This window comes from Myotis nattereri (genome assembly GCF_964212035.1).
Source record: "Myotis nattereri genome assembly, chromosome: 15".
NCBI lineage: Eukaryota > Metazoa > Chordata > Mammalia > Chiroptera > Vespertilionidae > Myotis > Myotis nattereri.
The window spans coordinates 34,398,823-34,543,001 of NC_138090.1; the positions used below are offsets into that span (position 1 = coordinate 34,398,823).

Genomic DNA, 144,179 nt, shown 5'->3' on the forward strand with positions numbered 1-144,179 from the left:
ACCAGATCATTCAGAGCTTTGTAGACCATGTTCAGGAGCTTGGCTTTTATTGTAAAAGCAATATCATGGGAATCCACTGAAGAATTTTAAGCAATGCAATGGTGTACAATGCCATTGTAGTGATGTGGATTCAAGATTATAAACCTCAAGTGGAAAAACTAGATAGGTAGGTGTTCTAGTAGTCCAAGGGAGAGAGATTTTGTATTAGATAGTAAGGATAGAGGGAAGAGTTTCAAGCTATATTTAGGAGCAAGATTGGACAGTATTTGCGGATTCCTTATATGAGAGGGAGACGAAGACAATGGTACTACAATGATTTTCCCTCCTTTGGCTTGAGGTTTCCCTCCTGGTCCATAGTATGCTCTTCAAAAGACTTCACTTGCAGAATATTCCCATGTTTGTATAGAAATTTGTTCATAATATTATCTCTCAAATACAAAACAGTTATTTTATACTAAATACATTTCATATATTATTCCCAATCCTCACAATGATTGTAAGCATTAGCTACCTTTCCTATGTTATTGACAGAGAATTGAGGGCTCAGAAAGATGAACTAATTTGCCCAAGAAAACAATGCTTATAATTAACGTAGTTTGAGATTAAGAACTCATATAACTGATTCTTATACTCTGATCTTTCAATAGCAATATACTACCTTTCATTATATTCTCTTTTCTTCTCTTTGAACCTACAAATACCCTTCCTGTCGGTTGGTCAGCACCATTATAGCGCATATGTTCAGTCCTTTTCTTCTAAGGTCAGCATCTCAGAATTCCAAGGCAAATAGTATTTTCATCAAATCCCAAACATATTATCTAGCCCCCAAAGAATTCTTCCTATCTACCACTCATGCTAGATTCATTCAACATTTGACTTTTTTAAAGGTATTCTCCCATCTGAATTGATACCCTCTATTTCTTTATCACTTGTTAAAGTCACCCTGGGCCTCTAGTTACTAAATCTAGAAAAGTATTGTCAAATAGAACCTTTAGCAATGATGGAAATGTTCTATATTTGTGATTTCCAGCATGGTAGCCACTAGCCACACTTAGCTACCGAACACTAGAAATGTAAATAGTGCCAACTTAATTTGAATATTAATTTTGATTAAGTTTAATTTAAATAGATAATATTAGTGGGTACTGTAATGGACAACACAGATCTAACCAAAGGCTGGCAAACCTTTTCTTAAAGGGTCAGATTGACCAGTAGGTCACAGTTTGATTCCTGTTCAGGACGCATGCTTGAGTTGTGGGCTCGATTCCCAAGAGGGGGTATGCAGTAGGCAGCCAGCCAATAATTCTCTGTCATCATTGATGTTTTTTTCTCTCTCTCTCCCTCTCCATCTCCCTTCCTCTCTCTGAAATCAATAAAACCATATTAAAAAAAATAAAGGTTCAGATTGTAAATATTCAGCTTGTATACAATGTGGTCTCTGTTGCAACTACTCACTAATGCCATTGTAGCTTAAAAGTAGCCATAGACAGTATATAAATAAATAACTCTGGCTGTGTTCCAATAAAAGTTTACTTATAAAAATTGTTGCAGTGCTGCAGTTATAGTTCATCTACCCTTTGTAATTTTTTCTTTGACATGTTAATTTAATCCTGTCAACTCTACTTAAGTATGATCATTTCCCATACTTTACACTTATGCTGTGGCATGCTCTTATATGTATATATGTGTATGTGTGTGTGTGTGTGTGTGTGTGTGTGTGTGTGATTAGAGTCATCTTATAACAAAGGAGATAAGAGTAAGTTATGTGTATATTTAGCAAGCTCCCCTTTGTAATTCCTGCTTATAGCAATGCTTGCAAACCAATGGCCTACTTTCTGCTTTCATCTTACTATGTGATCTCTTCTCACTATTCTTGTCCATTTTTTAAAAATATGGTTTAATTCTTTCATTTTAATTGAAGTTTTTTTTCTCCCAAACAAGAAAAATGTGAGTGATTGCTTTCATATTTTCTTTCAGTCCTGGGATCAAGACTTGAAACCAAGAAATTATTTCTGAAGAAGGAAATTAATGAAATAGAGTCAGCCCAGTGGGAGATAATGGGAAGACTTACAAGACATGACCTTCAATGCTCTAGTTTCAGAGATAATTGGGAATGTAATGACCAGTTTGAGAAACAACATGACTCACAGGAGGGAAATTTCAGTCAACCAATATACACCCATGAAAGCATGCCCACTTTTAATCAGCATCCATCCTTTACATTACAGCAAATCATTCATAATAAAGAGAAATACTGTGCCACTAAGGAATATAGGAAAACCTTTAGACAAGATTCACAGCTTACTACACATCAGATTATTCATACCATTGAGAAACCCTATGAATGTAAAGAATGTGGAAAGGCCTTTAGACATCCCTCAAGACTCCGCCATCATCAGAAAATTTATACTGGCAAGAAACCCTTTGAATGTCAAGAATGTGGAAAAACCTTTATTTATGGCTCAGACCTTACTCGGCATCAGAGAATTCACACTGGTGAGAAGCCCTATGAATGTAAAGAATGTGGGAAGGCCTTTAGTAGTGGCTCAAACTTCACTAGACATCAGAGAATTCACACTGGTGAGAAGCCCTATGAATGTAAAGAATGTGGGAAGGCCTTTAGTAGTGGCTCAAACTTTACTCAACATCAGAGAATTCACACTGGGGAGAAGCCCTATGAATGTAAGGAATGTGGCAATGCCTTTAGTCAGAGTTCACAACTTATTAAACATCAGAGAATTCATACAGGTGAGAAACCCTATGAATGTAAGGAATGTGAAAAGGCTTTTCGTTCTGGTTCAGACCTTACTCGACACCAGAGAATTCATACTGGTGAGAAACCCTATGAATGTAAAATATGTGGGAAAGCCTATTCTCAGAGTTCACAGCTTATTAGTCATCAGAGAATTCATACTGGTGAGAAACCCTATGAATATAGGGAATGTGGAAAGACCTTTAATTATGGCTCACAACTTATTCAACATCAAAATTTGTACTGGTGAAAAACCACAGAATATATGAAATGTGTGAAGGCTTTTAATTATAGCTCAAAACTATTCAACATCAGAGAATTATCTTGATAATAATCCTTCTAAATAGGGTAATGTATAAACATGTTATTTTTTGACTGCAGCTTATTTATCCTAAGAAAAATGTAGGAGAAACACTCCTGAGTATATTTTGAAAGATCTTTAATAAAATTTGTATTTCTCTTGATATCAGATAATTCAACCTAGCATGTATTGAAAATGCTAGGTGTCTTTTGACACCTTTATAACCTTAAACATCAGAGATTCATGCTGAAATGTAATCCTGTGATTTTCATATTCCTCCCTAATTTGTCTATAGTTGTTATATTCTTGATCTTAATTCATCTTAAATTTATATGACTGTAAAGTCCGTCTGTTTACATCATGGCTTGTAAAATACCTTTATTTTTAAAATACCTTTAATAACAGAGAAGTGGCCTCTTTATTTTTGAAGATGACTTATTTTGCTTTTTACAAAATTTAGACTTTCTTATTGTAAAAGCATCCACGAACAATTTTGCATTCAGTAATGGCTTCATGGTGTTTCCTTGTGATGCTCTAATACCATTTTATTAAGCCCCTATTGATAGACATTATCATTTCTTCCAGAGTTTTTGCCATCATACACAGTGCCCTGATGGACATTATCCCTTGGTATATCTTTTTATCATATCTTTTATTTAATTGCAGAAATAATGCGTGAATATATTTTCCTTATAAAGATTTAGCCCTAGCTCATTTGGCCCAGTAGAGCATTGGCCTGTGGACTGAAGAGGCCCAGGTTCAATTCTGGTCAAGGGCACATGCCCAAGTTTTAGGCTCAATCCTTGGTTAGGGGCATGCAGGAGGCAGCCGATCAATGATTCCTTCTCATCATTGGTGTTTCTACCTCTCCCTCTCCCTCTCTGAAATCAATAAAAATATATTTTAAAAAAGATTTAAACATTACAAATAAGACCCTTCACCACTATCCTTATACCCATTGTCCTTCCCAAAGGATAGTTATCTGTTTAGTATTTATCCTTCCTGAGAATTTTTTCTGTTTTTATACATGTATGTCTCTGCAGAAATTATAAAAAGGGGATAATTGTAATACCTATCTCATAATTTTGTGAAAGGGTCAAATAAGAGAAAGTGTTTGAAATCATGCATGTCATAAATAGATACTCACTGAATTTTAGTCATTGTTATATTCATCGTTGTCATTAGTATTATTTGTTGAAAGACAACTATTTCTGAAGACCTTACTCAACATCAGGCAAGATATGTAATTGAAGTTGAGAGTAATGAATTAAGAAAATTTCTGCCAAAGCCGGTTTGGCTCAGTGGATAGAGCGTCGGCCTGCGGACTGAAAGGTCCCAGGTTCGATTCCGGTCAAGGGCATGTACCTGGGTTGCGGGCACATCCCCAGTGGGAGATGTGCAGGAGGCAGCTGATCGATGTTTCTCTCTCATCAATGTTTCTAACTTTCTATCTCTCTCCCTTCCTCTCTGTGAAAAATCAATAAAATATATTTTTTTTTTAAAAAAAAAAGAAAATTTCTATCATTTATTTCTTAGGGAACATGAAATAATCTTGGGATTTGGTGGGGAAAGTAGTGTGTGTAATGTGTAGGAAGGACCTTATTCAGACTGGCATCCTTTTAACTACTTATAATATCTAATATTAAAAAAGAATATTTACAAAACACTTCTGAAGAAAAAGTATGAAAAGACAAACAGCATTAGGTTTGAAAAAAATGGATAACTACATATGCATATAGATAGAGACACCTTAGAGTTACTGATTTAAAATGCTGTACTGAATACTATGCTTCTTTCTAATACATTTGAAAACCTAAACAAAATTATTTTGTGGGAAGATAAAAATTACCAGTGTTGACTCAGAAAATCATAACTCTAGGAAGACTCTCTTACAAACACAGGAAAAATAGAAATTTTACATAAATACTGTAGCTAGTAATTGCCAAAGCACCAAACCAATTTTTTTTTTTCAGGCAAAACGTTACCAAGTGGTCAAGGAATTTTTATATAGAAGTAGACATGTAACAAACGTTAACAATCTTGATGTTAGAAGTGCTTTGGAAGGATACAAAAAAGGAAGCCATTTTTTAGTATCACCCATGAAGTTGTTGCATGCAAACTAAAGAAATTACCAAATTGTGTGTATCAAAAGAATAACAAATAAACCTGATTGGGATAGTAGTTAAGAAGGATGCCCAATGGCCAGTTCCAGCTAATAAATACTGTGAGGAAAGTCAGGCCCCATTTGCCAGCTCTTCTGACTTCAAGAGCACCCAGAAATCTATATATATTTAAGTGTGTGATGGCCCTTGATTTTTAAATAGCAGCTCATATTTAAAATAAAATAAACCATGGGGACCAACAAAGATATATAAACTCTGCAAGTGGCCCATGGGTTACTTTTCTGGGCACTAGAGCAGTGAGTGTGCTAAAGGCTTGCAAGAGGAGTTTTTAAATGCCTTGCCACGAAGGAAATTTAAGGAGAAAGTACAACATAAAATAATTTACCTGGAATTTCTTAGATGTGAACAGTGGTTAAAAATACACAGATAAAGTAGCTAACCTCTAAGTGTAAATTCTTTTTAAAAAAGCAGACTTGATTCAGCCTCAATATTTTCCACATTTTAAAAATTTATTCTAAGCATTATGTCAGTTACATAGAATATACCTTCATGTGCAACTTAACTGACGGGGATGTGTTCTTAGAAATGAATCATTAGACGATTTTATTGTTATGCAAATATAAGTTCTACTTACACAAACCTGAATGGTATTGCATATCACACATCTGGCTACATGGCATACCACTGTTGTATATGCAGTTAGTTTTGACTGAAACATTATTCTTATTTTATGTTTTATATACCTTTCCTAAGTTATATATGTATACACACACAACTGAAAAAAATAGAGAGATAAACTCTCAAGAGAAAAAATAGCCAGACCATCACAATTTTGCACTAGCAACAAATGTGTCACTGGAATTATGTATTGTGTTCTAGACCAAGGGTCAGCAAACTTTCCATAAAGGGCCAGATAGTATACATTTTAGCTGTTGTGGGCCATAATTTTGAAATTAAAAATAAATGTCCCATAGGTTAGCTTTGTTTAGATTTAACATAGTGTTTTGAGATGGACCTTTCCTGTGCCTCAATTTTCATGCTCATCAAGCAGCTTCCTACATTGTATGGATATCATTCTGTGAAAGGAAAATCACATATTCAAAGTATAGGTCTGCCTTTCATTCCCTGCTACCTCTTCTTAGATACCATGTTAAAGGGTTTTGTTTGTTTTAATATTGAGTTACTTTATTTGCAGACATATTTTATAATCAATTTGAGAAAAGTAGAGAAAATATCTGCAAATGGGAGAATTATTAGACACTACTTCATCCTAAAGTTTTACATTACTACCAAAATGAGAATTTCTAAATGAAATTTCATATTCTTTGTTGGTATATTTTAAGTCATTTATTTAGTTCCTCATTTAAAATTACAGAGGTAATGAATGCATTTGTACCCAAAACAATGAAATAATGACAATAAAAAATTTTTTTTAATATATTTTATTGATTTTTTACAGAGAGGAGAGGAGAGGAGAGGGAGAGAGAGTTAGAAACATGAGAGAGAAACATGGGTCAGCTGCCTCCTGCACAACCCCCACTTGGGATGTGCCCGCAACCAAGGCACATGCCCCTGATGGGAATCGAACCTTGTACCTTTTAGTCCACAGGCCGATGCTCTATCCACTGAGCCAAACTGGTTAGGGCTGACAATAAAATTTTTAAAATAAATACCTCCATCCCTTCCACTCTTCCCCTCTGTGCATTTCCTTTGAGTAATGTTTAAACCTTGTGTATATCCCCCATGTATCTCTTTGTATTTAAACATTAACAAGCAAATTAGTATATTTTTGCAAAAAATGATATGTTATATATTTATCTATAATTTACTTTTTTAACATTCTCCTGTACATTTTGGATTTTCCTTCAAGGCAATCCATGATTTAATGATTACAGTATATTTCGCAGTATGCTTGTACCAATACCTAGTCTATTCTCCAATTGTGATGTTCCAGTTTGCTTCCTCTTTGTAATTTAAAAGCAGTGCTGCAATAAACATTCTTATAATTTTGTCTATTTTATTTTTATAAAACAGGTTTCCCAAAGCATTTCCAGGGTTTTCTGTTTCCTAGGAAGGCCTTGCTTATAGAAAATTTTAGAGGGCAAGTGGATAAAGGAAAAGTGTGTAGTTTTTCATGTGTGCTTATGTGGGTGTGTATACACACATATAGATTTAACATTTTAATCCATCTGGAATTAATTATTGTATATGGTCTGACACAGGATGTCAGCTTTATATTCATAAATAAAGCCAATTACTTCAGAACCAATTATTAAACTATTCATCTTTCTCCTACTAAATTAAAATATTATTTATCATATATTAAATGCTCATCTTCAGATCTATTTCTGTGCTGTATTTTCCAGCAATCTTTGAATTACAATTTTCAGTAACTTATTACTTGGAAATAAAGAGCTATATTATTAATATGCAGTTTTGATTTGTAAATAAAAAACATGTTTCTTCATTAGAATTTTAAAATTATTTTACCCACTTTCAATAAAAGACTCATTGGTATTATATTTGGACTATTATTCATTTTAAATACAGAGTATCTTAAAATGGACTCACAGTTGACATTGAGTAGATATTCATTAAAACCCTTGTGTTCTGAAATTTCTTGAAGAACTCTCCATTCTTACTTTCTAATCCTATATAATAAAAAGCCCAGCGACTGAAACAGCAGAACGACCAGAGACCAGAACCACCAGGCCCCTCAACTGGGCTGGCCCCGCCCCCCAGCAAGCAGTTAGAGGCATCAGGCAGGCAAGTGAGTGCTTAGGGACCATCAGGCAGGCAGTTAGGGGCCATCAGGCAGGCAGAGCCCTGAGATCAATCGCCTCAAAGAGGGAGACACAGGTTCCTGCCACAGCCTGCTGGAGGGCTGCGATGGGAGGCACTGGCGTCAGGCAGCTCCTGAGCAGCTCAGCACTTGCAGCCTGGCCCAGGCCTAGGGTCGCCGACTCTGCCCTTGGCTTCTGCAAGTCTGGACTGCCACTCCTGCTATGATGCCTGGGCAGATCCAGGACCCTTCCATGACTGTGGGCTCTCTGCTAGGGCTCGGCCCCCTGACCGGACTCCCCAGCTTGGCCCTGACTGCAGAGGAGCTGAAATACGCTGACATCCACAACATTGGGGCCATGACCGCCCCTTTGCACTTCCTGGAGGTGAAACTGGGCAAGAGGTCTCAACCTGTGAAAACTGAGCTAGACTAGGAAGAGGAGCAGAGGAAAAGGCGCCAGGAATAGAACAAAGTGACGGCAGCCTGATGCTGGAACAAGAAGGAGTGGAGGGAGTTTCTACAGCGGGAATATGAGTGGCTGGAACTCATGAGCGCAGAGCTGAAAACCCAGATGGAGGAGCTGAAGCAGCAGTAGCAGCAGCTCACCTGATGCTCAACTGACATCGCTCCACCTGCATCGTCAGGACCGACAGCATTCAGGCCCGGGACTCAGAGGCAATCCACTGCTGGAGCAGCTGGAGAAGAAGTGACCATGGGCTGGGAGGAGGAAGAGGAGGAGAAGGACATGAGGAGAGGGAGGAGGAGGAGAGTCCCAGAGGGCTCTTCCTTGCTGCATGAAAAACTCTTCAATGAGGCTCAGCACAGCCAGCATCGGCCGGGCTTTTTTGTGAAACTCAGATCAGCTACACCAGGGGAAGGAACCCAGACTGATGAAACCCAGGACCAAATGCTGAGAGCAAAGTAGTCCTGAGGAGGGGGCCTGTTCTGCCTGGGGCCAGGCTTGCAGGAGGCAGGACAGAGGCCCTGGCAGAGAGAGATGCCCAACCAGGCAGCTGTGTGCACTTCTCCAGCCTCTCCACTAGGGCATCACCCAAAGGACCTCTGAGCAGCCAGGAAAAGCCATGAGTTGCAACCAAAATTAGGCTGAGTATGGAACTTAGAGTGAAACTGCAATCTGCCTGCCCCCAGCCCTGACCCTGACCGTGACCCTGATCCTGATGCAAGGTGGGAGAAAGGCACAGTGCCAAGCCCTTCTGTACCTATTCACTGTGGTCCAGCTTAGTCCTGCCCAGAGTGGCAGCCTGGGCACAGCTTTGCTGGCCCTGCTGGAGTTGCTGTGGGCATGAGGCATGGGCGTCCTTTCAAAGCACATACTCACTGAATGTTTACAGACTGGCTGTCCTGGCAGGGCTTTCAACTGCACATGTTTTATATATTTTTAAAAATATATATATTTTTACAAAAAAAAAGATTTTGTACAAGCAATATATAAATGGATTTCTATAATTACTATATGTGATACAGTATAAATATGCTATGCTTAGTTTGTTATGAACAGATATTCATCAGTTAGGGCCATTGGGTGTAACTTCTAAGTATTGTAGTCTCTGGGTGTTGAGGGGGCAGGGGCGGGGGTGTGGTACATTTTCATCCTAGTAAACCCTTCATAGTACTCAGTTCTGTATCACTCAGTAAACATTACTCTTACTTAAAAAAAAAATAAAAAAAGAGGGAGGCCCAGGCTACCTTGTCAGTGGCCCTGCAGCAGGTGGGCGGGGCCTCCCTCTGTGGGGTGATTGATCTGGGGGCCCCGCCATTGATCGCCCCACAGAGGGAGGCCCAGGTCACCAGCCAGTGACACTGTGGCAGATGTTAGATCTGGGCAGTGATCGCCCCGCAGAGGGAGGCCTAGGCCAGCCAAGCGATCGCAACCCACACCTATCACCTGCAGAGGGAGGCTACCAGTGGCAGGGAAGGCGGGGGACAGCACTGCACAGATGGCAAGCAGTGGCAGTGGCAGGGGTGGGGCCAGGTGCCAGAAGCCTGGGGAAGGAAAGCCCTGATTGGCCCTGATCTCAGGCCAGGCCTAGAGACCCTACCTGAGGGGTCCTGGATTGCAAGAGGGTGCAGGCCAGGCTGAGTAAGCACCCCCCCCCCCCACCCAGTTCATGAATTTTTGTGCACTGGGCCTCTAGTATCTTTATAATGTAACTAGAGGCCCGGTGCACAAAAATTTGTGCACTGGCTGAGGGGGGGGCGGAGGGTGTCCCTCAGCCCCACTGTGCCCTCTCACAGTCTGGGACCCCTCGGGGGATAACAACCTGCTGGCTTAGGCCCACTCCCGGGTGGCAGAGGGCAAGCCCAATCCCAAGGTGCCTGCCCCGCAGCCCCTGGTCGGGCTCAGAGCAGGGCCGATTGGGGAGTTGGGGCGCTGCCCCCTGTCATGCACAGAGCAGGGCAGATCAGGAGTTTGTGATGCCACCCTCAGTCACGCTCAAGGTAGGGCCGTTTGGGAGGTTGGGGAGCCGCCCCCTGTCACTCTCAGGGCAGGGCCGATGGGGAGGTTGCGGCTCCACCCCGTCACACACAGAGCAGGACCCATGGGGGGGTGGGGGAACTCCCCCCATCACACTCAGGGCAGGGCCAATGGGGAGGTTGCGGCTCCACCCCGTCACACACAAAGCAGGGCCCATGCGGGGGTTGGGGTACCACACCCTGTCACACACAGAGCAGGGCCAATCAGGGCGTTGGGGAGCTCCCCCCTATCAGGCACAGAGCATGGCCAATCAGGGGGTTGGGGCGCCTTCCCCTTTCACGAACAGAGCAGAGCAGATAGGGAGGTTGTGGCCCCGCCCCCTGTCACACACAGAGCCACAGGGCAATCAGGGGGTTTGGGCGCTGCCCCCTATCATGCTGCTCCAGGGGCCAGGAGGCCTCGCGGCTCCACTTGACACAGGGGCAGTGAGGCCTCACTGCTCCGCTGATCCTGGTGCTGGGAGGCCTCGCTGCTCTGCTGATCCCGGTGCTAAGAGGCCTTGCGGCTCCGCTTGACACAGGGGCAGTGAGGCTTCACTGCTCAGCTGATCCCGGTGCTGAGAGGCCTCGAAGCTCCGCTGATCTCGGGTTTGGGAGGCCTCGTGGCTCCACTGATCCCGGTGCTGGGAGGCATATTACCATTTTACTCTATAGGATGGAGGCCTGGTGCACAGGTGGGGGCCAGCTGGTTTGCCCTAAAGGGTGTCCTGGATCAGGGTGGGGTCCCGCTTGGGTGCCTGGCCAGCCTGGGTGAGGGGATGATGGCTGTTTGCAGCTGGTCACACCCCCTTCAGGGTGGGGGTCCCCACTGGGGTGCCTGGCCAGTCAGGGGCTGAGGGCCGTTTTCAGGCTGGTGGGTGACTGAAGCTCCCAGCCTCTCCTGTTTTTCTTTTTTTAAAATTCTGGGATTTATTTACCTTCTATGGATGTCACTGGAGCTGAGAGCCAGCTTTAGCTCAGACCTCGGCTGCTGAAAGCAGGTTTCTGGACTTTATTTACCTTCTGTATTTGAAACTTTGTTGCGACTCCAGCTCTGAGATCCCGGCTGACTGAAAGCAGGTTTCTGGGGTTTTGTTTAGCTTCTATATTTGTAACAATGTTTCTTAGACTGCAAGCTCAGAGCCCAGCAGCGGCAGGCAGGGAACGTTGGCTTCCTCCGTCACTGGAACAAGCAAGCCTCCTGTTCGCGTCAGTTGCCTGGCTGCCGGCCGCCATCTTGGTTGGCAGTTAATTTGCATATCTCCCTGATTAGCCAATGGGAAGGGTAGAGAAGTTACGGATAATTATCATGTTTCTCTTTTATTAGATAGGATGCTTTATAATACTTAAAATATGCTACCCTGGCCAGTTTTGCTCAGTGGTTGGAGTGTCAACCCACGCACAAAAGGGTCATGGGTTCAATTCCCAGTCAAGTGCACATACCTCAGTTATGGGTTTTCTCCCTGCCCCCAGTTGGGGCATGTGTGGGAGGCAACCAATCGATGTGTCTCTCTCTCCTTCCCCTCCTCCTTCCTTCCCTCCCACTTTCTCTGAAAAGCAATGGAAAAAATATCCTCGGGTGAGGATTAATAACAAAAAATGTTAGTAAATTCTGAGAATTTAATATCTCTTATTAGAGTATGTAGATATATAAAAGCCTAATATGAAAGTGTCCCCTTGTGAGTTTGACCAACTGGGAGTTCAATTGCTCCCTATGACATGTGCTGACCACCAGGGGACAGTGCAGAATGAAGGAAGGCCCCGGCTGGCAGCTGGCAGCTGCTGGGGACCCTACCCATGCACGAATTTTGTACACTGGGCCTCTAGTTGATTATAAAGTGATAGATTCCTTTGATATTTTGTAATCTGAAGATTTAATCATATATTCATGTCACAGTATTTAAACCTATTTACCTTTTTGCCTTCATGTTGTAGACCTGATGACAGTTGTTATTGTGCAGGACTATTTTTTACCATTTCCCCCCATTTTTACAGACTGAAGGGTTGGTTTTTGAGGTTAATTTTTATCCCTTCTCTTGTTTATATATCATAAGAGAAATGATGTATTGTCTTGGTGAAATGTGTTAAAACACACAAATTACTGCCCCCCCCCTTTTATTTGGCCCTGAATTTTTTGTCTTCTCTGGGACAGGCAGGCCATGATTATTTATGCCTAGTCTGCAGGCCCATTCTACAGGCACAGTCCTCTGACTGTATGTATTTCAATATCTAGAGTTTAAATGAAGTATTAAGATGTGCATTTTAACTACAGATGCAGGCTGCCTCTTTCCATAAAGCATTACCAACAAAAATGCTCTATTTCTTCATTTGTGCAGAAATCAAGAGGAGAGAATTATGATTATCACCTACAGAAAATTCTACTATAGCCACCTTTTGTACTTTTAATGGACACACATATTGGTTATAGTGGATTGGTCTACTTTTGTTTATTTGAATAGATAAGAGAATTCACTTATAGAATACTGAGTTGCTCAAACAAAATCTTAGAGTTCTAAGGAATAATACTTTAGCCCTGACTGGTTTGGCTCAGTGGATAGAGCGTCGGCCTGCAGACTGAAGGAATAATACTTTAAGTGGTGGCAAAGAACTTGTGTGGTGAGGTCACCACTGCAGCTGCTGATGACAGAATCCGCAGCTTATGCTACTGACATCATAGGTGTTGGACTCTGAATGTTCCTGCTACTGCTACCCAGGGTTACACAGATTCTGACACCCATATGGAATCCCCACAGTCTTTGTTATTTTGTATCATCACCTTGTGGTTCTGAGATGGGTGTGTTTGAGTGCCAAAGTCTAGTTTCCATCCTTATGCATTAACTTCTGGGAAGAGTGGGATGCATTTTTAATCTAGTAAGAATCAACCTCTGCTTCTTAAAGATGGGTGTTTCTAGCGTTTTGGTGATAATTTCCATAGTTGTGGTAAAAATTTATAATCTTACTATCACTATTCCACCTTGGCTTCAAACTATCTGAGAATATTAAGGGAGACAAATTAACATTAAAAGTCAAATCATGGACCATTTTTACAAACTTCTTACCTTTTATTCTACATTGTCATGCAGTTAAAATTTCCTTTGGAAAAAAATATGTCCATGTAGTTCAGGGTATTATAATCAGTTGTATATAGAATCTTAGTGATAAATTGTATTCTCTTATAATCTATAAACTTGAAATTCTTAATTTTTGTAATTTAAAAGAATTTAGATTTGAGAACTTAAGAACTCTTAGATAAGATTAATTTTATCTTAGTTACATTTTTTATTGTTTTACCTTTTTACAAATCTTTAAAAAATTTTTATTTTCTTTATTGTTTAAGGTATTACATATGTGTCTTCCCCCCCCCCCCAACCGCTGCTCCCTCCAGCTCCCTGCTCATGTTCTCCCCCACCCCTCCCCTCCCAGTGTCTGTGTCCATTGGTTATGTTTATATACATGCATACAAGTCCTTTGGTTGATCTCTCCCCTTTCCCCCCACCCTCCCCTGCCTTCCCGCTGAGGTTTGACAGTCTGATCAATGCTTCTCTGTCTTTGTATCTTTCTTAGTTACATTTAACTTTATGAAATTGATTTCATGCTACATAAAATCTTAAGGAACTCGGTTTTTCCTTTTACCATTAGTTTGTCAAGATTCATCCTATTGTTCAATATAATCCATTAATTTTAACTATAATGTTCCATAGTGTAAGCATATAAAAATTCACTCATCCACTTTTTAAAAAAATGTTTTTTATTTATTTCAGAGAGAAGAAGAGAGAGCGAAACATCAATGGTGAGAGAGAATCATCAATTGGCTGCCTCCTGCACACTGCCTACTAGGGATCAAGCCTGCAACCTGGGCATGTGCCCTGACTAGGAATCGAATCTTGACTTTCTGGTTTGTGGGTGGACGTTCAGCCACTGAGCCACACCAGCCAGGCCCACCCACTTTTTTGAGATTTTAAATACAATCCTTTAATTAGTTGGGATTGTTTCACCCATACCTAGGCAACTACTAATCTACTTTCTGTCTTTATAAATTTACCTATTTTATACATTTAATATAAACACAATCATATATGTTATTTTTTCTATCTGGCTTCTTTCACATAACATGTTTTCAAGATTCATCTTATGCTGCAGCATGTGTCAATCCTTCCTTCTTTTAATGGCTGAATAATATCCTGTTGTATAACTATACCACATTTAACTTATCCATCCCTTAGTTGCTGGACATCTAGGTTTTCCTATTTTGGGCTATGATTAATAATGCTACTATGAAGCCCTGGCCGGGTAGCTCTGTTGGTTAGAGTGTCATCCCAATACACTGTGAGTTCCATTCTGGGTCAGGGCACATATAAGAATCAACCAATGAATGCATAAATAAGTGGAACAACAAATCAATGTTTCTCTCTCTCAAATCAATCGATCAATTTTAAAATCTATGAATATTCATGGGAATTTTTTGTGGATATTTATTTTTATTTCTCTTGGTTATATATGAGTAGAATTGTTAGGTTATATGGTTATATGTCTAAGTGTTTGTGGATCTTCCAGATTGTTTTCCAAAGTAGCTGAACCATTTTATATTTCCACCAGCAGTGTATGAGGATTCAGATTTCTTCACATCCTTGCCAACACTTGTTATTTTGTCTTTTATTTGCAACCATCTTAATGGGTATGAAATGGTATTTCATTATGGTTTTGACTTGCATTTCCCCAGTGACTAGTGATGTTGAGCATGTGCTTATTGACCATTTATATACCTTCTTTATAGAAATGTCTATTCAAATACTTTGCCCACTTTAAGACTGGTTTATTTGTCTTTTACAAATGAATTGTGTTAGTTATATAATTCTGTCTCTGATGAAAGTCTCTTATCGGACATGTGATTTACAAAAGTTTTATCTCATTCTGTGGGATGTCTTTTCATTTTATTCATATTGTCTTTGAAGTACAAACGTTTTTTTAATTTTATTTTCAACTTTGGTAAAGCCCAATTCATCTATCTTTTCTTTTATTACTTGTGCTTTTGGTGTCATATCTAAGAAACCATTGCCTAACTCAAGTTCTCAAAGATTCACAGTCATGTTTTCTTTTAGGTGTGTTATACTTTTTAACTCATATTTAGACTAGGGGCCTGGTGCATGAAGATTCGTGCACTGGGGGTGGGTCCCTCAGCCCGACCTGCACCCTCTCCAATATGGGAGCCCTCAGGGGAGCCCTCTCCAATCTGGGAGTTTCTGTCTGTCTTTGCAATCATATGAGTGAATTGTCTGAGACCCCCAACCCAGTTTGGTTTGTTGCTCACAGAATAATAGAGGCATTTTGTTTTCCTTTGCTTCATTGGTGGAGATTTCCTGAAAGTTTTAGGATATCTTCCCTTTAATTTTTCCTAGACACTCTAATTTTACTTATGTCTATCACCTTTGCTTTCCCTCCATCCCCTACTGCAACAGTAACTTGCTCCAGGCTCACTTTGCTCTAGTAACTAGGAGATCCGTCTGCCACCAGAACTACGATTCCCAGCATTCCTGGTGCTCCCCATGCTCTGAGCTTCCACTTCAGGTCCTGTGGCTGCCACCAGAACTACTATTCCCAGAATTCCTGATGCTCCCCATGCTCTTGGTTTTCCCTTCCTGCTCTGTCTCCATCCCACAGGCTCCCACTCTGCCAAGTCCTCCAAGCTGCCAGCTCTCCCACTCTGATCTCTGCCTGGCGCCTGTGTATGCAAATTAACCTGCCATCTTTGTTGGGTTCATTTGCATACACACGCCTGATTGGCTGGTGAGTGTGGCAGAGGGATGGTCAATTTACATGTTTTTCTTTTATTATATAGGATATATGATAAACTTTTAGTTACTTTATGGTGTGAAGTAAAGGTACAGTTTTATTCATTTGCATGTGAATATGTTGTCCCAACATGATTTGTTGAAAGGCTGTTACTTCCCCCATTGAATTGATTTCATATCCTACTGGAAAATCAGTTTATTGTAAATCTAAGAGTTTATTTTTGAATTTTCAGTTCTATTTCACCGATCTTTATGTCTATTCTTATATCATTACCACACTATCTAGTGTAATAAATTTTTGGATATAAGAAATGTGACCCTAGCCGGTTTGGCTCAGTGGATAGAGAGTCAGCCTATGGACTAAAGGGTCCCCGGTTCGATTCCAGCCAAGGGCACATGTCTAGGTTGCGGGCTTGATTCCCCCCCCAGTAGGGGGCATGCAGGAGGCAGCCAATCAATAATTCTCTCTCATCATTGATGTTTCTATGTATCTGTCTTCCTTCCTCTCTGAAATATATATATATTTAATCTTTGATGAAAGGTGAATCCTTCATCTTTGTCCTTTTTCAAGATTTTTTTTTTTTTTAGCTATTCTAGGTTCTTTGTATTCCCATATGAATTTTCAGGTCAGCTTGTCAATTTACCAAGGAGACTAGGTGGGATTTTTAAGAGATTGCATTGGGAAATAGTGCCACTTTCACCATATTAAGCATTCTGACCAGTGAAGATGGAATGTCTTTCCTTTCATTTAGAACTACTTTAATTTCTTTCAACAATGCTTTGTAGTTAGAAGAGTATAAGTTTTGCACTTATTTTGTTGAGTTTATTCCTAAATATTTTTTATGTAATTGTAAATGGAATTTTTATTTTTACTTTCCATTTTAATTGTTCATTGCAACTGTATGGAAATAGAATTGATTTTTGTATCTTGGTCATGCATCCTGAAACCTTAAAGAAGTAATTTATCTAGTTTTTTACTAGATTCCTTAGGGTTATCTATATACAAGACCATGTCATCATCAAACAGTTTTCCTTTTAATCTCCAAATCTTTTTATTTCACTTTCTCTTACCTAATTGCTGTGCCTAGAACCTCTGGTCAAATGGAATTGGTGGATAGATATCCTCAAGTTGTTTTTGATTTTAAGAGAAAAGCATTCAATCTTTTGGAATTAAATATTATGTTATCTGTGGAGTGTTTGTAGATGAACTTAATCAGGCTGAGAAAATTTCCTTCTATTCTTGTTTTTTTTAAGTGTGTTTACTATGAAAGGGAAGTGGATTGTGTCAAATACTTTTTCTGCATCTATTGAGATGACCAGGAGGTTTTTGTCCTTTATGTGTATGGTGTATTATGTTAATTTATTTTTGAATGTTAGATCAACCTGCCATGCTTGGTATAAATCCTACTTGGTCATGGCACATAATTCTTTTATATACTGCTGGATTTGGCTTCACAGTTTTTTTGTTGAGAATTTTTGTATCTATATTTACAGTATAAATGGGTTTGTAGGATTCATTCCCTGTGATGTCTTCTGGTTTGATATTAGGCTAATATTGGATTCAAAGCAAAGTTGTAAGTATTACCTACCCTTCTGTGTTTTTTAAAGAGTTTCTGAAGAATTGGTATTATCTAAAATGATAGAGTTCACCAGTAAAGGCATCTTGGCCAAATCTTTTTTCTTTAATAATTTTTAATTACAAATTCAATCTCATTATTTTCTTATGGATCTATTCAGATTTTCTATCTCTTCTTTAGTTAGCACTTTATGTCTTCCTAGGAGTTTACTCATTTCATCTCAGTATATTGATGTTATATTATATTGGTATATAATTGTTCATAATATTTCTTTATAATTTTTAAATTTTTCTGTATGTTCAGTTACAATGTCCTCTCTACCATTCCTGATTTTAGTAATTTGAGTCTTTTTTTTCTTATTCAACATAGGTAAAAGTTTCTTAATTTTGTTGACCTTTTACTTATTTGTTAACTTTATTCTTATTTTTGACACTATTACAGATGTCCCCATTTCCCTCTTTCAACAATGCTTTGTAGTTAAAAGAGTAGAAGTTTTGCTCCACCCAGCCCTGCCCCTCCTTCTCTCTAGCCATCACCACACTGCTGTCTGTGTCTATGGGTTATGCATGTACTATCTATTCTTTGTCTAATCCAGGGGTGGGCAAACTTTTTGACTCAAGGGCCACAATGGGTTCTTAAACTGTACCGGAGGGCCGGAACAAAAGCATGGATGGAGTGTTTGTGTGAACTAATATAAATTCAAAGTAAACATCATTACATAAAAGGGTACGGTCTTTTTTTCTTTTTAGTTTTATTAATTTCAAATGGGCCGGATCCGGCCCGTGGGCCGTAGTTTGCCCATGGCTGGTCTAATCCCTAAGCTTCTTTCATCCAGTCCTTACCTCTCCCTTCACCTCTGACAGCTGTCAGTCTGTTCCACATATCCACGCCTCTGGTTCTATTTTGCTTGTCAGTTTATTTTGTTCATTAGATTCCACATATAAGTGAGATCATATGGTATTTGGTCTGACAGTAGGATGACAAAGGGATTGTGCAGGTTGTTGTAGGGGTACTCCGTGAAGGCTTATTTCAGTTAGCATAATAATTTCCAGGTCCATCCATGTTGTCACAAAAGGTAAGAGTTCCTTCTCTTTTTTTGTTAATCCTCACCCAAGGATATTTTTTTCCATGGATTTTTAGAGATAGTTGAATGATGGGGGAAGGGAGGGGGGAACATCGATGTAAGAGACACACATCTCCCTCAAACACCACAACCTACCAGATCGAACCCAGGTACATGCCCTTGACTGGGAATCAAACCCTGCACACTTATACCAGGGCAGACACTGGCCAGGGCAAGAATTCCTTCTTTTTTTACCACTGCATAGTTTTTCATTGTGTAAATGTACCACAGTTTTTTAATCCACTCATCTACTACTGATCATAGCATGTTGACCTTTTAAAATAAGCAACTTTTGGCTTTGTTGATTTTGCTATGGTTTTCTTATTCTCTATTTTATTTTCACTCTATTTTTTTTCTATTTCCTTCCTTCTGTTTGCTGTTCTTTTTGCAGTGTTGTAAGGTAGAAATTTAGATTATTAGTTTCAATCTTATTTTTAAATACAGGCATTTTATTTACTGCTATTAGCTTTAACTGCATTCCACAAATTTGGGTAGGCTGTGTCTTTATTTTCATTTATTCTCAAATTATTTTCTAATTTCCCTTGGAATTTTTTATGACCCATTTATTTAAATTTTACATTTCGCCCCTGTATGTCATAGAAATTCAGAAGCATATCTTTTTGGTTGTTGTTTGTTTGTTTGTTTGTTTTATTTCGAAGTTTTTTGATAAAAATTTTTAACAATATCCAAATTCTTTTATATGTAACAGAGTATTATTAACTACTAGAGGCCTGGTGCGCTGAGGGTCCCCAGGTCCTTAAACACTTTGTTGATCTGATCAACCTCTGACTTCCCAGGGAACAGTGGCTTCCCAGGCCTGCAGGGGAGGGTAGGTTGAGGGAACCAGGCCTGCAGGTGAGGGCAGTTGAGAGGGACAAGGCCTGAAGGGGAGGGCGGTTGGGGGCAACCAGGCCTGCAGGGGAAGGCAGTTAGGGGCAATCGGACCAGCAGGGGAGCAGTTAGGCATCCATCAGGCTGGCAGGGGAGTGGTTAGGGGGGTGATCAGGCTGGTAGGCAGAAGTAGTTAGGGGCAATCAGGCAGGCAGTCACTGGGATTGGGCCTAAATGGGCAGTTGGACATCCTTCGAGGGGTCCCAGATTGTAGAGGATGCAGGCTGGACTGTGGGACACACCCCCTGCGTGCGAATTTTGTGTATCAGGCCTCTAGTATGCTAATAATATGCTAAGGACGCTCAACCTCTCGCTATGATGTGCACTGACCACCAGCGGGCAAATGCTCCATCTGTAGTGGAGGTCAACACTCAACCACTGAGCCACACACACCAGGCTGTTCAAGTTTTTAATCCATTTTGAGTTAAATTTTGCGTATGGTGTAAGATAGTGGCAGGTTTTTTTGTTTTTGTTTTTTTGCATGTTGTCCAATTTTTCCAACACTGTTCTTTTCCCATTGTATATTCTTGGTTCCTTTGATATGGTTGTGGGAGGCAGCGAGTACTGCTTTTACCTATGCTGCCATCTTGATTGGAACCCCTGACCTTTTCTGTTTTTAAATTTCTATTTTTTATTTATTTCTACTATGACCTTAATTATTTCCTTTCCTCTTTTTACTTTGGGTTCTGTTTGTTCTTTTTTTAGTTCCTCTAGGTATAAAGACAGATTGTTTATTTGGAATATTTTTGGTTTCTTGAGGCTTATATAGCTAGAACTTCCTTCTTAGAACTGCTTTTGCTGCATCCTATAAAGTATGAAAAGTTGTTTACATTTGTTTCAAGGTAGTTTTTTACTTGCTGTTTTATTTCCTTTTTTTATGCATTTGGTTGTTTAGTAGCATGTTGTTTAGTCATTACATGTTTGTGTTTTATCTACTTTTCTTCCTATGGTTGATTTCTATTTTCATACCATTGTGGTCAGAAAATATGCTTGATATGATTTCAGTCTTCTTGTGTTTATTGAGGCTTGATTTGTGGCCTAATATGTGATCTATATTGGAGACTATGCCATGTGCACTTGTAAAAAAATGTTTATTCTGCAATTGTGGGATGAAACATTGTATCGATGTCTATTAAGTTGACCTGGTCTAACCTGACATTTTAAGACCATTATTTCTTATTAATGTTCTGTCTGGATGATCTATATAAATGTGAGTCAGGTATTGCAATCCCATACTACAACTGTATTACTATGAATTTCTTTCTTTATGTCTGTCAATAATTGCTTTATAGATTTAGATGCTCCTATGTTGGAAGCATAGAGATATTTACAGTTGTTATGTTCTCTTCTTAGATTGCTTCAATGTTGATTCTTTTATAATTATGTGATATCCTTTTTGTCTTTTTTTTTAAACATGTTTTGTTTTAAAGTCTATTTTTTCTGATATGAGTATTGCTACTCCAACTTTCTTTTCCTTTCTAATGCATGCATGGAATATGTTTTTTCACTCCTTGATTTTCAGTCTGTATTGTGTCTTTCAATGTGAAGTGGTTCTCTTATAAGCAGTGTATAGGTAGGTCATGTTTCTATTTTATAAAATGTGCACTGACCACCAGGGGGCAAACGCTCCAACTGTAGTGGAGGTCAACACTCAAACACTGAGCCACACACGCCAGGCTGTTCAAGTTTTTAATCCATTTTGAGTTAAAGTTATTTTTAAGTTATTTTTCTTTGAATTACATTTATTGGGAAATAATGGTTAATAAGATATCTTCTCATGATTTGCTGGTTTTCTTTAGTGTTTTGTTTGGGTTCTTTCCTCTTTAGTTGTGTGTCTTTTGAGGTTTTTTATTTGGGATTACCATAAGGTTTATGGGTATTATTCTATATCTTATAGAAGTCTGTTTTAAACTAATAGGTTTTTAATTTGAATATATCCTATGAGGACTACATTTTTACTACCCAAACCTGTATCTCCTAACTACTTATTATAGTTTGAGTTGAGATTGACACTTTTTTCTTTTGAACTTCATAGTAGCTGTTGAAATGTGAGTCACTGTATTTATTAAATACTAGAGGCCCGGTGCACAAAAATTTGTGCACTTGGGGGGCTCCCTTAGCCCGGCCTATGCCCTCTTGCAGTCTGGGACCACTTGGAGTATGTCCACCTGCTGGTTTAGGCCCGCTCCCTGGGGGATTGGGCCCAGGCTGGCAGTCAGACATCCCTCTGGCAGCCCGGCAGCCCTCAGGGGATGTCCACTTGCCAGTAGGGAGCAGGCCTAAGCTGCTGTCGGACATCCTTAGCGCTGCTGAGGAGGCGGGAGAGGCTCCCACCACCACCGCTGTACTGGCAGCCGTCAGCCTGGCTTGTGGCTGAGCAGAGCTCCCCCTGTGGGAATCCATTGACCACCAGAGGGCAGCTCCTGCATTGAGCATCTGCCCCCTGGTGGTCAGTGTGTGTCATAGTGACCAGTCATTCCCAGTCGTTCTGCTGTTAGGGTCAGTTTGCATATTACCCTTTTATTATATAGGATACAGGCCTGGTGCATGGGTGGGGACTGGCTGGTTTGCCCTGAAGGGTGTCCCAGATCAGGGTGGGGGTCCTGCTGGGGTGCCTGGCCAGCCTGGGTGAGGGGCTGATGGGTGTTTGCAGGCTGGCAAGACCCCCTTCACGGTGGGGGTCCCTACTAGGGTGCCTGGTCAGCTAGAGTGAGGGGCTTATGGCTGTTTTCAGGCTGGTCACACCCCCTTCAGGGTGGGAGTCCCCACTGGGGTGCCTGGCCAGCCTGGGTGAGGGGCTGAGGGCTGTTTTCAGGCTGGCCAAGCCCCCCCTGGTGACGGAAGCTCCCAGCCTCTCCTTTTTTTTTATTCTTTGATTTATTTACCTTCTATAATTGAAACTTCGTAGCCTTGAGAGAAGCTCAGAGCTGGCCAGGGAGAACGGGAGGGAAGCTTGGCTTCCTCCATCGCCAGGGGCAACCCACTCCTGCTCTCTCCAGCTCCGTGGCCACGGCTGGCTGAAAGCAGGTATCTGGAGTGTATTTACTTTCTATAATTGAAACTTTGTTGCTTTGAGTGGAGCTCAGAGCCGGTCGCGGCAGCTAGGAAGCTTGGCTTCCTCCATCATTGGGACAACCAAACCTCCTGCTTGCTCCAGCTCAATGGCTGCTGGCCGCCATCTTGGCTGAGTTAATTTGCATATAGTTGCTCTGATTGGCTGGAGGGCGTGGCTTAAGACATAGCAAAGGTATGGTCAATTTGCATGTTTGTCTTTTATTAGTATATATTTGGCTTTGCCTGTGAGATTTTTCCCTTTTTAGTATTTTTTAAATTTCTGTTATGGCCTTTCCTCCTCTGCTTAACGAAGACCCTTTAACTTTTTTTGTAAAGCTGGTTTAATGGTAATAAACTCTTAATATTTGCTTATTAGGGAAAGTCTTAATCTCTCCTTCAGTTCTGAAGGGTAAGTTACAGTTTGTAGGTTCCTTTCTTTTAGCACTTTGAAAATGTCCTGTCACTTTCTGGGTAAGTTGCAACTGAGAAATCAGCTGATAGACTTAATGGATTTTCCTTTGTATGCAACTTGTTTTCCTCTTGCTTCCTTCAAAATTGTCTCTTTATCTTTAACTTTTGCTGTTTTAATTACAATATGTCTTGGTCTGTGTTGTTTTGGATTAATCTTGTTCGTAACTCTCTGTGCTTTCTGGACCTGGATATGTTTCCTTTCACAGGTTAGAAAGTTTCCAGTCATTATTTCTTTAAATAAAGTTTTTGTTCCTTTCTCTCTTTCTTCTCCTTTTGGATTCTCTAAAATGCTAATGTTGATGTTATCCCTTAAATTATCCTCATTTTAAACATTCTTTTTTCCTTCTGCTGTTTTAATTGCTTGATTTCCACTAGTCTGTTTTCTATGTCACTGATTCAATTTTTTAACTAATTTTCTGTTGATTCCTTCTAATGTATTTTTCATTTAAGTTATTCTATTCTTTATGTCTATTTAGTTATTTATTATACTTCCTAACTCTTTGTTAAAGTTCTCCCTAAGTTTCTCTAGTTTACTGTCAAGATTGGTGAGCATCCTTATGCCTGTTTTGTTTGTTTTTTTTGTTTTTGTTTTTTTAATTTTTATCAGGAGAAATACTTATCTCCATTTTCTTAGGATTTCCCCCCCACCCCTTGGAGATGTCCCTTGTTCCTTCATTTGAGAGATATTCTTTTTTTTTCTTCCTTTTGTTTGGATTCTATGTTGTTTTTTTAATATTAATTAGAAAAAATAGCCATCTCTTCCCATCTTCAAAAAGTGGCCTATGTAGAAATGGCCTCTGTGTAAGCTCTGTGTACTGGGTGATTTTTGCAAGCAGTAGGAACCTAAAGTGTCTGTACTCTGACCTACCAAGCTGGAATGGCTCTAGGTGGGCAGACTAGTTGTGTGTAGTAATGCTCTGTTGATCTTGCTTGCTCCTTTTGTTCATGGCCAAAATGGGTTTGAGTGATGTCTGGGAATGCACTGCACTGACCTTGCAGGTAGGCCAGAGCACCTGTATAGAGCCCTCGCCTACCTTATGGAGGGGGAGGGGGAGGTATATAATGATGGTCCTCTGACCCGAAGAATTCTCACAGTCCCCAGAGAGTTCCTGCAGCTACCTAGCCTTCTCTATACAGTCTCTGTCTTGTATTGTGTACAAAAAGACATTTTGTGTAGAAGTAACCTCTGTGCTGGCTATGTGTGCCAGGTAGTTTTTGAAAGCTGGTTGGAAGTGGACAGGCACTTAGAGCACCTTGGTACTGACTTGCATGGGGCTGAAGCAGCTCCTGGCACGGAGGCCAGATGGTGCAATGATACCCTGTTGTTCCTGCTTCCTCCCTTTGTTTGGAGCCAAAACACTTCAGGCATTGTGGCTGGAAATGCACTGTGGTGGTATAACAGGCAGGCCAACACATCAGAACAGAGCTCCTGCCCACCCTGTCAAAGTGGAGAGGGATGTAAACAATGGCATTCATTGGTGACTTCTGTCTGGAGAGCTTCTGCAGCTTCTGGTGGGCTCCCTTGATTTCTGAGCCTTCTCTACTCAGTCTCTTTCTCTTGTTTGTTGTTCAAAAGCTGTTCATTCAGCCTTTTTTTCAATGCCCAGTTCAGAATTTCTGAATTTGTATAGACAAGAAGAACCCAAAATTATTATTCTAGAACAATAATAGGATAAAAAATAAAATCTATGTAGCAATAGTACATTTCTGAAATTCCCCTACATGTCATCCCTATAGACATGAGCAGCTTTAAGGGGTTTTCTATTTAACCAAGGTACAATGCATAGACACATCTTCAAAGCCAACTACCATTTTAATAAAGGAGGTTCTACATACAGAATAAAATACTGAGGACTGAAAGAAAATGTGTAGAAATGTTCTAGAGAATAAAAACAAAAAACAACAACAACAACAAACAAACAAGGAATGTTAGAACTTGTCTGGGGATTTCCTAAGCCAGATTTTTAAAACATATATTTTAACCAAGATATATTGATAATTAAATTATAACCAAGACAGCGACTGCAACCCCATTACATCCCATTATATTTCTGAATTTGGCTTCAGTCTTGGTTTGGTTCTTGTACCTCTGATAAGATGATAGAATTACAAAGTTGTTTTCATGGGATACGTCCTTCTAGCTAAATGCATGAAATCTGTTCCTAATGAAAATTGTCTAGAGCTATAGATTGAGAGCTATAACCCAATCCATGATACTCAACTTCTAGTCTTCTGGTTAAGGGGGACCCAGATTCTCAAAGTATTCTAGAAATTAAGCCTAAGACCACTGTTTCTCAACCTGCGTAGTCCCTTTCTTTCTTCCCCAACCCACCCCTAAAGAGACATTTGGCAAGGGAGGTGGTGCTATTGGAATCTCTTGGGTAGAAGTACAGAAAAGCCCTCCCCACTACAACAAAATTATCTCACCCAGAATGTCAATAGTGCTAAAGTTGAGAAGTGAGCCTATAGTTAGTTATTTGACAGCAATCATAAAGTGCATAAGGGGCATAGAGCTTTTGGTCACAAACCTTGTCTACAAGGTAAGAGATGTGGTTTGTTTTTCTAAGTATTGAAATCTAAAAGGAAGCAGAGTGGTAAACCATTATTCATGATTGAACATGAAGAACAGCCAGTTGTCACCCATTTCCAGTGAATCTCCAATAAGGGGAGGATGCCTTAAATAGCTGTAAATGGACAATATGCATGTTAGCTCAGAAATCAATCGATGAACTTTCTTACTACCATCAACTGAAGTCCCCAGTCTCAAACTGAAGAGCTTTCTGTCTATCTCCCTCTGTGGTATCTCACCATCCAGGCCTATTCTGTACTTACATTCCTGCATAGTTTGAATTTATGTGTTTGTTTATGAATCACTTAGTCTGGAATGGTATTCAGGCTGAGAAAGCAGTTGTATCAGAGGAAAAATAGCTGGGTCCTTATAGGAGTAGAGGCATCAAGTAAGATTATTTTCTTTTTCTTTCTAATAGCATACTTCCATTAGAGGAGAAATATAAGCAAGAAAGGAGCTGGTTTCCTGAACACAAAAATGGGGAAAACCTCTCATAAGGAGAGATGGATTCATCTTCTAGGCTCATGAGAGAATATGAATCTATTCTGTACTTATAAGAAGCATAAACTGCCAAAACCGGTTTGGCTCAGTGGATGGAGCGTCGGCCTGCGGACTGAAGGGTCCCAGGTTCGATTCCGGTCAAGGGCATGTACCTGGGTTGCGGGCACATCCCCAGTGGGAGATGTGTAGGAGGCAGCTGATTGATGTTTCTCTCCCATCGATGTTTCTAGCTCTCTATCTCTCTCCCGTCCTCTCTGTAAAAAAATCAATAAAATATATTTTTTTAAAAAAAGAAGCATAAACTAAAAATTCTGCCTATAAACAATAAAAATTTTTTTAAAATGCTGCCTATAGCCCAGGTTTCTCTAGAATGCCAGAAAGTTCACCTTCCCTACATTTTAATTATGCTTTGGCAACCTCCTTTTTGGCCCCCTTGCCAGCCCATAGGCTAAAGAAAGAATGCATTACAGCATATTTTTTTTTTTGAAAATGAAAATTTTCCATTGGTTTATGTATTTAAGAAAGGAATTATAGGCTACAATAGAATCCAGAACCCAAAAAACCCAAGCAAGAGATGAGTTATTTCCAGGGACTATGAACAATGATTTTTAACTCATAACTTTTTTTTATATTTGAAAAAGACCATTTCCCTCTCAAGGGAAAATGTATGTAGTTAGGATTAGGATTAGAGCCACATCCAATACAAAAGAATATTATGCATCATGAATAAATTTATTAAGGGTCTGCAATAAATTAAATGTTCATGATGTAATTTTAAGTATGTTGTTAATACTGTTATGCCCAGATTTCAGGATCCCCAAAAGACCACAAGGGAGCCAGCTGAGTCCGATGCAAAAGCAAAAAGAGTCTTTATTCGAGCTAGCTCAAGCTCTCCGTCCACCACACTCACCGACGCAGAGGCAGGGGCAGAGAGAGAGAGCCCTGTCAGAAGAGGGGTTTTATAGGGGGGTTGGAGTAAGGGGAGGAGAGAGGACTGTGGGCCCTGCTGAATGGCCAGGGGCAAGTTGGGGTCTTGTTACACAGGATGTGGTTGTGTCTATGGCACGCACTTCCCTTGATTGTCATTGGTTAGTTTAAAGAAGTCTTAGGTGTGGCTAGCAGAGGCTTGGGCTTCTGGGAAGAAGCTCCTTGCTGAGCACGTGGCTAATGGCTGCTGCCCAAATATAGAGGATCCGGCGTAAGATGGAGGGCGTAGCCCTCGCCCTTTCAAATACATACAATTTGAATAGATTTTGTAATATATATGAAACATATTCATTATTGTTTTCTTTTATTGTGGATATCTAGAAAGTAAATTTGTCCCTGAGAATATACTTAATGTCATACTAGTTTAGGTAATTTTCACAATCTAATTTAATATGGAAATAATATGTAATTATATATCACTCATCTCTAGACCAGTCTATATTTGGTATATTTTGTCTAGATTAATAGTTTACATATAGAGCGCCCCAAATTAACTACTTCCCTGATCAAGTACTATAAACAATGCTATGAACAAGTATTCACACATATTTTTATGCATTTGTCCCACTATTTCCTTAAAATCACTTCTAAAAGTTGATGCATATTACTAAATAGCCCTCATGAGCTTGACTATTTTCTACTTTCATGTGTTAAAATACTAAACAAATGGAGACCAACTTTGAAAATTCCCTGAGCAGACAAAACCAGTTTAATCATAAAAATGAAGTTTGCTTTAGCTTATTTTACAAGACTAACTTGATGTAGGTCATTTTTTGTTTAAGCCTCTGAAAATCATTAATAAAACGAACTATTTCCCAATTGTCCCGGCATCAAGAAGGGTTCAGGAATCTGGAGAAGGGGCTGTGCGTAGATTTAATAGGAATCCAGAGACTAATAAAGAATCCAGAGAGGAAATATAATTTTAATAGGCATTTGGGGGGTCAGAGGAGCTTAGCTAAAGGAGCTAAGTTCTAAGGTCTTAAGTCCAAGGTCTTAGGTTCTCCTAGTCCCCAGAACCCCATGCTTTTTATTAACACAACTTGTCCTGAGGCGAGGCAGAGATATATACACTTCAAAGGATCAGGGTTTAGTACAGAGTCCATTGTCAGAATGGGAGAATTAGCCTACGGCTGTTCAGGTGTTTGGCCAGTAGGAGGCAATAACATGTAGATTAAGATGCCTTTTAGCTGTCAGGCAGCAAGCAAGAATCCCTTTACAGGTTTGGAAAATGCCTTCAGCCATTCCCAAATGGTGACTACATGTGTGACTCAACACTGTTGAGTCCCCAAGTCTCATCAACCTTTTGATGAAACTCTTGAAATTATGACATGCTGGAATTGGTCTCCGGCACCAAAGTTGCTATGAGGTAACCAATGAAAATTCTAAAACAGATGTATCTCATTTTATTGTGCTTCACAGATCTGCATTTTGTTTCAACACACTTGAAGTTTTTGGCAACCCTGTGTCAAGCAAATTGAAAACTGTCTGGAAAATGTTCACCATTCTAGATTCCATTAAGAACATTCTTGATTAGTGGAAAGAGGTCAAAATATCAGTATAAACAGGAGTTTGGAAGACATTGATTCCAACCCTCATGGATAACTTTGAGGGGTTTAAGATGGAGGAAGTAAGTGCAGATGTGGTGTAAATAACAAGAGAACTATAACTAGGCACAGGCTCAGAATGGATGAGGAGGTGACACTCCTTTCAAGGGGCACCTATAACCTTGTTGATGCAGATCATAGGGACAGCCTGACTGGAAGTCTGGAGGCCAGAAATTAGAAAGAGTTAGGAGGATCATGCTTCCTCTGAAACTGGCTGAGATGTCTTATATAACTATAGCAGATGTCCGCAGGTTGTCCCCACGACTTCTGCTTAAACCAGGCCCTGACTGCAGTAATGAGCACCATTATAAGTTTTTCCTCTCAGAGGCTTTCATGGGTCATAAATTTGAGGATGTGGAGTTGCAGGGCAAGGAGTCTGAGCCGATGACCCCACCAGACACTGGTGCGGGGCTAATGGGTGTGCACTGTAGCCAGAGAGACCATCCACTTAAAAGGTAAGAATCCAAGTCGCCACCGCCCACACAAGTTTCTGAGTTCCTGCAAAGGCATTATATCCAAACAGGGGTGGGCAGACTGCTGTGCACCAGCTCGCTGTGGCATGTGCTGCATAGAGAACGAGCAATGTGGAACCAGCTACACTGGAGCATGGCATGTGGGAAGCCATGGAGGCAGACCCATCTCCCTATCACCCATGGCACAGCAACTGGGTGGGTGTACTTCACATTCCACCTGCTCTCTCTGGGGCCCAGCCTGGGCCTCCTGCAAATAAATCTGAGTTCCCTTAGCTCTGTGTTGGAAGATGTGGACTTGAACATGGGCTAAGATGGTCTCAGCCCTCCAAGTGTGCACAGGGTCTTCAGAAATGGTTATTAAACTACAGTGGGGCCTTGACTTACGAATTTAATTTGTTCCGAGACCGAGCTCATTATGGAGCTCGTTAAGGAGTTCATTAACTCAAATTACTCTATCAACTAAATGCAAAAAATCAGCCCGAGAGACAGCTGGTATCTCAAAAAACTCGTTAGTCGGGACACTCGTAAGTCAAGGCCCCACTGTATTTTCCAAAGGTGGGGGGAAAAAGAACTAGGGTTAGAAGTGACGCCTGAAGATGTAAATGAATTGCTACAATCACATGATTAAACTTAATGAATGAGGAATTGCTTCTTATGAATGAACAAAGAAAGAGGTTTCTTGAGATAAAATATACTCCTGGTGAAGATTTTTAAAATGACAACAAAGGATTTAGAATATCACATTAACTTGTTGCTAAAGCAGCACCAGGGTTTGAAAGGATTGACTCAAACTTTGAAAGAAGTTCTACTGTGAGTACAATGCTGTCAAATAGCATTGCATGCTGCAGAGAAATTATTCTAGAAAGTCGGAGTCAACCAATAAGGCAAAGTTCATTGATGTCTTATTTTAAGATATTGCCACAGCCACTGAGACCTTCTGCAACCACCACCCTGATCATTCAGCAGCCATCAACATCAAGGCAGGACCCTCCACCAGCAAACAGATTATGTCACTGAAGGTTAAGATGATGGTTAACATTTTTTAGCAATAAAGTATTGTTGACATAAGAATATACAAACCTGTAGAAGATTTTTATAAGAGTTTATTTGAGGCAAACAGAGGACAGACCTGGAAGCAAGTTCTCAACAGACTGAGAAAATAAAAATGCTTCCAAGAATGGGAATTTGTAGTTTCTTTTATGCACTTGGAATTAAGGAAAGGACATAAAAAAGATTACTTGAATGTGGGAGAAAGCAAGGCAAGAAAATAGCTATGACTGGATTACAGGATAGTTAACAAGATTATGTGCTCTCTTAAGGGTGGTTATGTTATCAGATAATTGCATGGATTACCTTTCTTTGTTGCTAGTGGGAGTGGGATTCTGGGACCCTGCTGGAATAGCATTTCTGGAGGCCTCCCACAGATGTGATAGGAAGTTTTATTTGCATGGAATTACATCCCTCAGGTTGCAAAGTCCCATTTCCCTTAAACCAGTCCTGAAATAGGTGCACCAGGTTGTGCCAGGAATATCTGCAGGTTTGGGTCATGCCCTTAAGTCCTTGAGATCTCCAAAGATATCTTGATGTTAATTTATTGTCATCTTTCAGGAAAGCAACCTTTGGTCCTTCCCTGGAAAGATTGCCATGAACCACATGATCAGGCCATTTCTGCAAGTGGTTTTGATCAGTTTGGATCAGTTTTGAGAGTTAATCTCAATCCCTTAAGGCTTTCTGGTGACATCAGAATCCAGGCATGTTTCTGTGAGACACAGCATTCTAGTCAAAGTCTTAGTCAATAAGATCACATAATTTGGAACTGGTCTTATTGGACATATGCAAAGAAATGTATTGCCATGACTTATTAAGAATTGCTAAACTCTGGAGGGATAAGATAGGGAGAAAAAGTTAAAAGTGAGCAATTAGCATATCCTAGATTGGTAAACACATTCCATAAATTTTAGAAACAAAGGCTTCTTTATTGGCAAGCACACTGATACTTTAAGAGACACACTTTCACGGAGACAGGCATGTAGTAAAATTCACTGATTTCGAAAACAAACTAATTGGGTCTGAAACAGGTGGTGGCAACAGTCAGAGAAAAGGCAGCAAATTTCCCACACAGGAATCAGAATATGGAAGAGAGAGAAAGATGAATTATAGAATTTCCAAAATAGAGAAGCTAAATTCCATTTCTCATCAAGCTTCCCAAAGTCTTGGTCAGCCTCTACCTCTTCTGCTGTTTCATTCTTCAAGTGCTGGAGACTGCGAGAGGATGTTTTCCATGCATTCCACAAGTCCATTCTGGTCAAATCTGTTGCCATTCTGTTACTGGAGAACTGTGTGGATTGCCTTTCTTTGTTGCTAGTGGGAGTGGGGTTCTTGGGGTGGAGCTGGAATAAGCATTTCTGGACGCCTCCATGGTAGGATGAGATGTGGCAGAAAGCTTTATTTGCATGGAATTACATCCCTCGGGTTGCGTGGAGTTACATTTCCCTTACACCAGTCCTGAAATAGGTGCAGCTGGGGATCCAGCAGAGCTAAAAGCAAAGCCGTTGTCCAGAGTTTCCACTCCAGAGTTCCACTGTGTGCTGGAGTCCCACACAGCATCAGTCTAGTTCCAGTCCATCAGTCAATTGTGTGTGCAGTCCACATGGTCATGAGCCATGTGGGCAAATGCAGAGGAACAAGCCCCCTGCAACAAGAGAGCCAGGAGCCCAGCACACAAGAGAGGGAACTCCTTTGTCCAGGAAATTAAGTATCTCAGATTTTCTGCCCTTGCAGTGGCCATGCCCATTCGGGCCAATGACTTGCTCCCAGGTGCGACTGACAGGTAGTTATCTTCCCTAAGTAACCCAGATCTTACTGGGCATGAGTGAGTTTGGCCCTTCCTTTGTTTCTTCCCTGTTAATTAATAACCAGGTTAATTACATTGATATCAGTTACATTTCTGAAAAGTGCACAGAAACAATGGACAGCTCTTGCTTAAGGCAAAGATAAGCCTTTTGCTAAAAAAGTTATATGCTTGTGGTATGACTACCCACTATGACCTGCAAATTAGGAATTTATGATGGGATCACCCTGTGAGGTTATTCTCTGTCACTGGACTTGTCGGATTTACTATAGAGCCCCATTTTTATCCACAGTATCTTTAAGTAAGATATGCACATTGATTTTTTTAGACATAATGTAATTATTGCACTCTTAAGAGACTACAGTATAGTGTAAACATAACTTTTACATGACCTGGGGGAAAAAAATTGTGTGACTCACTTTATTGCAGTGGTCTAGAACCAAACCTGCAATATTACTGTGCCTTATAACAAATCACTATGAAGAATAAACATTCACTGCTTTCTCACTATTTCAATTGCTTTATAACAATATACCATTGAGCCTCAATCTATGTTTTGGTTTGGGTGCTCCTGGTTTGCAAACTGTCTTTTAGGTATGTACACAACAAACTTTTACTAATTAATACTTCAGTGACTTCTGTTATTTTTGAACGTTTGACACATGCCTACCCGGGTGTTCTTCATTTTTTAAAAATTTCTCTGCCTGATTTAAAAGGATTTATTTTAACTGACACCTTTGAGATATTTCTTCTAATTTAAGTTTGTATGCTTATTAGCAATACATGTTTCTTTTATTAACTATCTATTCATATCCTTTGTACATTGCTATGTTCAACTGGTTTGTATCGCTTTCTTTCATTGCATTAAATAATATGTGAATACATTGTTGTAAAGATACAAATACAGTTGCACTTTCCAATAGTCTTTGAAGTAACTAAGAGAATGCCTTGACCTGGCAGTCCTGAAGAGCACTTCACACTCAGAAGCCTACCTGCTCATGGCAGTAATAATGATGGAGAGTGTGACATTGTGATTTATAATAAAAACTAGAGGCTTGATGCACAAAATTCATGCAAGGGGCTTGGCCCTCGCAGCCCTGGCTTCGTCCGGAAGGTTGTCCAGATGGTCATTCTACTGTTTGGTCTAATTAGCATATTAGCTCTTTACTAGAGGCCAGGTGCACAAAAATTTGTGCACTTGAGCGGGTCCCTCAGCCCAGCCTATGCCCTCTTGCAGTCTGGGACCCCTTGGAGGATGTCCACCCACTGGCTTAGGCCCGCCCCCTGGGGTATCGGGCCCAAGCTGTCAGTCAGACATCCCTCTGGCAGCCCGGGGGTCCTCGGGGGATGTCCACTTGTCAGCGGGGAGCAGGCCTAAGCTGCTGTCGGACATCCTTAGCGCTGCTGAGGTGGCGGGAGAAGCTCCCACCACCACCGCTGTACTGGCAGCCGTCAGCCTGGCTTGTGGCTGAGCAGAGCTCCCCCTGTGGAAGTGCACTGACCACCAGGGGGCATCTCCTGCATTGAGCATCTGCCCCCTGGTGGTCAGTGTGTGTCATAGTGACCAGTCATTCCCAGTCGTTCTGCTGTTAGGGTCAGTTTGCATATTACCCTTTTATTATATAGGACAGAGGCCTGGTGCATGGGTGGGGACTGGCTAGTTTGCCCTGAAGGGTGTCCCAGATCAGGGTGGGGGTCCTGCTGGGGTGCCTGGCCAGCCTGGGTGAGGGGCTGATGGATGTTTGCAGGCGGGTCACACCCCCTTCAGGGTGGGGGTCCCCACTGGAGTGCCTGGCCAGTATGGGTGAGGGGCTGAGGGCCGTTTTCAGGCTGGCCAAGCCCCCAGCGATGGAAGCTCCCAGCCTTTTCTTTTTTTCTTTTATTCTGGGAGTTATTTACCTTCTATAATTGAAACTTTGTTGCTTTCAGTGGAGCTCTGAGCTGCATGCGGCAGGTGGGAGGGAAGCCTCCTGCTCTCTCCAGCTCTGTGGCCATGGCCAGCTGAAAGCAGGTATCTGGGGTTTATTTACCTTCTATAATTGAAACTTTGTTGCTTTGAGTGGAGCTCAGAGCCAGCCGCAGGAAAGCCAAGCCTCCTGCTCGATCCAACTCCATGGCTGCTGGCCGCCATCTTGGTTGGGTTAATTTGCATATAGTCACTCTGATTGGCTGATGGCATGGCTTAAGGCGTAGCAAAGGTACGGTCAATTTGCATGTTTGTCTTTTATTAGTGTCGATTATATAGCAGCAGTTCTCAACCTGTGGGTCATGACCATCGGAAAACACATATAGCATATCAGATATTTACATTACAATTCATAACAGTAGCAAAATTACAGTTATGAAGTAGCAACAAAAATAATTTTATGGTTGGAGGTCACCACAACATGAGGAACTATATTAAAGGGTCATGGCATTAGGAAGGTTGAGAACCACTGTTAAATAGGATTATATTTGGTCTTCCCTACTCTTTCTGACACAGAGTTTCTAAAACCCCTGGAATTTCCTGTGATGAGAGGGATCATGGTTTCTCTTGCTATCTGAATGAGATGACTATTGGAACACTTAAGGATGGGGGCTGGTTGCCAGGAAAATCAACCATGTGATTAGAAGGTTGGCTCTTTTAGTCCCACCTGACTGACCTTCAGGGAGGGGAGAAGAGCAGGAGGTTGGTTCAATCACTAATGACCAATGATTTGGTCAATCATTCCTATGAAATGAAACCTTCATAAAAATCCAAAAGGACAAGGGCCCAAGAGCTTCTGGGCTGGTGAACATGTGCAGATGGAGAGAGAGTGGCACACTTGGAGAGGGCATGGAGCTTTCCCCAGGCCTTTCCCTATGCATCTCTTCCATGTGGCTCTTTCTAAGTTATATCCTTTTATAACAAACCAGTAATCCAGAAAGTAAAATGTGTTAAATGACAAAAATTTGACTGAGTAAGCTTGGAAATCTAATTGGATTTATTCAATGCTTCATGATTCAGGGAGCATCAAATCTAGCAAATAGAAAAGAGTGCTGAAGACTGTAGAAAATGGAAGGTTTTAAAGCAGGGTGGGAGGTGGAACAAAGAAGTAATAAATGAGAAAAATAAATTATTTCAAGCAAGGTCACCTCCTTTTCAGGGACAAAAAGGGCTATTTAGGCAGAATAACTTACTGGTGCTGACCAGAAAATTCTAGATTTGACTTCCTGGGGAAGATTGAAACTGCTATTAAACAAAAATTTTAACTTCCAAAGCTGAAAGTCCTTTTAAAGAAAAGGGTTTATTAGGCCATTGCTAGTAAACAAACAAACAAACAAACAATAAATAAATAAATAAAGCTGATTTAGGGCATGGAGCATAAGCCATCAGCAGCATGGCTAAATAGAAAAGACAAATGTGTCCATCATCTCCGAGTTTTGCAAGTGGTTTTGTACATCATGTACAGGGGAGAAAGATGTAAGCTATTCTGAAAAATTTACATTAGCTACAGACAAAGAGGATGGGAGAAGGCTAGGAACAGCTTGTTCTAGGATAGGTCCAACAGAGTCCACAAAACTCATCCATAATAATAAAAGAGTAATATGCTAATTAGACCAGATGTCCTTCCAGATGTCCTTCCTTCCAGACAAAGCCTCAGTTGGTGGGGGCTGCAGCAGAGGTAGCAGAGGCCCCCGGCCGTGACAGCGGCAGTGGGTGGGGGCTGGGGCCAAGGCCCTTGCATGAATTTTGTGCATCGGGCCTCTAGTCTATAATAATAAAAGTGTAATACGCAAATCGACTGAATGACAGAACAGCAGAACCACCATCTGGATGACCACACCCATTGCCCCGTGATCATGGCCATCGCGCCATGATCACCCTGCAGAGGGAGGCCCAGGCCACCAGCTGGCGGGGCAATCGATCAATCGGGGGCTGCACGATCGCCCCAAAGAGGGAGGCCCAGGCTACTGACCAGCAGGCTGTAGCAGGTGGTGGGCCTCCCTCTTTGGGGCGATTGATTGCATGGCTCCAAGTCTGTGAGAGGGCACAGGCTGGGCTGAGGAACCCACGCATCCTGAGTGCATGAATTTTATGCACTGGGCCTCTAATCTATAATAATAAAAGTGTAATATGCAAATAGACTGAATGACCAAACAGCAGAACAACCATCCGGACGACCTCCCGGATGACCACGCTATGACACCCACTGGTGCCAGGCCAGCCAAGGCGAGTGCTATGCGATTGGTCAGGGATCCAGCCATCGCCCCATGCTTACCTTGCAGAGGGAGGCCCAGGCCACTGGCCGGTGGGGCAATCAATCAATCTGGGGGCTCCACGATTGCCCCAAAGAGGGAAGCCCAGGCCACTGACTGGTGGGCTGCGGCGGGTGGGTGGGGCCTCCCTCTGCGGGGTGCATGATTGCCCTGCAGAGGGAGTCCTAGACCACTGGCCAGTGGGGTGATCAATCGGGGGTGGGGGCTCCATAATTGCCCCAAAGAGGGAGACCCAGGCTACCCCGTGGCGGTGATGTGGCAGGTGGGCAGGATCTACCTCTTAGGGGCAATTGATTGCGGGGCTCCCAAACTGTGAGAGGGCACAGGCAGGACTAAGGAACCCCCTGCCCCCACAGTGCACAAATTTCGTGCACTGGGCCTCTAGTGTGTAAATAAGAAGTCAGGGCTCCTAGAGTTCTGGGGTTCCACAGAACATGGCTAACTGTTCTCTCTCTCATTCTCCAGTCACTGTAATTTTAATGTAGAACATGGAGCTTGCAATCTGGGTATATGCCCTGACCAGGAATAAAAACCATAGACCTTTTTTTAAGATCCTCACCCAAGGATATTTTTCCATTGATTTTTTTTTTTTTTAAGAGAGAAAGTGTAAAGGAGGGAGTGAGGGAGAAAGAGAGAAAGAGAGAGAGAGAAACATTGATGTTGCCTCCCAAACACACCCTGACCCAGGCCAGGGATGGAGCCTGCAACCGAGGTACATGCTCTTTACCGGGAATGGTATAGGGACCCTTGGATCCACAGGCTGATACTCTAACTACTGAGCAAAATTGGTGAGGGCCAAAAACATCAACCTTTTGATGCATGGGATGAATCTCAACCAACTAAGCCAAATTGGCCAAGGTCCTGTTGTTTCTTTTTGTTGTTGCTGTTAATCCTCACATGAGGATACTTTTTCCATTGGGTTTTAGGGAGAGTGGGAGAGAAGATGGGAGGGGGGAAGAGGGAGCAGAAAGAAACATCAGTTCATTGATTGTTTGCTTCCCATACATGCCCCGACCGGACAGAGATCAAATCCACAACCCAGGTACATGCCTTTGGCCAGGAATCAAACCAGTGACCCTCCAGTGCATGGCCCAATGCTCTAATCCTTTTTTTTTTCTCTCCTTCCCTCCCCCTCTTTCTCTCTTCCTTTCTCTTTCTCTCCTTTCCTCTCTTCCTTTCTTCCTTCCTCACTCTTGTTCCTCCAAAGCCCACAAGTCACCTTTTAAAAAACATGTTACTTTATTGCCCTAACTGGTTTTGCTCAGTGGATAGAGCCCCGGCCTGCAGACTGAAGAGTCCTGGGTTTGATTCTGGTCAGGGGCACATGCCCGGGTTGCAGGCTGGATCCCCAGTAGGGAGCATGCAGGAGGCAGCCTATCAATGATTCTCTCTCATCATTGATGTTTCTATCTCTCTCCCTCTCCCTCTTTGAAATCAATAAAAAATATTATTTTTTTGATGTTAGAGAGGAAGGGAGAGGGACAGAGAAGAAGCATCAATTGGTTGCCTCCTGTACACGCCCTGACCAGGGATCAAACCCACAACCTGGATATGTGCCCTGACTGGGAATTGAACCACAACCCTTCAGTGTGTGGGATGACACTCCAACCAATGGAGTCACCCTGGCCAGGGCTGTTGTTTCTTTTTAACAAATGTTTCTGTGAATTATGTGACCCACTCTAGCAAATTAATCAAAACCAGAGAGGCATTTGTTGGAACCTCCAATCTACACTTGGTTGGTCAAAAGCACAGCAACTGGCATGTGAAGTGTGTGCGTTGGGTGGGGGCATTCTTATAGGACTGAGCCCTTAACCTGTGGGATTTGACACTATCTCCAGGTAGATAGTGTTAGAATTGAATTAAATTGTAGGATAACAAGCTAGAATTGCTTGTTGGTGTGTAGAAACCCTGCTCCCCAAAGAGTATGGGGATTGGGTGCAGAACCCTTTAATAAGTAAATATGAGGTTTAGTCCAGGCAATCTATATCTAAGGAATGACCAATGCAGCAGCACCCTCCCTCCCTGAACAGGGACCCAGCAACCACATAGACTTAAGCCAGCACTTCAGTAGTAATGCACTTGCGGATGCACACAAGCTACCAGCACTGCTTCCATAATTAGAATTCATTTGCCCAGCTATTGACCAGGTTTGGAAAAGCTATTTCCCAGGCACCTTGTTTCCACCAATGAGGGTGGCACTGTGAGTGTCAAGAATTTAGAAAGAAGCAGAAGAGCTGGTCATGAGCAGGCAAGTCAAACATGAAACTCTGAAAGAAATCAGATGGAGACTGACTTCAAAGAAAACTCAGTATTGCCTGATAAATTGTGTTATTTTATTGTACCATGGCTAGCCTTCATGCCATGAAAATATAGCCATTCTAACAATGTCACTCTTACTGAACTCTAGGTGATAGTTGGCATGAGAGATGATAGAAATGACATTGAACTTAAAGGAAAACACCATACTGTACAACGTCCTCATCAAAACAAAATATACTAAGTGTATTTGAAGCAGAGTTCACAAAGCCATGTAAAATCAAACTAAATAGCTGGCATTCCATAAAAAAGAGCTTTCCTTTTTTACTCCCTTTTCTCTTGTTTATGGATTTTTATTTACTTAATGGGTTATAATCAATTTCATAAGTTATTGATGACAGAGGGAAAATAATTGTTTCAAGTAGTTTTTAAACACTCTAATTGTATAATTAGAAGGGATCTACTCTAAAATAGGGCCTGGCAAACTTTTTCTGTAAAGGACCAGATAATATATAGAGTCAAACCTCATAATTTGTGGATTTTCATATTTATAGACTTACCCACTTGCTAACATTTATTTGTAATCTCAAAGTCAATATTCACAGCACTTTTGTGGTCATTCATGGAGTGATAAAAAAAATGAGTCCCCTGACTCACATTTCTCAGCTGAACTCAAGGCAACCCTCTGCCTTATTTAGGCTCTTATACTATAAACAACTGTCTTTTTTCACAGTCTATTTAGTACCATGTTTTCTCACTTTTGTGCCTTTTGTTGGTGATCCTGCTGTTTAAAGTGCCCCCAAGCATAGAGTTAAAGTGATGTCTAGTGCTCCTAAGCACAAGAAGGCTGTAATGTGCCTTACAGAGAAAATATGTTAGGTAAGCTTCATTCAGGCATGAGTTATAGTGCTGTTGGTCGTGAGTTCAATGTTAAAGAAATAAAAAAATCTATGAGAAGAGTGTGTTAAAAGAAACACATAAAACAGGTTATGTATTGATGAAAATGTTGTGACTAGATGCTTGCAGGAAACTAACTCTGTTTCCCTAAGAGCAACGGCTCACTAATTCAGTGTTTACAACAACTTTATAAAATACTAGAATCCGTGTACTGGTGGGGTCCCTTGGCCTGGCCTGCGGGATCTGGCCAAAACCAGCTCCCCAACATCCCCTGAGGGGTCCCGGGTTGCGAGAGGGCGCAGGCCAGGCCGAGGGATCCCACTGGGTGCTGGGGAATGTGAGAGTGAACCAGGGATCTTTCTGTCAAAGAAAGGAGCTCACTGCCATCTTAGGTCCTGCCATTTTGATATGACCTTCAGATTCTTTCAGGGGGTTGCCATCTTAGGTTCTTCGATTTTGACATGACCTTCAGGCTCTCAGGGGGCCACCATCTTAGGCTTTGCCTTACTTTCCCCTTGCTCTGAATTAGCCAATGGCATAATAATGGGAATCTGAGCTCTGAACCCGGACCAATCAGGTCAGAGTTCAGAGTGAGGAGCAGGGCAGACCCCGAGTCAGGAAATAAAACCAGAACAGACTTCCCATTCAGTGTGCTTTTGCCCGTGATTTGCAGGCAGGAGCACCCTTCTGCACAAAAGTAAATTTGCCTTGCCCATTCAGTTTCGAGTGTTTGTCTCATTCCTACGACATCATTGAGAGCATTTCTAACAGGAGGGACAATGGGCGGGCTCCAGGGCATGTCTGGTCTGCCTCAACCAGTCCTGATCTGCCTACTGTTGGAGCGTCTGCCCCCTGGTGGGTCAGTGAACATCATAGTAACTGGCAGAGGGTAGAAGGTGGGAGGAATAATTAGCATATTAGGCTTTTATATATATATATATATAGATTTTAAAAAGCGAAAAACTTAGTCTAGGGCGTCTTAAATCTTCCCAACAAAATCCCCTTAATACTAAGAAAGAGGGAACACCCACTCATGGGAATCTGGGGCAGAAGAAAATCAATTGCTGCATAACAGGGATTACCTTTGAAAACTTATTTTTAAAGTTATGCTTATTCACATTCTTCCCCATAATGAATCTGTGATTAAATGTAAAACAAATACATAATTATCCAGAAATATCAGGTTTTTTCCCCGCCCCACTAAATCCATCAGTAAAGTTTATGCTTCTAGATGCAACATTCTTTTCTCTATTTGTGGAGAGTGAGGCTCTGGGTCACATCCATCACCCAGATAGCCATCCTGCCACAGTTCTGCAAGATTACATCAGAAGCGCATATACTCACCACACAATCAGGTGGGCTGTTTCTCAGACTCACACCATGGTCTGCAGAGGAAAACAAATCTATCGAAACCACGCCACATGAATGTTCAGAATCAATTACAGGTTCACCAAAACACAATTCCCTGTACTCAATCCCATTATCTCAGAGGCCCTCCTGCCCCCACCCCAGCATTCTGTTCTACACAGCCCCACACACAGTCATAAAATCTTCACAAACCACATTCCCATCCCGCCATCGCAACCTCTCAAACACACACCAGCTACATCTGTGGAAAAAAGTCGCACCCAGAATCACCGCAAAGACAGACACACAGCGCCGGCTTGGTCACTCACAGAACGCCCCCGCTGGCCCCACTACGCGCTACCCCCCTTTAAGGAGCCTGCAGCAACTTAGGAAAGATCCAGGACCCCCACCCTTGCTGGGGCGCGAGCGGATCTTGGCTCACTTAACCCAAGGGCGGGACTGAAGCTCCACCTTCTGGGGTAGGCCACGCCTGCGCATTTAGTGCTGAGCCGAAGATCCCAGCAACCCCTGCGTGCGGCCCCTTAGGCCTCGGGCTGCCCCGCGCTCGCTTCCTGTGGGCATCACTGTGAAAACGGTTCGGAGTCCAGGTGAGCAGTCCTGGCGGGAGCGTTAGCTCTGGCCATCCGTAGGGAAGGCGCTGCAGCCCGCGGGGATAGCAAAGGCGTGGCCTCACCGCAGGGCGTTGGGAGCTCCGCACGCCTGGCGGAGTGTGCGTGAGACCGCGGTGGCGTAGCTGTGTGTGAGTGGGTGGCGGCGCGGGCCAGGTGTGGCACCAGGACGATGTGCCGTAGTGAGTCCGCAGCTAGTGGGCGATGGTGTTGGTGTGACTGAATTGGGTGAAGGTTCTTGTGTGACGGAGATGGCCGTGGACTGTGTGACTACGATCCTTAACGTCACAGCTGAATCTCTGCCCTCTAGCTGCACCAGCCCAGCTGCAGAGAAATGGCCCCAGTAGTGGAAAGTTTTCCAGCAAAAGACCCGATCTTGGGATAAGATTGTTGGAAGTGAACGTGTCACTCTGCTGACCCTGGGCGTAATCCCACCGCACTTCATCCTCAGGAGCGCGCGTGCGCGCGGGCACACACACACACACACACACACACACACACACACACCTCTGAGGGGTCCAACGGCAGGTTTCAGAACCACGGAGTTCCCTCCAGGACACTGCTCCGAAGTTTCCATCCCTGGCCTGGCCTTTCTCTAAGTGTCAACAGTACTCACCCTCTTACCTCACTCTGAATTTGTGTGGATGGTGAGGACCGGTGTGGTTGTGATTTGCCCTGATTTAGCCAGACTGGGCTGGGATCCAAGAAAAGCCTGTTTTAAGATTACCTACTTCCCCAGTCCTATCAATTCTAAGAAAAGGGCTCTGAGGATAAGGAGGAGGAATGAATTTCTATTGCCCATTTAAAATTCAAGGTCAAGGTTCCTGGGTATTTCCTCTTGTTCTGTGAACTGTATTTTTGTTAGGACATGGGAATATTTACTTCCTTCTTAAATGACCTGTCCATTGAATTGATACCTATGTTCCCTCCCTAGTGCCTATATGCACATACTCATTTGGCAGATAATTGCCATTAATTTTCTTTTTATAACTCTTTGTAAAACTCTTAGAACAGTGCCTGATACTTCATAAGTACGTAATAAATATTTGCTATTTGTTGTTATGTGATAATTTGGGGCAGTTCCCTGTCCACTCCAATAGATCAGGAAAAATTAAAACATCAATCTAATTTTGTTGGGCACTTTCTAGTTTTAAAAAATGAGATGCTCAAATGGTCTAGAACAGGAATTCTTAACCAGAGATAATTTGATCAGTTTGGGGCTTTCAGGGAACCAGAAACCCCTCTAAATAGTATGTAAAAAATTGTATATATTTGTTAATGTGCCATTTTTCTGAGAGAAAGTTTATAATTTAATGAGATTATCAAAAATGACCCAGAAAGATTCAGATCCACTGGTCTAGATATATGAGAATGTTCTTTGAGATAATCTTATATAAATTAGTGCCTAACAATTGAAGATTATTAAATAAATCACACTCCATTCATTTCACAGGCCTATAGACTCAACATTTCTCCCCAACTCTGTTTTTTATTTTATTTTTATGGAAATAGTTTAATTTTTGTTTCTGATGATAAAATTAATGCAGGTTTAGTGTAGAAAGGAAAAAATATAGAGACCTAAGAACTTTTTTAATGTTTTTTATTAATTTTAGAGAGGAAGGGAGAGGGAAAGAGAGAAACATCAATGATAAGAAAGAATCATTGATTGGCTGCCTCCTTCACAGCCCCTACTGGGGATTGAGCCTACAACCCCGGCATGTGCCCTTGACCAGAGTCGAACCTGGGACCCTTCTGTCTGGAGGCCGACACTCTATCCACCAAGCCAAAGCAAGTGAAACCAGTCAGGGCAAGACCTAAGAACTTTTAAAGAACATTTAAATTGCCCATAGTCCCACCATCCAGAGTTAATGAATATTACTATCTTGATGTTTGTCTTTCCAAATATTTTTCTGTGTACCTGTTGACTTTGCAAAATAGAATCACAAAAATTATTTAAGGAGATAAAGACTTTCCAACACTTTGAAAAAGGAACCCAGTGCAGTCATAAAATTTATTATATTTCTATGCCTATATAGAGTAAAAGGAAGTGCAGTGGTTCCCCTCTAATATGAAAAGTCTTTCAAGAATTTACACCTTATGACAACAAGTTATCAAGATAACCTTTTAGAATTAGAGACTTTTTTTTAATGGTTCAAAGTTACGTCTAAGTACAGATTTACAATAACGGGAGAAAAAGTGATAGTGATATATTCAGACATGTTATACAGAAGAACTTGGTCAAATATTTCTATGTTCAGTATGACACCTTATCAAATAAAATTTCTTGAGTTTTATAATGCCAAATGCTATCTCTTGGAGATGCTAGGGATGGAGAGCAAGAGGGGCTTTGCGCCATTTCTTCATTTTTGTGCATTTTTTTGCTAATATTATTAATTAAGAAAAATTACATTCTTAAGCCTAGTTTTAAAATTTGTTGTAAAGAGCAATCTTGGAAAATCTCTAAAAGTTTACTATAAGACAAAAAGAGATGGGTATCCTAGTATTAAAGTTACTAAAGAAAATTAGTACAGATAATATAAACATTTTAAATTAAATATTATTTAAGATATTTTCTTTAATAGAATAAGAGGCATGTAATGTTTATTTTATTAAGTGCTTATAATAAGCTATTTTAAGTATATGTATTTATTTTTACTTTTAAAGACTTTTATTGATTGAGTTAAGAGAGAGAGAGATTGATTTGTTGTTTTACTTATTTATGCATTCATTTGGTTGATTCTTGTATGTGCTCTGACCAGGGATTGAACTCAAAAGCTTGGCATATCAGGACAATACTCTAATCAACTGAGCTACCCGGCCAGGGCTATATGTATTTTATATGTATTATATTAGCATTAATAACATCCCTGTAAGATAGATACTGTTATTATTCTCCCCATAGTTTAGACAGAAACAGGCATTGAAAATTAAGTAACATGTCCAAAGTGAGACAGGCTAGTAAGCCAGGACAAAGCTGAATAGGGAAACTGGGACATATAGTTAAACAACAGTTTGTAGCCATCTAGAACAGCGGTTCTCAACCTGTGGGTTGCGACCCCTTTGAGGGTCGAATGACCCTTTCACAGGGGTCACCTAAGACCATCGGAAAACACATATATAATTACATATTGTTTTTGTGATTAATCACTATGCTTTAATTATGTTCAATTTGTAACAATGAAAATACATCCTGCATATCAGATATTTACATGACGATTCATAACAGTAGCAAAATTACAGTTATGAAGTATCAACGAAAATAATTTTATGGTTGGGGGTCACCACAACATGAGGAACTGTATTAAAGGGTCTCGGCATTAGGAAGGTTGAGAACCACTGATCTTGAATATCTAGATGCCAAGCAGTTTGTGGCCTTCTAGTAAATCCTATCTTCCGTAAGCCAGGGACACTTGAGAATAAATGGTTTGCATTTCTTCCCAACCAGAGAGAGGGTAAATAGCTTAAATCACCATCCTTGGGGAGACAGACAGCAGAAATCCAATTAGTGCCATTTGCCAACTATAGCCAAGAACAGATGAAGTTAGGAGAATAAACCTCATTTTGGTACATAAGCATAGAGTTGATGAATATTCTATTGAGATCCTCCCCTAAGACCTCCTCGACACAGCGAGCCCTCAAAACCAAGGTCCCAGCTCCCTCCCAGGAGCACACCCCTTACCTCTCCCACCTTTTCCCCACAGCCATGCATTTCCTGCACTCTAAGGGACCCCAGGAGGATTGTAACCAGGAGAGCAATGGGTAGCAGCAATTCATCCCGGGTAACCCCGCTCCCCCCACCCTCCCAACCTGTCCCCAAGATCCCCTTTCCTCTGAGTTTTTGTTTTATTAATCCTCACCTGAGGACACTTTCCCATTGATTGTTAGAGAGAGTGGAAGGGAGGGGGAGAGACACACAGAGAGAGAACACATCCATGCAAAAGAGAAACATACATTGGTTGCCTCCTGCATGTATCCTGACCAGGGCTTAGGATCCAGTGTGCAACCCAGGTACATGCCCTTGACTGGAATCAAACCCGGACCCTTCAGCCCGTGGGCCGATGTTCTACCCACTAAGCCAAACCATCAAGGGCTTCTCTAACTTCTTAGTGAGCCAGAGCAGCCCAGCCTAGGCTCATGTCCTCAGCCATTCCTTGTTTCACCATCCCCAGCTCTAACATACATCCTCTAAAATTCACCTGGGCTTATGTTGTGAAATTTTTCCTGCACAAAGTCAAGAACCCACACACTACTGGCTGGCCGTAGGCAGATCCATTCAGGGCCAGGTCCCCTTTCCATTAACAGATATCTCCAAGTTGATAATTGTCAGAGCTTAGATTCATGTCCTGGATCCTGATAACAAAGCCTGTGTTTTTCATATGAGAGAGTCAGCCTCCTCCCAACACTGTGTATATTTTTAGTCTGCCTGTCATACTTGGCAATTTATTGTGGGTATTTTCCTTCATTAATTAATATGAACCGATATCATCATCATTAATATTTCACAATATGTCATCCTATAGAGGAACATTACTTAGGTTTGTTGCCTATATTAGGTATTCTGACTTTTGGTTATAAATTATTCTTTGATGAACTTCCTTACATATATCTCTTTGTATACTTTTACAAATATTTCCTAAGGATAAATTCCTAGAAATGGAATTTCCAGGTTGAATTATCAGACACGTGTAACATACAATATGCCAGATCCTTTGCTAGTACTTGGGGAAAATACAGTGACTAAAGTGACATGGTTGCTATTCTTGTGTTGCTTACTATTTATGAAGGTGGATAAACCTCAATAGGAACAAGACTAAGATAAGTGTGATAAAGGTCATTGAAGAAGTCAGGGGAAAGGGGACTTGACTCTGGCTGCAGCCCCTACCCTGGAGGTCTCCAGGCACTGATTTGCTCCTTCAGCTCAACTGTCTGGAACTACTTGGAGAACCCAGTGGCTCAGAAACAAACTCCTCCAGGTAGACAATGACCTCTTGGTGCACTTGAAGGACAGAGGAACCAACAACATCCTGTACTGACTGACCATAGCATTTTGTCTTGGGGGCACTGTCTACAGCCTGTATTGCTTTGGGTGGGCTTTCTTCCCAGCGTTGGGCGGGGGGGGGGGGGGGGGGCAGTTAGGAGCAACCAGGCAGGTGAGCGATTAAGAAGTGAGACCATGAAGACTGTAGGACCTGAGGGACTTGAACAAGCATCAATGAGTGTGCTGAATTCTTGGGGGAAAAAACAAACCAAAAAAAAGCAAAACAAATAAAAGTCAGATGGCATGGCTTGGAAGATTCTGAGAAGGAGATATCATCTGATTTTAGCATGCACTGCAGATTGTGATCAAATAATATCAAAACCCTGTGGGGGCTGGGTGAAAAATTGAAGGGATTAAGAAGTACAAATTGCTACAGCATAGGGAATCCTATATAATAAAGAGGTAATATGCAAATTAACCCTCACACCCTCACAAAGATGGCTGCCTATGACCAGGCTGGCAAGGGGTTAGTGAGGGACAACCAAATGACTGAACAAGCAGGCTGTGTGGAGTGACCAGGCTGGCAAGGGGGGTAGTTTGGGGTGACCAGGCCAGTGGGGGGGGGGCAGTTAGGGGTGACCAGGCCCCCAGAGGGAGGCAGTTGGGGGCAACCAGGCCGGCAGGGGCGCAGAAAGAGGTGACCAGGCCAGCGGGGGCAGTTAGGAGCAGCAGGCAGGCAGGGGGAGTGCAGTTGGGGGCGACCAGGCTGACATGGGGGGCAGTTGGGGGTGACCAGGCCAGCAGAGGGGGGCAATTGGGGGCAACCTGGCCAGCGGGGGGGGGGGAGTTAGGGGCAACCAGGCCAGCGGGGGGGCAGTTAGGGGCTATCAGGCCAGCATGCAGAGGCAGTGAGGGGCAATCAGGCCAGCGGGGGGTGCAGTTAGGGGCAACCAGGCAGGTGAGCAATTAGGAGCCAATGGTCCAGGATTGTGAGAGGGATGTCCGACTGCCGGTTTAGGCCCAATCCCAGCAGTCGGACATCTCCTGAGGGTTCCTGGATTGGAGAGGGTGCAGGCTGGGCTGAGGGGAACACCACCCCCTCTCCCCCGTGTACGAATTCTGTGCACCAGCCCTCCAGTCATAATAATAAAAGGCCAAGAGGCATCACAACCTAAACGACCAATCAACCAGTCACCATGAGGGGACCCACCCCCATCTGGATTGGGGGCGTGGCTGGTCTTCAAACCGCCTAAGGCCCCTAGCCCAGGCCTGGGCGACGCTGGGGGCCAGGTGTGTGCGGTGCAGTCTTTTAAAAATAGAGAAAAACCCTCTGGCTCTCCGAGGCGCCTCTTGGCACTGGCCACCCTGCCCCCACTCCCACCCTGCGTGGAGCCCCCAGCAGAGCGGCTCGGGTGGGTGTGGGCTGCGCTACCCCAGGCTCCAGGCCCCATGGGGGTGGGGAGGTTCGTGCAGCTGGTGTAGCGATGCCCGTGAACTCTGCTGGGGAGTACAAATTGGAGTGAATGGACTGCAGCTGGCGGTGCTGGCCAGATGAAGCTCCAGGAAGATGTTTTGTAAGAAGAGTGGGCAAGCCTATTCTCCCAGTAGAGTTCCGATCACTAAGAATGATGTGAAAGGAAGGCCTCCAGAAGTCTCACATTTATGTGAGCGAACAGGAGAAGAGCACTACAACTGCATTTCTGCTCTTCATAAGTTGATGCGGGCTCAGCCCGAGCGCCTCCCTCTACTGGCTGACATGCATGCTCGAAGGAGGAGAGGACCCGCTGTATGTGGCAAGGAGGCTGGTGAGGTTTGCCAGTGAAGAATAGGTCTGGCAGACCCATCTGCATTACCACAGCAGTGGCCACATACCAGGGCTGTCACTTCACAGGCATGCCCGAATGCGAGGTGCTTCTGGCCCAGTGTGTAGTCTATTTTGCCAGAGCCCCAAAGTCTATTGAGGTGTACAGCACCTACAACAACATCAAAGCCTGCCAGTGGAACCACCAGGGGCCTCTTTCCCCTGTCCCGCCTGAGGAATGCGCCGACCTGGCTCATGAAGGACCTGGGCTATGGCAAGGGCTACAAATACAACCCCATGTACAGTGAGCCTGTGGACCAGGAATACCTGCCTGAAGAATTGAGAGGAGGGGATTTCTTCAAGCAGAGGTGATGCTGACTCTTTGAAGCTATGACAGCAGAAGGATGTTATTTTCTTTCTTCTTCTTTTTTTAATAGGAATGGCCAAAAATAGAGTAAATGGATTGTTAAGTTGGTTTCCTGGTAAAAGTTAAAACAGCCCAACTTTTTGTGCCAAAAATTTGAGAGTTTCTTAATTGGAGGCACAGCTACTTCAGCTAAGTGTGTAATGTTGAATTGTGTTCATTTGCACTCTGCAATGGTTATGCGTTTGGAAGTGTCTGGCAGTTTTTTGCAATGAATGTTATAAGGAATTATCTATTTTGTCATAGTATTTAAATCATAATGTCATTTCAGAATTCAGTTCTGTAGAATTTTTTCTCCTTTAAAAATGTATATTCTGGGTAGTTTTAATTGGTAAAAAAATGTAATTGTGATTTAATACTGCATAGTGTTCTGGGGTATTTTTTTTATATGCAAAGGTCTTATGAGCCAATGAAACTATTTCAAAGTAAACAAAACAAAACAAAACAAAACAAAAAACTTTGCTGAGGAGGCCAGCGGGGCTCCAGTGTGTTTGGGGGCAGCCTGTTTATGCCGGGACCCAGGTGTGCAGCTGCACACACGTGGTGGGCATGTGCTGGGAATGTGGCGCAGGCATCCTATGGACATTTGTGCGTGAAAAGGTGTGTACACACCTTTGTGTGCATAAATACATCTGTTTCTCAGAAGCGTACCTGGAAAGGTGCTTTATCTGTAATAAGCAGTTTTCAAAGTGTAATCCAGAGGCAAGGGATCTGTAGTGAGAAAACACATAAGAAAAGGTTTTTGATACTAAACACAAAGCTGTAATTGAAGTGTTTATGCCCAAATGTACTGTGAATCAAACATATGGTGATATTTATCGTCTGGTGGGTCTGTTCGAAAGGTTTGGTTGATCAGTTCTCATTTCACAAAAAAAATAATGTAACTAAGTGATTACTAAATATATACTTCTAAGGCAAAGTAGTTTACCCACTTTGTGTACTTTTTGCATGTGTGTAGCACATCAAGGCTGTTTATAAAGTATAACTTGGATGATGTGACAGTATGGTTGAGGAAGGAGGTGTGGCCGGTTGTTTTTAAAAATTAGGCACCTCACAGTTTTGTTTTTGTTTTGTTTTTAACAATATCTTTATTGCTTTCAGAGAGGAAGGGAGAGGGAAAGAGAGATAGAAACATTAATGATGAGAGAGAATCATTGATTGGCTGCCTCCTGCACATTCCCCTCTGGGGATAAAACCCGCAACCCAGGCATGTGCCCTTGGCTGGAATTGAACCTGGGACCCTTCAGTCCGCAGGCTGATGCTCTATCCACTAAGCCAAACCAGCCAGGGCACCTCACAGTTTTTAAGACAAACGTGTTAACCTAAAATCTTCAGAAGGCAGGGCCAGGGATCTTTTAAGACTTATATAGGCCTTAGACATAAAAAAGCAGCTACCTTTTTTAGGATGTGGCCTGAAAGAAACCTGTTATTTTCAGTTATTACTGTCTTCAAAGTAAAATAACATATTTTCAGTCTTTTTTTTTTTTTAATTAATATGCTGTATCTCTTTTTAAGCCGAAACATACTTTTCACCTCAGGACAGTTCTCATTTTTACATTCTTAGTTTCCTTTCTGCAGAACAGGACCCTTTTTGAGCCAGTATTTGAGTAGAGTTCATAATCTAAAGTCATTTTTTCTCCACAGGATGTATTAAGCTGCAAAATGGCAAATGACTAAGTCAGTTAGAAAGCATTTTTGGCATAATAAATAACTGCCAATAGACTTCTATACAGAAGCCTAAAAGCTGCTGCAGTAGCGGTCAGAACTAACATGATTCTTCCATATGCTCAGGCTTCGTTTATTAAATACTGTCATAAATCCAGATAAGAAATCTTCCAAAGCTGCATAATTTCCAAAATGAGTTTCCTCTGGTTGCCGAGCCTGTTCATTCCTTCAATCCTTTTTCAGTCGTTTAGCTTTTGCAATATTTTCTTGGCGTTTTTGTTTTTTCTTTTGCTCCTTTTCCCTGGCCTCAATCATCTTGGCCAGTTTCCAGGACAGTACAGCACTTGCTAGAAACAGTGGCGTAAGGGCCAAAATAACGGTTGTAAGGAAGGCATATGGATCCTTTGCAGCCCATTCCACAACATACTCAGCCCAAGCTTTTATGTCAAACATCTTTGTAACGGTGTTAGGAAAAGGGGACTTATGCTTGAGTTGTGATCTCTAACTTTGTCCTGGATTAGTGAGCCAATCACAATTTCAGAAGGATGACCCCTGGTTGTTATCTTCTTCTTTAGCTCTACTACACACTTCTGAGAGAAGGTTTAAATTCTATATGCCAGGCCGGAAGCAGGAAGGCGGAATCCCCCCCGCCTTTTTATATGAGGTTTTTTTTTCATACTTTAATTACAATATTTGAAATAGGTGTTGTCATTATTTTAAAGCACTAGTTTTTTCCTCTCAATATCAGAGACTTAAATTTTCACACACACCCCAAAAATGTTTATTTGAAGTAACTATGCATCTGGATTCCGGGTGGCCTAATAAACTCAGTGGTTAGACAGGTGCTTTTATAGCCACGGTCAAAGGTTCTTTACCCTGATTAGCCTTTGAGGGGGACCAGAGGTTCTCCTGACCAGCATTGAGGGAGCGGGGAGGGGCAGGAAAACCATTAGAGGAAAAGGATTGGGATTGGAAACTCCCTCCCAACCACCCTTAAGAGAGTTCAAATGCTGTGAGGAGTGGCGGGGCGGTGGGTGGGTGGGGCGTGTGCTGGTGGGTGGGGCGGTGGACTATCTCGTGATTTCGCCCACTGAGCCTCTAGTATAGTTAATGATATTGTAATAACTGTATGGTTCCACATGGATACTAGACTTATTGGGGGGATAACTTCATAAGTTATATAAATGTCTAACCATTATGCTGTACACCTGAAACTAATCTGTATATATAAAAGCCTAAGCAACCGAACGACCGGTTGACTGGTCACTATGAAGTGCTCTGACCAACAAGGGGCACACACTCAACACAGGAGCTTCCCCCTGGTGGTCAGCGCGCTCCCACAGCGGGAGCACCACTCAGCTGACCAACAGGCGCCAGACGCAGGCAGCACGAGCCTCTCCCCATCGGGACTGACTGGGTGCGAGCCGTGGCAGGTGCAGCAGTGCTGGGATGAACAGGAGAGTCAGGCAGGAGCGGCAGTCCAACATCCCCCGAAGGGTCCCAGATTGTGAGAGGGCACAGTCTAGGCTGAGGGACCCCACCATTGCACGAATCCATGCACTGGACCTTTAGTATAAAATAATGTTGAGTGTCAATTGTAATTAAAAATAAAAAGTAATAATCATTTTTCTACAAAAAACCCCCACAATAACCAAACCCATGGGATTTCTGTGGAGGTAAATAGATTTTATACAATAAGCTTTATATCCTCATAGTTACTATTATAATTTTGATACAAAGTGAGACCAACAGAACAAGAAGATTCATTAACTCTTTGGAAGGCATCATGGCTAAAATTAAAAGTTCAGAAGCAAGATCAAGAAGTTATGAGAAGTGCCCCAGCTGGGTTGCTCCGTGGTTGGAGCATCATCCCGTACACCACAAAGGTTGCAGGTTCAATCCCTGGTTGGGGTGCGAATGGGAGGCAACTGATTGTTGTTTCTCACATAGATGTTTCTCTCTCTCTCTCTAAAATCAATAAACAGCCCAGCTGGTGTTGCTCCGTGGTTGAGTTTCGACCTATGAACCAGGAGGTCATGGTTTGATTCTAGGTCAGGGGACATACCTGGATTGTGGGCTCGATCCCCAGTGTGGGGCATGCAGGAGGTAGCCAATCGATGATTCTCTCTCATCATTGATGTTTCTATCTCTCCCTCTTTGTCTCTGAAATCAATAAAAAAAAATATTAAAAACTAAAGGCCCAGTGCATAAAATTCATGCATGGGGTGGAGGGGGGGGGGGCGGGGTCCCTCAGCCCAGCCTGCACCCTCTCCAATCTGGGACATCTCTCTCGCAATCTGGGACTGCTGGCTCCTAATTGCTTGCCTGCCTGCCTGCCTGATTGTCTCTAACTGCCTCTGCTTGCCTGCCTGATCACCCCCTAACTGGTCCCCTGCTAGCCTGGTCCCCCCCTAACTGCCCCCCTGCCAGCCAGGTCGCCTCCTAACTGCTCCTCTGCTGGCCTGGTCTCCCTAACCGCCTCTGCCTTGGTCCCCGCCACCATGGCTTTGTCCGGAAGGACGTCTGGAAGGATGTCCAGTCTAATTAGCATATTACCGTTTTATTAGTATAGATAATAAAAAATAAAATCAATAAACAAATCCTCAGGTGATGATTTTTTTAAAAAGAAAGCATTCAATTTTATTTTTTAAAAAGTTATGAGAGGCAACAGCAGTGAAATAAAGCATTAGTTGGGTATGTTCAAACATTCTTTTCTAGGCAAAACTCTAACATGTATAGACAAAGTTATGAATCATAGAGTTGGTTCACATATTGGAAACAAATAAAAACATAGCAGCTTTTTTCCCTCCAAGTTCAAGGCATTTTTAAAAAGTAAGTCACCATGCCAGAACCGGTTTGGCTCAGTGGATAGAGCGTCGGCCTGCGGACTCAAGGGTCCTGGGTTTGATTCTGGTCAAGGGCATGTACCTTGGTTGCAGGCACATCCCCAGTCGGGGGCGTGCAGGAGGCGGCTGATCGGTGTTTCTCATCGATGTTTCTAACTTTCTATCCCTCTCCCTTCCTCTCTGTAGAAAATCAATAAAACATATTAAAAAAAAAAAAAAAAAGTAAGTCATCTATTTGAAGAAAAGCTTCCTATTTGTAAAATTTTAAAAATATGTTTCAAGAATTTATATGACCATATAAAATGAAACAATGTAAGCAAAAAGAAAATTAAGATTACAATGTGGAGGCCTTGGCCGGGTAGCTCAGTTGGTTAGAGTGTTGTCCCGAAGTACCAAGGTTGTGGGTTTGATCCCTGGTCAGGGCACATACATACAAGAGTCAACCAATTAATGCATAAATAGGTGGAGAAACAAATTGATGTTTCTCTTTCTCTCTAAAGTCAGTCAATAAATAAAAATATTCTAATGTTGAAATAAGCATTTTTTGCATATTTTTCTTTTTTAAAAAATATGTTTTTATTGATTTTTAGAGGGGAAGGGAAAGGGAATAGAAACATCGATGAGATAATGTTTATGGTGAAATGAACAGTCTAACCTACAAAGGATGTAAATTTAGAAGTATGTACAAGAAATATTTAAACCATGCAAACTCTCTGACTCAGAAATTCTATTTTGGGGATTAAAGAAAATAATTATATAGGATGTCCCCCCAAAATGTATATGCACTTTGAATAATTATAAAGGCAGTATTCATTAAAATACACTTTATTTTCAAAATTGAGCTATTAGCTGTTAAAGTGTGTATACATTTTGGGTGGACACCCTGTACATGTACACAATGATGAGAGTTTGCATGGTTTAAATATTTCTTGTACATACTTCTAAATTTACATCCTTTGTAGGTTAGACTGTTCATTTCACCACAAACTTGCTGATATGGGCATCAATTCTCTTAAAGTGATATTTAATATCTTTTGGTGATTTGATGTATTTCTACTTTTTAGTGAGTCATACATGCTCATCTTTCTCTAATTGGAACTAGCAATTCTGAGGCAAGAGCTACCGTTGAAAGAGTACTGATTTTGTGGTTAGAAAAATAAACTTTGCTACTTACTAACTGAATTTCTACAAGTGATTTTACTTCTTCGAGTGTGAATTTTTTGATCCACTGCATAGATAGGACAATTATTATATTACATTGTAATCCTGAGGATAGCTAATGTATATAAAAAACCAATCACATGAAAGTTCTTGATAAATAGATATGCTATTATCTACCTGCTGGGAGCATGAATCCATAACTTTTTTTTACCTTCGTTGTAAGAAAGAGATGAAGTAATGCAGGAAAGCAATGTGGATGATTCTGATTGAAAATAGTGAGGAGTCCAGAAGATTCTGCAAGTTCTGGCAGTAGGCAGGCAGGGCTGCCAGTACAGCAGTTTGATAGTGGTAATGACTGCCAGGATTGGTCCTTAGGAATGTCTCTTTGTACCAAATGAATCCAAGCAGGCCTGCAAAGCTTTGAAAAAGATTCTGCTTTAGAGGAAGTGGCCCTTTATCAGCCCTGGAATTTATGACTAGGGATTAGATTAGTCCAGACTCCCTCAAATCTCCCTGTGTGTACAGTATGTGTGTTTGTTAAAGAGGGGGGAGGGGACATATTAACTTAAGTCACTTGGGGATTTCTGAGACTTATCTGATCTCATGGCCTCCCTTTCCTCCTCCTAGCTCTGGTTTCTGTGAACTCTGGTTCTCCAGGCAAGTAAACCCCAAGGAATACTGACCAGTTCTTGAATTTATAAACTATGGCCCATGTAAGTTACTTTTTCTTTCTCTTTCTGGAAATGACTGTCATTTAAGATCCTATGAACATTTATTTATCCAGAAACTTCCTACTTAAGAACCTTCTTTCATTTCCTCTAAAATCAGTGAGGGATGAGGCTAAATAGTATAATGCCTACCCCATGAGTCCTCTTTTTTCCAGTTATTGTGTATGTATTCATTGAACAAATCATTCAGCATCATATATATATGCCTCAGTCTCCTAAGAGATGCTATGGAGCAGAAATGAAATCCTTTGAGGGAGATGTTTGACCATCTCTAGTGAGATGATGAGAGAGGTTATGCACATTTGACTACTCATGGGAAAACTGACCTTTTCCATACTTCAGTTTTCCAAGTATACGAGATTTGCTATTGGTTGGCCTCAGCCTCAGTATATTATGAGATCTCATACTTTGTGAGGCTTTTAGGACTGGCTAGTAATGTGGTTGGGTCTTGCATGCAGAGATAATGAATCTTCTCTGGGAATCTCTTAAGAGTTGTACGCCAGGAACAGAATTCCATTTGTAGTTGAACAGAATGTGCTTATCTCGAAAGACATCTTTGTGAATCTGGATCACCAGTATCCAGATTCTACATCAGTAACTGGTATCCTCTAACTCAGGAACAAAGAATGCATACAGTGAGGGATGGAAAATGATAGCAGTTAAGAAGATCATGTAGGTAAATAAATAGTTGTAGACTCTCAAAATTAAGGAGGACCTTGACTATTTTGTGTAGACCAAAGATATTTAAGTATGGAAGAAGATTAAGTCTCATCCATTGTATAAACTATTGCACAATCAATTTTATTTTAAGTTTATTAAAGAATCGTCATTAATAGCAAAACACTTATGATTTGATTGGGTTAAACAATGAACTTGGCAGAAATTTAATTGTGTTTAGATCTTTTCTAACAGATATCATAGAGAAACATTTTTTTAAAAGTCTTCTCTTAAGGAGAAAAGGTAGAAGGACTCACATTTCTTGAGAATTCATGAATGGGACATATAGCAGGCAAGAAGGCTTATATACAATATTTCATTTAATTGGAAAACTGATTTTTTCTTTCCCAGACATGTTGGAATAATTAAGATATGCATATAGCAGGTGTAGGCTTATATACAATCTTTCATTTAATTGGAAAACTGATTGTTTGTTTTTTCTTTCCCAGACATGTCTGAATAATTAAGGTATGCCAGAGTATATAAGAAGTTATATCTGTAGCAACAGAATCCTTCAAGAACACAGGCATGCTGCTTCAGGCACAATGATTTTCTAACTCATTATCTTACATGCTTCCAGCCAAGCCTATTTGCTTGCTTGGTCCATTTCCTGCAGTATCTCTTCCATCTTTAAATAAAATTTCTTTAATTTTTATTGTTTTATATGGTTTGTCATTTCAGGGATCAGTGATATTCAGTGATGTGTCCATAGTCTTCTCTCAGGAGGAGTGGGAATACCTGGACTTGCAACAGAGGGACTTGTACAGAGATGTGATGTTGGAGAACTACAGCAATTTAGTCTCATTGGGTAAGGTTATCTGCCTCCAGTAATACAGACTCTGTTCTCTGTAATGCCAGCTTTCTTTTTTGGAAATTTTAGCAGTGTCTTTCAAGAAATTATCTCAATTTCTGCTCCCTGTTCTCAAGGGAATGGTTTGACTTTTACTTCAAGCATGTCAAACTCGTGGCCCGCGGGCCACATGCAACCCACACGAATATTTTTGTGGCACAGCCAACATAAAGGTATGTAAGAAATGTTTTAATAAAAATTTTGTAATTTAATTTTTACAATATCCTGTTATACATAATTATTAATAACGAACTACAACATTTGCTAATGACTGATTACTATGATTATGTTGCATTCATTTCCCTTACACCCCTTATGCACAGATATACCATTTCTCTCCACTAATACTAGCAGTGAATATTTTATTATTTATTTTATTTTATTATTTTATTTATTTTATTTTATTATTTTATTTTATTTTACTTTATTTTATTATTTTATTTTATTTTTACAATATCCTGTTATACATAACTAGAGGCCCGGTGCACACAAATTTGTGCACTCGGGGGGAGTGGGGGTCCCTCAGCCCGGCCTGTGCCCTCTCGCAGTCTGGGACCCTTCGGGAGATAAAGACCTGCTGGCTTGGGCCTGCTCCCGGGTGGCAGAGGGCAGGCCCAATCCCTAGGTGCAGCCCCTGGTTGGGCTCAGAGCAGGGTTGATTGGGGAGTTGGGGCGCTGCCCCCTGTCATGCACAGAGCAGAGTGGATCGGGAGGTTGCGATGCCACCCCCAGTCACGCTCAGGGTAGGGCCAATTGGGGGGTGGGGGCACCACCCCCTGTCACACTCAAGGCAGGGTCGATGGGGAGGTTGCGGCGCCACCCCCTCTCACGCACAGAGCAGAGCCAAACAGAGGGTTGGGGCGCTGCCCCCTGTCACTCACAGAGCAGGGCCCATCAAAGGGGTTGGGGCTCCATACCCTGTCACACACAGAGCAGGGCCAATCGGGGTTGGGGCGCTGTCCCCTGTCACGCACAGAGCAGGGCCCATCAGGGGGGTTGGGGCTCCATACCCTGTCACGCACAGAGCAGGGTCAATCAGGGGGTTGGGGAGCTCCCCCCTGTCACTCACAGAGTAGGGCCGATAGGGGAGTTGGGGCACCGCCCCCTGTCACACACAGAGCAGGGCGGATCAGGGGGTTGGGGCGCCACCCTCTATCACCCACAGAGCAGGGCCGATCAGGGGGTTGGGGCGCCGCCACTCTCACACTCAGGGCAGGGCCGATGGGGAGGTTATGGCTCTACCCCACACACACAGAGCAAGGCCCATGGGGGGAGGTTGGAGTGCCGCACACTGTCACACACAGAGCTGCAGCGCGATCCGGGGGTTGGGGAGCTCCCCCCGTATCAGGCACAGAGCAGGGCTGATCAGGGGGTTGGGGCGCCTTCCCCTGTCACGAACAGAGCAGGGCGGATAGGGAGGTTGTGGTCCCGCCCCCTGTCATACACAGAGCCGCAGGGCGATCCGGGGGTTTGGGCGCTGCCCCCTGTCACGCTGATCCCAGTGCCAGGAGGCCTCGCGGCTCTGCTGATCCTGGTTCTGGGAGGCATATTACCCTTTTACTATATAGGATAGAGGCCTGGTGCATGGGTGGGGGCTGGCTGGTTTGCCCTGAAGGGTGTCCTGGATCAGGGTGGGGGTCCGCACTGGGGTGCCTGGCCAGCCTGGATGAGGAGATGATGGCTGTTTGCAGCTGGGCATACACCCTTCAGAGTTGGGGTCCCCACTGGGATGCCTGGCCAGTCTCGGTGAGGGGCTGAGTGCTGTTTTCAAGCTGGCGGGTGACTGAAGCTCCCAACTGCTCCTTTTTTTCTTTTTTTAAATTCTGGGCCAGCTTTAGCTCTGACTCCAGCTCTGAGGCCTCTGCTGCTGAAAGCAGGTATCTGGTTTGTTTGTGTTCAGTTGAAACACTGTATCAACTCCAGCTCTGAGATCCTGGCTCGCTGAAAGCAGGTTTCTGGGGTTTTGTTTAGCTTCTATATTTGTAACTATGTTTCAAACTGCAAGCTCAGAGGCCAGCAAGGCAGGCGGGAAATGTTGGTTTCCTCCGTCACTGCAAGCCTCATGTTAGTTTCAAGCTGCCTGGCTGCCAGCCGCCATCTTGGCTGGCAGTTAATTTGTATATCACCCTGATTAGCCAATGGGAAGGGTAGCGGATGTATACTAATTACCATGTTTCTCTTTTATTAGATAGGACTAGAGGCCTGGTGCACAAAAATTTGTGCACTCGGGGGGAGAGGGGGTCCCTCAGCCCGGCCTGTCCCTCTCGCAGTCTGGGACCCCTTGGGAGATAACGACCTGCTGGCTTAGGCCTGCTCCCAGGTGGCAGAGGGCAGGCCCAATCCCTAGGTGCACCCCCTGGTTGGGCTCAGAGCAGGGCTGATTGGGGAGTTGGGGCGCCACCCCCTGTCATGCACAGAGCAGGGCGGATTGGGAGGTTGTGATGCCACCCTCAGTCACTCTCAGGGTAGGGCTGATTGGGGGGTTGGGGCACTGCCCTCTGTCACACTCAAGGCAGAGTTGATGGGGAGGTTGCGGCGCCACCCCCTGTCACGCACAGAGCAGGGCCAATCAGGGGGTTGGGGAGCTCCCCCCCGTCACGCACAGAGCAGAGCCCATCAAGGGGTTGGGGAGCTCCCCCCTGTCACGCACAGAGCAGGGCCCATCAGGGGGTTGGGGATCTCCCCCCTGTCACTCACAGAGTAGGGCCGATAGGGGAGTTGCGGCACCGCCCCCTGTCACACACAGAGCAGGGCGGATCAGGGGGTTGGGGCGCTGCCCTCTATCACCCACAGAGCAGGGCCGATCAGGGGGTTGGGGCGCCTTCACCTGTCACTAACAGAGCAGGGCCAATAGGGAGGTTGTGGCCCTGCCCCCTGTCACACATAGAGCTGCAGGGCAATCAGGGGTTTTGGGTGCTGCCCCTGTCACACTGATCCCGGTGCTGGGAGGCATATTACCCTTTTACTATATAGGATAGAGGCCTGGTGCACAGGTGGGGGCCGGCTGGTTTGCCCTGAAGGGTGTCCTGGATCAGGGTGGGGGTCCCCACTGGGGTGCCTGGCCAGCCTGGATGAGGGGATGATGGCTGTTTGCAGCTGGTCACACCCCCTTCAGGGTGGGGGTCCCCACTGGGGTGCCTGGCCAGTCTGAGTGATGGGCTGAGGACTGTTTTCAGGCTGGGGCTGAAGCTCCTAACTGCTCCTGTTTTTCTTTTTTTTTTTTTTATTCTGAGCCAGCTTTAGCTCTAAGGCTCCAGCTCTTAGGCCGCCGCTCCTGAAAGCAGGTATCTGGTTTGTTTCGGTTCTCGAAACTCTGTATCAACTCCAGCTCTGAGATCCCAGCCGGCTGAAAGCTGGTTTCTGGGGTTTTGTTTAGCGTCTATATTTGTTACAGTGTTTGAAACTGCAGGCTCAGAGGCCTGCAGCGGCCAGTGGGGAACGTTGGAGTCCTCCGTCACTGAAGCAAGCAAGCCTCATGTTAGTTTCAAGCTGCCTGGCTGCCGGCCGCCATCTTGGCTGACAGTTAATTTGCATATTGCCCTGATTAGCCAATGGGAAGGGTAGCGATCGTACGCCAATTACCATGTTTATCTTTTATTAGTGTAGATTATTAATAACAAACTACAACATTTGCTAATGACTGATTACTATAATTGTGTTGCATTCATTTCCCTTACGCCCCTTATGCACAGGTGCACCATTTCTCTCCACTAATACTAGCAGTGAATATTTTATTTTATTTTATTATTTATTTACTTTATTTTAATTTTATTTTATTGGTTTTTTTACAGAGAGGAAGGGAGAGGAATAGAGAGCCAGAAACATCGATGAGATAGAAACATCTATCAGCTGCCTCCTGCACACCCCCTCCTGGGGATGTGCCCGCAACCAAGGTACATGCCCTTGACCGGAGTCGAACCTGGGACCCTTCAGTCCGCAGACCGACACTCTATCCACTGAGCCAAACCCGTCAGGACTAGCAGTGAATATTGTAGCAGCCGATTGCCACATCATTTAGTCTTGTACTTAATTGTTTGGTGTGTGCAACAGGAAATATTTTGCTTTCGGAGAACAAGAAAAATAGGTTTATTTGCATTACACTTATTAATTTGTGCAGTTATTCAGTGTCTGGTAAGGTAATGTTCAAGAAAAATATTAATTTTTATTAAAATGTTCTATTATTTAATGTTAACGATTACTCATTTATTTCAGCCCTTTGTATTCAGCAAGTCTCTATTGAAATAGACCTAAAGTTTTCATTTTTTTGTGGCCCACATAAACTTAAACCTTGTTTATTTGGCCCGTCTTAGCCTTTGAGTTTGATATGCTTGTTTTATTTGTTTGGAAGGTAGCACATTCATTAAGTATATTCATCTTTCCCATACTTAAGTTGCCTTTAGGTCTTCCTTAATGATAAGGGGGCTAGATATGAAATCTAGGTGTCTTATAGCTTTAACCTTGTCCAAGAAATCAGGTTTCACTTTGTATTTGAACTTAGAATTGCTATATGTATTTTGTTATTTGTTGATATACTTATCAGGAAAATAGCTACACCTGGATTCTTGTTTTTTTCTCTGGCTATCAAAAGAACACATAATTTTTGTAGTGGTAAGTTGGATCAATTTACAATTATTTACAATTCAGAAGAATGCATTCCTTTTGTTACTAAACAAACATATTCACTGTTACCTACTTTTTTAAAAAAATATATTTTATTGATGTTTTACAGAGAGGAAGGGAGAGGGATAGAGAATTAGAAACAACTATGAGAGAGAAACATCCATCAGCTGCCTCCTCCACACCCCCTACTGGGGATGTGCCTGCAACCAAGATACATGCCCTTGACCGGAATCTAACCCGGGACCCCTCAGTCCGCAGGCTGACGCTTTATCCACTGAGCCAAACTGGTCAGGGCCACTGTTACCTACTTTTATGACTGAAAGTGAAATATCCAAGAACTTTGCACTTAATATTGTATGAATATCCTAATAACAATAAATGCCTCAGGAAGCTTCTTGTTTTTCTCTCAACAAAATAGCAATAACAATAAATAGTAGCTAATGAAATATATATAGTGCTTAGTACATATATTGTAGGCAAAATTTATTTTATAAATATAAATTAATAACCTTCACAACAATTGTGTAAGAGAGACACTATTTTTATGCTTGTTTTATAGATGAAAATAAAGCAGGGAACTTGTCCAAGACCACATAAATGGGATGTGGCAAAGGTGGGATATGAACCCAGGCATTCTATTCTCTCAAGTACTATAGACTCTCAAGAAGAAGTACTTGTATGAAATATAAATGAAAATAAGGCCTTTTCTTCAGTTTATTTTGTAATCTTAAAATGTTTTTATTTATTTACTTATTTATTTTTATTGTTAACAGTATTATAGATGTTCCCCATTTCCCTCCACATTGCTTCCCTCTATCCAGTCCCTGCCCCACCCCAGGTCTTCACACATTATTGTCTGTGTCTATGGGTTATGGATATATGTTCATTGGTAGATCTCTTCCTGTTCCTGCCACTCCCCTCCCCTCTGCCATCTGTCAGTCTGTTCCATGCATCCATGCCTCTGGAGGTATTTTGTTTATCAGTTTATTTTGTTCATTGGATTCCACATATAAGTGAGATCTTATGATATTTGCCTTTTTCTGTCTGGCTTTTTTCACTTAGCATAATAATCTTTAGGTTCATCCATGCTGTTGCAAAGGGTAAGAGATCCTTCTTTTTTGTAGCCACATAGTAAGTATTCCATTGTGTAAATGTACCACACATCTTTTTTTTTAATATATATTTTTTATTGATTTCAGAGAGAAAAGGAGATGGGGAGAGAGATAGAAACATCAATGAGAGAGAATCATTGACTGACTGCTTCCTGCACACCCCCTACTGAGGATCGAGCCCACAACCTGGGCATGTGCCCTGGACTGGAATCGAACCTGGGACCCTTCAGTCCACAGGCTGACGCTCTATCCACTGAGCCAAACCAGCTAGGGCTAACACATCTTTTTTATTCATTCATGTACTGATGGGCAAGTGGGCTGTTTCCAGATCTTGACTATTGTAAATAAGGTTGCTATGAACATAGGGGTGCATATATTCTTTCTGATTGGTGTTTTGGGTCTCTTAGGATACATTCCAGAGTGAGATCGCTGAGTCAAACAGCTGTTCTATTTTTAATTTTTTGAGGAACTCCATAATGTTTTCCACAGTGGCTATACCAGTCTACATTCCCACCAGTAGTGTACTAGGAATCCCTTTTCTTCACTTCCTAGCCAGCACTTGTTTGTGGATTTATTGCTGGTAGCCATTCTGGCAGGTGTGTAGTGATACCTCATTGTAATTTTAATTTGCATCTCTCTGATAATTAGTGACCTGAGCTTTTTTTTAATATCTGTTGGACATCTGTATGTCCCCACTGGAGAACTGTCTATTCAGGGCCTTTGCCCATTTTTTTGATTGGATTGTTTATCTTTCTTTTGTTAAGTTGTATGAGTTCTCTGTAAATTTTGGAGATTAAGTCCTTATATGAAATAGCATTGGCAAATATGTTCTCCCATGCAGTGGGCTTTCTTGTTGTTTTGTTGATGGTTTCTTTTGACGTGCAGAAGCTTTTTATTTTGATGTACTCCCATTTGTTTATTTTCTCCTTAGTCTCTATTGAGCTGTGTCAGTAAAGATATTGCTGCGACATATGTCTGATATTTTGCTGCCTATGGAGTCTTGTAGGATTTTTATGATTTCCCATCTTATATTTAAGTCCTTTAGCCATTTGAGTTTGTTTTTCTTTATAGTGTAAGTTGGTGATCTGGTTTCATTTTTTTGCATGTATCTGACCAAATTTTCCAGCACCATTTATTGAAGAGAGACTGTCTTGACTCCATTGTATGCTCTTGCCTCCTTCGTCAAATATTAATTGAGCATAATGGGTTGGGTCAATTTCTGGGTTCGCTGTGTTCTGTTCCATTGGTCTATATGTCTGTTCTTGTGCCAGTACCAGGAGTTTTGAGAACTGTGGCTTGGTAATATAGCTTGATATCTGGTATTATGATCCCTCTAACTTTGTTCTTCTTTCTCAGGATTGCTGTGGCTATTTGGGGTCTTTTTTTATTCCAGATGAATTTTTGGAGAGTTTGTTCCAGATCTTTGAAATATGCCATTGGTATTTTAATGGAGATTGCATTGAATCTATAGATTGCTTTGGGTAGTATGCACATTTTAATGATGTTGATTCTACTAATCCATGAACATGGGTATGTTCTTCCATCTGTTTATGTCTTCCTCTATCTCTTTTTTCAGTGTCCTGTAGTTTTCTGCATATAGGTCTTTTACCTCCTTAGTTAAGTTTATTCCTAGGTATCTTAATTTTTTTTTTTTTTGCAATGGTAAATGGGATTGTTTTTTTCGTTTCTCTTTCTGTGAGTTCATTATTGGTGTATAAAAAGGCCATTGATTTCTGGGTGTTAATTTTGTATCCCGCTACATTGCCGGATTCATTAATTAAGTCTAGTAGTTTTTTGATGGAGTCTTTGGGGTTTTCTATGTATAGTATCATGTCATTTGCAAATAAGGACAGTTTTACTTCTTTTTTTCCAATTTGGATGCCTTTTATTTCTTTTTGTTGTCTGATCACTATGGCTAGCACTTCCAGTACTATATCGAACAGGAGTGGTGAAAGTGAGCATCCCTGTCTTGTTCCTGTTCTTAGGAGAAATGAGTTTAGTTTTTACCCATTGAGTATAATGTTGGCTGTAGATTTGTCATACAAGGCTTTTATTTTGTTGAAGTATGATCCCTCTATTCCCATTTTGCTGAGAGGTTTTTATCAAGAAAGGGTGTTGGATTTTGTCAAATGTTTTTTTTGCATTGATTGATATGATTATGTGATTTTTGTCTCTCAGTTTGTTCATGTGATGTAACACATTTATTGATTTGCAGATATTGTACCACCCTTGCATCCCCAAAATAAATCCCACTTGGTCATGGTGTATGATCTTTCTAATGTAATGCTGAATCCGATTTGCTAGAATTTTGTTGAAGATTTTAGCATCTTCGTTCATCAAGGATATCGGCCTGTATTTCTCCTTTTTCTGTGGTGTGTTTATCTGGTTTTGGAATTAGGGTAATAATACTGACTTCATAGAAAGAGCTTGGAAGTGTGCCTTCCTCTTGAATTTTTTGGAATAGTCTGAGGAGGATAGGTTTTAGTTCTTCTCTGAATGCTTGGTAGAACTCCCCTGTAAAGCCGTCCGGACCAGGGCTTTTGTTTGCTGGAAGATCTTTTATTACTGCTTCAATTTCTTCAGTAGTTATCAGCTTATTCAGGTTTTTTGATTCTTATTGAGTTTTGGGAGCTTGCATTTTTCTGAGAATATGTCCTTTTCATCTAGGTTGTCCATTTTGTTGGAATAGAGTTGTTCATAGTATTTTTTCATAATCATTTGTATATCTGTGGGATCAGTTGTTACTTCACCTCTTTCATTTCTGATTTTGTTTATTTGGGTCCTCTCTCTTAGTTTCTTGATGAGTCTGGCTAAAGATTCAAATTAATCTTGTTTATTTTTTCAGAGAACCAGCTCTTGGTTCCATTGATCTTTCATATTGATTTTTTGGTCTCTATGTCATTTATTTCTTCTGTTATCTTTATTAATTCTTTCCTTCTACTTTAGGCTTTTCTTGTTCTTTTTCTAGTTTTTTTTGTGGTTTTTTTTTTACTTGTAGAATTCAGTTGTTTATTTGAGATTTTTCTTGTTTCTTGAGTTAGGCCTGCAGTACTATGAACTTCTCTCTCTGGGCTGCTTTTGTTGTGTTCCATAGATTTTGGGTTGTTATGTGTTCATTTTCATTTGTTTCCAGACAGTTTTCCACTTATTCCTTGATGTCTTTGGTAACCCATTCATTATTTAATAACATGCTTTTTCGCTCCCATATGTTTGAATGTTTTTGAGGTGTTTTTTTTTTTTAATTGTACGTGATTTCTAGTTTCATGCTATTGTGACATTAGAAGATGTTTGATATGATTTCAGTCTTCTTTAACTTCTTAAGACTTACTTTGTGTCCTAACATGTGGTTTTTGTTTGAGAATGTTCCATGTGCACTTGAAAATAATATACATTCTGCAGCGTTGGCATGAAATGTTCTGTAAATATCAATTAAATCCATCTGTGTGTCATTTAAGGTCGCTGTTTCCTTGTTCTATCCAGTGATGTCAGTGGGGTGTTAAAGTCCCCTACTATGACTGTATTGCTGTCGATCTCTCCCTTAAAGTCCTCCAAGATTTTTTTACATATTTAAGTACTCCTATATTAGGTGCATATATGTTTACATCTTCTTGTTGCATTGATCCCTTTAGTATTATGTCTCTTGCTATTGTCTTTGTTTTGGAGTCTATTTTGTTAGATATACTAGTGTTGCTACCACAGATTTTTTGTTTCTTTCCATTTGCATGGAATATTTTTCTCCCTCCCTTCACTTTAATGCTGAGTCTTTTATTAAATAAGAGAACATTTACTTGATTAATCACAGATTAATTATTATAAAAAATAATTCCTAGAAGAAATGGGTTTAGGAAACAATTTATATAGGTATAGGGGCGTATGGGAGTGAGGAAGCTAATGGTAACCTGCCTGGGACAGGGAGGGAGAAGGGAGAAGAGAAAAGGAAAAGGCAGGGGTGTGCTTCCAGGAGGAAGAGCACACTGGCTCCTCCATCCTAAGGGTTTTAAGGGTGGAGATTATAAGGAAGGTCCCAGGAGTAGATTTCAATAGAACATTCAGCAGTTTTCCAGGTGTGTCCTTTTGAGAGTTGTGGTCTCCACTGATTGATTGGCTGGCACCAAGGCAAGGGGTCATTATTCAATGTAGCTAGTCCTGAGGTCAGCCATGGGGTCACGGGTGTGGTTTTGCTGCTTTTCTGGCCCTGGAGCTTGTCATCCTGACTGGCAAAGTCAGGACTGAGGGATGCAGCTGAATGCTAGGGACGGCTGCCAGTCATCCTCCATCAGCAGTTGGCTTCGGATGTGCTAGAGCATCTCAAGGTCTTGGGCCTGCTAGTCGGAGTCCCCACTCGCCAAGCTCCCAATTGTGAGGAACAGCCACTGCCTGGCCTGGGGTGGTCTGACTACAGTGAAGCGAGTCTGGCCTGTGGCTGTGAACCACCTCTCCAGCTGAATGAGGGTGTGGCTGCACTTCCATGTGATGAAGGTCTGCATTGAGATGGCCGAGAATGCGCTCCTCCTGCTCCTCTTTCATGTCAAATATCAATGCAAGGTAAAAATTTTTAGGCACAGTCCACCATGTCTCCTCACTGCAAGCCCTTGTTTTCATGTTCTGAACTGTTCCTTCCTGATTCAGAATCCATCCTGTGAGTCCTTTGTTCTGAGCTGAGTCTCTTACAGACAGTATATATATATATATATAGGTCCTGTTTTATTATTCACTTGCCTACCCTATCTCTTTATTTATATTTAAGGTTATTATTGATAGGTACTCTCTTATTGCCTTTTTTAATGCCTTTGTTCCTCTTTTTCTTCTTACAGGCAGTCCCTTTAACATTTCTTACAATGGTGGTTTGGTGGTAATAAGCTCCTTTAGCCTTTTTTTTTTGCCTGGGAAGCTGTTTACTTCACCTTCAATTTTCAATGATAGCCTTGCTAGATAGAGTAGTCTTGGTTTCAGATCCTTGCTTTTCATTACTTTGTATACATCATAGCATTCCCTGCTAGCCTGTAGTGTTTCTGTTGAGAAATCAGCTGATAGCCTTATAGGAACTCCCTTATATGTAACTGACTGCCTTTTTCTTTTCTTTTTTTTTTTTAATGTTTTAGTATACTGTTTTTTTAAGTGTTATTGCTTAAAGTATTACAAAGGGTATTACATATGTGTCCCTTTTTTTCCCCCGCCCTTGACAATCCCCCGTCCTCCCCCACCCCCCAGTGTCTTATGTCCATTGGTTATGCTTATATGCATGCATACAAGTCCTTCGGTTGATCTCTTACCCCGCTCCCTTCTGCCCCCCAACCCTTTCCGGCCTTCCCGCTGCAGTTCGACAATCTGTTTGAGGCAGCTCTGCCTCTGTATCTATTATTGTTCAAAAGTTTATAATGGTCTTTATTATCCATGAATGAGTGAGATCATGTGGTATTTTTCCTTCATTGACTGGCTTATTTCACATAGCATAATGCTCTCCAGTTCCATCCATGCCGTTGCAAATGGTAAGAGTTCCTTCTTTTTTACAGCAGCATAGTATTCCATCGTGTAGATGTACCACAGTTTTCTAATCCATTCATGTACTGATGGGCACTTAGGCTGTTTCCAGATCTTAGCTATGGTGAATTGTGCTGCTATGAACATAGGGGTGCATATATCCTTTTTGATTGGTGTTTCTGGTTTCTTGGGATATATTCCTAGAAGAGGGATCACAGGGTCAAGTTCCATTTTTAGTTTTTTGAGGAAACTCCATACTGTCTTCCATAGTGTCTGCACCAGTCTGCATTCCCACCAGCAGTGCACGAGTGTTCCATTTTCTCCACATCCTCTCCAGCACTTGACTGACTTCCTTTTTCTTGAGGCTTTTGAGTTTCTCTCTTTGTTTTTAACATTTGCCATTTTAATTGTGATGTGTCTTTGTGTGGGTCTTTGGGTTCATCTTTATTGGGACTCTCTGTGCTTCCTAAATTTGCATTAGTTTATCCTTCACCAGGTTAGAAAAGTTTTCTGTCAATATTCAAACTGGTTCTCTCACCCTTGCTCATATTCTCCCTCTATTACCCCTATGATGAGAATGTTATTTCACATGTTTCATGTTGTCCCAAAGTTCCCCTAAACCAGTGGTTCTCAACCTTCCTAATGCCATGACCCTTTAATACAGTTCCTCATGTACTGGTGACCCCCAATGTCATTGTTACAAATTGAACATAATTAAAGCATAGTGATTAATCACAAAAACAATATGTAATTATATGTGTGTTTTCCAATTGCCTTAGGCGACCCCTGGGAAAGGGTTGTTCGACCTCCAAAGGGGTCGCGACCCACCGTTTGAGAACCGCTGCCCTAAACTATCCTTATGATTTAAAATTTTTTTTTGTTTTGTTTTGGTGCTCTGATGGAGTGATTATTTTCTACCTATCTACTAATTTGCTGATTTAATTCTTTGCTTACACTGATGTACTGTTTATTCCTTCCATTGTATTCTTTATTTCAGATGTCATCCTTCTTTTCCAACTGATTGTTTTTTCATGTTGTTTTTCATGATATGTTGAGTATTCTTAAAATTATTACTTTATACTCTGTTTTTGATAAATTGCTTGCCTCCATTTCATTTAGCTCTTTTTGTGGAGATTCCTCCTGTCTTTTATTTTGGACCTGTTCCTTTATCTTCTCATTTGGCTGTTTCTTTGTGTTTCTGTGTATTGGATAGGGCTGCTATCACTCCCAGTGTTGGTGGGGTGGGCTTCTATAGTGGGTGTCTTATGGGACCCAGTGGTGTACTCTCCTTTATTTTCAGAGCTAGATGCTCTAGGAATGTCCCTTGTGCAGGTTATGTGGGATTACATGTTGTAATTGAGTCTTGATTGCTGTTGTCCCTTTCATGGATGGGCTCAGCCCTCAGGCTGGCTGACTTTGAGGCTCAATGCTGAGCACTTCATGCCAACTGTTACACAGATGCTGACAGAACAAAATAAGATAAAATAAGAGCAAACTGAAAACAACATGGGAAAAAACCAACCAACCAAAACAACAAAAGAATAAGAAAGAAAAAAGAATACTAAAACACAAGAGACAGTAAACTAGAGAAGAGGCTCTGGACAGGCTTCTCAGTTGGTTGGAGCATCATCATGTGCACCAAAAGGTAGAGGGTTTGATTCCCAGTAAGAAAACATACCTACGTTGCAGGTTTGATTCCAAGTTGGGATGTGAATGGGAGGCAACTGGATCCATGTTTCTCACATTGATGTTTTTCTCCCTCCTCTCTCAGATCAATTTAAAAACATAATTTAAAAGATTAGAGAAGGAAAAAAGAAATAAAATAAGAGTATATGAAAGAAAAAAGAAAGAGAAAAGAATAAATAAGAAATGAACAAATAATAAAGGAAATAATAAAATTTTAAAAGGTAATGATAATGAATAAAAATATTGAATAGGAAAGAAAAATGAAAAAAATAATAAAACATACAGAGAAAAAATAAAAGAGAGAAATAAGAGATATGAAAGAAAGAAGAGAAGAAAGGAAAAAAGAATTACAAATGAGATATAACAAAAAATACAGAAAAGGTTAAAGAAAAATAATGGAGTTTGCCTCCTTAGTTTTTTGTGCCTGCTGTAATCACCCTTTAGATCTGCTGTTTGGGGAGCTCACTGGATTTTGCTCCAATGTTGTCCAAATCTGGCCACTTGGTGTGTTGGTCCTGGGCCCCCTGGGAGGTTTTCTGATGCTGCCAATATCACTGTTCTTGCTTGGCTCTTGGCAATCTGACTGAAACTCAGTAGGGTGGAGCCCCAAGAAGTTTGATGTGCAGGGCCTCTGTCTTGGTTTTGCACCTTGAATGTTCCTGCTCTGAGCTGCTCTCCCTTCCCCCTCGGAATTGCAGTCAGTGGGTTTATTCAGGACCTGGCTGGGTTGGTTTAACAGACTGGTGTTGGGGGTAGTGCCTGTAACTTGGGCGGGAGGAAGGGAGAAGGGCAGGGTTCGACCTCTCCTTCCCAAGGTTGATCTGGCTGAACTCAATGGTGAGTTCGGTTCTGGTTCTCTGTAATGCAGCTGAAAAGCCCAGCATATGTCCGCTTATCTTTTGGACAGGAGCCCACCCCAGAGGCCCAATATTAATCAGTTCTGCCCAGTTCCCTGGCTCCACCTTGCTGCCCTACCAATAGGAGGGGATAAATATAAATTTTAAAGAGCAGCCTTTCTTGGCATTCCAATCTTTCTGCATGGCTGGCCTCCACCCAGACTCCAACTGAACCAAATGTTTGAATCCTCCGCATGGTCAGACTGAGCATTACAGGTGCAGACTCCTAGCCCAGCGCTGCTTCCCCTGTTTTAGATCACATCAGGACAGGGCAGACCCAGCAGTTCTGCAGGTGTGGGGAGGGGCATCACCTGTGCACTCGAGGTGGACAAGACCAATCCTCTTTTCCAAACCACATTGTTCAGCCCCCATCTGGCTCTCTGCCCAAAGTTCTTCCAGTTAATAGAGGATCCCTCAGAGTTACTTCTAGATGTATGGATCAGACCCCTCTGCCAGCCCTGGGCTTCTGTGTGGCCCCTCCTGCAGATGAAGATCAGCGTGAACTTCCCAGACTGGTGTACCAAAGAAATTGTTCTTTCTCTGGGATGGTGGGGACTGAGTCTCCCCATTGGACTGAATCCCAACTGATTCCCACCACCGGATGCTCTGGATTGGGGATCTCTGAGTGGGGCCGAGATCCCACGCTCCCAGGGAAAGGGGCTCTGCTGCTGCAAAATTCCTCCTGATCTGTGGGAGTTGGCTCACCCTCTCCGTGTCTCCTCCACGCCCCCTGCTCTCAGTATTTCAGGTCAGCTACACTTCAGCTGGTTTTTCAAGCCACTTGCTCTGCAGTTTAGCTGTAAGTCCCATTTGATGTTGCAAACAGACAGACAGAGCCTCTGGCTACTCTGCAGCCATATTGGAATTCCCCTCAATATAAATGTTTTTAAACCATCTTGCCACTCTTTGTCTTACAGGCTTTATTACTTGCCATTTGACTTGTAGACAAATTCAATCAAGGCTAAATCAAAGTAATTTTGAATTTATTTTTTATATAATATCACTTTACATATTTTTTCTTGTAACCAGGAAGCTTCATTTCTAAACCAGTTGTGATTTCCTTATTGGAGCAAGGAAAAGAGCCCTGGAAGGTTGTGAGGAAAGAAAGAACACTATATTCAGGTGAGTAAGAACCAATTGGGTAGGGGAACCCATTACTAGAGAACACTGTTCAACTACTTAGGGAAGAGGCACACCCTTCTGATGTTTAGAAAGTCCTCTGTAAAGGTTCATGGCCTGAAGAGAAAAGGTCTGAGACCTGGGGAGCAAATTAAGGTCTTAGCTGGGGATACTAACAGAACTACTTTTTTTTTTTTTTTTAAATCTCATTTACTATTCTTCTTTTTTTCCTCCAGTTTTCCTCCCCTTTGAAAAGGGGGTGAGGGATAGAGAGGTGCTCTCTTTGTTTTCTGTTGACAGCCATTCTATCTACCTTCACAGAAGGAAGAAACATGAATTTGATAGACTATAGGGAGAATGATTCTATGGTGTAGCATCTACCTCTATTTTCATCTCATTTGAACCTCTTGTTTAAAAAATATTCTTAAATTCCTTTAAATAAAGACATCTATATGCTATCATTTTGTATTTTGCCCTCCATAGATTCAGGTTTCTAGCTGAGGAGACTCATTTTAGGCTAAAAGTTCGTAATTTATAACAATAGGGCCATTTTTAAGTGCCTTATTTATAATATTATATCTTCTGGTTTACTGTCTACCAAAGGAAAGAAAAACATGTTTATTTGTTTTTTTTCTTTCCCCAATTCCAACTTGTTTTCTTATTCACATTTAGGTAACTAAATGACACAACTATTAATACTAACAAAAAAACAATGAAATGCAGAGGTTCCAAGTGAATAAGATAATACCAGTTTAGTTCGGAAACATTTAGCCAAAATAACAATTGTTGACTCATTGTTAGACATCTTAAACAAGATCATTTTTTTCTCTTCTTTTGTTTCTTTCTTCCTTTAAGTGAGTTTTATTGAAGTACTAGAGGCCCAGTGCATGAAAATTCATGCATTGGAGGGGGTGGTCCCTTAGCTTGGCCTGCCCCCTCTCACAGTCCGGGAGCCCTCAGGGCCGGGAGGTGACCCGGCAATCAGGAGAAGGCGACGCCCCCATCACACCTCTGCTGCTGCCACTGATGGCAGCGCAAGCCTTGGCCGGCCCTGGTTACCTGCATCTCGGGCCAGCCCTGGGCAGCTGGGGGGCTGATGGGACTGGGCGCCACCATCTTGTGGCTGTGGGCACCGCCATCTTTGAGGGCATGGCAGTCAATTAGCATATTCCCTCCTTATTGTCTGTGGGTGCTGCCATCCTTGCCACAGTGTGAGGGTCAGTTAGCATATTCCCTCTTTATTAGATAGGATGACATGCATAGAGAAAGGTGGGCAAATGAGGAGAGGCTTTTTTAAGGAGGTAATATATAAAGAGAGACATGAAGTAAGACTGAAGCCATGTGACTCTCTAAGAGAAGAACATTCAAAGGAGATAGAAAAGGCCTAAGGAGCCCTGGCTGGTTTGGCTCAGTGGATAGAGTGTCGGCCTGCAGACTGAAGGGTCCCAGGTTTGATTCCAGTCAAGGGGCATGTGCCTGGGTTGCAGGCGCATCCCCAGTGGGGGGTGTGCGGGAGGCTGCTGGTCAATGTTTCTCTCTCATCGATGTTTCTAGCTCTCTATCCTTCTCCCTTCCTCTCTGTAAAAAACCAATAAAATATATTATAAAAAAAAAAAAAAGGCCTAAGGAAGAAATTAGCTTTACATGTTTGAGTACTAACAAGAAAGCTATTCTGGCTAGAACAGGTGGAAAAGAAAGGGAAAGCAATAAGAGAGGAGATCAGAGTTAGGCAGGGTCCTGGTTTGCATCTGAGACCAGACTGGGTGGTGCTGAGGCCAGGATCCTAGTCTCAAGCAGCTCTGTTTCTCAAGATGGCATGGTCTCAGGGCCCGCACTGGGTGCCCCGGAGTGTCCATGTTGGGAACAGAGCTCCACAGTCTCCGGTTTGGCAGCCCCTTGGAAGACCTGCAGAATCTAACTGTCCCTAGCTCATACACACACACACCACACACATCCACACACTCCTCTATCGCTCCCTCACTCTCTCACACTCTCTCCCTCTCTACCTTCCTCCCGGTTGCCATCAACGATGTCAGTTTCAAGGAGATTCCAAATCTTCCAATGATTGGGGGTGATTTAATTCCATCACCTCCCTTTTTTATGGGTATCATGTTCTCGCAAGTGATGACTCTGGCATGCCAGAGGCAGCTCCACACGGGTCCTACCTGTAGTGGAAGGTGGGGAAGAAGGAAGAGAGAATGCAGGAGCAGCAAGTGTGGTGGCCATCTCAGCAGAATGGGTCCCAACACTTAATTTTTATCAGCTGTGATTCTTAGCAGTGTATTTATGACCAGTTTTTTCAGTGTTCAGATATTTTCATAGACTCATTCTTTTCTCATAGTTACTCATGAGTTTACATATTAATTAATTAAATTAGGGGGAGGGGAGGGGTTAAACTGGACTAACTTGTGAGGCAGGAGTGCCTTGTCAGTTGGACCTGTAGATGTGGCTATATCCCCAGGACGTGATCAGACTAGCCTTTCTTTCATGCCCTAGTCCCCCTGTGTATTGCCTCTATGGAGACAGATAATAGTAGTTGCTATATGGCCTAAGGAAAATAATCTGGAGGATTCAATATACCCAGCCATATTGAACACAGTATATACTGGTTGTTAGCCACTCTACCCACAGCTGATCAATTTTACAAAATGAACACCCTTGGGAAGCCACGTCCACCCTGGCAGAGTGCTCTCCTCTTGGATTTGGAAAATCTATTGCCAAATGCATCAAGAATGTTTCAGAATTTTCCTCCCAAAGTTTATGTATATATTTTAATTTTACTCTTTTTATTACTATCATGTCTGGGATCTTTTTGTCTCCATTATATTTTATTGTTAAATATATATAAAAAAGTTATTTTATATTTTAATTTTATATCCTACTACTTTACTTTATTCCGTTACTATTTATATTATTTAAACCTGTTAAGTTTTCCAGTTATGTAGTTATATATCATCTGCAAATAGGAGTACCTGCTTTAAAATGCCCCCCCCCTTTTTTTTTGGTTGCTGTTTTATTTTTTTATTCAATTTATTGGGGTGACATTTCGTTAATAAAATTATATGTTTAAAGTGTACAATTCTATAATATATCATCTGCATATTATATTGCATGTTCATAATCCAAAGTTAAGTCTCATTTTGTCACCAATTATCCCTCTTTTACCCTCTTTTACTGTCCCAATCCCCTTTCCGTCCTATAATCACCATACTATTGTCTGTTTATAAGCTTGAGGGTGTTTTTTTGTTGTTTTTTGCTAATCTTTTTACCCTTTTCACCCAGCTCCTCGACTCCCCCCCTTCCCCCACTGACACTGTCAGTCTGTTTTCTGAACCTATGAGTCTTTTCCTATTTTGTTTGTTTACTTTGTTCATTAGATTCCATATATAAGCCTTTCTCTGACTGGCTTATTTTGCTTAGCATAATACTATCCAGGTCCATGCCTGCTGTCACAAAGGGTACAGTTCCTTTTTTTCCCCCAACCACTTAATATTTCATTGTGTAAATGTACCATAGCTTTTTTATCCACTGATCTACTGATGGGCACTTTGGCTGCTTGCAGATCTTGGCTATTGTAAATAGCACTGCAGTGAACATAGGGGTGCATATATTTTTTCAAATTAGTATTTTGGGTCTCTTTGGATATAGTACGGAAAGTGAAATTGCTGGCTCATAAGGCAGTTACATTTTTAATTTTTGAGGAAACTTCATACTGTTTTCCACATGGCTGTACGATCTGCTTTCCCACCAGCAGTGCATGAGGGTTCCCTTTTTCCCACATCTTTGACAACAGTTGTGTGTTAACTTATTGATGATAGCTATTCTGTCAGATATTGTGGTTTACATTTGCATTTCTCTTGATGATTAGTGACATTGAGCATCTTCATATTTTTATTGGCCATCTGTATGTCCTCTTTAGCGAAGTGTCCATATCCTTTGCCCATTTTTTAACTGTATTATTGTTTTTGTGGTGTTGAATTGTATAAATTATTCATAAATTTTGGATAGTAACTTCTTATCAGATGTATCATTGGTGAATATGTTCTCCCATTGAGTGGGTTGTCTTTTCAGTTTGTTAATGGTTTCCTTTATGGTGGAAAAACTTTTTAGTTTGATGTAGTCCCATTTGTTTATTTTTTCTTTTGTTTCCCTTGCCCTAGGATATATATCAGAAAAAATATTTCTGCAAGAAATGTTCAAGATTTTACTGACTATTCTAGAAGATTTATGGTTTTGCATCTTACATTTAAGTCTTTAATTCATTTTGTTTATACTTGTGTATGGTGTGCAAGAAGGTGGTCTACTTTTATTTTTTTACACATATCTGTCCAATTTCCTACACCATTTATTGAATTGAATAGACTGTCTTTACCCAACTCAATGTTCTTGCTTCCTTTGTCAAATATTAATTGACCATAAAGGTGTGGGTTTATTTCTTGGCTCTCTATTCTGTTTTATTGATCTATATATCTGTTTTTATGCCAGTACCATGTTGCTTTGTTTACTATGGCCTTGTAGTATAGTTTGATGTCAGGTAGTGTGAATCCTCAAGCTTTGTTCTTCTTTACTCTGTTTAGGTATGTTCGCTCTATTCCCATTTTGCTGAGAGATTTTATCATAAACTAGAGGCCCGGTGCATGAAATTTGTGCATGGGAGGGGGTCGTCCCTTAGCCTGGCCTGCACCCTCTCCAATCTGGGACATCCCCCTCACAATCCAGGACCGCTGGCTCCTAACTGCTTGCCTGCCTGCCTGCCTGATCACCCCTAACCACCTCTGCCTGCCTGCTTAATCACCCTAACCGCCTCTGCCTGCTGGCCTGATCTCCCTTTAACTGCTCCCCTGCCGGCCTGATCAACCCCAACTGCCCTCCCCTGCCAGCCTGATCTCGCCCCTAACTGCTTGCTCCCCTGCCGGCCTGATTGACCCTAACTGCCTCTGCTTTGGCCCCCACCACCGTGGCTTTGTCCGGAAGGAAGTCAGACATCCAGAAGATGTCCGTCGATCTGGTCTAATTAGCATATTACCCTTTTATTAGTATAGATGGGTGCTGGGTTTTATCAGATGCTTTTTCTGTATCTATTGATACAATCATGTGATTTTTACTCTTTATTTTGTTTATGAGGTATATAACTTCTATTTGTGAATATTACATCCCAGCAATAAATCCCACTTGATCATGGCATATGATTTTCTTAAGGTATTGCTGCATTGGTGTGCTAATATTTTGTTGAGAATTTTAACATCTATGTTCATCAGGGGTATTGGCTTATCATTTTCTTTCTTTTTTAACACATTGTATGCGGGAAACGTATTTATACGTTTTACGTATTTATACATTCTACCAGTGTAGTAGAGCGCGGGACACGTATTAATACGTTTTTTATAGACTAGCGCAGCCATGGGCAAACTACGGCCCGCGAGCCGGATCCAGCCCGTTTGAAATGAATAAAACTAAAAAAGAAAAAAAAAGACCGTACCCTTTTATGTAATGATGTTTACTTTGAATTTATATTAGTTCACACAAACACTCCATCCATGCTTTTGTTCCGGCCCTCTGGTCCAGTTTAAGAACCCATTGTGGCCCTCGAGTCAAAAAGTTTGCCCACCCCTGGACTAGCGGTAGAATGTGGGTAACGTATAAATACGTAAACTAAAGTTATCGTAATTTTATTGAACGTTGCCATTTGCGCAAAAAATTAGCAAAAATGGCCTGCGCCACCTGTTAGCGCACGATAAAAACTACCCGCAAACAATGTGTTAAAAAAGGAATTTTTATATACTTCAGAGTAGAAGGGAGAGGGGGAGAGAGATAGAAACATCAATAATGAGAGAATCATTGATTGGTTGCCTCCTACATGCCCCCAACTGGGGATTGAGCCTGCAACCTGGGCATGTGCCCTGACTGGGAATTAACCATGACCTCCTGGTTCATGGGTTGATGATCAACCACTGAGCCACACTGGCCAGGCTCATTTTCTTTCTTTGTAGTGTCTTTATGTAGGTTTTGAAATTAGGATAATGCTGGCCTCATAAAATGAGCTTGTGTCTTTCTTCCTCTTTAATTTTTTGAAATAGTTTGAAAAGAATAGGTATTCATTCTTTGAATGTTTGCTAAATTCACCTGAGAAGCCATTCATTCTAGGACATTGGTTTGTTGAGAGTTTTTTAAATTACTGCTTCAATTTTCTTAGCTATAATTGGTCTATTCAGATTTCCTGACTCTTCCTGATTCAGTTTTGGAAGGTTGTATCTTTCTAGCTATTTTTTTTATATAGTCCCAATTGTCCAATTTTTTGGCATGTAGTTGTTTACAATATTTTCTTACAATCCTTTGTATTTCTGTGCTGTTCATTTGTTACTTCTCTTTTATTTCTGATTTTATTTATTTGGGTCCTGCCTCTTTTTTTCTTTATGGGTCTGGTTAAATGTTTATCAATCTTGTTTATCTTTTCCAAGAACCAGTCCTTGGTTTTTATTTTTATTCATTTATTTTCTTCATAAAAAAATGCATTTTCACCCTAGCCGGCTTGGCTCAGTCGATAGAGTGTCAGCCTGCGGACTGAAGGGTCCCAGGTTCGATTCCGGCCGAGGGCACATGCCTGGGTTGTGGGCTCGTTCCCCAGTGGGGGTATGCAGGAGGCAGCCAATCAATGATTCTCATCATTGATGTTTCTATCTCTCTCTCCTTCTCCCTTCCTCTCTGAAATCAAGAAAGAAATATATTTTTAAAAAATGCATTTTATTTAATGACCAAGTACACAAATTCAAATACACATTCACACACTTATATAATTAAAACAATATGGACGCTTACCAGGTAGGATGCATTGAGAAATGTTCTGCTCTGTGTTCTTTCATTTAAAAAAAAAAAAAAAAAGCGGGTCACAACTTAGTAAAATTTGCAAACAACAAATATGTTACAACACATAACAGCTCTAGAGTAATACTAACTTATAATTTTGGGGAAATTTATAGACTTCCTCCTTCTTAGAATTAGCCCACAAGAGTACTCTATGTACTCAGAGAAAACAAAAATTATCTTAGCCTTGTTACACATGTCCAGCCTGGACATGGTGGGTGCTTTCAGTGTGCTTAAATCACCTACTTTCCCAAGCCCAAAACTGAGGGGGTGACTTGCAACTATGTGTGTACTGCACATTTTATCCAACAGTCCTTTTTATATATGCTATTTCATTTGATCTTCACAACAACCCTGTGAAGTAGGCAGGAAAAATATATATTACCAGATTTGCTTTTCAGATAAAGTTAAGGCTCAAAGTGGTTAAGTGATTTTCCAGGTTATCAAATATTTGGGAAGAGGCAGAGAGAATAAGAACCATTAACTTTTAGGTTGAGGCTCTTTTCTCTAAACCACATAGACTCAGAGAGTACAATCTGACCTCAAATATTTTTACCACTTAATCCTCCTTTTCTTATTGTTGATTCAAGTTTTTCTAGGACACAACAAAAGACGTGATTCTAAACTTATCCTGCAATGTTTATACTTCTCTACCAATGAAAACTTATGGCCATAGGATATATATTCTTTTGGAAAGTACTGTGTCCTTAGCTTTAGTCTAAAGGAACATCTATACTAGTAAAAGGATAATATGCTAATTAGACCAGATCGACTGGACATCTTCCGGTCATCCTGCCTTTCTTCTGAACAAAGCCACAGTTGTGGGGGCCAAGGCAGAGATGGTTAGAGGCAATCAGGCCAGCAGAGGAGAGCAGTTAGGGGCGATCAGGTCGGCAGGGGAGGGCAGTTGGGGGTGATCGGGCTGGCGGGAGAGGGCAGTCAGGGGCGATTAGGCAGGCAGGCAGAGGGGTTGGGGGATCAGGCAGACAGGCAGGTGAGTCTTTAGGAGCCAGCAGTCCCGGATTGCGAGTCAGACATCACCCGAGTGGTCCCAAATTGGAGAGGATGCAGGCCGGGCTGAGTGGCCCCCCTGCCCCCATGCATGAATTTCATGCACCGGGCCTCTAGTCCTATATAATAAAAGCCTAATATGCAAATCGACCGAATGGCAGAATGACCAGTTGCTATGACATGCACTGACCACCAGAGGGCAGATGCTCAACACAGGAGCTTCCCCCAGCTTGAGGGCCCCAGGCCAGCCAAGGCAGGTATGAGCAGGGTCCCCCGACCTCCCCACCAGTCTTCCTGCAGCAGGAGACAGATGGTGGCAGCAGTGGGGGGCAGGGCTGGCTGGCGAGTGGGTGGTGCTGTCCCTGATTGCCCTGCTGGTGGCAGGGTTTGGGGCCAGTGAGTGGGTGGCTTCTGGCTGCCTGCTAAGGTGAGTGCCAGCGGCGGCCCCCCAATCACCCCACCTGCTGGTCGCCTTGCAGAGGGAGGTGACCGGTGGTGGCAGTGGGGAGCAGGGCTGGCCAGCAGGCAGCGTCAGACCACCAACCAAGGCGGGTGCCAGCTGGGGCACCCCAATCGCCCTACTGGTTGCCCCACAGGTCGGCTCTGATCGCCGGCCAGGCCTAGGGACCCTGACCTATATATTGGGAACAGTCTCTCAGATTTAAAAATTAAAACCTGGCAAGGCTACTCTAACACTGAAAAAACAGGATGATGCAGCAATGACATGCATGGACTCTGGCTTGCACATTTTGTGGTCAGTCCTGATTTTGACACTTATAACTGTGTGACAAAGCCAATTACTTAACTTCTCCCTGCTTCAGTTTTTCCACCCATAAGATGGGGAAAGTGGTACTACTGCCTCAGAAGGATCATGTTATGTAGCTGCCCATACAAAAGCAAGATGCCTTTCACCTGTATGAAAAGTATGGTCTTTGGTGCATGCAGCATCCTGGATCGCGAGAGGGATGTCCAACTACCAGTAACACAGCAGTCGGACATCCCCCTGAGGGGTCCCGGACTGTGAGAGGGCACAGGCCAGGCTGAGGGAACACCCCCTGCTCCTGTGCACAAATTTTCTGCACCGGGCCTCTAGTAAGAAATATGAAAGACGTGAAAGGTGAAGGAAATTGAAGAGACAAGAGAAAAGGATGTAAAATAGAATGTATTAATGGATTCTAGTCCCTTTAAGCTTTTAGTTTTGTGACAGAGTTCAATAGAGAGCTTTAATGCAGATGAGATTTGAGGCTTTTGAAGATCGAAGTCTTGATGAAGTCATTCAAACTCAAACTCAAATTTTGAATGAGTAATAATGGTAGGCCTCAGGGTCTTCGAAAACTTGTACTTTTTGCTTTCCCAAAGTTCTAGGATTTGAATGCCACAATACAAAATGACTCATGTTTTTGTCCATTGATGATCTTTATATTTTTTTAAATGAAGTCCATGTTAGAGTCCATGGATATCAGTGTTCTGCAAAACTGTCGGGGATCCAAGGTTCCAGGAGGATGAGAAAAGCTCCTCCTTCCCCATCACTACACCCTCCACACCCCCAGTACTTAGTTTTTAGACTCTATTTTATTTTTACACTTGAGGCCTGGTGCATGAATTCGTGCACCAGTGGGGTCCCTCAGCCAGGCCTTTGAGATCGGGTTGAATCCGTCTCTCCAACATCCCCTGAGGGGTCCCGGATTGCGAGAGGGTGCAGGCCGTGCTGAGAGACCCCACCAGTGCACGATCGGTACCGGGGAGGGACGTGGGAGGTTTGCCAGTTGGGGAGGGACAATGGGAGGGCCCCAGGGCATGTCTGGCCCATCTGGCTCAGTCCTGATTGGCTGGACCCCAGCAGCAAGCTAACCTACCGGTTGGAGTGTCTGCCCCCTAGTGGCCAGTGCACGTCATAGTGACTGGTTGGCCAGTTGACTGTCTTCCCCCTGGTGGTCAGTGCATGTCATAGCGAGCGTTTGAGCAGCCTTAGCATATCATTAGCATATGGGTTGAGGGTTTGTTCCCTTGGCTTTGATTGGTTAAACGGACGACCAGACACTTAGCATATTAGGCTTTTTTTTATATAGGATTCTCATCCAAGGATATTGTTTCCATTGATTTTTAGAGAGAGTGGAAGGGAGGGAGGAGAGAGAGAGAAACACCTTGATTGGCCTCTCTCCTGTGCACCAATGCCGGGGCTGGTGATCAAACTGAGGTATATGCTCTTGACCAGGAATCGAACCCATGACCCATTTTGTGGCCATTTTTTTTTGTTTTTGCTATGATCTTTATTTTTCCCTGTCTTCTACTCATTTTTGGCTTTATTGTTCTTTTTATAGTCTAAAGTTAGATGTTTCTCTGTTTTTGAGATTTTTCTTGTTTCTTGAGGTAGACCTGTAATGCTGTGAATTTCCCTCTTAGGACTGCTTATGCTATGTTATATAGATTTAGGGTTGTGTTCTCATTTTTCTTTCTTTCAAGGTATCTTTTGATTTCTTCCTTGAAATCATTGTTAACCATTCATTGTTTAGTAACATGCTATTTAGCCTTTATTTCTTTATGTGTTTTTCAGGTTTTTTTTGTGATTTCTTGTTTCATAACATTATGGTCAGAGAAAATGCTTGATATAATTTCAATCTTCTTAAGTTTATTGAGACTTTTTTTGTGTCCTAACATGTGGTCTATGCTAGGAAATGTTCCATGTGCAAGGTCAAAAAATGTATATTATGTTTTGGGGTGAAATGCTCTGAAGATACCACTTAAATTGCCTTGGCTGGTGTTGCTAAGTGGTTGGAGCATCAGCCCACTAACAGGTTCAATTCCTAGTTAGGGGTATGTACCTGGGTTGCAGTTTTGTTCCCATGGCCAGTTGGGGTGTGTGAGGGAGACAACCAGTCAATGTGTCTTTCTCACATCGATGTTTCTTTCTCTCTCTCTCTCTCTCTCTCTCTCTCTCTCTCTCTTTCCCTGTTTCCCTTCCTTCTACTCCTCTAAAAATTAATGGAAAATATATCCTTAGCTGAGGATTAACAACAACAAAAAAGATACCACTTAAAGTCATCTGTTGCAGTGTGTCATTTAAGACTGCTGTTTCCTTGTTTGTTTTCTGTCTGGAAGAGCTATCGATTGATTTAAATTAGGTGTTAAAATCCCCTATTATCACTGTATTACTGTTGATCTCTCAAGCTTCCCTTCATATATATTTAGGTGCTCCTTTGTTGAGTTGCTTAGATGTTAACAAGGGTTATATCTTTTTTTGAATTGCTCCCTTTATTATGGATTCTTCTTCTTTTTCTCTTATTATAGCTTTCTTTTAAAGTCTATTTTGTCAGATATTTATATTACTACCTCAGTTTTTTGGTTTTTTTTCTTCATTTTCACTTGCATGAAATGTCTTTTTCCATTCTTTAACTTTTAGTATGTACGTATCTGTTGATCTGATGTGGGCCTCTTGTGGACAACATATATATGGGTCTTATTTTCTTATCCATTAAACTAATTTATGCCTTTTGATTGGAGCATTTAAGCCATTTACATTTAAGGTGGTTACTGATAGGTATGTACTTATTGCCATTTTATTCTTTATAACTATGTTCCTCTGTTTTTTTCTTCTTAATGAAGACTAACATTTCTTGTAATACTGGTTTGGTGGTAGTAAACTCCTTTAGTTTTTTTCTGGTCTGGAAAGATCTATTTTAATTTTAAATGATAGCCTTGCTGGATAATATAGTCTTGCTTATAGATCCTTGCTTTTCATCCATTTGAGTATTTCATGACAATCCCTTCTGCCTGAAACATTCTGTTGAGAAATCACCAGACAGTCTTATGGGAGGTCCCTTGTAGATAACTAAATGTCATTTTCTTACTGCTTTTGAGATTCTCTCTTTGTTTTTAGCCCTTTTCATTTTTATTATTATGTGTCTTGGTGTGGCCCTCTTGGGATTCATCTGGTTTGGGACTCTCTGCACTTCCTGGACTTGTATGTGTTTTTCCTTTACCAGGTTGGTGAGATTTTAAATCATTTCTTTAATATATTCTCGATCCCTTGCTTTTTTCCTGCTGATACCCCTATGATGTGGATGTTATATTTCATGTTATCTTTAGGTCTCTTAAGTTATCTTTATTTTTAAAAAATTATTTTTCTTTTTGATGCTTTGGTTGGATGTTTTCTGCTACCTTGTCTTGCAAATTGCTGATTTGACCTATTGCTTCATAAACAACTGTTTATTCCTCTTATTCTATTCTTCATTTCAGTGTTTCCTTCATTTCTGACTGGTTCTGTTATGGCTTCTCTGTCCTTTTTCATGCTCTCATTGAGTTTCTCAAACTTCAAATATCAAGTTCTTTGAGGATCTTTATAACCACTTCTTTAAATTCTATATCTGGTAAATTGCTTGACTCCTTTTCATTTAGCTTTTTCTGGAGATTTATCCTGTTCTTTTATTCAGGGAATGTTTCTTTGTCTTTTCATTTTGCCTGCCTTTTTGTGTTTGTTACTATATATTAGGTAGATCGGCTTTATCTTTCATTCTTGATAGGGTGGAGTTTTGTAGTAGATGTTTTATGGGATCCAATGGCACAGTCTCCTTGATCATATGAGCTGGATGCTCCAGGAATGCTCCTTGTTTGGAGTGTGTGCATCCTCTTATTGTAATTGAGCCTTTATTTATTTATTTTCAAGGTACTTTATTGTTAAAACAGGCCACAGCACTAAGCTTTGGCTTGTTCTGCCAGTGTACAAGCTACAAATGCTTGCTTGGCAGTTGAGGGGCACTCTGTAGTAGCACGTTTGGAAATTCAATAAGAAACCATATAAAGCAGATATTCAAATAGTTTCCATAGGAACACAGATTAGTGTGACCCCATTGCCTAGGCCTTCCACATCGTTTCATCTGTGCCAACCTTACTTACAAAGACATTTCAAAACTAGCAATAATTAAGTTAAATGGTTCCCCCAAATCCCATAAGGCAAGCTATACTCACATGACAACTACAATAATGGCATCTACACATTAATACGAGCTGAAGCACAGGCTGCTGGTTGGCATTTCATCCCACTCTCCCAGGCACAAGAAATAGGCAGAGTGCTGATGTCCTGCTCCTCCACCTGAGGCAGAAGTCATGGTTCTGGACTTGCTGCATCAGTTGCCATGTCGGCCCTGACGTCACAGAGTAATCAGCCAGCCTCTGGAATCCACTGAAAGTAGAAGTAGAAGCAACAATGTAAGCACCCAATTTTTAAAATGCATCCAGTTTCCCACATGCATCTCAGGCAAACCAAAGCGCTCTACAATGTGATCAAGGCCTTCACATGTTGATCCCCATATGCTGGATGATAATACTTCTCATCCGGTTTGGGCCTCTTCTGCAGAAGGGGCTTCACGTGTATATGATCATCATAGAGGATGCAACTAAATATCCATATACTCCATCATTTCGCATAGTACATAAGGAGTTTTTCTCTTGGCTCATCATCGTTGTCAGAGCCTGTTTGTTCCTTTAATACCAGTGTTTTGTGTGTGTGTGTGTGTGTGTGTGTGTGTGTGTGTGTGGTTTTTTTTTTTTTGCAATATTAATTGCAAGTGTGAAAGCTGATGCAACATAGTATCTTCCTGCCTCAGCTATGAGTGTCACTCCTGAGTCTGACTTGTCAAGGGCTGGATTGAATACACTGGCAATCTCTTCAAATTTAAGCTTTGTTTCCTCAGATCCAGGAAAGTCACTACCAATATCAAGCAGATGCATGTTGAAACCAACCTCAGCTCCCATGTCAAAGACACAGTGGGCATCAGAGATGGCCTGCATGAAGTTCTCAGAATTGGTACAACTACTTCCCATGTGGAAACTGACACCAATGACATCTGTTGCCAATTCCAAAAGAAACCTGTTGGTTTTGAACGTGGCACCAAATTTAACACTGAGGCAACAGACCACTTTGGAACCATCAGTGGCAATCTGCAAAACCAGCTTTGCCTTTGGATGTTCCCTGGCAACTTACATCAATTTGACTTCACTATTGAAAGTCATCCTTTGGTCTCCACTATTAACAGCATATTTAATCTGAGTTACTTTTTAAAAAAAAATACGTTTTATTGATTTCAGAGAGAGGAAGGGAGAGAGATAGAAACATCAATGATGAGAATCATCGATCAGCTACCTTCTGCATGCCTCCTACTGGGGATCGAGCCGACAACCCCGGGCATGTGCCCTTGACTGGAATTGAACTAGTCCACAGGCTGACACTCTATCCACTGGGCCAAACCAGCCAGGGAAAATCTGAGATACCTTTTTTATAAGGATTTGCATAGATCATTCTCTCTGGAGGCACCCAAAGTGTCTGCACCAATTGTATTTCAGTCTTGCTGGCACTGTCAAATCCCATCCTGATGGCAGCTAGGATCTTCACTATGTTCTCCTGTCATTGCATTTGACTGCATAAAAGGGAGTGACCCAAGGAAGAGCTTTTAACCATTTCAGATGTTTCTTTAGAATATTTCCCAGGTCTGTAAAATAGAAGGCATCCTTATCATCGGAAGAAGAGACTTCATTAATTTTTTGATTCAGCATGTCCTTGGCAGTAAAGCCCTCATTGAGGAAATGAAAGTCAAACTCTTCATTACTAAATTTGCTCATAGTTTCTAGATGTTCTGAAATGCAACAAAAAGGAAAATGAAGAGATGGGATTTTTTAAAATGGTTTTATTAATTTTTTTAAATTAAATCTTTATTGTTCAGATTATTACAGTTGTTGCTCTTTTTTCCCTCCATAGCTCTCCTCCACCCAGTTCCCACCCCACCCTCTGCCCTTACCCCTCCCCCCCACTGTCCTCATCCATAGGTGTACGATTTTTGTCCAGTGTCTTCCCACACTTCTCACACCCCTTCCCCCCTGAATTGTCAGTCCACTCCCTTTCTATGCCCCTGATTCTACTATATTCACCAGTTTATTCTGTTCATCAGATTATTTATTCACTTGATTTTTAGATTCACTTGTTGATAGATATGTATTTGTTGTTCATAATTTTTATCTTTACATTTTTCTTCTTCTTCCTCTTCTTAAAGGATACCTTTCAGCATTTCATATAATCCTGGTTTGGTGGTGATGAACTCCTTTAGCTTTTTCTTGTCTGTGAAGCTCTTTATCTGACCTTCAATTCTGAATGATAGCTTTGCTGGGTAAAGTAATCTTGATTGTAGGTATTTGCTATTCATCACTTTCAATATTTCTTTTTTTTTTTTAAATATATTTTTATTGATTTTTTACAGAGAGGAAGGCAGAGAGAGAATTAGAAACATCGATGAGAGAGAAACATCGATCAGCTGCCTCCTGCACATCTCCTCCTGGGGATTTGCCCGCAACCCAGGTACATGCCCTTGACTGGAATCGAACCTGGGACCTTTGAGTCCGCAGGCCGACGCTCTGTCCACTGAGCCAAACCGGTTTCGGCCACTTTCAATATTTCTTGCCACTCCCTTCTGGCCTGTGTAGTTTCTATTGAGAAATCAGCTGACAGTTGTATGGGTACTCCCTTGTAGGTGACTGACTGTTTTTCTCTTGCTGCTTTTAAGATTCTCTCTTTGTCTTTTGCTCTTGGCATTTTAATTATGATGTGTCTTGGTGTGGTCCTCTTTGGATTCCTTTTGTTTGGGGTTCTCTGCACTTCCTGGACTTGTAAGTCTATTTCTCTCACCAGGTAGGGGAAGTTTTCTGTCCTTATTTCTTCAAATAGGTTTTCAATATCTTGTTCTCTCTCTTTTTCTGTCACCCCCATAATTCGGATGTTGGTACACTTGAAGTTGTCCCAGAGATTCCTTACACTATCTTCATATTTTTGGATTCTTTTTTCTTTTTGTTTTTCCAGTTGGGTGTTTTTTGCTTCTTCGTATTTCAAATCTTTGACTTGATTCTTGTGATCCTCTAGTCTGCTGTTGGATCTCTGTATAATATTCGTTATTTCATTCAGTGTATGCTTAATTTCTAGTTGGTCCTTTTTCGTATCCTCGAGGGTCTCACTAGATTTATCAAGGATCTCACTAAATTTATGAGCAGTTTCTAGAAAATTCTTGAAAAACCTTACAACTGTGGTTTTGAACTCTGTATCCAGTAGTTTGCTTTCCTCCATTTCTGTCATTTGTGACCTTTCTTTGTCTCCGCATTTTGGCTGCTTCCCTGTGTTGATAGAGTGGCTTTCTGTGCTAGATGTTCTATAGGGCCCAGTGGCTCAGCCTCCCCAATTACCTGAGGTGGACACTCTTGGTGCACTCCTTTGTGGGCTTTGTGCACAGTCTTGTTGTAGTTAAGCCTTGATTGTTGTAGGTATCACTGGGAGGAATTGACCTCCAGGCCAATTGGCTGTGAGAATCAGCTGTGTCTACGGTGGGAGAACTTCTGTGCTGGAGACACCCTTCAGGGGCAAGACTTGTTTCAGTGGGGCTTTGGTGCTCACTGAGTCTGCCCCCTGAGTGTGTCCCTTATGGATCTGAGGAGAAATCTGGATGGTCCCACTCTGACCACTGGGTACACTGGCTCTTGGATCTCTAAGGAGGTGCTAATTTAGCCTCTGCCTGAGGCTACCCAGCAGGAGCTATGGAGAGATATGCAGATTCCTCTTCTTTGTTTGGGATTTGGAGGTGCCCAGATGAGGCCCAGCTGTGAAGCAATGCAAGCTGCTGTGGGGCCTTGGGCCTTCTTTTGGATGTTCTGGGTCTCTCTGACCCCGCTGCAGTTTGTTAGGTAATTTTAGATTGCAGAGGGCCAGACCATTCATATGCAAAAGCCTCTGCCCACAGCTTGGGTGGGGTTGGGTCTCAGGGAATCAACAGGGTGGAGCAAACAGCTATGGCAGATCCTCAGTCCTGCCCTAAGAGGCCCCAGGTCTCAGTGTCCCGTGGTAATCGCTGCCACCATCTCTGAGAGAAAGCCACCCTAGAGTTCTGCCTGATGCCAGATAGTCCAGTTTCTCCCCATATGAGTCTGGGTCTCCAGAGACTCACCCGGAACTGGAGTTCAGAGCAGTTGGGAGCTTGAGACTCCCTCCTGATTGAAAAAGACAACCGCATCCTCAGTTGCCAGCCTTTTCCATGTGCGCCTCCGTACCTCTGCACTTTACTTTTGTACCTCCTCTGAGTCTCAGTGTGCTTTTCTCTTTCCTTGTAGTTGTAGAATTTCCACTCAGCCAGCCTTCCTGTGGTTCTGGATGATGTCCGTTTTGCCTTTTAGTTGTTTTTTTTGAAGTGGTTGTGCGAGGCAGCAATTTCAGGTGTTTACCTATGCCGCCATCTTGGTTTCTCCAAGAGATGGGATTTAAAGAAATTATTGTCAGCTTTTCACAGAGCAGTTCTCCAGGAATTCCAAGTCCAGCAGAAGATGGGTATCCTCTTGGTGCAGCAGTGGAAGTGCCCTTGGAGCACAAGGGTGCCTTAAGCTGACCCCATGGAGCCACAGCTGCCTCAGCTGAGTGCACAGGAACACTGGCCACCCCATCAGCTACCCACCCAGCTGCCCACCACCTTGCTTCCTCCCTTGAAGGACTGCCTGCCAGAGGGGCAGTGGCGGTGGAGGCTGAGGGGATTGACAGTAATTGAGTCTTGATAGCTATTGGCCCATTTGTGCGTAAGGTTAGTCCTTAGGTGGTCTGTGATGATTGGCTTCAGCCACAGTGTATGAGCTGCTGTGAAGGTGCTAACTACATGAATTGGAATTTGCCCCAGCTGGGTCTGATGCCTGTTGAGATCTATCTTCGGATATGCCACTTTTTAAAATTTATTTTTAATTTATTTTTTTAATATATTTCTTTATTGATTTCAGAGAGGAAGGAAGAAGGAGAGAGAGATAGAAACATCAATGATGAGAGAGAATCATTGATTGGCTGCTTCCTGCACACCCCCTACTGGGGAACGAGCCCACAACCCAGGCATGTGCCCTTGACCAGAATCGAACCTGGGACCCTTCAGTCCGCAGGCTGACACTTTATCTACTGAGCCAAGCCAGCTAGGGCAAGATACGCCACTTTTGAAACTAACTGGATTCTGCTCTGTTGTCTGAAGTTGGCCAATGGGTACATGTTGGTTCTGCCAGTGACTCACCTTGGACACCATTATGGAGCTACAAAGTGATTCACAGTTTGTGGCTCCCTTTGTTGGGCCTGCGTGTGCATGGGAAGGACCAAGATTTGCACTAAGGCCACTTCCACTTGCATTGAGTCTTGGAGCAGGTCAGCAAAAGGTCCAAGATCCACATCCACCAGCTGGCTGCCTTTAGACTCAGTCACTGACAGAGCCTCTGGTGGTACTCAAGTTGCAAGAGGAAAGTTCTTAGGAGTCACCAGGTAGAGGTGAGTGGTGTTCACCAAATTGATACAGATTCAGACTTGGTTCTGTACTGGGTCTGAGTCCTTCTCAGCAAAACTCCCAGGTTATACTAAGTCTAGCTGCCATCAGCTGGTGCTCACAGACCTTTGCTGTGGGGTGGGTTATCAGAATGAAGCCAGTAGAGTTTATCAGGCCCAAATAGAATAAGATTTGGCTGTGTGAGGGGAAGTTCTACACCAGTTGGGCATGTGAAGGAATAATGTTCCCCATCCTAGAGCCATACCACTTGGTGTGTTACAGATTTTGCAGTGAGCCTGGGTTCAACAGTGTGGGGTCACCAGGTGTTGCGAGGCTGGGACTAGTGAAACTCCCTTGAGGGGGAGCACCAGTCAGCTTTAGGGAAAGATAGGATGTGGATGTTTTGTGGAGTAGCCCCTACACCAGAGCCACACAACTCAGTCACTGACACCTTTTTAGTCTGCCCAGACCTCTGTATCCCTGCCCAGTAAGCTGACTTCTCAGCAGGGTGTGAGCTTTGCAGGATGGGATGAGAGGGAGTTCAGAAGGTAGTGGGGCTACCTTCTGTATTCCTCTATGCCAAGGGTGGGCAACCCCTGGCACACGTGCCAAACATGGCACGCCAGTAACTTTTGCTGGCATGCGAAACCCTCTCTTATAATCTTCCATTTACAATTGTGAATCATTGTTCTCAGTGATGAATTTTGTTAAGTCTTGTAATAGGAGTAGCCTGGCGGATGAAAGTAGTAGCTCGTGCATATCTCTGAAGGTCACAAAATATAAACCTGATGTAAAATCTCTGTCATCAGTGATGCAACAGCAAAAGTCCCACTGATAATATCAAACGGAGTCATAAAATTTTCTGTCAGACTATCATTGTACATGTATACATTAAAAAATAAATGTATTTTCCATCATCATATACTGTGTTTTTGTCGCTCGAATGAATTTTATTATTTCTTCAAGGTTCTTCACATATGTACACCTTAAGAGATATCAAGTAGGCGTAACATGTTCTCAAAAAATTAGGGTTGGCACGTAGAAGAATTTTGAGTCAGAGATTTTGCTGGTTTTGGCACTCACTCACAGAAAGGTTGCCCACCCCTCCTCTAGGTTGATGCCATAAGGAGAAGAGTGCTCCACCCCAAAAGATGTCATCTGCGGTGTGGGAGAGAGACTCAGCATAGGGTCCCTGGTGTCTGCCCCTTCACCTCTCTTTCTAGAGCTACAAACCTGTCTCTTTTCACACACCTCTCCTGTGTTCTGCCCTTTTCCCAGTGGAGGCCAGAGTGAGTAGCTCTGAACAAGATTTTATGTGTTGGCCCTTTAAGAGGGCATCTTTGTTTCTAGCAGACTCTTATCTCTTTCTAGTGACTGAATCCCTGCTGAATTTTACAGCCAGATGGTATGTGGTTGCTTCTTCCCAGCTCTGTTGCTCTGGGCTAAGGAGCCTGCTGTAGGGTTCAGATCCTACACTTTTCAGGGGGAACCTTTGCAGCTGAGATATCCCTCTAGAACAGTAGTTCTCAACCTTCTGGCCCTTTAAATACAGTTCCTCATGTTGTGACCCAACCATAAAATTATTTTCATTGCTACTTCATAACTGTAATGTTGCTACTGTTATGAATTGTAATGTAAATATCTGATATGCAGGATGGTCTTAGGCGACCCCTGTGAAAGCGTCGTTCGACCGCCAAAGGGGTCGCGACCCACAGGTTGAGAACTGCTGCTCTAGAATCTCAGTTGTGGCCTGTGAGAGCAGGGCCAGCTCTTTTGCATCTTTACCCTTTCTACCAGTATCAATTTGGCTTCTTCTATAAGTCCCTGGTTATAAGAATTCTGTTTAGCTACTCCTCAGTTGGTTATTCATTCAGTTGATTCTATAGTTTAGTTGTGAATCCAGTTTGGTCCTAAGAGATGGTGAATGTAGTTTCCATGTATTCTGCCACCATTTTTGTTGTTGTTAGCTTTTTGTTTTAACAAGTATTTATTTATTTTTGCATGTAAAAAATTTAAATCTTTATTGTTGAGAGTATTACAGATGTCCTGCTTTTTCTCCCCGATTGCCCCCCTCCACCCAGTTCCTCCCCTGCCCCAGACCTTCACCACCCTATTGTCTGTGTCTATAGGTAATACACATATGCATATAAGATCTTTGGTTAATCTTTTCCAGCCCCCAACCCTCCTTCTCTCTCTCTCTCTCTCTCTTTCTTTCTCTCTCTCTCTCTTTTTCCCTCCTTCTCTTTAGAGTTGTCACTCTTCATATTTCCATGCCTCTGATTCTGTGTTATTCATCAGTTTATTTTGTTCATTATATTTCTTGTTCATTTTTTTGATTTTTAGATTTCATTATTGATAGATATGTATTTATTGCCATTTTATTGTTCATAATTTTTTAATCTTTTTCTTCTTCTTCCTTTTCTTAAAGAGTACCTGTCAACATTTTATGCAATACTGGTTTGGTGATAATGAACTCCTTTAGGTTTTTCTTGTCTGGGAAGCTCTTTATCTGACCATTTTCTAAAGCAGCTGTCACCAACCAGTGGTCTGTGGACCACTGGTAGTCTGCGAAGTCCGAAAGGTTGGGGACCGCTGGTTTAAGGAAACCTTTGGAGCAGCAGTCACCAACTGGTGGTCTGCAGACCACTGGTGGTCCCTGAGGTCTGAAATGTTGGAGACCGCTGTTCTAAAGGATAGCTTTGGGTAAAGTAATCTTGGTTGTAGATCCTTCCTATTCATCACTTTGAGTATTTCTTGCCATTTCCTTATGGCCTGCAAAATTTCTGTTGAGAAATCAGGTGACAGTTGTATGAGCACTCCCTTGTAGGTAACTGCTTTTCTCTTGCTGCTTTTAAGATTTTCTCTTTATCTTTAACCCTTGGCATTTTAATTATGATATGTTTTGGTGTGGGCCTCTTTGGATTCCTATTGTTTGAGACTCTGTTCTCTGACATCCCCATAATTCAAATGTTGGTACACTTGAAGTTGTCCCAGAGGCTCCTTACACTATATTCATATCTTTGGATTCTTTTTCTTTTTGTTTTTTTTTAATTCTTTTTTTATTTTATTGACTTTTTACAGAGAGGAAGGGAGAGGGATAGAGAGTTAGAAACATCGATGAGAGAGAAACATCGATCAGCCGCCTCCTGCACACCCCCTACTGGGGATGTGCCCGCAACCAAGGTACATGCCCTTGACCGGAATCGAACCCAGGACCCTTCAGTCCGCAGGCCGAAGCTCTATCCACTGAGCCAAGCCAGTGAGGACTGGATTCTTTTTCTTTTTTGCTCTTCTGATTGGGTGGTTTTTGCTGCCTCATATTCCAAATTGTTGATTGAATCTCTTGAATTATGTATGCTTGAATAGTGTATGCTTAATTTCTGACTGGTCCTTTTTCATGTCTTTGATTTTCTCACTAACATCCTTGAAAGTTTCACTAAGTCCCTTAATGCTTTCATTAATTCCCTTGAAGCTCTCATTAAGATCTTTGAGTAACCTAATAGCCATTTTTTTGAACTCTGTATCCACTAGTTTGCTTGTTTCCATTTTTTCATTTGTAACATATTAGTATTTCTTTGTTTCTACATTTTGGCTGCTTCTCTGTGTTTGTTTCTATGTATTAGGTAGAAATGTTATGTCTCCTGGAATTGGTAGAGTAGCCTGTAGGTGTCCTGTAGGCCCAGTGGCTCAGTCTCTCAGTCACCTGAGCTGGGCACTCTAGGTGCTCCCCTGTGTGGGCTCTCTGCACAGTCTTCTTGTAGTTGAGCTGTGATTGCTGTTGGTGTCACTGGAAAGAGTTGACTTCCAGGCCAATTGGCTGTAAGGTCCAGCTGTGTCTACAGTAGAAAAGCTTCTATGCAGGAGACACCCCTATGGAGCAGGACTTGCTTTAGTAGGGCTTTGGTGCTGAGTCTGTCCCTTGAGTGTGTCACTTGTGGATGCATAGAGTTGTAATCTGATATGGTTTGTCCACCAGGTGTCCTGGCTCTGGGGCCTCCAGGGAGGTACAAAGTCAGCCACTGCCTGGGACCACCTGACAGGAGCTACACAGAGATCTTCAGATGGCTGCTACTTGTATTGGGCTAGGAAATGCCCAGGCGAGGCCCAGCTATGAAGCAAGATAGGCTGGTGCTAATGCCAAGTCTTGGGCCTTTAATTGATAGGTTTCCAGCTATTGCTTGTTTAAGAGATTTTAGCAACGTCTGAATTCTGAGCCAAGATAGTCCATTCATATGGAAAAGCAGCTGCAAACAACTTGGATGGGGCTGCAAGTTGGATGGGGTGGAGTCTCAGGGAATCACCAGGGCAGAGCAAACAGTGTGGGCCACACTGTTGGCAATAGATATGGCTGCCAGTCAGCTCTGTTACAAGGGAGGTCCAAGTACAGGAACAATGACCCCTGCAAGCACCCCTGTCTGGGAGAAAGCCACCCTCTGTGTTCTTGCCCTGATGCCAGACAATCCAGTTCCTCCTCGTATGTCCCTGGATTCCCCCAAGGCTTTCGCTCCGTGCTGAAGCTCAAATGTAACAAGACCATGTAAGTTCATGCATGGGCCCTGTAAGAGGAACACCTGGGACTCCAGCAGCCTCCATGTCATTCAGGCACAATCCCTGCTGGTTTTTACAGATTGAAGTTACGGGGACTTCACTTGCCAGCTCTGGAACCCTGAGCTGGGGGGTCTGGTGTGTGGCTAGGACCCCCTGCTTCTCTTGGGAAGCCTTGGCAATAACCCTCTTGATTCAGAAAAACACCACAGGTGGGAGTTGGACCAATCTGTTCCACACCTCCGCCCCTCCTACCAGTCTCAATGTGCTTTCTTCTTTACTTCTGTAGTTGTAGGACTTCCATTCAGCCAAATTTCAGGCAGTTTTGAATGATGGTGGTTCTGTATTTTAGTTGTCATTTTGGTGTGGTTATGGGAGGTGAGTGAGTATAGGCATTTACCTACACCACCATCTTGGTTTTCCAACAAGTGTTCTCTGCCACCATCTTACCTCCTAAATTCTTTTTTTTTTTTTTAACTTTAAATGAATTTTTATTAATTAAATCTTTTTTTTAAAATTAAATCTTTATTGTTCAGATTATTACATTTGTTCCTCTTTTTTCCCCCCCATAACTCCCCTCCTCCCAGTTCCCGCCCCACCCTCCACCCTCACTCCCCACCCACTGTCCTCATCCATAGGTGCACGATTTTTGTCCAGTCTCTTACCGCATCTCCCACACCCCTTTCCCCCCCAAGAATAGTCAGTCCATTCCCTTTCTATGTCCCTGATTCTATTATAATCATCAGTTCATGCTGTTCATCAGATTATTTATTCACTTGATTCTTAGATTCACTTGTTGGTAGATGCATATTTGTTGTTCATCATTTGTATCTTTACCTTTTTCTTCTTCTTCCTCTTCTTAAAGGATACCTTTCAGCATTTCATATAATCCTGGTTTGGTGGTGATGAACTCCTTTAGCTTTTCCTTATCTGTGAAGCTCTTTATCTGACCTTCAATTATGAATGATAGCTTTGCTGGATAAAGTAATCTTGGTTGTAGGTTCTTGGTATTCATCACTTTGAATATTTCTTGCCACTCCCTTCTGGCCTGCAAAGTTTCTGTTGAGAAATCAGCTGACAGTCGTATGGTTCCCTTGTAGGTAACTGAGTTTCTTTCTCTTGCTGTTTTTAAGATTCTCTATCTTTTGCTCTTGGCATTTTAATTATGATGTGTCTTGGTGTGGTCCTCTTTGGATTCCTTTTGTTTGGGGTTCTCCGCGCTTCTTGGACCTGTAAGTCCATTTCTTTCACCAGGTGGGGGAAGTTTTCTGTCATTATTTCTTCAAATAGGTTTTCAATTTCTTGCTCTCTCTCTTCTTCTGGCACCCCTATAATTCTGATGTTGGTACGCTTGAAGCTGTCCCAGAGGCTCCTTACACTATCCTTGCATTTTTGGATTCTTTTTTCATTTTGCTTTTCCAGTTGGGTGTTTTTTGCTTCTTCGCATTTCAAATCATTGACTTGATTCTTGCGCTCCTCTGGTCTGCTTTCGGGAGTCTGTATAATATTCGTTATTTCAGTCCGTGTATGCTTAATTTCTAGTTGGTTCCCCAATATAACATCGAGGGTCTCATTAGTTTTCTTGTAGATCTCATTAAGTTTATCGGCGGCTTCTAAACAGTTCTTGAGAGACCTTACAAGTGTGGTTCTGAACTCTATATCTTCCATTGACAATTTTTTCCTGTTTCTTTGTCTCCGCATTTTGTTATGCTTCCTTGGTGCACCCCCTAGTGGTCTTTGTGCGCAGTCTTATAGTTAAACCTTGATTGTTGTAGCTAATACCAGGGAGGGTTTGACCTCCAGGCCAAGTGGCTATGAGAATCAGCTGTGTCTGCAGTGAGAGAACTTCTGTCCTCTAGGGAGGTGCTAATCTGGCGTTTGCCTGAGGCTATCCGGCAAATGCCTGTGTGCAGGGCTTGGGCGGGGCGGGTCGCACAGGATCAACAGGGTGGGCCGGAGAGAGCAGTTATGGTGGCTCTCAGTCCTGTCCCCAGGGGCTCTGCCTCTCTGAGTCCCAGCACCCGCTGCAAACCTCGGAGAGAAAGCTGCACTCGCTCTGACTGAAGCCAGACAGTCCCGCTTCTCCCGTTTGAGTCTGGGTCCCTAAAGACTCGCCTGTATCTGGGGCTCAGAGTCTGCGACTCCCTACCGATTGAAAACGCCAACCGCGCCCTCCGCCGCCAGCCTGCTCTGTGTACTCCGCACCTCAGAATTTGACTTCAGCACTGCGCCTCCTCTGAGTGTCCGTATGCGTTTCTCTTTCCTCCTAGTTGTAGGACTTCCACTCAGCCAGCGTTCCTGTGGTTCTGGGTGATGTCCGTTCCGTTTTTTAGTTTCACTTTTGAAGTAGTTGTTCAAGGCAGCAAACTCCGGCGTTAACCTAATAATTTTTTAAGCTGCCTTCTAGTTAAGACTATATATATTATTTTAGCTAAGTAATTATTCCTGTTTTATTGAGCTGTTTAAATAATAAAAAAATCAGTTAGTTCTTTATTTAATCACCTTTTCAGCATCTTTGGGATAGATTATGTGATCTTTTTTCTTCATCAGCTCTATTGGTATGTGGAATTATCTTAATAGCTTTCCCCATATAAGACCACTTTAACATTCTTTAAATAAACAGCACTGGGTCTTTCAGTGTGCTCTTTTATTAAATGTTTAGAATTTTTACATTAGTTTTCAGAAAGTTGGAATGTAGTTTCCTTTCATGAATAGTCTTTATTTAGTGTAGTATCACTTCATGAAAATAGTTTAGAAGTCCTTTTCTTTCTTAATTCTCATAAGTAGAATTTGGATGACCTATTTTTTAAGGCTTTAGTAATCTTTTAAATGCTGCTTTCCTAGGAAAAGGACATGGTAAGTCTGACAATATTCTATGCCAGTGATGGCGAACCTTTTGAGCTCGACATGTCAGCATTTTGAAAAACCCTAACTTAACTCTGGTGCCGTGTCACATACAGAAATTTTTTGATATTTGCAACCATAGTAAAACAAGGACTTATATTTTTGATATTTATTTTATATATTTAAATGCCATTTAACAAAGAAAAATCAACCAAAAAAATGAGTTCGCGTGTCACCTTTGACACGCGTGTCATAGGTTCGCCATTACTGTTCTGTGCTCTATGGAAATTAATCTGTATCTCTTCTGTGTTCAGTTTGGTAAATTATAATTCTTTAGAAATATTATTTTAGCTATGTTTTAAAATTTATTGGGGAGATAACTCCTTTATCAAATATCCTCTGTCTATATTCATGATTATTTTAAATATTTCTTATTTCAGTGTCTGTGCTTTCTGTTTTCATTATATGAACTAATGGTTTATCTTATTTTTGATTTGTTTTTGCTTTATGTATTAGTTTTTTTCTTTTTATTAACCTAATTCTGCTTTTATACAGTTAATGCCTTTTCTGCTTTGCATTCATTTATTATTTTTCTAATTTTTTGAGGATCTTAAATTGTTTTAAAATTTTTATTGGTGTTTTTTAATTCCTTTACATGCATTATGATTAAAATTTATAGATACAAAGTTATTGTAGGGTTTTTTTGAAATTATTACCATTGTTTTTTAAATACAAAAATACTATTTTGGATTTTATACTATTTTGATCTAAGAGTTATTTAATATAGACTTCTAAAATTTCAAGTGGATTTACTTTTTAAAATTCTGTTATTTCTAGTTTTAGTAAAAAGTCTATGTGATTTCAACTTTTTTATATAAACCATCTATACTAATAAAAGGGTAATATGCTAATTAGACTGGATAGACCGGATGTCATTCCAGACGTCATTCCGGATGTCCTTCCTGACAAAGCCGGGGCCTGGGCCAAGCCACTCAGGGCCCTGGGTGCCTGCGGCCAGCCCAGGTGAAGCTGGCCCGGGTCCCGGGTGCCTGCGGCTGGCCAGAGGGAGGGAAGCCCATGTCTAGTGTGCCTGTGGCCAGCCAGAGGGAGGGAAGCCCAGGTTCTGGGTGCCTGTGGCTGGCCAAAGGGAGGGAAGTCCGGGTCCTGGGTGCCTGCAGCCAGCCACAGGGAGGGAAGCCCGGGTCCCAGTTGCCTGCGGCCAGCTGGAGGAGGGAAGCCTGGGTCCTGGGTGTGTGGGCTGAGGCAGAGGTGGTTAGGGGCAATCAACCAGGCAGGCGAGCAGTTAAGGGCGATCAGGCAGGCAGGTGAGTGGTTAGGGGTGATCAGGCAGGCAGAGGGGTTAGGGGCGATCAGGCAGGCAGGCAGAGTGGTTAAGGGTGATCAGGCAGGCAGGTAGGCAAGCAATTAGGAGCCAGTGGTCCCAGATTGCAAAAGGGATGTCCAACTACCGTTGTGGGATCAGGCCTAAACCGGCAGTCAGACATTCCCTGAGGGGTCCTGGATTGCGAGAGGGTGAAGACTGGGCTGAGGGACCCCCCTTTAATGCACAAATTTTGTGTACTGGGCCTCTAGTATTATCATAATTGAAAAAGTCATCCTTTTTCTCTCATACACAACTCATTCAGTACTTAAATTTTCCTTTGGCTTTTTCTCCTGTTGGCTAGGCATATGCTGGTCTGTATTCAATGTGACCTTTGTTAGCAAGTATTTTACACTCCAGAAACTACAAGACCCTTTGTCCCTATTAGTGGATTCCTGACATATATCCTTTTATTTCCTTTTGTTAAGGAATTCATGAGAACTTCAATAAGGCATAAACATTTACCTCTGTCTGAAAAATCATTGGTACATATTTCTAGGAAATACATGAATGGCCTTGCCTCTGAGGGAATGGAAAGCAGAAGACCTGAGCAAGGGGATAAAGGAACAAAACCAGTTGAGCATTTGTAAAATGGATGAGTAATTGAATAGGTTTAAAGGGAAGATTAAATTAGTAGAACTCCTCAGTATCTTTTTAATGTGTAGAGACAAAGAAAAAGTAACCCATAGCTTGGGGATAAAAGAATAAAATGAATTGAGCCTTTGTAAAATGCATGAGTAATAGAATAGGCCTAAAGGAAAATTAAGTAAGTATAAATCATCAATACCATTTTTGTATGTGGAGACAAAGGAAAAGTAACTCATAGCTATGTGAAGGAAGGAATGAGTATTATAGAGAATATTGCATAATTAAGGATATATAAGCAGTGATAAGATGCATAGGAGTACACAGTCACCATTTTCCATTTATATATTTAACTGGACTAGTTTGGATGAATAAAGGAAATACTTAAATCTTTATGGTAAGATATCCTATATAATAAAAGGCTAATATGCAAATTGACCAAACAGCCGAATGACCAGTCACTATGACGTGCACTGACCACCAGGGGTAGACGCCCAATGCAGGAGCTGCCCCCTGGTGGTCAGTGCACTCCCATAGGGAATGCGCTGCTCAGCAGAAGCCAGGCTCATGGCTGGCGAGTGCTAAATATGTCCGAACCCACGGGGAGCAGACCTAAGCCATCGGTTGGACATCCCCTGAGGGCGCCCAGACTGCAAGAGGTCACTGGCCTGGCTGAGGGACCCTTGAGTGCACAAATTTCATGCACTGGGCCTCTAGTATAGTAAATATACTAAAGCCAGATTAGAGACAGAGAAATATATGGGAATTAGTGAAACCTGTTATGTGCTATGAATTTATTTTAATTTTATCTTTTTAATCCTCACCCGAGGATATTTTTTCCATTGATTTTTAAGGAGAGTAGAAGGGAGAGGGAGAGACAGAGAGAAACACTGATGTGAGAGAGACACGTCAATTGGTTGCTTTCTGCACTAGCTCTGACCAGGGTCGGGGCCAAGAAGGAGACTGCCACTGAGGTAAGTGCCCTTGACTGGAATTGAACCCAGGACCCTTCAGTCCACAGGCTGACACTCTATCCACTGAGCCAAACCGCTAAGGCTAAATTTATTTTTTAATGGAGAGTAAAGTAGAGATTGTGTTTTTTGCCCTTAAAGAGGTTTAAGGGTAAGAAAATAAGCAGAATAACAATTGGAAAAATTAATAACTATATCATTTCAACATAGATATATAAAATATATATACATATATAATAACACAGACATGTAACAAAAAAAAAAACCAACCCACCCAAAACATCAATTTAGATACTGTCAGTAGAGCTAGTCTTAAAGCAAGTGACTTTTAAACAAAGGGCTTAGGATGAGAAGAAGCTACCATGTAAAAAGCCCAAATCAGATTTGTGGGAGATATAGCAAACTGAAAAGCCTAAAAGATGAAAGTAAGTTGGGACATGTTCTACGATCTCAATAGGTCTCTCCAAGTAGCAGTGAAGAGGACAGTGCTGAGATAATGTGTTATAAGCAAAGGCATTTTAACCACAGTAAGTTTGATTTTATTCTAAGAATAAAGAAAAATTGTTGAAAAAAGTTAAGTATGAATTTTTTTTTTATCTTCGGCAGAATCATATGGAGAATATTGAAATAGGACTGCTCAGGACTGTAGAATCCGATCCAAGAGATTTAGGTTGTATCTAAACCTGAGCATTTGTAATAAGTTCCCTAGTGATTCTAATCCACATCTCAATTTGAGAACCACTGACTTATGTTTACAGGCATATCTCGGAGATATTGTGGATTTGGTTTCAGACCACTGCGATAAAGCAAATATTCACCTTAAAGAAATTCACACAATTTTTTTTTCTAGAGACTATTCAGTTATGTGTACACTATACTGTAGTCGATTAAGTGTGCAATAGCATTATGTCTAAAAAAACAATATACATAACAACTAAAAATTATTTATTGCTAAAACATGTAAACCATTATCTGAACATTGAGTATGTCATAATCTTTTTGCTGGTGGAGAGTAACATCAAAGATAACCAATATAATACAAAACTTTTGAAATATTGCAAGAATTAATAACCAGAATAGAACACAGAGACATGAAGTAAACAAATGCTTTTGGGAAGATGTTGCTGATAGACTTGGTTAATGCAAGGTTGCCACAAGCCTCCAATTTGTAAAGAACATAGTATCTGCGAAGCACAATAATGTGATGCACAATAAAACGAGGGATGCCTATAACTAATACCCAATCTTACGTGAATTCTCATTTCTGGTGTTCCCTTATGTTTTTTTCTCCTCAAATTTTGTAATAGCTTTAGAATTTCATTGGTCATTACTTTGTCATTTTAAAATTATTATTTATTTTTTTTTGCTGTAGAAATTTTACTACTTTCAGAAAAAGGAACTACATTTTTGTCCTCTTGTTTTCTTTCAGATTTGGAGACCAGGTATGAAACCAAGAGGTTATCCTCAGAAAATGACATTAATGAAATAAACTTAGTCCAGTGGAAGATAATGGAAAGAATTAACACACGTGGCCTTAAGAATCTAATTTTAAAAAATAATTGGGAATCCAAAAAAAATTTTAAAGGACAAGAGGGATATTTTGGACAAGTGAAAATAACATCTCAAAAAGTGTCCTCTTACCAGAAACACACATCTCTTACTCCACATCAGAGAATTCATTTTGTTGAGAAACCCTATGAATGTAAAGAATGTGGGAAGGCCTTTAGAGTACGCCAACAACTTACTTTTCATCACAGAATTCACACTGGTGAAAAGCCCTATGAATGTAAGGAATGTGGGATGGCCTTTAGACAGACTGCCCATCTTAATCGACATCAGAAACTTCATATTGTTGAAAAACTGTATGAATGTAAGGAATGTGGAGAATCTTTCATGTCTGGCTCAGACCTTAGAGTACATCAGAAAATTCATACTGGTGAGAAGCCGTATGATTGTAAGGAATGTGGGAAGGCCTTCAGAGTGCGTGGGCAACTTACTCTTCATCAGAGGATTCATACTGGTGAGAAACCCTATGTATGTACAGAATGTGGAAAGGCCTTTAGACAGTATGCACACCTTACTCGACATCAGAAGCTTAATACTGCTGACAAACTCTATGAATGTAAAGAATGTGGGAAAGCCTTTTTGTGTGGCTCTGGCCTTAGAATACATCACAAACTTCATACTGGTGAGAAACCTTACGAATGTAAGGAATGTGGGAAGGCCTTTAGAGTGCGACAACAACTAACACTCCACCAGAGAATTCATACTGGTGAGAAACCCTATGAATGTAAGGAATGTGGAAAGACCTTTAGTCGTGGTTATCATCTTATTCTTCATCACAGAATTCATACAGGTGAGAAACCTTATGAATGTAAAGAATGTTGGAAGGCTTTTAGTCGTTACTCACAACTTATTTCACATCAGAGCATTCATATTGGTGTTAAACCCTATGACTGTAAGGAATGTGGGAAGACCTTTAGACTACTCTCACAACTTACACAACACCAGAGTATTCATATTGGTGAGAAACCTTATAAGTGCAAGGAGTGTGGGAAGTCCTTTAGATTGCGCCAAAAACTTACTTTACATCAGAGCATTCATACTGGGGAGAAACCCTTTGAATGTAAGGAATGTAAGAAGGCCTTTAGACTTAATTCATCACTTATTCAACATCTGAGAATTCATTCTGGGGAGAAACCCTATGAATGCAAGGAATGTAAGAAGGCCTTTAGACAGCATTCACACCTAACCCATCATGTGAAAATTCATAATGTAAAACTATAAGAAAGCCTCAGTCCTGTGTTGTAGAACCTTTATGGGTGTAGTAATTAATTCCTTTTGCTTCATACATGCAATCATCTTGGCATATGTGGTTTTGTAGAATTTTTAAAATGTGGTAATTTAGGAAAAAACCTTTGAAAATGGCAGTGTGTCCCGAGCCTTGTCCCAGAGCAGATAGAACGAGCAACTAAATCGAATAACATCCACCCCAAATTGGCGAAGTAGACACAGCTGGTGAGACAATTCGCAGCCGGGAAGGGCAGAGAACACCTGGAGAACGGTAAAATCAGGAATCTGGGCTGGGGAGAACTGCGAGACCGTCCAGCCCAGAGGGTCAGAGGGAAACCGCATGGCACAGAGTCCGTGTCCCTTGGGTCAGGCACAGCATCTCTCTGTGGAAAGAAGGTCTGCAGGACTGCTGGTGGCAGGGGATTCTAGATCTGGGTCCACAGTCACGACAGACTGAGCCCAGAGGGGGCATTCAGGACAGCTGCCCGGACCTCACTTTGCAGGGAGGAGAGGGGTTCACACAGGTACAGCTCTTTCCCCTCCTGTGGTCTTTGCTTTTCTTTGCTGAACCTAGTTCATAGGACCTTTCGGATATGGACACTCACCTGCGGCTGAGGTGTGGACTTGTGGAGTCTGGGGAGAGGAGAGGGTCCTGGAGAGGTGGCCACGAGTCTGGCGCTGAGTCATACCTGAGCCCGGAACCTGGGCAGCCATTTTCTCCTGAAGAGATAGCTCCTCCCTGCAGTCTCCAGGCAACCAATACAGCCACACCCAGACTACACCCTGAGTGGTACAAAGGGAAAAAAAAATCTGAATAGCCCCTGAGAATCCACAGGGACTGGCCTGAAGAGAGGCCTTCAGTCCCAGCAACAGGAAACTGAGACGCCACAGAGAGTACAGAGAGTGGGATCTTAAACCAGCCAAAGGAATGACACTTCACTTTTTCGTTTTTATTTTATTTTAATATTCTTATCTCTTTTTTCTTTCTTCTTTATTTCCCTTTTTTCATTTGTTTCTTTATTTTCTATTTCTTTTTGAATTATTTTTCCATCATTCTATTTTATTTTTTATCCTCTTTTTTAATCAACTTTTTCAATTTATTATTATCATTATCATTATTATTATTATTATTCTCTTTTTCTTCTTATGCACTAATCCTCTTTCTACTTTCTCTATACTGAACTGAGGTCCTCCGCATATTCATCCAATTCTTAACGTTACTTTCTGTATATAAGATTCTGCCCCCACCCTCTTTACTGGGAATTTGGTGTTTGTAAGTTTTGGTTTACCTATTTGTTTTCTGGTGTTCCCCCGCCACACCCCCCCCCATATATATTTTTTCCTTTTTTCGTTTTCTTTCATACCATTTTTTCTCTCTTCGATATCATTTGTGCTCTCTTTTCTCTCCCCTACTTCTCTTTTCTCTGGTGGTCACTTATATTGGGGTTATTGGTGTCGTGAGTACATTCGTGTTTTGTTCCCTTTATGTCGTGTCTTGTCAAAGTGAATTTTAACCTGTTTGGCCTAGAGAGTGAGCTAGAGAGTAAGCCACATAACCAGACCCTCGGAGAGGAGGCTCCATCCACGAGTGGGTCAATAACACTCCAGGCCCAACAACAGAGGCAGTAAGAAGGCAGCAGTAAGGGAGAGAGCATGAGTGAGGGGGAGCAAAAGAGTGTGGGGTGTGTGTGACTGAGGCACACTTAGATCCCACAGGACCTTTGGGGGCAGGCTAACTGGGCTCACCTAACTAGGCAGCCTCTGTTACCATTGCAAACAGTCCCAGAGCGGCTGGCTCTTCCTCAGAGGCCTCACTTTTTTGAAGGGGAGAGCTGCTGTGACCAAGAGCCCAGCCTCACCTCCACCCAGGGTGCCCTCAGATTACACCCGGGACTCTACAGCCACTCCTGCCAGGGACCTGCTACCTTGTCTGCAGTCCCACAGTCACCGAAACTCCAGCCACCCTGGGCGCAGGCTCCTGTGAGTTCCAAAGCATGCTCCCCTTTGACCAGCCCAACACTTTAGCCCAGGGCACTGCGACCATGCGAGCAGCAGCCCCGCAAGCAGCCTCATGCGGCCTGCTCCCATCTGAGGAGCAGCAGCTGTGTGAGAAGCCCACCCTGGTCCAAAGAGCAGCCTGCGCCCCCGCCCCCCCCCCAAAGGAGCAGCAGCCACATGAGCAGCCCGCCCATGACCAAGGAGCTGCAGCCTCATGCGGCCCACCCCCATCTGAGCAGCAGCCTCACGCACAGCTCACTTCCATCTAAGGAGCAGCAGCTGTGTGAGTGGCTTGACCTGGTCTGAGGAGCAGCAGCTGCCTGAGCAGTCCGCCATGGTCTAAGGAGCAGCAGCCGCGGTGCAGCCCGTCCCCAGCCAAGAAGGAGTAGCCGAGTGAGCAGACAACCCCTGTCCGAGGAGCATTAGCCACGTGAGCAGCCTGCCTCCATTCAAGGAGCAGCAGCTGTGCGAGTGCCCCCCCACACCCCCACGCCCCTGTCCAAGGAGCAGCAGACTCATGCGCAGCTCACCCCCATCAGAGGAGCAGCAGCTACGGAAGCAGCCTACCCCTGTCTAAGGCTCACATGACCTCATTTATGGAATATAATGAATAACAAACTGATGAACAAAAACAGATCCAGAGACAGAGAAGCATTGATCAGACTGTCACACCTCAGAGGGAAGGTAGGGGAAGGTGGGGGTAAGTGGGAGAGATCCACCAAAGGACTTATAGCATGCATATAAGCCTAACCAATGGACACAGACAACGGGGGTGAGGGCATGAGTGGAGGTTTGAGGGGACAATGGAGCAATAAGGACACATATGTAATACCTTAATCAATACAGAACAAACATTATAAAAATGTGGTAATTTAATGTATTCTACCATTACTCAAACCTGATAAACTTCACATTCATTCTAAAAACTGATCTTAATATAACAAATGTGGGAAAGACACTTATCTCTATCCCATCACTTTCCTACTTGTATTTTATTGAACAATATGCTATTAACTGCTCTTCATTACAATTTATTCATTTGTAAAATCTATAATAATAAAAGTGTAATATGCTGATTAGACTGGATGTCCTTCCAGATACCTCCCCCACGAAGCCAGGACTGCGAGGGAAGTGCTGGTCCCTGGTGCCTGCTAGCAGCCACTGGGAAGCCCAGGTCCCACGGCTGGAGGGAAGCCTGGGTCCTGGGTGCCAGAGGGAAGCTGGTGCCAGCAGCTGGGGGAAGGAAGGCCTACTCTTGCACGGATTTCGTGCATTGGGCCTCTAGTGGTAATATAATACTGTGGCAGAGTAATATTACTGTAAATTCATTGATACTCCCTTCAAGAGGTGGAATTTACATCCTTTCCTCTTGAATATAATCAGACTTTGACCAGTAGAATATAGTGAAAATGCCAGTTTCTGGGACCCAGACTTGTATATTTTATTTCATTTACTAGTATTGGCATACTCTCTCAAGTTCAGACCCTGAACTGTTAAAAAGTCTGGCTACTTCTCTTGAAGATACCACATGGAGAAGTCCTGAGAATACAGAGAGGGAGAAGTGCTCAGTCTTCCAGACATGCCCACCAGGACACCAGACAGTTGAGTGACATAGTTTTGGATCCTTCAGATCAGCCACCAGCAGAATGCCATTGAGTGACCTCAGTTATTGCTCTATACAACAGAAAAATTGATCAACTGAGCCCCTGCCCAAATTCCTGACCCACAAAATCATGAGATACAATAAAATGGTTGTTGGTTTAAGCCTAAATAATCAAAGTTGACTTAAGATACTATTAAAAAAACTTGTACAGATCTATAAACAAAGGAAAACATTTAAATTTAGTTATCTTGTTTTTCTTAAAACCAGAATCAATAGTTTTGCAGGCAACAAGAAGTTTTTAAGAATAGATAACCTCTAACAAAATTTTTCCAGATCATTCTACAATGCACTATTTTAATAGATGAGAATAGCCCCTAAAAAGTAAAATCTAGATCAGTATCAATAAAGATATATGTAAGCATTTCAAATAGAGTTTAGTAAATTGAACTCAGTAGTTTATTAAAATGATTATAAAACATAAAATTATCTACCAGGATTATCCAGGGACTTGATCTGTTGTGATTCAATTAGGTATCCAGATTTTAGGTTTTCTAACCTGAGCAATGTAACAATGTTGGAAAAAATGACATGACTCAGCTCTGCTATCTTATAAATTGTTTCTCTTCTTATTGTTTATCTTCATTATCTTTTAAAAAGGGATAAACAATAGCCTGGTTGGCATGACTCAGTGGTTGAGCATCAACCTATGAATTAGGAGGTCAGGGTTCCATTCCTGGTCAGGGCACATGCCCAGGTTGTGGGCTCGATCCCCTGTGGAGGGGCTTGCAGGAGGCGGCCAATCAATAATTCTCATCACTGACGTTTCTATCTCTCCCTCTCCCTTTCTCTCTGAAATCAATAAAAATATATATTTTAAAAAGGATGAATAATAGCTATAAAAAATAGGCATTCAACCCTTAGGAACCTTCCATAAATAAAAATGAGTATTGCTACACACTTCATTTTGAAACAAACCTCTGTAATGTTCCTGTAGTCAAACAATACATTATGACTTGTACCTACAAGTCCATTTTGCTCATAATGGGCAGATTGGGCAGATCCATTGAAAAATCATTCACCGTCTAGAATAATACATAGTTCCCACTCATTTCAATTTTTTTTAAAATTTGTAATGATTACACACAATGTTTACACAAAAATATCATGCTGAAGAGTATTATAAGTACTATAATAAAATTAATTTTTGTCTGTAGGTCAATGTATTTCTCCTTCATGGTTACATTTTTATGTTAGAGGTCTTCTGGAGACAGTACCTTAACTCAAAATTTCTGAAAGTATGTTCCACAAAACTAGTATTTAATGGTACTTGAAAATGATTTTGTGGTCAAACAAGCACAGGAGCTCTGTATACATTATTTCTTGGCGGGGGGTGGGGGGGACACATAGAGTCTCTATAAAAAATATTTCATTTTGCCGAAACCGGTTTGGCTCAGTGGATAGAGTGTCGGCCTGCGGACTCAAGGGTCCCGGGTTCGATTCCGGTCAGGGGCATGTGCCTGGGTTGCGGGCACATCCCCAGTGGGGGATGTGCGGGAGGCAGCTGATCGATGTTTCTCTCTCATCAATGTTTCTAGCTCTCTATTCTCTCCCTCTCTGTAAAAAATCAATAAAATATATTTTAAAAAAAATTTCATTTCATCGCCCTAGTCCAGGGGTGGGCAACCTTTTTGTGAGTGAGTGCCAAAACCAGCAAAATCTCTGACTCAAAATTCTTCTACGTGCCAACCCTAATTTTTTGAGAACATGTTACGCCTACTTGATATCTCTTAAGGTGTACGTATGTGAAGAAACTTGAAGAAATAATAAAATTCATTCGAGCGACAAAAACACAGTATATGATGATGGAAAATACATTTATTTTTTAATGTATACATGTACAATGATAGTCTGACAGAAAACTTTATGACTCTGTTTGATATTATCAGTGGGACTTTTGCTGCTGCATCACTAATGATAAAGATTTTACATCAGGTTTATATTTCGTGACCTTCAGATATATGCATGAGCTACTACTTTCATCCGCCAGGCTACTCCTATTACAAGACTTAACAAAATTCATCACGGAGAACAAAGATTCACAATTGTAAATTGAAAATTATAAGAGAGGGTTTCACATGCCAGCAAAAGTTACTGGTGTGCCAGGAGTTGCCCACCCCTGCCCTAGTTGGTTTGGCTCAGTGGATAGAGTGTAGGCCTGTGACTCAAGGGTCCCGGGTTCAATTTTGGTCAAGGGCACATGCTCAGGTTGCAGGCTCTATCCCTAGTAGGGACCATGCAGGAGGCTGCCGATTAATGATTTTCCCTCATTAATGTTTCTATCTTTCCCTCTCTGAAGTCAATAAAAATATATTATATATATTTCACTTTATCTAAACCTGTGTATTTCAGACTATGATAGAATTCTCATTCCCATTACCTATTGCAGGTGATATTCCACTTTGGTAGATGTTACCTTGACCTAAAAGTGTGGCTTTAAGGATAGAAATGTCAGCATTATGACAGGTGTATGGTTATCTGTATAGTGAAGAAAGCAACTCATCATGCTATCCAAGCTAATTCTTTTAAAATTAAATTTTATGGTGCTTTTCAATAGAACAGAAAACCCCTAGCTCTGTTGTTTAGATAAATGCATCATATGTATTTAGGCCCTTTATTGTAATGTTTAGGTTCGATACAACTTCTCACTGAATATCTACCGAATATTTGTGTTTCTTGCTATACAGAAGCAAGAGTTTCTCTGAGGTATTTATCAAAAAGTGGGGTTGCCTAGTCACAGGTTATATTTACTTTCAATATCACTAGATATTCCTGGAGAAGTGGAGAACATCAATGTGGTACTAATTTACAACCCCTTCAACATGATAAAATATTATATCTCCACTTCTGGCATGTGCTTTAATATGTTCTTGGTTAATAGTAAGAATCTTTTTACATCTGTTTATTGATAAATACTGTAATTTTCTAATTCATGCTTTTTTACCATATTCCTTTTTTAAAAGAACATTTATATAAGAATTGTGGGATTCTTAAAAATGACATTCTAGATAGTAATCCCTTACCTAGTATAAATGATAAAACCTTATCCCAGATCTGGTTTATATCTGTATTTATTGTGATACTGTCATTAAAGTTTAAAATATAGATGTAATCATAGCTTTCATTATGACCCAATCGTCTTAATTTATTTTCTTTTACTAGACTGTTGGTTTTCTAGTCAATCAGTTATGTCAATTGCAAAGAGATATACTTTTATTTTCTGAATATTTATAGTTATTAATTCATTTTATTATAATAGAAAGAATTCCAGTACAAAGTCTAGGATTAGTGGTGATAGAAAGGCATCTAATTGTTTTCCCCAATTTAATGTAAATCATTAAGTGTAATATTTGCTCTAGATTTGAGGTCAACAGATTTTGTGTGGCTTAGTTGTTTCCTTCAGTCACTAATCAACTATTTTTAAAATTAGAAATGCCTGCTGGATATCATCAGATGCCATTTTAGCACATTGATATATAATGTTTTATTGAATTTTGTTAATGTAATAGTTGTACTTTGGTTATTAAGGCCGTATATTATTGGTGCAAGAATAAATAGCCATCTGTATGTCCCCATTGGAGAAGTGTCTATTCGGATCCTTTGCCCATTTTAAAAATGGATTGTTTGTCTCAAATAGGGGTGCACACATTCTTTCAAATTGGTGTTAGACAATGTGATTTTCTCCCCAATGAAACAAAATAAATAGCCCTGCAATGGAGCTATGTATATATGATCATTTGACTCACGACAAAGGTTCTGCTGCAATGTGGGTTGGAAATGGTATTTTCAGTAAGTAGCACTGAGTTAGGTGCATATCCATATTGATAAATGAATCTTGGCTCTTACCTCACATAACACTCAAATTAATTCTAGATATAATAGTGACCTAATTATAGAAGATATAGGCTTTAGAAGAAAACATAGGATGTATTTCTAGCCTGGGGGTAGAAAAGATTTCTTAAACAGAACACTAAAAGCCCTAACAATATGGGGTAAAATAGTAAATTTTACTATATTAAATTTAAGAATATATTTTCATCAAAAGACGCAATTTAAAACATGAAAAGACAAGCCCACAGAGTGGGAGAATATATCCACAATATATATATTTGAACAAAGACTTATCCATAATATCTACAGAGCAATAAATGAAAAAAAATAGGAAATGGGCCAGGCCGTTGGGGGGGGGGGAGCAATCAGGGGCAGAGCTGGCCTGGGGGAGGGGCCATGGGCAGTTGGCCAGCCGGCCCGCCCCTGATCAGGGTGTTGGGCGCTGATCAGGGGCAGGGCTGGCCAGGACCCAGATCAGGCTGGATCAGGCTGGTTGGCTGCTGCAGTGCGTGTCATAGCCACTAGTTATTTAGGTCGTTCTGGTCATTCTGGTTGTTCTGCCGTTCCATTTGCTGGGCTTTTATATATATACTAGAGGCCCCGTGCACAAAAATTTGTGCACTCGGGGGGAATGGGGGGGTCCCTCAGCCCGGCCTGTGCCCTCTCGCAGTCTGGGACCCCTCAGGGGATGACCACCTGCTGGCTTAGGCCCGCTCCCCAGGGGATTGGGCCTAAGATGGCAATCAGACATCCCTCTGGCAGCCCGGCAGCCCTCGGGGTATGTCCACTTGCCAGCGGGGAGCAGGCCTAAATTGCAGTCGGACATCATTAGCGCTGCTGAGGAGGCAGGAGAAGCTCCCACCACCACCGCTGTACTGGCAGCCATCAGCCTGGCTTGTGGCTGAGCAGAGCTTCTCCCATGTGAGAGTGCCCTGACCACCAGAGGGCAGCTCCTGCATTGAGCATCTGCCCCCTGGTGGTCAGTGTGTGTCATAGTAATCAGTCATTCCCAGTCCTTCTGCTGTTAGGGTCAGTTTCCTTATTACCTGTTTACTATATAGGATAGAGGCCTGGTGTACGGGTGGGGGCCAGATGGTTTGCCCTGAAGGGTGTCCTGGATCAGGGTGTGGGTCCTGCTTGGGTACCTGGCCAGCCTGGATGATGGGATGATGGCTGTTTGCAGCTGGTCACACCCCCTTCAGGGTGGGGGTTCCGCTTGGGTTCCTGGCCAGCCTGGATGAGGGGATGATGGCTGTTTGCAGCTGGTCACACCCCCTTCAGGGTGGGGGTCCCCACTGGGGTGCCTGGCCAGCCTGTATGATGGGATGATGGCTGTTTGCAGCTGGTCACACACCCTTCAGGGTGGGGGGTCCCCACTGGGGTGCCTGGCCGGTCTGGGTGAGGGGCTGAGGCAGGGGTGGGCAAACTTTTTGACTCGAGGGCCACAATGGGTTCTTAAACTGGACCGGAGGGCTGGAACAAAAGCATGGTTGGAGTGTTTGTGTGAACTAATATAAATTCAAAGTAAACATCATTACATAAAAGGGTACAGTCTTTTTTTTTTTTTTTAGTTTTATTCATTTCAAATGGGCCGGATCTCGCCCGTGGGCTGTAGTTTGCCCATGGCTAGGCTGAGGGCTATTTTTAGGCTGGTGGGCAACTGAAGCTCCCAGCCTCTCCTTTTTTCTTTTTTCTTTTTTTATTCTGGATTAATTTACCTTCTATAGCTGTCACTGGAGCTGAGAGCAGGCTCCAGCTTTGAGGCTGTTGCTGGCTGAAAGCAGGTACCTGGGTTTGTTTAGATTCTATAATTGAAACTCTGTTGCCATCACTGGCCGCTCTAAGCTCTGAGGCCACGCTGGCTGAAAGCAGGTTTCTGGGATTTGTTTAGGTTCTATAATTGCAACATTGTTTCATCTGGAGCTCAGAGCTGAGCTGCAGCAGGTGGGGAACGTTGACTTCCACCATCACTGGAGTAAGCAAGTCTCATGTTCATGTTCGCTTCAGCTGCCTGACTGCCAGCCGCCATCTTGGTTGGCAGTTAATTTGCCTATCTCCCTAATTAGCCAATGGGAAGGGTAGTGAAGTTATGGCTAATTACCATGTTTCTCTTTTATTAGATAGGACTAGAGTCCTGTTGCACAAAAAGATTTGTGCAATAGGCCTTCCCTTCCCCTGGCTGCTGGCACCAGTTTTCCTCCGGCACCCGGGACCCAGGCCTTTGCTCCGGCCGGAGCCGCCTTCAAGCCTTCGCTACTCTGGCCAGAGCCGCCTTCAGTCTTCGCTCTGCCACTTCGTGCCTCTGTGTGCAAATTAACCACCATCTTTTTGGTGGTTAATTTGCATATTTGCTGATTAGCCAATGGGAGGTGTAGCGAAGGTACAGTTAATTACCATGTTTGTCTATTATTATTTTTATATATATTAGAAGCCCAGTGCACGAAAATCGTGCAATCGGGGTGGGGGCCCCTCAGCCCAGCCTGTGCCCTCTCACAGTCTGGGAGCCCTCTGACGGCTTATCGGACATCCTTAGTGCTGCCGCGGTGGAAGGAGCGGCTTTCACCACCACCGCTGCGCTCTCCAGCTGTGAGCTCGGCTTCTGGCTGAGTGGTGCTCCCAGTGTGGGGGCGCACTGATCGCCAGGGGGAAGCTCTTGTGTTTAGCATCTGCCCCCTGGTAGTCAGTGTGCATCACAGTGACCAATCGGATGGACACTTAGCATACTAGGCTTTTATATAGATAGATTTTTATTATTGACACTATTACAGATGTCCCCATTTCCCCCATCTTTGTCCAGCACCACCATTGCCTTCTCCCATCTTCCCTCTAGCCATCATGTTGTCTGCATTTATTGGTTAAGCATATATATTCTTTGGCTCATCCATTTACCTTTCATCCAGTCCTTCCATCCCATCCCATTGACAACTGTCAGCCTGTTCCATGTATCCATGCCTCTGGTTCCATTTTGTTCAGTTTATTTTGCTCATTAGATTCCACATATTAGTGAGATAATATGGAATTTGTCTTTCTCTGACTGGCTTATTTCACTTAGCATAATAATCTCCAGGTCCATCCATGCTGTTGCAAAAACTAAGATTTACAACCACATAGTATTCCATTCTGTAACTGTACTACAGCTTTTTTAACCACTCATCTTCTGATGGGCACTTGAGCTGTTTCCAGATCTTGACTATTGTAAATAACGTTGCTCTGAACATAGGGGTGCATACATTCTCTCAAATTGGTGTTTCTGGATCCTTAGGCTATATTACCAGAAGTGGGATTGCTGGGTCAAAAGGCAGTTCCATTTTTAATTTTTTGAGGAAACTCCATACTGTTTCCACAGTGGCTACAGCAGTCTGCATTCCCACCAGCAATGCACTAGGATTCCCTTTCTCCACATCCTTGCCAGCACTTGCTATTTATTGGTGGTAGCCATTCTGACAGGTGTGAAGTGATATCTCATTGTGGTTTTAATTTGCATCCCTCTGATGATTAGTGACCTTGAGTATTTTTTTCATATGTCTATTGGCCATCTGTATGTCCCCATTGGAGAAGTGTCTATTCAGGTCCTTTGCCCATTTTTAAAATGGACTGTTTGTGTTCCTGGTGTAGAGTTGTATAAGTTCTTTATATAATGTGGAGATTAACGTCTTGCCACATGTATCATTGGCAAATATGTTTTCTCATACAATGGGTTCTCTTTTCATTCTATTGATGGTTTCTTTTGCTATGTATAAGCTTTTTAGTTTGATATAGTCCCATTTATTTATTTTTTCCTATATTTCCTTTGTCTTAGTAGACTTATCAACCAAGATATTGCTCTGCGAGATTTCTGAGATCTTACTGCCTATGTTTTTTTCTAGGATTTTTATGGTTTTGTGACTTAAATTTAAGTCTTTTATCATTTTGAGTTTATTCTTGTAAGTTTCATTTTTTTTGCATGTACCTGTCCAATTTTCCCAACACCATTGACAAGACTGTCTTTATCCCAGTGTATATTCTTACCTCCTTTGTCAAATGTTAAATGACCATGTAGGCGTGGGTTGATTTCTGGGTTCTCTGTTCTATTCCATTGATCTGCCTGTTCTTATGCTAGTACCAGGCTGTTTTGATCATAATGGCATTGTAGCAAAGTATGATTTCTGGTATTATGATACCTCCAACTTTTTTCTTCTATCTCAAGATAGCAGAGCCTATTTGAGGTATTTTTTTGTTTCATATAAATTTTTGAAATATTTGTTTTAGATCTGTGAAATATGTCATTGGTATTTTAATAGAAATTGCATCGAATCCATAGATTTCTTTGGGTGCTATAGACATTTTAATGATGCTAATTCTTCCAATCCATGACCACGGTATATGCTTCCACTTATTTGTATCTTTTTTTCTTCAGTGCCCTCTAATTTTTCTAATTTATCACCTTGGTTAAACTTATTCCTAGATACCTAATTTTTTTGTTGCAATAATCAATGAGAGTTTTTTCTTTGTTTCTATTTCTGATAACTCATTATTGGTGTATGGAAATGCCACCAATATCTGGATATTAATTTTGTATCCTGATACTTTGCTGAATTCATTGATTAGATCTAATATTTTTTGGTGGAATCTTTAGGGTTTCTATGTATATACAATATCATGTCATCTGTGAATGACAGTTTTACTTCCTTCTTTCCAGTTTGGAAGCCTTTTATTTCTTCTTCTTGTCTGATGGCTGTGGCTCTGACTTAGAGTATTATTTTGAATAAGAGTGGTGAAAGTGGACATCCCTGTCTTGTCTCTGATCTTAAGGGAAACATTTTTAGTTTTTGCCCATTGAGTATGATGTTGGCGCTGTGGGTTTGTCATATATGGCCTTCATTATGATGAGGTATGTTCCCTCTATTCTCAAATTCCTGAGAGTTTTTATCATAAATGGGTGCTAGATTATATCAAATACATTTTTGAATCTATTGATATGATCATGTGGTTTTTATCCTTTATTTTGTTTATGTGATATATAATGTTTATTGATTTGTGGATGTTGTACCAACCTTACATTCCCAGAATAAATCCCACTTGATCATGGTTTGTCATCTTTTTTTTTTTTTCTTCAAGAGAAACATCAAAAGTGCTTTATTCAAAGTAATGTCCATTGCTAGCTACATATTTCCCCCATCTTTCAGGTAATTTGTGGATACCGTCTCAATAGAACTTTTCTTATTTTAAGGCAAACCATTCAGAGACCCAATTTTCCATTTCTTTGTACGTTTTGAAGTGCTGCTCAGAAAGTGCGTGTGCCATCGATCGGAACAAGTGGTAATCTGAAGGAGCAAGGTCTGGTGAATACAGCGGGTGGGTTAAGACTTCCCAGGCAAGATCTTTTAATGTGTCTTTAACTGGTTTTGAAGTGTGTGATGGTACGTTATCATGAAGCAAAATTACTTTGCCATGTCTTCTGGCCCATTCTGGTGGTTTTACTATTAAAGCTGGTTCAAATTGATTATTTGTTGTCGGTAGCGATCAGTATTAATGGTTTCACTTGGTTTTAGAAGCTCATAATACATCACACCTTCCTGATCCCACCAAATGCAGAGCATTGTCTTCTTTCTGAAGTGATTTGGCCTTGCAGTCGATGTTAATGGTTGACCTGGATCAACCCATGATTTTGTGCATTTGGGATTCTCAAAATGAATCCACTTTTCATCGCCAGTCACAATTAGATGCAAAAAAGACTTTCGTGCCGTTGAAGCAACATTTTACTGATGACTTTTCGGTTTTCCATTTGTCTTTCGTTCAGTTGATGTGGCACCCATTTTCCTTCCTTTAAAATCTTTCCCATCGCTTGTAAACGATCAGAAATTGTTTGCTGAGCAACGTCTAATCTTTCTGCAAGTTGTTTTTGCGTTTGACGTGCATCTTCATCCAATAATGCTTGTCATTGTTGGCCTTCAAACTTTTTCTGTTGACCTGGACGTTCTTTGTCTTTCACATTGAAATAATCACTTTTAAGGCATTTAAATCAGCGTTCACAAATATCTTGAGATGGAGCATGTTCACCATAAACTTCCCGAAGTATATGACAACTTTCAGCAGTATTTTTCTTCAAAATAATGAATTAAAACTTCCTGCAAATGCTCTTTTTTTTGGCACGAAATTTGACATTTTTAAGCATAAAAATATCTATGATGTTAACACCGTCAGAAAATTTGACATAGAGTTTTGAAGCTTGTTGTCAATACAACAAAATAGCATACATATCAAATCGCATGTATATCAACATATGTGTAACTCCATCTATTGAAAAACATCTGCATTATTGACCAGTACACTTAGTAGAGAATTAGAAAGTTCTTGGGAAAACTGTTTCAACATTTCGAGCCTGTTCAAGCATTCCAAAGGACATTGCTACAATGGAAAGTAAGATTTCAATATACCGAATATGACACTGGATTCATGGTTCTCCAATGTGGTCTTTGGTCCAGCAGCATCAGCATCACCAGAGAACTTGTTACAAATGCAAACTCTTAGGCTTCAGACCTTCTGAATCAGAAACTCTGGGGGGTAGGGCCAGCAATATGTGTTTTAACAAGCCTTCTAGGTGATTCCATGTAAGCTCAAGTTTGAGAACCAAGGTACTAGATGTTTCCAGTATTGTTGCAATAAATTGATGAGACCTTCTTAATTAAAGCAGTTTGAATTAAATAAAATTAAATTAAAAATTTAAAAAATATATTGAGGTAGCATTGGTTAATAATATATAAATTTCAGGTGTGCAATTTTATAATACAGCCTCTCTATATTCCATTGTGTGCTCACCATCGAAAGTCTGGTCTCCTTCTGTCACTATATATTTGACCTGCCCTTTACCCACTTCATCCTCCCCCTACTTCCCTTCCCCTTTGTAACTATTATTATGTTGTCTGTGTAATGAGATTATCTATTTTGTCTGTTCATTTATTGCTTATTTTATTCCCACATATGAGTGAAATCATATGTTTCTTATCCTTTTCCATCTGACTTATTTCACCGAGTATAATAATCTCAAGATCCATCCATGGTGTTGCAAATAGCAATATTGCATCTTTTTTTTTATGGCTGAGTACAATTTGAGATTTTTATTGCACCTCATCTCCTGTGTTGGTATTAGTGTTATGCCGGCCATGTAATGCCAATGGGGGAATGTTACCTCTTGTTCTGATTTTTCCCCCCTTTATTGATTAATATATTACAAATGTGTCCTTATCCCCCAATGTCCCCTCATCCCCCCAATCCTGCCCTCACCCTCAACCCCTGTTGTCCACATCCATCGCTTACGCTTATATGCATGCATACAAGTACTTTGGTTGATCTCTCCCCCTCTCCCCGACCCTCCCCTATCTTCCCTCTAAAGTTTTTTTTTGCTTATGTCAGTAATTTTTATTTATTTATTTTTAAAATTTTGTTTTATTGCTTAAAGTATTACAAAGAGTATTACATATGCCTCCTCCCCCCTCCCCCACCTTGACATTCCCCCGGACTCCACTACCCCCAGTGTCTTGTGTCCATTGGTTATGCTTATATGCATGCATACAAGTCCTTCGGTTGATCTCTTACCCCTCCTCCCACCCCCCAACCCTCCCGAGCCTTCCCGCTGTAGTTTGACAGTCTGTTCGATGCTACTCTGCCTCTGTATCTATTTTTGTTCATCTTTATAATGGTCTTTATTATCCATAAATGAGTGAGATCATGTGGTATTTTTCTTTCATTGACTGGCTTCTTTCACTTAGCATAATGCTCTCCAGTTCCATCCATGCTTTTGCAAATGGTAAGAATTCCTTCTTTTTTACTGCAGCGTAGTATTCCATTGTGTAGATGTACCACAGTTTTCTAATCCATTCATCTGCTGATGGGCACTTAGGCTGTTTCCAGATCTTCGCTATGGTAAATTGTGCTGCAATGAACATAGTGATGCATATATCCTTTCTGATTGGTGTTTCTGGTTTCTTGGGATATATTCCTAGAAGTGGGATCACAGGGTCAAATGGGAGTTCCATTTTTAACTTTTTGAGGAAACTCCATACTGTCTTCCATAGTGTCTGCACCAGTCTGCATTCCCACCAGCAGTGCACGAGTGTTCTCTTTTCTCCGCATCCTCTCCAGCACTTGTCATTTGTTGGTTTGTTGATAATAGCCATTCTGACAAGTGTGAGATGATACCTCATTGTTCTTTTGATTTGCATCTCTCGGATAATTAGTGACTTTGAGCATGTTTTCATTTGTCTCTTGGCTTTCTGAATGTCCTCTTTTGAAAAGTGTCTATTTAGGTCCTTTGCCCATTTTTTGATTGGATTGTTTATCTTCCTTTTGTTAAGTTGCATGAGTTCCCTACAAATGCTGGAGATTAAACCCATATCAGTGATAACATTGGCAAATATGTTCTCCCATGCAGTGGGCTTTCTTGTTGTTTTGTTGATGGTTTCTTTTGCAGTGCAGGAGCTTTTTATTTTGATATAGTCCCATTTGTTTATTTTTCCTTTAGTTTCCATTGCCCTAGGGGCTGTGTCAGTGAAAAAATTCCTTCCGCATATATCTGAGATTTTTCTACCTGTGGATTCCTCTAATATTTTTATGGTTTCCAGTCTTATGTTTAAGTCCTTTATCCATTTTGAGTTTATTTTTGTGTATGGTGTAAGTTGGTGGTCTAGTTTCATTTTTTTTGCATGTGTCTGACCAAATTTCCCAGCACCATTTATTGAAGAGACTGTCTTGACTCCATTGTATGTTCTTGCCTCCTTTGTCAAATATTAATTGAGCATAGTGGTTTGGGTTGATACCTGGGTTCTCTATTCTATTCCATTGGTCTATATGTCTGTTCTTGTGCCAGTACCAGGCAGTTTTGAGAACAGTGGCTTTGTAATACAGCTTGATATCTGGTATTGAGATTCCCTCCTACTTTGTTCTTCTTTCTCAGGATCTCAGCAGCTATTTGTGTTTGTGTGTTTTTTTTTTTTAATTCCATGTGAATTTTTGGAGAGTTCTTTTTAGATCTGTGAAATATGCTGTTGGTATTTTAATAGGGGGGGGGTACATTGAATCTATAGATTGCTTTGGGTAGTATGGACATTTTGATGATGTTGATTCTACCAATCCATGAACACAGTATGTTCTTCCATCTGTTTATATCTTCCTCTATGTCTTTTTCCAATGTCCCGTTGTTTTCTGGGTAGAGGTCTTTTACCTTATTAGTTTATTCCTAGGTATCTTAATTTTTTGGGTGCAATGGTAAATGGGATTGTTTATTTTAATTTCTCTTTCTGTAAATTCAGCATTGGCATATAAAAATGCCATGGATTTCTTGGTGTTAATTTTGTATCCTGCTACATTGCCAAATTCATTTATTAGGTCTAATAATTTTTGATGGAGTCTTTAGGGGTTTCTAAGTACAGTATCATGTCATCTGCGAATAATGACAATTTTACTTCTTTTCCAATTTGGATGCCTTTTATTTCTTCTTCTTGTCTGATCATTTTTGCTAGCACTTCCAGTACTATGTTGAACAGGAGTGGTGAAAGTGGGCATCCCTGTCTTGTTCCTGTTCTTAAGGGAAATGGTTTTAGTTTTTGCCCATTGAGTATGATGTTAGCTGTAGGTTTGTCATATAAGGCTTTTATTATGTTGAGGTATGATCTCTCTATTCCCACTTTGCTGAGCGTTTTTATCAGAAAAGGGTGTTGGACTTTGTGAAGTGCCTTTTCTGCATCAATCGATATGATTATGTGACTTTTGTCTCTCAATTTGTTTATGTGATGTATCACGTTTATTGATTTGCAGATATTGTACCAGCCTTGCATTCCTGGGATAAATCCCACTTGGTCATGGTGTATGATCTTTCTAATGTAATGCTGGATTCGGTTTGCTAGAATTTTTTGAGGATTTTAGCATGTGTAGATGATAGTCCATCTACATGCTAGTCCATCTGCTCTAGTGAGTCTATGTTCATCAGGGATATTGACCTGTAATTCTCTTTCTTTGTGGTGTCTTTATCTGGTTTTGGGATTAGAGTAATGCTGGCTTCATAGAAAGAGCTTGGAAGTTTGCCTTCCCCTTGAATTCTTTGGAATAGTCTTAGAAGGATTGACTTTAGTTCTTCTTTGAATGTTCGGTAAAACTCCCCTGTGAAGCCATCTGGTCCAGTACATTTGTTTGCTGTAAGCATTTTTATTACTGTGTCAATTTCATCAGTAGTTATTGGCCTATTCAGGTTTGTTGATTCTTCCTGATTGAGTTTTGGAAGCTCGTATTTTTCTAGGAATGTGTCCATTTCATCGAGGTTTTCCAGTTTGTTGGAGTAGAGTTTTGCTCATAGTATTTTTTGACAATCCTTTGTATATCTGTAGGGTCAATTATTACTTCACCTCTTTCATTTCTGATTTTGTTTATTTGGGTCCTCTCTCTTTGTTTCTTGGTGAGCCTGGCCAGATGTTCATCTATCTTGTTAATGCTTTCAAAGGACCAGCTCTTGGGTTCATTGATCTTTTGTATTGCTTTTTAGGTCTCTATGTTGTTTATTTCTGCTCTGATCTTTATTATTTCCTTCTTTCTGGTTACTGTGGGCTTTTCTTGTTGCTCTCTTCCTAACTGTTTCAGTTGTGTGGTTAGATCATTTATTACCAGTTTTTCTTTTTTTTTGAGGTAGGCCTGTAGGGCTATGAACTTCCCTCTCAGGACTGCTTTCATTGTGTCCCATAGATTTTGGATTGTTGTGCTTTCATTGTCATTTGTTTCCAAGATGCTTTTTATTTCTTCTTTGATCTCTCTGGTAACCCAGTCACTGTTTAATAGCATGCTATTTAGCCTCCAAGTGTTTGATTTTTTTCCAATGTTTTTATGTAGTTGATTTCTAATTTTATGCCATTGTGATCTGAGAAGATGCTTATTATGATTTCTATTTTCTTGATTTTGAAGAGACTTTGCCTGTGTCCTAATATATGGTCTATCTTTGAAAATGTCCCATGTGCACTGGAAAAGAATGTATATTCTGTAGCTTTGGGGTGAAATATTATGAAGATGTCAATTAAGTCCATCTGATCTAATGAGTCATTTAGGATTGATGTTTCTTTGCTGATTTTTTGTTTAGAGTATTTATCCAGTGGTGTCAGTAGGGTATTAAAGTCTCCTACTATGACTATTGGTATTGATCTCTCCCTTGATATCTTCCAGAAGTTGTTTTATGTATTTGGGTGCTCCTGTATTGGGTGCATATATGTTTACCAGAGTTATATCTTCTTGTTGAATTGCTCCCTTTAGTATTATATAGTGGTCTTACTTATTTCTTGTTATGGCCTTTACTTTGAGGTCTATTTTGTCAAATATAAGTATCACAGCCCCAGCTATTTTCTCATTTCCATTTGCCTGAAAAAAAAATTTTTCCCATCCCTTCACTCTCAGTCTGTATGAATCCTTTGTTCTGAGGTGGGTCTCTTGCAGACAACAAATATATGGGTCAATTTTTTTTTTTATCCATTCAGCTATCCTGTGTTTTTTTATTGTAGCATCTAATCCATTTACATTTATTTTATTTTATTTTATTTTTTTAATTTTTAATTTTTTTAATTAAATCTTTATTGTTCAGATTATTACATTTGTTCCTCTTCCCCCCCCCCATAACTCCCCTCTTCCCAGTTCCCGCCCCACCCTCCGTCCTCATTCCCCACCCACTGTCCTCATCCATAGGTGCACGATTTTTGTCCAGTCTCTTCCCGCATCTCCCACACCCCTTGCACCCCCAAGAATAGTCAGTCCATTCCCTTTCTATGTCCCTGATTCTATTATGATCACCAGATTATTTATTCACTTGATTCTTAGATTCACTTGTTGATAGATGCATGTTTGTTGTTCATAATTTGTATCTTTACCTTTTTCTTCTTCTTCCTCTTCTTAAAGGATACCGTTCAGCATTTCATATAATACCGGTTTGGTGGTGATGAACTCCTTTAGCTTTTCCTTATCTGTGAAGCTCTTTATCTGACCTTCAGTTCTGAATGATAGCTTTGCTGGATAAAGTAATCTTGGTTGTAGGTTCTTGCTATTCATCACTTTGAATATTTCTTGCCATTCCCTTCTGGCCTGCAAAGTTTCTGTTGAGAAATCAGCTGACAGTCGTATGGGTATTCCCTTGTAGGTAACTGAGTTTCTTTCTCTTGCTGCTTTTAAGATTCTCTCTTTGTCTTTTGCTCTTGGCATTTTAATTATGATGTGTCTTGGTGTGGTCCTCTTTGGATTCCTTTTGTTTCGGGTTCTCTGCACTTCCTGGACCTGTAAGTCTATTTCTTTCACCAGGTGGGGAAGTTTTCTGTCATTATTTCTTCAAATAGGTTTTCAATTTCTTGCTCTCTCTCTTCTTCTGGCACCCCTATAATTCTGATGTTGGTACGGTTGAAGCTGTCCCAGAGGCTCCTTACACTATCTTCGTATTTTTGGATTCTTTTTTCATTTTGCTTTTCCAGTTGGGTGTTTTTTGCTTCTTCGCATTTCAAATCTTTGCCTTGATTCTTGCAATCCTCTGGTCTGCTGTTGGGAGTCTGTATAGTATTCGTTATTTCAGTCCGTGTATGCTTAATTTCTAGTTGGTTCTTTATCATAACATCGAGGGTCTCATTAGATTTCTTGAGGATCTCACTACATTTATCGGCGGCTTCTAGACAGTTCTTAAGAGACCTTAAAAGTGTGGTTCTGAACTCAATATCCTCCATTGACAGTTTTGTCCTGTTTCTTTGTCTCTGCATTTTTTATGCTTTCTTGGTGCACCCCCTTGTGGTCTTTGTGCGCAGTCTTGTTGTAGTTAAGCCTTGATTGTTGTCAGCAATACCGGGGGTGATTTGACCTCCAGGCTAACTGGCTATGAGAGTCCGCTGTGTCTGCAGTGGGAGAGCTTCTGTGCTGGATCTCTAGGGCGGTGCTAATCTAGCGTTTGCCTGAGGCTATCCAGCAAATGGCTCTGCGCAGGGCTTGGGCGGGGTGGGTCCCCGGGGATCTACAGGGTGGGCTGGAGCGAGCAGTTATGGCTGCTCTCAGTTCGGTCCCTAGGGGCTCTGCCTCACAGTGTCCCAGCAACCGCTACAAACCTCGGAGAGAAAGCTGCCTTCGAGTTGCGACTGAAGCCAGACAGTCCTGCTTCTCCCATTTGAGTCTGGGTCCCCAGAGACTCACCCGGATCTGGAGCTCAGAGTCTGAAACTCCCTCCCGATTGAAAACAACAACCGCGCCCTCCGCCGCCAGCCCGCTCCACGCGCACTCCGCACCTGAGTATTTCACTTCAGCACTGCGCTTCCTCTGAGTCTGGGTATGATATTCTCTTTCCTCCTAGTTGTAGAATTTCCACTCAGCCAGCCTTCCTGTGGTTCTGGATGATGTCCGTTCCGTCGTTTAGTTGTTTTTTGAAGTGGTTGTTCGAGGCAGCAATCTCTGGCGTTAACCTATGCCGCCATCTTTGTTTCTCCTCCCATTTACATTTAATGTTATTATTGAAAAGTACTCGTTTGTGGTCATTTTCATTCTTAATGTAATGTTTTTTCTTGTCTTTCTATTTCTTCTTTTTACAGCAGTCCCTTTAGCATTTGTTGCATTGCTGGCTTGGTGGTAATAAACTCTCTTAGCCCTTTTTTTTTCTGTGAAGCTCCTGATTCCTCCTTTAATTTTGAAGGATAGCCTTGCTGGGTATAGTATTCTTGGATTCATTCCCTTGCTTTGTATCACTTTGTATATTTCATTCCATTCCCTTCTTTCCTGGTGTGTTTCTGTTGAGAATTCAGCTGATATTCTAATAGGAGATCCCTTGTAGGTTACTTTCTGTCTCTCTCTGGCAGCCTTTAAGATTCTTACATTGTCATTGGTGTTTGCCAATTTAATTATTTTTTATGCCCCTGATTCTAATATAATCACCAGTTTATTCTGTTCATCAGATTATTTATTCACTTGATTCTTAGATTTACTTGTTGATAGATGTGTATTTGTTGTTCATAGTTGGTATCTTTACCTTTTTCTTCTTCTTCCTCTTCTTAAAGGATACCTTTCAGCATTTCATATAATCCTGGTTTGGTGGTGATGAACTCCTTTAGCTTTTTCTTATCTGTGAAGCTCTTTATCTACCCTTCAATTCTGAACGATAGCTTTGCTGGATAAAGTAATCTTGGTTGTAGGTTCTTGCTATTCATCACTTTGAATATTTCTTGCCACTCCCTTCTGGCCTGCAAAGTTTCTGTTGAGAAATCAGCTGACAGTCATATGGGTACTCCCTTGTAGGTAACTAGCTGTCTTTCTCTTGCTTCTTTTAAGATTCTCTCTTTGTCTTTTTTTAAAAAATATATTTTATTGATTTTTTACAGAGAGGAAGGGAGAGAGAGAGTTAGAAACATCGATGAGAGAGAAATATCGATCAGCTGCCTCCTGCACATCTCCTACTGGGAATGTGCCCACAACCCAGGTACATGCACTTGACCGGAATCGAACCTGGGAACTTCCAGTCCCCAGGCCGACGCTCTATCCACTGAGCCAAACCAGCTTTGGCAAGATTCTCTCTTTGTCTTTTGCTCTTGGCATTTTAATTATGATGTGTCTTGGTGTGGTCCTCTTTGGATTCCTTTTGTTTCGGGTTTTCTGTGCTTCCTGGACTTGTAAGTCTATTTCTTTCACCAGGTAGGGGAAGTTTTCTGTCATTATTTCTTCAAATAGGTTTTCAATTTCTTGCTCTCTCTCTTCTTCTGGCACCCCTATAATTCTGATGTTGGTACGCTTGAAGCTGTCCCAGAGACTCCTTACACTATCTTCGTATTTTTGGATTCTTTTTTCATTTTTCTTTTCCGGTTGGGTGGTTTTTGCTTCTTCATATTTCAAATCTTTGACTTGATTCTTGCAATCCTCTGGTCTGCTGTTGGGAGTCTGTATAATATTCTTTTTTTAAAAAATATATTTTATTGATTTTTTTACAGAGAGGAAGGGAGAGAGATAGAGAGTTAGAAACATCGATGAGAGAGAAACATCGATCAGCTGCCTCCTGCACATCTCCTACTGGGGATGTGCCCGCAACCCAGGTACATGCCCTTGACCGGAATCGAACCTGGGACCTTTCAGTCCACAGGCCGACGCTCTATCCACTGAGCCAAACCAGTTTCGGCAATATTCTTTATTTCAGTCAGTGTATGCTTAATTTCTAGTTGGTCCTTTATCACAACCTCAAGGGTCTCATTAGATTTCTTGAGGTTCTCATTAAGTTTATTGGCGGTTTCTAGAAAATTCTTGAACAACCTTAAAAGTGTAGTTTTGAACTCTATATCCAGTAGTTTGTTTTCCTCCATTTCTGTCATTTGTGTCCTGTTTTTTTGTCTCTGCATTTTTTAAAAAAATATATTTTATTGATTTTTTTACAGAGAGGAAGGGAGAGAGACAGAGAGTTAGAAACATCGATCAGAGAGAAACATCGATCAGCCGCCTCCTGCACATCTCCCACTGGGGATGTGCCTGCAACCCAAGCACATGCCCCCGACCGGAATCGAACCCGGGACCCCTCAGTGCACAGGCTGACGCTCTATCCACTGAGCCAAACCGGTTCCAGCATCTCCGCATTTTTTGATGCTTTGCTGTGTCAATAGAGTGGCTTTCTGTGCTAGGTGTCCTATAGGACCCAGTGGCTCAGCCTCCCAAATTACCTGAGGTAGGCACTCTTGGTGCACCCCCTTGTGGGCTTTGTGCACAGACTTTTTGTAGTTAAGCCTTGATGGTTGTAAGTAACACTGGGAGGGATTGACCTCCAGGCCAATTGGCTGTGAGAATCAGCTGTGTCTATGGTGGGAGAACTTCTGTGCTGGAGACACCCCTCTGGGACAAGACTTGCTTCAATGGGGCTTTGTTGATCACTGAGTCTGCCCCCTGAGTGTGTCCTTTATGGATCTGAGGAGCTGCAATTTGGATGGTCCCACTCTGACCACTGGGCACACTGGCTCCTGGATCTCTAAGGAAGTGCTAATCTAGCCTTTGCCTGAGGCTACCTAGCAGGAGCCAGCTGTGACTCAATGCAAGTTGCCCTGGGGCCTCGAGCCAGCTTCAGTTTGTTAGGTAATTATTAGATTGCAAAGGGCCAGGCCTTTCATATGCAAAAGCGTCCATGCACAGCTTGGGCGGGGCGGGGTCCCATGGGATCAACAGGGCGAAGTGAGCAGTTATGGCAGCTCTCAGTCCTGTCCTCAGAGGCCCTGCTTCTCAGTGTCCCAGCAATCACTGCAAGCACCTCCAAGAGAAAGCTGCCCTCAAGTTCTGACCAATGCCAGACAGTCCAGTTTGTCCCGTATGAGTCTGGGTCCCCAGAGAGTAGCCCGTAACTGGAGCTCAGAGCTTGAGACTTCCTCCCGATTGAAAAAGACAACCATGTCCTTAGCCACCAGTCCTCTCCGCATGCGCCTCTATACCTCTGTATTTTACTTACGCACCGCACCTCCTCTGAGTCTCGGTATGCTTTTCTCTTTCCTTCTAGTTGTAGAATTTCCACTCAGCCAGCCTTCCTGTGGTTCTGGATGATGTCCGTTTCATCTTTTAGTTGTATTTTTTTAATATATATTTTTTATTGATTAACACATTGTTCGCGGGTAGTTTTTATTGTGCGCTAACAGGTTGCGTGGGCCATTTTTGTTAATTTTTTTTGTGCAAATTGCAACGTTCAGTAAAATTATAACTTTAGTTTATGTATTTATACGTTACCTGCATTCTACAGCTAGTCTATAAAAAACGTATAATACGTGTCCCACGCTCTACTACACTGGTGGAATGTATAAATACATAAAACGTATAAATACATTTCCCGCATACAATGTGTTAAGATATTACATCTGTGTCCTTATCCCCACCTTATCCCCTACCCGCCCTCTCCCGCTCATGACCTCACCCCCCCTGTTGTCCATGTCCATTGGTTAGGCCTATATGCTTGCATATAAGTCCTTTGGTTGATCTCTCCCCCTTACCCCCACCCTCGCCTATTTTCCCTCCAGGGCCCGACAGTCCAATCAATGCCTCTCCGTCTCTGGATCAGTCCTTGTTCATCAGTTTATGTTGTTCATTATATTCCACAAATGAGTGAGATCATGTGGTATTTATCCCTTAAAGAATATCCTTCAGCATTTCATATAATCCTGGTTTGGTGGTGATGAACTCCTTTAGCTTTTCCTTATCTGTGAAGCTCTTTATCTGACCTTTAATTCTGAATGATAGCTTTGCTGGATAAAGTATTCTTGGTTGTAGGTTCTTGGCATTCATCACTTGAATATTTCTTGCCACTCCCTTCTGGCCTGCAAAGTTTCTGTTGAGAAATCAGCTGACAGTCGTATGGGTACTCCCTTGTAGGTAGCTGACTGTTTTACTCTTGCTGCTTTTAAGATTCTCTCTTTGTTTTTAGCCCTTGGCATTCTAATTATGATGTGTCTTGGTGTGGATTCCTCTTGTTTGGGGTTCTCTGCGCTTCCTGGACTTGTAAGTCTATTTCTTTCACCAGGTAGGGTAAGTTTTCTGTCATTATTTCTCCAAATAGGCTTTCAGTATCTTGCTCTCTCTCTTCTTCTGGCACTCCGATAATTCGGATGTTGGTACATTTGAAGTTGTTTTGCTTTTCCGGATAGGTGTTTTTTGCTTCTTCGTATTTCAGATCTTTGACTTGATTCTTGGGATCCTCTTGTCTGCTGTTGGATCTCTGTATATTATTCTTTATTTCAGTCAGTGTATGTTTAATTTCTGACTTGTCCTTTTCCATTTTTTTGACATTCTCATTAAGATCCTTGAAGGTCTCACTAAGTTCCTCGGAGGTTCATAGAAGATTCTTGAGTAACCTTATAACTGTGGTTCTCAACTCTATGTCCTCCATTAGTTTGCTTTCCTCCATTTCTTTCATTTGTGACATGTTTCTTTGTTTTCGCATTTTTGGCTGACTGCGAGGAGCTACTGTCTGTGCTGGAGACACCCTTATGTGTGTGGCTCCACCCAGCAGGGGCTACAGCAACATCAACAAATTTCTCCTCTTTGTTTGAAAGTTTTGGAGCTCTCTGATTGACTGCAGTTAGGCTGCAAAAGCGCAGGTGCCTCCTTTGTGCCACTGAGCACAACTTGGGAGGAGATGTAGTGGGGCGGGGTCTCAGAGAGTTCCCAGGGTGGGGCATACAGCAATGTTCTCATCAGCGAACCTGCGACTCCAGCTCCGCGATTCCCCGAGTGCCACGCGCCCCCACAGCCCTGCAAGCAGCTCTGTGAGAAAGTCACCTTCACTTTCCGACCCGCTGCAAGACACTCCCATTTTTCCCCGTAGGAGCCTGGGACCCCCGCATCTCTCTGTAAATGAGTTCAGTTAGTTTGAGAGCTTATCCACTTCTGATTGAAAAAAACTGTGCACCCAGGTGCAGCAGCCGTGCACGCCCTGTACCTCTCTTCTTGGTGCCTCTCCCCTCCTACTCGGTCTCAATGTGCTTTTTTCTTTCCTTCTAGTTGTAGAACTTCCACTCAATCAGCTTTCTCGTGGTTCTGGATGATAGCTGTTTTGTCTTATAGTTGTGGTTTTAATGTTGTTGTGGGGGGCAGCATGTACAGGTTTGTACCTTATGCTGCCGTCTTGGTTCTCCCTTTTAGTTGTATTTTTGAAGTGGTTGTGTGAGGCAGCAATCTCCGGTGTTTACCTATGCTGCCATCTTGGTTTTTGCCAGTTTAATTATAATGTGTCTTGGTGTTGGTCTTTTGGGGTTCATATTGTTTGGCACTCTGTGTACTTCTTGAACTTGTGTAGTTTTTTCTTGCCAGTATCAGGGAAGTTTTCTGTCATTATTTCTTCAAACAGGTTTTCTATTCCTTGCTTCTCCTCCTCTCCTTCTGGTACCCCTATTAAGTGAATGTTGTTTTGTTTTGCATTGTCCCAAAGCTCCCTTAGGCTCTCCTCTTGCTTTTAAAGTTTTTTTTTTTCCAGTTGCTCCTGTGTTTGTGTGTTTTTTCCTACCTTGTCTTCTAATTTGCTGATGCGGTCCTCAGCCTCTTCTAGTCTGCTATTTAAGCCTTCCATTGTGTTATTACAGCTATGTCGTTCTTCATTTCCTCTTGGTTCCTTATCATGTTGGTGACATTCTCATTCAGCTCCTTATAATTCTCATTGAGTTGTGTGTATTTGTCATCCAGCCGTTTGAGTATCCTTATAACCATTACTCTGAATTCTTTCTCTGATAAGTTAATACCCTCAATTTCATTTAACTCCCTTTCTGGTGAATCCTCTTTTTCTTTCCTTTGTGGATTGCTCTTTTGTCTTCCCATGTTTTGCTGTAATGTTTTAATTGTAGCTCTGATTGCTTTGCTACCCAGTTTCTTTTGGGTATGGTGCTACTGGTGTGACCTCTCAGGTCTCCTGAGCTTGGTAGTCTAGTGTAGCTCCCTACTTGAGCTATTTGGGTTCTCTTGATGTAGTCCTGTGAGCTGGAAAGGCACAACTGAGGTGTCTAGAAGTCATCAGCCATGGAGGGGGTGTCTCAATTTTTGCTGTCTTGTGCCCTTGGTTGAAATCACGCATGCCCAGTGGGGACTCACAATGGCACCCAGGAACCGTCTGTTGGGGTGGTGGGGCTCCAGAGGCCTGTGTTCTGGAAAGGCGTGGCTGTCGTGTCTGGAGTTCTGTAGTTATGGGGTGAGCAGACTCAGCTTTTGCTGCTGCCCCCGTGTTTGGATACACGAGATCCCAGCGGCAGTTTACAGGGGCACCTGTAGTGTGTTTGCCAGCAGGGTGTACTGGCACACTCTGAAGGGCCCTGGCACTGAAGCCACTGGATTGCAGTGTCTGTGGGAAGTCTGGGGAGTGCCGCAGCGGTGGTCATCTCTCCCTGTCCCAGAGAGCCTGGTCTGCCAGCCTCTGCTGCTCCTGCCAGATTTAACTGTCCCTCACTCACTCACACACACACCACACACTCTCCTTTCATCCCCTCACTCACTCATTTCCTATCCCTCACATCCATCCTGCCAGCCGCCATCTTTTTCTCTCTGTCATCTTTTTTTAAAAATATTTTTTTTATTGATTTCAGAGAGGAAGGGAGAGGGAGAGAGAGGGATAGAAACATCAGTGATCGAGCCTGCAACCTGGGCAATGTGCCCTGACAGAGAATTAATCCATACCTCCTGGTTCATAGCTTGATGCTCAACTACTGAGCAACATCATCCAGGCAGTGTATCATCTTTTTAGTGTATTGCTGGATCTGGTTTATTAAATGTTTTGTTGAAGATTTTAGCATCTATGTTCATCAGGATTATTGGCCTATAATTTTTTTCTTTGTAGTATCTTTATCTGGATTTGGAATTGGATAATGCTGGCTTTGTAAAATGAGCTTGGAGTTTTCCCTCTTCAATTTTTTGGAATAGTTTGAGAAGGATGGGTGTTAGTTCTTTTTTGAATCTTTGATAAAATTTGCTTGTGATGCCATCCAGTGAAGTACTTTTATTTGTCGTGAGGTGTTTTGTTTGTTTGGATTTTTTAGTACTTCTATTGTACTAGTTGTATTTGTTCATATTTTTGGATTTTTCCTGATTCAATTTTGGAAGATTGTATGTTTCTAAGAATTTATCCATTTCTTCAAGATTGTGCAATTTTTGGCATATAATTATTGATAATATTTTCTTATAATTCTTTGTATTTATTCAGTGTCTGTTGTTATTTCTTTCATTTCTGATTTTATTTATTTGGGTCTTCTTTCTTTTTTACTTGATGAGTCTGGTTTAAAGTTTGTCAATCATTTTTATCCTGTCAAAGAACCAGCTCTTGCTTTCATTGATTTTTGGTAACTTTTTTTAGACTATTTTATTTATTTCGACTCTGATCTTTATTATTTCCTTCTATTCATTTTGGGGCTTTTTTTCCCCTTACCATTTCTTTTAAGTATAAAGTTTGATTGCTTATTTGAGTTTTTTCTTCTTTCTTGAGGGAGGACTTTAATGCTATGACTTTTCCTCTTAGGACTGCTTTGCTACTTCCTATAGATTTTTTGTTGTGGTGGTCTCATTTTCATTTGTTTCAAGGTAACATGTTATTCAGCCTTCATGACTTTGTGTATTTTTCTAGGTTCATACCATTATGGTCAGAGAAGATGCTTGATGTCATTTCAATCTTCTTAAATTTATTAAGAATCTTTTTGTGTCCTAACATGTGGTCTATCCATGTTCCATGTGCACTTGAAAAGAATGTATATTCTGCTAATTTTGGGTGAAATACTCTGAAGAAATCAAATACATCTGATCAAGATTTTTATATAATGCTACCATTTCCTTGTTGATTTTGTGATCTACCCATTGATGTCAATGGGGTGTTAAAATTCCCTACTATCACTGTGTTTTTTGTTGATCTTTCCTTTAATGTCCATCAAGATTTGCTTTACATATTTAGGTGCTCCTATGTTGGGTGTATAAATATTTAACAGATTTATATATTCTTGTTGGATTGCTCCTTTTGTCATTATGTAGTGCCCTTCTTTGTCTCTTTAGCCTTTGTTTTAAAGTCTATTTTGTCATTTATAAGCTTTGCTATTCAGCTTTGTTTTTCCTTTCCATCTGCATGAAATATCTTTTTCCATCCCTTTACTTTTAGTGTGTGTGTATCTTTTGTTTTGAGGTGGGTCTCTTGTAAGACAGAATATAAATGGGCCTTGCTTTCTTATCCATTCAGCTACCCTATGTCTTTTGATCAGAGCATTTAATCCATTTACACTTAAAGTGATTATTGGTGGGTACATGTTTATTGCCATTTTATTCTTTTAACTGTTCCTTTTTTTTCTTTTTTGCCTCCTCCTTCTTATTCAAGCAGGCCCTTCAACATTTCTTGGAATACTGGTTTGGTGGTCGCCAAATAGTTTAGCTTTTTCTTGTCTGGGAAGTTCTTTATTTCTCCTTCAATTTTATATGATAGCCTTACTGGGTAAAGTAGTCTTGGTTGTAGTAGTTGCTTTTCATCACTTTGAATATTTTACGTTAGTTCCCTCTGGCCTAAAATGTTTCTGTTCAGTAATCGGCTAACAGTGTTATAGAAATTCTTTGTAGGTAATTAACTACTTTCTCTTGCTGCTTTTTTCCCCCTCCTTATTAATATTATCTTTTTAAAATAGTTTTATTGCTTAAAGTATTACAATTACTCTTTGCTTAAAGAGTCTCTTGCTTCTTTTAAGATTGTCTCTTGGTTTTTACCATTTCAATGATGATCTGCCTCGATGTGGGCCTCTTTTGGTTCTTCTTGTTTGGGATTCTCTGCATTTCCTGGACTTGTGTGTCTTTCTTTCAGTAGGTTAGGAAAGTTTCAATAAATATTCCTTAAAATACGTTCTCAATATTTTGCTCACTCTCTTTTCTTTCTGGTACTTCTATGAAGCAGATGTTGTTGCACTTCATGTTATCCCAAAGTTCCCTTAGACTGTACACATTACATGTAATTATTTTCTATTATTTTTTGATGCTCTGATTTAATCCTCTGCTATATCCAACCTACTTTTTATTCTTTCCAGTGTATTCTTTTTAAAAAATGTATTTTATTGATTTTATACAGAGAGGAAGGGAGAGGGATAGAGAGAAACATCGATGAGAGAGAAACATCAATCAGCTGCCTCTTGCACATTCCCTACTGGGGATGTGCCTGCAATCAAGGTACATGCCCTAGACTAGAATCAAACCTGGAACCCTTCAGTCTGCAGGCTGATGCTCTATCCACTGAGCCAAACCGGTTAGGGCATTTCCAGTGTATTCTTTATTTTTAAAATTAAATCTTTATTGTTCAGATTATTACATTTGTTCCTCTTTTTCCCCCCCATAACTCCCCTCCTCCCAGTTCCCACCCCACCCTCCGCCCTCATTCTCCACCCAATGTCCTCATCCATAGGTGCACGATTTTTGTCCAGTCTCTTCCTTCATCTCCCACACCCCTTTTCCCCCCAAGAATAGTCCATTCCCTTTCTATGTCCCTGATTCTATTATAATCACCAGTTCATTCTGTTCATCAGATTATTTATTCACTTGATTCTTAGATTCACTTGTTGATAGATGCGTATTTGTTGTTCATAATTAGTATCTTTACCTTTTTCTTCTTCTTCCTCTTCTTAAAGGATACTTTTCAGCATTTCATATAATCCTGGTTTGGTGGTGATGAACTCCTTTAGCTTTTCCTTATCTGTGAAGTTCTTTATCTGACCTTCAATTCTGAATGATAGCTTTGCTGGATAAAGTAATCTTGGTTGTAGGTTCTTGCTATTCATCACTTTGAATATTTCTTGCCATTCCCTTCTGGCCTGCAAAGTTTCCGTTGAGAAATCAGCTGACAGTCGTATGGGTATTCCCTTGTAGGTAAGTGAGTTTCTTTCTCTTGCTGCTTTTAAGATTCTCTCTTTGTCTTTTGCTCTTGGCATTTTAATTATGATGTGTCTTGGTGTGGTCCTCTTTGGATTCCTTTTGCTTGGGGTTCTCAGTGCTTCCTGGACTTGTAAGTCTATTTCTTTCACCAGGTAGGGGAAGTTTTCTGTCATTATTTCTTCAAATAGGTTTTCAATTTCTTGCTCTCTCTCATCTTCTGGCACCCCTATAATTTGGATGTTGGTACTCTTGAAGCTGTCCCAGAGGCTCCTTACCCTATCTTCATATTTTCAGATTCTTTTTTCATTTTGCTTTTCCGGTTGGGTGTGTTTTGCTTCTTTGCATTTCAAATCTTTGCCTTGATTCTTGCACTCCTCTGGTCTGCTGTTAGGAGTCTGTATAATATTCTTTATTTCAGTCAGTGTATGCTTAATTTCTAGTTGGTTCTTTATCACAACATTGAGGTTCTCATTAGATTTCTTGAGGATCTCACTATATTTATCGGCGGTCTCACCAGTCTTTTCGAGGGCCTTACTACATTTATCGGTGGTCTCACCAGCCTTTTCGAGGGCCTTACTAAATTTATCGGCGGCTTCTAGACAGTTCTTGAGAGACCGTAAAAATGTGGTTTTGAACTCTATATCCTCCATTTCTGTCATTTCTGTCCTGTTTCTTTGTCTCCACATTTTTTATGCTTTCTTGGTGCACCCACTGTGGTCTTTGTGCGCAGTCTTCTTGTAGCTAAGCCTTGATTGTTGTAGGTAACACTGGGAGGAATTTGACCTCCAGGCCAACTGGCTGTGAGAATCAGCTGTGTCTGCAGTGGGAGAACTTCTGTCCTCTAGGGAGGTGCTAATCTAGCCTTTGCCTGAGGCTATCCTGCAAATGCCTCTGTACAGGGCTTGGGCGGGGCGGGTCCCAGGGGATCAACAGGGCGGGCGGGGTGAGCTGTTATGGCTGCTCTCAGTCCTGTCCCCAGAGGCTGTGCCTCTCAGTGTCCCAGCAACTGCTGCAAGTACCTCGAAGAGAACGCTGCCCTCAAGTTCCGACCAATGCCAGACAGTCCCGCTTCTCCCGTTTGAGTCTGGGTCCCTAGAGACTCGCCTGGAACTGGACCTCAGAGCCTCAGACTCCCTCCCGATTGAAACAGACAGCGCGCCCTCAGCCGCCAGCCCACTACACGTGCACCTCCGCACCTTAGTATTTCACTTCCGCACTGCGCCTCCTCTGAGTCTCGGGTATACTTTTCTCCTTCCTTCTAGTTGTGTAATTTCCCCTCAGCCAGCCTTCCTGTGGTTCTGGGTTATGTCTGTTCCATCTTTTAGTTGTATTTTTGAAGTGGTTGTGCGAGGCAGCAATCTCCGGTGTTTACCTATGCTGCCATCTTGGTTTTCCCACCCATAGTAGAGACTTTAATCCTTACTGTCATCCATGGATATATTTTACAGAAAAAAATATCAATTAGGAAACAATCTTAAACAACACACTTGATAAGATGGATTTAGTTGATATCTATAGAACATTTCATCCCAAAGCAGCACAATATACAGTCTTCCAAGTGAACTCAGACCTGTCTTTGAGAATGTCTGAATAAATTTAAGGTTGAAATCATATCAAGTATCTTTTCTGACCACAATAGCACGAAACTGGAAATCAACCATGACAAACAAAACAAAACAAACACCCAAGAAATGAACCATGACAAAAAAAAAACCTCAAAAATATTCCAACACATGGAGGCTAAATATTGTTATGAAGCAATGAATGGATTTTCTATGAGATCAAGGAAGAAAAAAAACTGCCTGGAAACAAAAGAAAATTAATATGCAACAATCCACAATTTATGGGACAGAGTGAAAGCTGTCCAGAGAAGAAAGTTCATAACTTTAAAGGCCTACCTCAAGAAATAAAGAAAGTCTCTAGTGAACAATTGAACCCTACACCTGAAAGAACTGAAAAAGTACAGAGTAAGTATGAGGAAGAAAATAATAAATATAAGAGCAGAAATACATGACATGGAAACTAAAAAAGAACAAAAAACACAAGTTCAATGAAACCAAAACATGGTTGGTTGAAAGGATAAACAAGGTTGATGAATCCATTAACCAAATTAATCAAGAAACAAAAAGAGAAGACCCAAGTAAATAAAACCAGAAATGAAAAAAGAGCAGTAACAATAGGCATTATAGAAATACTAATGATCGTAAGAAAATATTATGAGCAACTATATGCCAATAAAATAGACAACCTGGACAAAACTGACAAATTCCTAGAATCATACAATCTTCCAAAACTAAATCACAAAGAAGTACAACACTGAATAAACCAATAAACTAATGAAATTGAAGTAGTAACCAAAAAAACTTCCAGCAAACAGAACTCCTGGACCGGATGGCTTCACAGGTGAATTTTACCAAACATTAAAGGAAGTACTAACACCTATCCTCCTCAAGCTATTCCAAAAAATTCAGGAGGATGGAAAAGTAACCTACAGCCAGTGTCATATTCAATGGGACAAAACTAAAAATGTTTCCCGTAAGGTCAGGAACAAGACAGGGATGTCCATTTTTAACACTTTTATTCAACATAGTATTTGAAGTTCTAGCGATGGCAATCAGACAAGAAGAAAAAAAAAAAGCATCCAAATTGGAAAGAATGAAGTAAAACTGTCATTATTTCCAGATGACATGACATTATATATAGAAAATCTTAATAACTCCACCAAAAACCTACTAGGTCTAATAAATGAATTCAGTGGCAGGATACAAAATCAACAACCAGAAATCAGTGGCATTTTTATACACCAATAAGGAATTATTAGAAAGAGAAATGAAGAAAAAAATCCCACTGACTATTACAACAACAAATTAAGAAGTACATAGGAATAAATTTAACCAAGGAGATAAAAGCTCATACTCGGAAAACTATATGACATTGAAGAAAGAAATTAAGGAAGATACAAATAATGGAAGCATATATCATATTCATGGATTGGAAGAATTAACATAATTAAACTGTCCATACTACCTAAAGCAATCTATAAAACCAATGCAATTCCTTTAAAATACCAATGGCATATTTCACAGAACTAGAAAATATATTCCAAAAATTGTATGGAGCCAAACAAGACCTCAAATAGCTGCAGCAATCTTGAGAAAGAAGAAAAAGTTGGAGGTATCACAATACTGGGTATCAAATTATACTACAAGACCATGGTAATCAAAGCAATCAAGGTACTGACATATGAATAGGCATATAGACCAATGGAACACAACAGAAAGCCCTGAAACCAACCCACACTTCTATGATCAATTAATATTTGACAAAGAAGGTAAGAACACTCAATCATCCAATGGAATAAAGACAACCTCTTCAATTAATTGTATTTGGAAAACTAAGTAGCCACATACAAAATCTAATAAAAGAGAAACATGCAAACTGACCATAACTTCGCTACGCCCCATACCATGTCCATCAGCTAATTAGAGGGACTATATGCAAATTAACCCAAGCAAGATGGCGGCCGGCAGCCATGGAGCTGGAGCAAGCAGGAGGCTTGGTTGCCCCGGCGATAGAGAAAGCCAAGCTTTCCGCCTGCCCTGGCTGGCTGTAGCCTCCGCTCAAGGCAACAAAGTTTCAATTATAGAAGATAAATAAATCCCAGATACCTTCTTCCAGCCAGCCTCCACTGGGAGCTTGGGTGGCTGGGGGCCATGGCCAGCCTGAAAACAGCCATCAGCCCCTCACCCAGGCTGGCCAGGCACCCCAGTGGGGACCCCCACCCTGAAGGGGCTGTGGCCAGCCTGCAAACAGTCATCAGACCCTCACCCAGGCTAGCCACACCCTCATGGGGTGAGGGTCTCTGCTAGGGGTCTTGGACAGCCTGCAAACAGCCCTGAGCCCCTCACCCAGGCTGGCCAGGCACCCCAGCGGGACCCCCACCTTGATCCGGGACACGCTTCCAGGAAAACCAACCTAAGCACCAGGCATATAATAAAAGGGTAATATGCAAATTGACCCTAACAGCAGAATGACTAGTCACTATGACACACACTGACCACCAGGGGGCAGACGCTCAATGCAGGATCTGCCCCCTGGTGGTCAGTGTGCTCCCACAGGGGGAGCTCTGCTCAGCCATAAGCAAGGCTGATGGCTGCCAGCACAGCAGTGATGGCGGGAGCCTCTCCCGCCTCCTCAGCAGTGCTAAGGATGTCTGACTGCAGCTTCAGCCTGCTCCCCGCTGGCAAGTGGACATCCCACAAGGCCTCCTGGGCTGCCAGAGGGATGTCTGACTGCCAGCTTAGGCTCGAACCCCCGGGGAGTGGGCCTAAGCCAGCAGGTGGACATCCCCCGAGGGTCCCAGACTGTGAGAGGGCACAGGCCGGGCTGAGGGACCCCCTGAGTGCACAAATTTTTATGCACCGGGCCTCTAGTAAATATATAAAATTAGACCACCAATTTACACCATACACAATAATGAACTCAAAATGGATAAGAGACTTAAAAGAAAGCTGCAGAACCATAAAAATCCAAACAGGCAGTAAAATCTCAAATATCTGTCCCAGCAATATGTTTGCTGATATGTCTCCAAGGGCAAGGAAACTCAGGAAAAGGTAAACAAATGAGACAACATACAGTTAAAAAGGTTCTCTACAGCAAAAGAAAACATCATCAAAATGAAAAGAGAACCCACTGCATGGGAGAACATATTCACCAATGATACCACTAATAAGGGGTTAATTTCCAAAAAGTATAAAGAACTTATACAACTCAACACCAGGAAGACAAACAATCCAATTAAAAAATGGACAAAGAGGCCAGCCCTGGAGGGTGGGGGCAGGCTGGGAAAGGACAAGGGCGGGGGGGGGGGGGAAGGGGACATATGTAATACTTTCAAAAATAACTAAATAAATCATCTAATAAAAGGGTAATATGTTAATTAGACTGGGTCAACCGGCCATCTTCCAGACGTCTAACTTCCTTCCAGACAAAGCTATGGTGGTGGGGGCTGAGGCAGAGATGGTTAGGGGTGATCAGGCCAGCAGGGAAGGACAGTTGGGGGTCACCAGGCTAGCAGGGGAGCGGTTAAGCATCGATCAGGCCAGCAGAGGCAGATAGGGGTGATCAGGCAGGCAGGCAGGTGAGCGGTTAGGAGCCAGCGGTCCTAGATTGTGAGAGAGATGTTGGATGGGGCCAAAACTGGCAGTCGGACATCCCCCAAGGGGTCCCAGATTGGAGAGGGTGCAGGCCAGGCTTAGGGACTCCCCACTCCCAATGCATGAATATCGTGTACCAGTCCTCTAGTATATAATAAAGAGTGAATATGCTAATTAGATCAAACAGCCGAATGACCGTATGGACAACATTCTGGATGACTGTCCAGATGACCTTCCGGATGAAGCCAGGGTTGTGAGGGACTATGAGGGCTGGCCGAGGCTGCAACAGCCAGCTGAGGCAGCTAGGGCTGCAAGGGCATGAATTTCATGCATCGGGCCTCTAGTAAATAAATAAATAAATAGATAAATGACGAAGGACCTAAAGAGAAATTTCTCCAAAGAGAACATACAGATGACCAATAGACATATGAAAACTACTCAAGTTCAATAATCATCAGAGAGATGCAAAACGCCAATGAGGTATCACATCACATCTGTCAGAATGGCTACTATCAATAAATCAACAGACAACAAGTGCTGGGAGGATGTGGACAAAAGGGAACCCTTGTGCACTGTTGGTGGGAATCAGACTAGTGTAGCCACTGTGGAAAACAGTATGGAGTTTTCTCTAAAAATTAAAAGTGGAATTGCCTTTTGACCTAGCAATTCACTTCTGGGAATATATCCTAAGACTCCTGAAACACCATTCAGAAAAAAAAAACAAACATGCATCCCTATATTGATACCAGCATCCTAATATGCAAATCGACCAAATGGCAGAAGGACCAGAATGACCGGTCACTATCATGCACACTGACCACAAGGAGGCAGGTCCTCAACACAGGAGCTGACCCCTGGTGGTCAGTGTGCTCCCACAGGGGGAGTGCCGCTCAGCCAGAAGCCAGGCTCACGGCTGGTGAGCACAGTAGTGGTGGCGGGAGGCTCTCTCACCTCTGTAGCAGCACTAAGGAGCAGTGAGCAGGCAGGCAGTAATGAGTGAGGAGTCCTGAGAGGGCGCAGGCTGGGCTGAGGGGACCCCTCCCCCAGTGCATGAATTCTGTGCACCAGGCCCCTAGTCCTATCTAATAATAGAGAAACATGGTAATTAACAGTAACTTCACTACCCTTCCCATTGGCTAATCAGGGCGATATGCAAATTAACTGCCAACAAAGATGGCTGTTAACCGCCAACAAATATAGTGGCTAATTTGCATACATAGGCGCAATGATGGGAGGCAAAAGGGGAAAGACAGAGAAAGGTGGCAGGCAAGAGCTGGGGGGCGGGCAAAGGCAGCCCACAGGATGATCGCCATCGGAAAGCCTGGCAGCAGGACAGGCGACACCCCCCCTCCGGGGTGCCGGTGATTGCCATGGCGATCGGAGGAAGAGAGTGCCGGGGTGCAGGACCCCTGGGGCCAGGGGTGCCGGCTGGCCTGCGGCCCCCTGATCTGAGATGTCAAAGGGAAGGGCGGGGCCCCAGGGACGGCGGGCACCCCGGGCACCGGGTGCAGCTGTGCCTGCGGTCCCCGGATCTGCGATTGTGAAGGGAGAGGCGGGGTTGTGCCTGTGGCCCGGATATGCAATCGCAAAGGGAGGGGCGGGGCAGCAGGCATGGCTGGCGGCACCCAGGGCACCCGATGCTGAGGTTCCTGTGGTCCCCTGATCTGAGATGGGGAAGTGAGGGGCGGGGTCACAGGCACAGCTGCACCCGGGGGACCAGGATCTGCAATCGAGAAGGGAGGGGCGGGGCAGCAGGCATGGCAGCACCCTGGGCACCTGGTGCAGCCCCAGGGTGCAGCCATGCCTGCAGCCCCCTTATCTGCTATCGCTAAGGGAGGGCTGGGGGCGCAGGCATGGCAGCACCCTAGGCACCCCAGCACCTGACATGCAAAGGTCGGGGATGAAATGACTTTTCCCAACCACATCTGCAAGTATCCTGGGGAAGGCATCACTAAAGTGTTCACAACAACTCTCTTACTTGGCAAGGAAGAAAAAAGTTGGCAAGGGAAACAATCCCTTACATTAAAGTTAAGGTCCCTCTGAGTAAAAAATAGTATTTCCAATGTAAAGGAGGGAGCAGGCAAAAACAATAGGTTCTCATGACTTCCACTGAAGTTTGAGCATATGACAGAATCAAAACAAACATACAAATTAAAACAGATAGTGGCCATTCAAATGACCCAAATCAACTGTCACTGTTTGTTCCAGTAGCAGCAATGCTTATGTGATAATATAGTTTAACAAACATACAAAACAAGTCACATGATAAGAGAGGTTCGGCTTCTAAAGTAAATTGAATATGTTCTTTAAAAATTCTCATGTCCTCTCCTCTGACTATAATTCTTAATTTTCCAATCAGAAAATTACCCCAGGTGATTCATTAACATGTAGAACTTCAGTAACCTAACTTATTTAAAAACAAACAAACATCCCAACCATTTTTAAAATATTTAAATTGATATCTTAGGGTTAAAATTATAGAAGATATTTAGATTCAAATATATTTTCTGAATAGAAAATATTTCAATTTTTGATTAAAAAAACTAAACATAAAAAAATATATAAGTGACACATTTTCCCAAGGAACTCTGAATTAGTACCTTTCCCTCTAACTTTCTTCAAATTAAGAGAATCTATGGAGTTCCCTATACTGCACAGTTTTAATGAAAGAAAATAAGCCTTTCTAAGAGCATCAAATACATGTTTTGTTATTTACAAACATATATACTCCTCTCTCTCTCTCTCTCTCTCTCTCTCTCTCTCTCTCTCTCTCAAATATATTCTTACTGATTCAGAGAGGAAGGGAGAGAGAGAGAGATAGAAACATCAATGATGAGCCCTGACTGGTTTGGCTCAGTGGATGGAGCATCGGCCTGCGGACTGAAGGGTCCCAGGTTCGATTCCAGTCAAGGGCATGTACCTTGGTTGTGGGCACATCCCCAGTAGGAGGCGTGCAGGAGGCAGCTGATCGATGTTTCTCTCACATTGATGTTTCTAACTTTCTATCCCTCTCCCTTCCTCTCTGTAAAAAAACAATAAAATATATTAAAAGAAAGAAAGAAAGAAACATCAATAATGAGAGAGAATCATTGATCGGCTGCCTCCTACACACCCCATACTGGGGATCAAGCCCACAACCCGGGCATGTGGCCAGACCTGGAATCAAACTGTGAGTTCCTGGTTCATAGGTCAATGCTAAACCACTGAGTCACACTGGCGGGGCTCAATTCTAATTTATAAATTCATTCGAAGGACATATACAGCTTGAAAAGCTTCGGAAGTAGTTTCAAAAAACTAGCTTTTAAGTAACAAGAAAACGGTTATAGAAGAAAGTTTAAATTAAAGGAAAAAATTGTTTTGATTTATTGAAGAGTGAGAACATCCTCCATGAAAATGTGTACCTTGACTGTGGATGGCTGGGAGGCCTTATCACACTTTAGGAATTCAAATGCTTTTTACAATGAAAAGAAAGAGAGTTTCATCTCACTTCTCTCCCAGGGTAGATGTCTGTCAATAGAAGGTAGACATCAATAAAAGGAGGGGCTTGCACAATCAATCCAGAAAGTCAGCAATCTATGAATAATCCAGAAACGAGTATTTATCTCCTCTGCCACACACCCTCCCTCCTAGCCAGTGAGCAAGATAATTACTCTCAAGTCAAGCTAAGTGCCCCCCAGTCACAGTAGCCCAATGCTGACATACAAAGCATACAAATAATTCTCACTCTGGCATAAAAGTGACAACTTTCTTGGAAGAAAAGCAGATACTGTAAATTTCTCAAAGTCTTCCTGAAACATTTTTTATTTATTTTATTTTTTTTAAAATATATTTTATTGATTTTTTACAGAGAGGAAGGGAGAGAGATAGAGAGTTAGAAACATCGATGAGAGAGAAACATCGATCAGCTGCCTCCTGCACATCTCCTACTGGGGATATGCCCGCAACCCAGGTACATGCCCCTGACCGGAATTGAACCTGGGACCTTTCAGTCCGCAGGCCAACGCTCTATCCGCTGAGCCAAACCAGTTTCGGCCTGAAACATTTTTTAAAGTAATTTTTACTTCTTTAGAAAAAATGCATACATGGCAAACCATCTGTAATAAAAGGCCCATTCTATAAAATAATTCATCTATACTAATAAAAGGGTAATATGCTAATTAGACTGGGAGACTTTCCAGATGTTCTTCTGGACAAAGTCATGGTGGCAGGGCCAAGGTAGAGGCAGTTAGAGGCCAAGAGGGGAGGGCAGTTGTGGGTGATCAGGCTGGTGGGGGGCAGGGCTGTTGGGGGTAAGCAGACCAGCATGGGGGCCAGTTGGGGACAAGCAGGCCATCAGTGGGGGTCAGTTGGAGGTGATCAGGACAGCAGGGAGGCAGTTTGGAGTGAGCAGGCCAGTGGGGAGGGAAGGTAGGGGCGAGCAGGCCAGCGGGAGGGGCAGTTTGGGGTGGTCAGGCTGGTGGGGGGGCATTTGGGGGCAAGCAGGCCGGCAGCAGGGGAGGGGCAGTTGGGAGCAAGCAGACTGGCAGGCAGAGTGGTTAGAGGCAATCAGGCAGGCAGGCAGGCAGGTGAGTGGTTAGGAGCCAGCAGTCCTGGATTGCAAGAGGGATGTCCAACTGCCAGTTTAGGCCCAATCCCTGTAAACTGGCAGTAGGACATCCTTCGAGGGATCCCAAATTGGAGAGGGTACAGGCCAGTCTGGGGAACATACCCTCCCCCATGCATAAATTTCATGCACCAGGCCACTAGTCCTATATAATAAAAGCCCAGCGACTGAAATGGCAGAACAACCAGAATGACCAGAATGACCATAGCCCCTTGCCCCAGATGGCTCGCCCCCCAGCAAGCAGTTAGGGGTGATCAGGCAGGCAGGTGAGTGGTTAGGGACGATCAGACAGGCAGGCAAGTGGTTAGGGGCTTTCAGGCAGGCAAGCAGAGGCGGTTAGGCCTGATCAGGCAGGCAGAGGCAATTAGGGTGATCAGGCGGACAGGCAGAGGGGGTTAGGGGTGATCAGGCAGGCAGGCGAGTGGTTAGGGGCAATGAGGCAGGCAGGCGAGTAGTAAGGGGGGATCAGGCAGGCAGGCAGAGGCAGTTAGGGATAATCAGGCATGCAGAGG

The 144,179-nt window shown here is 41.9% G+C and overlaps 2 protein-coding genes, 1 long non-coding RNA gene and 2 pseudogenes across 5 annotated transcripts; 2 read left to right on the forward strand and 3 right to left on the reverse strand.

Annotated features, from left to right (window-relative positions):
- The first annotated feature begins 8,181 nt into the window (after positions 1-8,181).
- On the forward strand, positions 8,182-8,668 carry LOC308530777 (jun dimerization protein 2-like; annotated as a pseudogene). Its single transcript has one exon. The product of its transcript is annotated as a jun dimerization protein 2-like (transcript).
- Positions 8,669-31,424: 22,756 nt separating this feature from the next.
- On the reverse strand, positions 31,425-41,794 carry LOC308531066. Its single transcript, XR_013996889.1, has 3 exons — positions 41,510-41,794; positions 41,060-41,100; positions 31,425-32,373 (listed from the first exon to the last, which is right to left on the reverse strand). It is a non-coding gene; the product is annotated as an uncharacterized lncRNA (long non-coding RNA).
- LOC308531064 (uncharacterized protein) lies at positions 41,598-103,864 on the forward strand. The gene is made up of 5 exons (XM_081107913.1): positions 41,598-41,670; positions 55,194-55,279; positions 56,693-56,819; positions 71,686-71,778; positions 101,713-103,864. Exons 2-5 carry the CDS (start codon positions 55,271-55,273, stop codon positions 103,068-103,070), a joined length of 1,587 nt encoding a protein of 528 aa, XP_080964039.1. The 5' UTR covers positions 41,598-41,670; positions 55,194-55,270; the 3' UTR covers positions 103,071-103,864.
- LOC308531560 (small integral membrane protein 15-like) lies at positions 50,788-51,012 on the reverse strand (the record flags this gene model as incomplete). The annotated part of the gene is made up of 1 exon (XM_081108525.1): positions 50,788-51,012. One exon carries the CDS (start codon positions 51,010-51,012, stop codon positions 50,788-50,790), a length of 225 nt encoding a protein of 74 aa, XP_080964651.1.
- Positions 84,635-86,262, reverse strand: LOC308531355 (ornithine decarboxylase-like; annotated as a pseudogene). The gene is made up of 3 exons: positions 85,915-86,262; positions 85,187-85,697; positions 84,635-85,132 (listed from the first exon to the last, which is right to left on the reverse strand). The product of its transcript is annotated as an ornithine decarboxylase-like (transcript).
- Positions 103,865-144,179: the final 40,315 nt, after the last annotated feature.

Coding starts and splice junctions, on each gene's coding strand:
- LOC308531064 (XM_081107913.1), top strand. Junction 56,820..71,685: donor CAGCAATTTAGTCTCATTGG/GTAAGGTTATCT, acceptor TCTTGTAACCAG/GAAGCTTCATTTCTAAACCA. Junction 71,779..101,712: donor AGAAAGAACACTATATTCAG/GTGAGTAAGAAC, acceptor GTTTTCTTTCAG/ATTTGGAGACCAGGTATGAA.